Genomic DNA, 136,100 nt, shown 5'->3' on the forward strand with positions numbered 1-136,100 from the left:
TGGGGGTCATGAGTTCAAAATGGGGCTAAGATCAAGGTGTCAACAGGGCTGCTTCCTGCTGGAGGCTCCAGAGAAGAATCCATTCCTTGCCTTTTCCAGCGTCTAGCGGCTGCCTGCATCCTCTGGCTCGGGCCCCTTTCTCCAGCTCCACAGTGCATCGTCTCCCTGCTGATCCATCATCACACCTCCTTTTCCCTGATGTTGCCCGTCTCCTAAAGGCCCCTGTGATGACGTTGAATCCACCCAGACAACCCCGGATAATCTCCTCTCAAGATCCTTAATTCAATAGCATGTGCAAAATCTCTTTTGCCGCAGAAGGTAACATAGTCCCAAGTTTCAGGAAAGAGGACATGGACATTTGGGGGTAACCATGAATCTCCTTACCACAGAGGGAAGGAGGTAGGCCTGGGGATAGTGGGGCTGGGGGCTGAGAATGGGGAGAAAATAAATTGGGGGGTGAGATGGGCTGGGGGTAAGGACAGAGTTGAGCCCAGAGACTGGGTTGGAATGGGGATTGAGGATGTGGGACTAGAAAGGTGGGGTTGGGGTGGGAAGGGGTTTGGGAAGGGGTTTTAAAAGGGCTTCATAGGCTATGAAGAACATGATTGGGCAGCTGGTGAAATGTAAACATGGACTGTATACTCTAGAAAATAGCATTGTATTGATGTAAGATTTTTGAATTTGATAGTGATTATGTAAGAGTATTCTAGTTCTAAAGAGACACAAGCTTAAATATTTAAGGGTGGAGGCACATATGTCTGCAACTTGCTTTGAAATAGTTCTTGAAAAATGGGGGGGGAGAGAGGGAGGGAGGGAAGGAGGGAGGGAGGGAGGGAGGGAGGGAGGGAGGGAGGGAGGGAGGGAGGGAGGGAGGATGGCAAAATGCTAGTGATTGGTAATTTGGGTGAAAGATACATAGAATTTCGTTGTACTCTTGCAACTTTTCTGTTGCAATTAAAATATTTCAGAATGAAAAGTTGAAAAAAGTTAGCTAATAAAAAGTGTTGGTGAGGCCGTGGCTGGCTTGGCTCAGTGGTTACAGTGTCAGCCTGAGTTCCAAAGGGTCTCCGGTTCAATTCCAGGTCAAAGGCACATACCTCAGTTGCAGGATCGATCCCAGTCCTACGTGTGCAGGAGGCAAAATCAATGTGTCCCTCTCACATTGATTCTCTCTCTCTGTCCCTCTCCTCCACTCTCTCTAAAAAATCAATGGAAAAAATATCATCTGGTGAGAATTTTTTTTTTTAAAGTGTTGGTAAGGGTGTGAAGCAAGGAAACTTGCATCCCCGACTGGTGGAAATGTGACATGGTCAAGGGAGAGGATTTTGGAAAACAATGTACACTGTCTGGTGCATGACTGGGCAAGGCGGGTTGCTGGCTAGACTAGGAATACAGCGTATCTCAGCATCTTAAGAGTGAACATTTATTTCTCATATAAGCAAAGTCCACTGAGTGTGTGCATCTACCCTGGAAGGCTGTCTGTCAAGTGGTCCAGGCTCCTTCCATCTTGTGATGCCTCCATTCTGAACATGTGACCTCCACCCCCAATTTGTGGCTTTTACCACCAACATGAAACTTTCAGGGTGGCCCTCCTAGGATAGGGGAGATATGGCCCACTGGATCCTTAGCCACCTCAGCCCATAAGCACCTTACTTCAGCATACTTTCTATTGGTCAAAAGGAATCACATGACCCCAACTAGAGGCGAGGGTAGCTGGGAAATGTAGTCTCTGGGTGAGTAGCTGCTCTTCAGCTGTACCCCACAGAAAGGGAACCAGAAACTTTGTGACAGAGTGGGCTGCCCCCACCACATCCAGTAAAGTTGCAAATGGCCACATCCTGCATTGGGAACTCTCCTCCAGGATTTACATCCCCCTGAGAAACTCTCACAGGTGGACCCAGGATTCATGCACAAGATCCTTCAGAACAGCCCTGCTAGTCAGAGCAAAACCCTGGAATTGCCTTGAATATTCCTGAATTGTAGATTTGATAAATAAATGGTGGTACCTTCTTTCAATGGAATGCACATAAATAAATGGACAGGGAGGACATGCATTATGTGAATGACTCTCAACAAGAAAATGCTGGACCAAAAAAAAAAAAAAATTAAGACATGTCACAAAACAGTACATTTGTTTATAGAATGATAAAAACAACATCATTATCAACAACAACACAGGCTACATTGAACAAGCAATATTTAGGGCAGGGCTGTTGCTCAGCAGTCACGCACCTGTATGAATGTATCAGTTATTAAAAATATGGCAACACCGGTTGGTAACTAGCTGGTGCTACAAGCCTCCCTCACCCAGTGTGATTCCTGCCCACCCTGGCCTTGTCCCTGTGATGCCACACATTTCACGAGCCAGCAGCTAAAGGGTCAGAACCAGGCAAATATTATTTATATTGCCTTAGGTTTAGGGAGACATGCATATGTGAAAAAATGCTTTTAAAAAAGGGTGGTGGGGTGGGTGGAGGTGCAAGAGGGCATAGAGGGGATAAATGGTGAAGGAAAAAATAAAATGAAGTAAAATGCTTTAAAGAAAGAAAAGGGATGGTGAATGTCAAAGCCTGAAGAGTGGTCATCTCTGTGAGAGAATCAGGGGAGAGAGTCACACAGGGTGTTGCACTGGGGTCAGTGTGCTTCCTTCCTGTTCACCTCCTGATACACCAGCAGAGCCGAGGGAAGATGTCATTTAAGCCCCTCAGGAGCCATCCTCAGAGATGTAGAACTGCTTCTGCTTCAGCTACATCCCCAAGTGGCCTCAGAGTTTCAAGAAATCCATCTCAGTTCATTCCAGCATGGTTTAACTCATTAGTCATTTGGAGAAGCCTTACCAAATACAGTGCAGGATACCCAGTTAAATTTGAATTTCAGGTCAGATAAACAGTGAATAATTTTTGGCATAAGCGTGTCCTAAATATTGCACAGGATCAACTTACACTAAATTGTTTTGCTTGTGTATCTGAAATTCAAATGCAAACAGGCATCCTGTGTTTTTTTTCACTCAGTCTGGCAATCCTAATTTGGAGGACACCAGAAGCCCTGCCCCATTCCTCTCTCCAGCAAGAGATTCCATAATGTGGATCTTTCAGTGCCTGCTCTTGCTCTTCCAAAACCCAGTAATTCCCAGTGGTTATTCTGAGGTTAATCTTCTGTTGTACTCCCTCTATTATCTATCTATAGGGGAATGGTGATGGTTTGGGAGACTTATTGCCAGCTAGAATTTCTGCCAGGTTTTAAAGTTCAAAGGATTTAGGTTTGTAAATCTAACCCCAAGGTCCAATGTTTGTCTTCAGTGTCACAGTTGAAGTCACTGTGGTCCAAAGGGAGAGACTCTGCCTGTCCCTCCCCACCTCCCCTTTCAAAGTGGGTTATGGGTTGAGTTGTGTCCCCCCACAAAAAATGATGTTGGAGTCCTAACTCCCAGGACCTTAGAATGCAACCTTGTTTAGAAATAGGGTCTCTGCAGAGGTGATTAAGTTGAGATCATTAGGGTGAGTCCTAACCACATGGCTGATGTCCCTAGAAAAGAGGAAATTTGGACACTGACGCAGAGAGGGAAGACAATGAGAAGACACAGGGTTAAAGGGATGTATCTACAAGCCAAGCAACACCAGGGATTGCCAGGAAACCACAAGAGGCTGGCAGAGGCAGGAAGAATGCTCCCCTGCAGGTTTCTGAGAGAGTGTCGCCTGCCGAGACTCTGATCTCCCAGGTCTGTGGTACTTTATTACAGAAGCCCTAGGCAACTCATCCAGATTTTGTTTTTCCATCTTGAACCAGACTTGGTGGATTAGACTGTGTTGCCCAGAGCATGGAATAGGATAAAGTGAAAGCTTCCAGTAGGGTGCCCAACTTATCCCAGGATTTTCCCAGTTTTAGTGCTGAGAATCCCACATGCTGGGAAGTCCCAGGAATGTTGGGAGGGTTGCTCATCCGAGCTCCTGGAATGATTTTAGATGGTGTCTGGACACAGCCTCAAACACTCTTGACTCACCTGGTGAGAAAGTTTTCCCTTTTCAATTGTTCAGTTCTTTTGATGATGTCCAGGAGAAAGGCTCCGTTTGGTGATACATGTTTCTCTCTCTCTCTCTCTTTTTTTAAAATCCTTACCTGAGGATATTTTTTCCATTGATTTTTTAGAGAGAATGGAAGGGGGGGGAGAGAGAGAGAAACATCGATGTGAGGGAGACACATCGATTGGTTGCCTCCTGCACTCACCTCACCTGGGGCTGGAGATGGAGCCTGCAACCGAGGTACATGCCCTTCGCCAGGATTCGAACCGGTGACCTTTCAGCCCACAGGTTGACACTCTAACCACTGAGCCAAACCGGCTAGAGTGGTGATACATGTCTTTAATACCTCACTAAAGCTTGCTGATTTCCCTTTTTAAAAAGTTGAAGTTCAAAGTCTGGGGCAGGGAAAACAATATGGTGCTTCCTCAAAGAGGTAAACATAGAGTTACCATGTGAAGCAGTGATTTCACTCCTAGGTATAGACCCAAAAGAACTGAATTCAGGATTCAAACACATACTTGCACACCCATGTTCACAGCAGCATTAATCACAATTTCCAAAAAAAACAGAAGCAACCCAAGGGTCCATCAATGAATGAATAAAATATGGTCCATCCAGACAATGGAATATTATTCACCCTTCAAAAGGTAGGAAATTCTGACACCTGCTACAACATGGATGAACCTTGAGGACATTATGCTCAGTGAAATAAGCCAGACAGAGAAGGAGAAATACTGTGTTATTTTATTCCTATTTGAATAGGAATACCAATAGAATGAGCTGGAAAGAAAAAAAGTGTGGGTCGGTGAGTAGGGTGTTTGAGAATACAGAAAGGGATGATGTTTTTAAAAATGACAAGGTCTAAAATAAGACCATGAAAGCTGGAGGCAAGATCACTGAGAGAGAAGAGCTGGGAATTGGGGGCCACATTTCTGGAAGGATCATCAAGCTCAGTGGTTCTCAACCAAGGGTAATGCTGCCCCACCCCAGGGGACACTTGGTGATGTCTGGGGACATTTTTGGTTGTCACAACTTGGGGGATGGAATGATACTGGCATTGAGTGGGTAGAGACCAGAGATGCTGCTCAACATCCCACAATGCACAGGGCGGACCCCACAAGCAACAATGATCGGCCCCAAATGTCAGTAGTGCCGGGACTAGGAAACCCTGGTCTTTGTGGATACTGAAGTCACTAAGAATTGTGACCAGAGAAGTTTTCAAGAAAGGAAAAGTGAACCAGGAGGTAAAGCAGTGAAGGACTGAGAGGGTCTGACCTGAGGGCTGACAGATGAAGCAGAGGGGATAGCAGAGTATCGCCTGGTAACTTTGATTCCAGGCTGCAGAGCTTTAGGGAAGAGTAACAAGCAAGGAGAGAGCAAGGACATGGCCTCACCCCAGGAGGTGCAGGAGTGAGGAGTTAGGAGGGAAAATAGCCACAACTTAAGCGCTTAAGGTCTTCAGGGGAGAGCCAGGCCTCTGTTGGGGAGAGAAGGTAAAGAGAAAGTTCCGAAGATATAGGAAATTTTGCTTGGGATGGACTGTGAGTTCCTGAGGGCACAGCTGAAACATTTCAAGATTTGAGGAGGATCATTAAAAAATGAAAAGGCATGCCATTAACTGGAAGAAGAGATCTGCAATACATATGTCTGACAGAGGACCTATTGCCAGAATATATAAAGAACACATACAAGTCAACAATAATAAGACAAACAAAATGGCAAAGGGTTTAGAACAGACACTTTGCAAAAGAAGATACAGAGATGGCCCAAAGGCCCGTGAAAGGTGCTTAAAATCATTAGTCCTTGGGAAACAACCATTAAGACCACAATGAGACACCACTACGTACATACTCACTAAGATTTTAAAACAACAACTTGCCTGTACAAAGTGATGTTGAGAATGTAGAGCAACTGGACCTCTCAGACAGAGAGAGACTTTTATGAAGCACCCGATCACTTACCCAGAAGAGGATTCTCACGCTCATTCGGCAGGTGAGGAGACTGTGGCTATTAGAGGTTCAGATCCTCACCCAAGGCCCCAGGGGCTGAGGTGGGGTTGAGACTGAAGCCAGGACTCTCTCTCCCCTACTTTACCACCTCTTAACTAGTCATAATTATCACTAAATAATAATTTAATACTTTCCCATTTAAAAGAGTGAAACCATCTTTATTCCTATGATAAACACAAGACATGCTCATTGTCCATCAACAAATCAATGGATAAACAAAATGTGGTCCATCCACACACTGGAATATTTACTCAGCCATAGAAAGGACTGAAGCACTGACACTCGCTACAACGTGGATGGTCCTTGAAACCATGATGCTCAGTGAGAAAAGCCAGACACAAAAGGCCACATATTATATGTTACACTTCTTTGAAATATCCAGAAAAGGTAAATCCATAGAGACAGGAAGTGGATTCGTGGCTGCCAGGGGCTGGGGAGGGAGATGGGGAGTGGCTGCTAATGGGAGTTTCCTTTTGGGGAGATGAAGATGTTTCAGGACTAGACAGAAGTGGTGGTCATACAACACTGGGAATGTTCTAAATGCCACTGAATTGTACGCTTCAAAATGGCTGATTTTGTTATGTGAATTTTACTTCAATTTTTTAAAAAGCAAGACATGCTTATGATGTGACACAAAAAACAAAAAGATAAAAATTACCCGTGTCTCACAGACTCTTAGCATCTAGGAGTATAGGCTCCCAACCCATATATATTTGCAACAATGAGATTGTGGTGTCAACATTGTCTTATTACCTGTTTGTTTTTCCCCCTAGAAATTACATCCAGGGAACCAAAATGGTGGTAGCTTGGGGCGTTCAGGGTGTATTGACTGAGAAGGAGCATGAAGGAACTTTCTAGATCTTAGATGGGGTGCTGGTTACATAAAAAATTCACTGAGCTGTGTTGAGATGTGTACACTTTACTAATTGTATGTTATATTCCAGTTTTTTTTTTAAATTACACCATGGCACTCCTTATACATCAATAAAAATGCACGCACAATGTCAAGTTTATTGCTCACCCCCACTTAAATGCTGCTCCCCATCCCCGCTAAAATGGCTCCTCAAAGCACTTCACGCGTCTGGAGCTGATGGCTGATCTCGACAGCTTGTGCCCCAGCTTGATCCGCCCTCTCCCTTGGACCTGCGACTGCCCCCCACCACCACCCCGGCTCCTGATTCCTCTCCTGCTTCTGTAACTGGCCTTTCGTGGTCTCCTTGCCTCTCACCCCAACCCATTCCTGGGGTGTGGCGGGGGAGGGGAGGTCTCACCTGCTCCTGTCTCCCCGAGAGCTAGAATTACAGAACCACCAGCTTCCTGAAAACCTCCACTTGGACATCCACAGGCTGCTGAAACTCACCAGATCCTAACCCAGTAACTCTCAACTGGGGACACTTGGAAGTATCTGGAGGCATTCTTGGCCGACACAATCAAGGATGCTACTGGCATCTAGTGGGTGGGGCCAGCGATGCTGCTCAGTATCCTACAATGCACAGGATGGCTCCCACGACAAAGAACTTCTCAATCCCAAATGTTAATAGTACCAAGGTTGAGAAACCTGGCCCTAAACTAACTCACCATCTTCCTCCCCAAACCTACACCCCCCCCCATCAGTAAAAGACGCCTCCATGTACCCAAGGGCTCCAGCCAGAAACCTTTGAACCCCTCCTTCTCCTTCACTCCCCATATTCAATCCAGTCCTGAATTAGATAATACTAGGTGCCACATGAACAAACCTCAAAATATCTGACGACTCAAACATGACTGAAGTTTGTTGTTCACTCATCTAAAATCCGAAATGAAAGTTCCAATTTCGTAGGTGGCTCCATTTCCAGCTCCTTCTGTGGTTCCCCCATCTTTATCAGGTCACTGCATTCAGCTGCAAGAGCTGGTGGAAGGAAAGAGTGGAGGAGTCACGCTTGCTTCCGAAACCCCTTCATTTGGAAGCCTCACGCATTATTTCCTTGCTGGGTGCCTTGGTTAAAACATATCACATAGCTCCCTAGATGCAAGGGTTGTTGGGGAATGTAGTCCCTAGATGGAAGGGTGTGGGGACCGCCCTGAAGACGGCCTCCAATGATGCACCCCGCTTGGTGTCCCCCCCTTGTGTAGTTTCCTGCCCCACACTGAATTATGGTTAGCCTGTGCAGCTACTAGGATACTGTGAAAATGACAATGTGTGACTTGCAAAGCTAGGTCATATCAGACACTACAGCTTCCAGTTTGCTGTCTTGCATCACTAGCTCTAGGGGGACGCCAGATGCCATGTCGTGAGGACACTCAATTAATCAAGAGGCCCACGTGAGGAAGAACTGGAGCCTCCAGATAAGAGCAAAGCATCTAGCCTGTCCCGCCTTCACCTTGCTAGCCACGTGAGTGAGCCATTTGGGAAGCGGACCCTGCATCCCTACTTAAGCCTGTAGACAGGTGTACAGCCCTGGCTGACACTTTGACTCCAACTTTATGAAAGACTTCAAGTCAGGACACCTAGCTAGGCTGTCCCTGGATTCCTAACCCACAGAAGCTATGCAAGATAATGTTTGTTGCTGATAATGTTTAATGTTATTGTTTTAAGTTAATAAATTGTGGGGATATTTGTTATGTAGCAATAGACAGCTAATCCTGCTACCGAGGATTAGCATGACTTTTAGAAAACTTGTCCTGCAGTCTGCAAGCTCTCTCTGTTCCACTTCCTGAACACACCACAAATCCATCTCCTCCTCTAGATGGCCCCTCACACTGCCTCCACATTTCTCTTCTGAATGGCCACATCTGCCTCATCATTGATCTCCCTTTGTAGAAGATATTTGTCATATTTTTGTTGTTGTTTTTGGCTTTCCAACACCCAGTCATTTCATTTCTTTTTGGGATAGGGCCTTATTGCCTATAGCAGTGTCCACCATAGTAGCAGTGCTGTCCAGAGGTGGCTGTGACCTTCTAGCCAAATTTTCCCTAATGCTCAGTCTCTGCAACCTCTGCCTAATTTTTTCCAAGGTGGCTCTTTTAGACTCCCGCCCAAGCTGGGGAACCTTTAGCGTCAACAAGATTCATTTTTGCTTAAGACAATTTCTGTTGCTTTTAATCAACAACACTGATTGTCCCACTCTCCCTCCACCATTGTCTCTACCCATTAGCCATTCCTTCACTGATTCAATGTGTTTACTGAGTGCCTTCAATGTGCCAAACACTGCTCTAGATGAAGTACAGTGACGAAAAAGTAGAGAAAAACCCTTGCCCTGGTGAGCCTGCACTTTAGTGGGGAAGCGAGACAGTAGACAAAATACAGTGAGTGTACCATATGGGATTGCTTCTCAAACTTCAGGGTACATATGGATCGTCTCGGGATTTTGTGAAAATGCAAATTTTGACTCAGCAGGTATGGGTGGAACCTGAGAGTCTGCATTATTAAGATTGCATTATTAAGCAGACTTTGAGTAGGGAGGTATACTATGCTAATAAGTTTTATAAAGAAAAAATAAAGCAGGGAAAAGGGATATAGTGCTGGGAGATGAGGGTGGGGTTGTGGTTTTAAAGAGGAGTGTCAGAAGATGAATGAGTATGGACTTAATGGAGGTGAGAAGGGAGCCATGGGGATATCTGAGGGATGAGCATTCCAAGCAGAGGGAACAGCCAGTGCAAAGGCCCTGAGGCTGGTGTGTGCTGATGAGTTACAGGAACAGCAAGGAGAATAATGTGGCCTCAGTGGAGTGAGCACTGGGGAGAATCAGAGGTGGTGAAGTCAGACCTTCATGGCGCAGGAGGGGACATCAATTGTGTAGAGCGTTGTAGACTATTATTAGGATTTTGACTTGAGTGCGGCAGGGAGCTACAGGAGAATTCTAAAAATAATGACATGAACTCAGTTAAGTTTTAAAAGGATTGTTCTGGCCACTGCAAGGAGAATAGTTTGTGGGGGAGCAGGAGTGGAAGCTGGGACAAATGGGAGGAGGTGACCACAATTATCCAGGCAAGAAATGATGGTGGCTTGAGTCAGAGAAGCAGCATGAACTGGTGAGAAGGGGCTGAGTTCTGGCTAAACTTGGAAGGTTGAGCAACTGGATTAGTCAATAGATTGGGTTTTGGGTGCTATGAAAAGAGGGAGATCAAGGATGACTCCATGTTTTTTAGTATGAGCAAGTGGCAGGATGAAGGAGTGGGGGTAAGAACAGGAATTCGTTTCAAACATGCTCATTTTGAGATGCCTAATTAAACATCTAAGGGGAGCCATGAGAGAGATGTCTAGGGTTTGAAGAGATATCTGGGTGGGAGAGATATACCTAGGAGGCATGTGGGCATACAAGAATTTAAAGTCAGCAGACCAGATGAGATTACCAGGGGGATAAAGAAGGCCAACGACTGGGCCAGGCCTCTCCAAGGCAGAGAGGTCTCTTTAAAAGATAACTCTGACAAAGAAGGGGAACAAATCCTTAATTACAAGAAGACATCCACCAAGAAGGGACTGCTTAGCCCGGCCGGACGTGGCTCAGTGGTTGAGCATTGACCTAGGATCCAGCCGATCAGGGTTCGATTCCCGGTCAGGGCACATGCCCGGGTTGCGGGCTCGATCAATGACTCTCTCATCATTGATGTTTCTGTCTCTCCCTCTCCTTTCCTCTCTCTGAAATCAATAAAGATATATTTAAAAAAAAAAAAAGGGACTGCTTAAATAAATTATGGGTCTCCTATATAATGGATGCTATGCAGCCATAAAAATTTTTAAAAAATGATGGGCCCTGGCCGGTGTGGCTCAGTGGTTAGAGTGTAGGCCCATGCACTGAAGGGTCATGAGTTCGATCCCCAGCCCCAGTCAGGGTTCGTTCAGGAGGCAACCAACTGACATGTCTCTCTCCCTTCCACTCTCTCTAAGTCAGTGGAGAAAATATCCTCAGGTGAGGATTAATGACAACAAAGTTACCTTTTTTCACCTGGCCTGAGTGGCTCAGTTGGTTGAGCATCATCTTGTGCACCAAAAGGTTGCCAGTTCAATTCCAGGTTAGGGCACATACCTGGGTTTCAGGTTTGATCCCCAGTCAGGGCACATGCAGAAAGCAACTGGTCGATGTCTCTTTCTCTCTCTTCCTCTAAGCATGTCCTCGGGTGAGGATTTAAAAAAAAAAAAAGTTACCTTTTTTCCACTTCAAGTCATTACTCACTTTAAGTCACTGATTTTCAACTTGGAGCAATCCTGCCCTCTGGGGGGGCGCTTAACAAAGTCTGAGGCATTTCTGGTTATTATGATGGGGGAAGGAATGCTATTGGCATCTAGTAGGTAGAGGCCAGGGATGTTGTTCACAGCCTATAATACACAGGATAGCCTTCTCCCACCCAACAAGGAATTATCCAACCCAAAATGTCGTCAGTGAGAAGGCTGAGAAACCCTAATGTAAATGAAATGAAATAAAATAGGATAAAACAGAATTATTATAAGACACTGCTCAAAGTAAGGATAAGTATCATTTCATAAAACTTTTGTATTTTTGTGTACTCTGACACTATATGAGATGTATTTCTCCTTGTGAGTCCTAATTTAAAAGGTTTGATAACAGTGTTGCAAGGGCCACAGAGCTGAGTAATACCACAGAGCCTCTGGCCTCATGGAGCTCACTTCTACAGACAATAAAGAAAAATAAATTAATGGGCCCTAGCCAGTTTGGCTCAGGCGTTAGAGCGTCGGTCCTCGGACTGACGGGTTCAGGGGATTCGATTCCAGCCAAGGGCACTTACCTGTTTTCAGACTCGATCCCAGGCCCTGGTCAGGGGCCAGGTGCGTGCAGGAGGCAAACAATCGATGTCTCTCTCTCATATCAATGTTTCTCTCTCTCTCCCTCACCCTTCCACTCTCTCTGAAAAGCAATGGAAAAAATATCCTCTGGTGAGGATTAAAAAAAAAGAAATTGATGGGATTGTTTTGGATAGCCAATTAAACAAGTCAAAAGTTCCAGAGAGTTCCTGGGGTAGCAAGGGGGATCAGGAAAGGCTCCTCTAAGGAGGTGATATTTGAGTGGAGGCTCAGGAGGTAGATTTAGGAAGGGGAGACAAGAAAAGGCTAGGTGGTTACATGGAACGTGGTTGTATGAAGCTTGGCATTTCCGGGGAACAGAAAGCTATCCAGTGTCACCACTAGAGCAGAGTAGAGAAGGAAAGTGGAAGGAGATGAAGTTAAAAGACAGCAGAGTGATAGGGAGCCAAGGGGAAGGTTTTAGGCAAGGAAGGGATACGGTTCAATGAGCTTTTATGAAGCTCACTCAGACTGCTGAATGAAGAAGTAACAGTGGGGCACCTGACAACAGTGAAGTTGTAACACCTATGAGGGCATTACTGGGGGTGTTGACGAGACAAAAGAAGTGAAAAGTAGTTGAACTTTGGATAGACAGAGCAGATATCTGGGAGGCAGAGAGAGCAGGGAGTGTGGTAATGTGTTGACGAGAAGGATGCAGGGGTGGTGACAGGTGCTACTCTCCCTAGGGCAGAGCAGCAGCTCAGGCCCTAAGGGAACCAGCTGGGCAGGGCTACCCACCTGACTCATAACAGAAACTGGGACAACCTGTACTGCCCACCTTTCTCTTTAGTTGTCTCTGGGGAAATACCACTCCCAGTGCCCAAATGCCAGCTTCCCCCCCAATCCCAACCCCAACCCCTAGCAGTGAAGCCTAGATCTGGGCCTTCTGCCAAGGGTGTCGCCAAACTCTTCCACTTCCATGTCCTTCCCTCTGTCTTGCCCCCAAGTCCATAGAGTGGGAAGTGTCTGTGTCCTGCTCTATCTACCCCCGAGACTGGGATCTCCTGTGGGCATGAAGGGTACAAAACTACCCTTAACTAGGGCACCCAGCACTGAGTTTAGAGTCCAGCACCTCAATATTGTCTGCCTGTCAATTCCTACCTATGAGTCAAAACCCACTTCAAATAGACCCTCATTTGGGAGGACTTCCACGGTTCCTGATTTAACACATCAATAATTAATACACATCAACAGCTAATACAAATTTAGCACTTGCTGCTTTCCAGGCCCCATTCCAAGGACCTGAGGTACAACCACCCTAGGACTAGGTTATCAAAATCCCCATTTTATAGATGGGAAACTGAGGCTCAAGGACAAAGTAGTAAGTGGTGTAGCCAAGGTTTGAACTCAGGTGACTTCAATATGCAGCTTCGGCAGTAGGAATCCTTAAATCCTTCTGTGTGAGATTGATCATCTCCATCTTCCAGGTGAGAAACGTCAGGCATAGAGGGGTTAAGCAACGCACCTAAGATCACACAGTAAGTCAGTGCCTAAACCCACCTGCGGGCTCCCACAACCTGGGGTCCCACACTTGACCGTAGATAAATGCTGCGGTCTTGGCAGCAGCCACCCATCAGGCTGCAAGGTCACCAAGGCCAGGGCCCAGTGAGCACAATGTGGATTCCTCCCTCCGTCCCACGGACGTTCTCCTTGAGAGTCGAATGTTGATTTTTTTTTTTAATCCTCACTCGAGAATTTTTTTAATTGATTTATTATTATTATTGATTCTAAGAGAGAGAGGGAGAAAAACGCAGATGTGAGAAACACCCACCGGTTGCCTCCCCAACACGCCCTTACCCGGTGTGCGTCCTGCCCGGGAATCGAACCGCAACCTTTTGGTACATAGGACTATGTTCCAACCAACTGAGCCACCCGGCCAGGGCCAAGTGTTGGTTTTTAAAATAAGTAATGAACAGCAGAATATTATTACGAATTTGTCGGGAAAAGGACTCGAACTAGAGGTTCCGAATTTCCCCAGCTACTCGCCGCTCCACTTCCTTCCATGGCTCCGCCCCGCCCCGCACGAGCCCGCCCAGGTTCCCGGAAGTGGGCGGCCTAGAGAGCGAGCGCTGGGGGCGCAAAGCACGCCGGGAGTTGTAGTTCCGCCATCAGACGGAAGCCGGGACGGACGAGCGGCGGGATGTGGCACGGAATGCTGGTGGCAGGCACCCGGGTGGGAGCAGGCAGGTGCCCTGCCTTGTGGCCTCGCCTCGCCGCCCTCTTCCCCACACAGCGTACTCCCGAGACGAGTCTGGCCCTGCAGCGGAGCTTGCACACGACGGCGGCCCGGGCTATCCCGCTCATTCCTATCGTGGTGGAGCAGACGGTAAAGCGGCCAACCGAGAGCAGGACCTGGGGGCTCGGGCTGAGGGCACCGCCAGCCCTGACCCTCACCTCCGTCTTTCTCCTCCAGGGCCGCGGTGAGCGCGCCTATGACATCTACTCGCGGCTGCTGAGGGAGCGCATCGTGTGTGTCATGGGTCCGGTGAGCACCTCGCACGCCGATCCTCCCAGCCCGGACCCTATGCGCCCCTTCTCCTCGAACCCCCTTGGCCCCCCCACCTCTCCCACTTGACTTTCCACCCTGGGCTCGCTCTGGGCACAGACACCCTCTTCCTTGCACATAAGTCTTCTGACTACCCCCCCCCCCCCCCGCCCCTAGTACTTCCCACCATTCCCTCCTGACCCCTTCTTCAAACCCTCTTCTCCCTAATTTCTGATTCCCTCCCACACCTATGATCCCACCCCCATTTCTGGGCTCCAGTCCCCCAACTCTCCTGACCCGTTTCCTTCCTGTGCCCTGAGCCCACTGACTCTGTCCTTTCTTTGCCCCAAACCCCCTGGTCCCAGCCACTGCCTACATTCCCTCCTGAGTCCTGAATTCTTACTTGGGCTCTTGACAGTCATCCTGGCTCCCTGACTCATCCTCCAGCCACGCCAAAACCTGCCTTCCTTAGCCCTCTCCCCACCCCCCATCTGGGGACACCCTGTCTTCCCCACTTGCAGATTGATGACAGTGTGGCCAGCCTGGTTATTGCACAGCTGCTGTTCCTGCAGTCTGAGAGCAACAAGAAGCCCATCCACATGTACATCAACAGCCCTGGTGAGCAGGGCCTCCCTAAGTGCTAGGGGCACTCCTTGGACTTAGACACATTGGGTGACTGGGGACCCAGACTCTCACCCCCACCCCATCAGGGATATTCTCTCTCTGAAGAAAGGATTCAAAGTTTCCTTCAGAATCCCCAAAGTGTCTTGAAACCTCTGAAAACTGTCCTTGCTTTTAAGTCTAGGTTTACAAAGCTTCAGCTAAACTTTCTCCTTTGTTTTTATTTTATTTATTTTTTTAATCCTCACTCGATATTTTTTTCCACTGCTTTTCAGAGAGAGTAGAAGTGGGGGGGGGGAGGACAGAGAGAGAGAGAAACATCGATGTGAGAGAGACACATCGATTGATTGCCTCCTGCACTTGCCTGACCAGGGCCAGGGATTGAGCCTGCAACCGAGCAAGGTATGTGTGCTTGGCCAGAACCAAACCCGGGATCTTTCAGTCCACAGGCCAAGGCTCCAACCACTGAGCCAAACTGGCTAGGGCTAAACTTTCCTCTATGATCACAGATATAATATTTTTTTTATAGTTGAGTTGACGTTCAATATTATTTTATATTTATTTCAGGTGTACAGCATAGTGGTTAAACAATTACATAATTTACAAAGTGATCCCCCTGATAATTCTAGTACCCACCTGGAACCATACATAATTATTACAATTCTATTGACTAAATTCCCTATGCTGTACTTTACATCTCTGTGACTTTTATGACTGCCAATTTGTACATCTTAATCCCTTCACCTTTCTCACCCAGTCCCCCAACCCCACTCCTCTCTGTTAACCATGAATCTGTTCTCCGTATCTATGAGTCCTTGCCTGTTTCTCTTGTTTGTTTATTTTGTTCTTTAGATTCCACATATATGTGAAATCATATGGTATTTGTCTTTCTCACACACATAACATTTTACCAACCTGACCTAGTTGTCAACATTTTAAAATTAGTAGATTCCACCACCACCACCACCACCCTCTCCCTGCAAAAAAGGAATAGCCAATCTTGATTGAGTACGTCCTGTACCAAGCACTTTTCTAAGCACTTTATATGCATTTAACTTATTTGATTTTCATGGCATCCTCACCTAGCAGGTACTATTTAGTTACCATAATCTACAAGGAGACACTGTGGCTCCAAAAGGCTAGGTAACTTTCCTAGGCCACACAGATAATAGATTGCCCAGCCAGGGGTCATACCCAGGCAGGCTGCCTCCAGAGCTTCACCACCTAACTTTCACCCCCACCCATAGGTGGCATGGTGACCTCAGGCCTGGCCATCTACGACACAATGCAGTACATCCTGAACCCCATCTGCACATGGTGCGTGGGCCAGGCTGCCAGCATGGGCTCCCTGCTTCTTGCTGCGGGCACCCCAGGCATGCGCCACTCGCTTCCCAACTCACGCATCATGATCCATCAGCCCTCTGGGGGCGCGCGGGTGAGTGCCGGTCCCTGCAAGCTGCTTCAGGGATAGGGGACAGGGGTCTAGACAGAAGGACTGACTGGGCGAAACTCATGTGGGGGTGTCAGTATTTTAAAATGTAGGGTTTATTTTTATTCAGTTATAGTGAGGTCAACAGAAGATGATTGCTATGGAAAAGATAGTTCGTTACTCACAGTTTCTGAAAGGAAGGACATGCCAGGCTATGACAGAGCCACACAGGAAGCATCAGAGTTGGTTAGGAGGCAGAGGGAGCAGGAAGAAAACATGACAAGAGCCTTTATTGTAGTTTCTGTGGGAAAAACTGGGGGCAAGGCAAGATAAACAAGCTTAAGATTGGCTAGTTTGAATGTCTACAACAAGCTCTGAGGTGTAATAGCTCTCCCTAGTTGTACAGCAACTGGCCTTGGGGTAACTGGGGAAAGGCAATAGTGGCTCAGAATCATAGGAGGTGGGGGGCGTATGGTCTCTGTAATGTCTGGTTTGCACATGAAAGGTGTGCTTTTAGGCAAGCTGTTTGCTATCTCTAGGAATTAGCTAGCCCTGGGAGGGACCATTCCTCTAGGTAAATGAGGTCTGGATACAGAAAATAAGAAAATATATTTAATCCAGGAAGCCTTCTTGATGGTGGTGAGAATGAAGCAGGATGTGGAGGGACTCGTAAAGCTCTGTCCCACCTGCCTGAACCCTGGCAGTCCGAAATCCAAAGGGGCTCCCGAGTCCCCATCTCCAGCCTTCCCATGACTGGTTCCAACCTCCTTCTTCTTGGGACGTCCCCCAGGGCCAAGCCACAGACATTGCCATTCAGGCAGAGGAGATCATGAAACTCAAGAAGCAGCTCTACAGCATCTATGCCAAGCATACCAAACAGAGCCTACAAGTGATTGGTGAGTGCCCTGCCCCAGGCAGACCCCCAACTGCTCCCCTTTATTTGAACCAACACAGATGTGTTAGGCCTTGCACTAAGCCAGGGCCTCTCAATCTTGGCACTACTGACCCTCAGGGTCAATCATTTTCTGTGATAGGGGCTGTCCTGTGCACTGTGGGGTATTGAACAGCATCCCTGGCTGCCACCCACTTGATGCCAGGAACACCTTCCAATCATGACAACCAAAACTGTCTCCAGACATTGCCCAGTGTCCCCTGAGGTATGGAATCACCCCCAGTTCAGAACTCTTGTTCCAAACACTTTAAAAAAACAAAAAAACAATTTACTGCCCTGGCCAGTGTGGCTCCATGATTAGAGCGTCAGCCCCCGCCCTAAGGGATCACAGGTTCAATTCCCAGTCAAGGGCATGTGTATCTGGGTTGCAGATTCAATCAGGGCACATGCCGGAGGCAACCAATTGGTACGTCTCTCTCACATCGATGATTCTCTCTTCCTCTCTTCCCCTCCCTCCCTTCCACTGTCTCTAAAAAACCAATGGAAAAAAATATCCTCAGGTGAGGATTAACAAAAACAATTTACAGAATCCTCAAAAACTCCTTTGAAATAGGTCAAAAGCTTGAACCAAGGTCTTCAACAAAGACTATTCCAAGTGGCCAAGAAACATAAGAAAAGATGCTCACCATCTTTTTTTTTTTTAAATCCTCACCCAAGGATATTTTTTCCATTGATTTTCAGAGAGAGTGGAAGGGAGAGAGAGAGAGCAAAACATCAATGTGAGAGAGGCACATTGATTGGTTGCCTCCTGCACACACTCCAACCGGGGACCTTGACCAGAATCGAACCTGAGACTGTTCAGTCCATGGGCCAACGCTCTAACCACTGAGCAAAACCAGCTAATACAGTGCTCACCATCTTTAGTGTTGCTGTTTAGTCATGACATTATGAGTTATGAGGGAAAAGAAATTAGGCCGCAACGGGATACCACTTCAATCCACTGGAATGGCTAAAATATAAAATACTGACAAAACGTTGACAAGAATGTGGAGCAGCTGGAATGCTTATCCACTGTAGGCTGGAGTGAAAATGGTACAGCCACTGAGGCTCTGACCTACAGCTCCCGAACTTCAGCTCTTTGGCATTCCTGGCTAAGGCTAAACATGCAAAAAGATGCTGGGATTCCCCCCGCTTGACATATAATTGGGAGAACTGAGTGCTTATGTCCATTGGAGATGCAGACAGGAATGCTGATGGCAGTCCTGTCTGTACAAGCCCCAAGTAGGTAAATACTCAGATAACCGCAGCAGTAGAATGAGTGCATTAGTGGTGGTTTATTTACACCGTGGAAGACTAAAACAGCAGTGAGAGAATGGTCCACAGTAACACGGCAGCTTGGGTGAGTCTCAGAAACCTAGTGCTGAGTGGAAAAATAGTAAACACTGCGATCCCACATGTTAAAGAACAAGAACAGGCAGGACTGTCAGGCCTCTGTGAGGACAGTGGTTACTCTTAGGCAGGAGGACTTAGTGACAGGAAGTGGGCCCAAGCTGGGTTTCAGGGGTTCTCGCAACATCCCTTCTTTTTTATTTTTTAATCCTCACCTGAGAATATGGTTTCCTTTTTTTGTTTGTTTGTTCTTTAGAGAGAGAGGAAGGGGGAGAGAGAAAAACATCAATGTGAGAGATTTTTCACTCATCAATTGGTTGCCTCCCATATGCGCCCTGACTGGGAATCGAACCCGATGCCTTTTGGTGTATAGACGATGCTCCATCTGAGTCACCTGGCCAGGGCCAATGTCCCATTTCTGGATCTGGGTGCTGGCCATGTGGGTATCTTCAGTCTGAAATTTATCACATTATCTATTTATGATTCATCCCCTTTCCTGGATTATTATCCATTAATAACAAGTAAAAATATAAAAATTGAAATAGATATTTTAGCAATGGGGAAACAGGCACAAAGGGGAGGACCAAGGTCACACAGGGGAAAAGTGGCAAAAAGGGATCCAAACCTACCCCTAGGTTTCTGTTTTTAACTACACATGTCCCGCCTCCCACTCCCCCCTCCCAGAGTCGGCCATGGAGAGAGACCGATACATGAGCCCCATGGAGGCCCAGGAGTTTGGCATCTTAGACAAGGTTCTGGTGCACCCACCTCAGGACGGTGAGGACGAACCTGAGCTAGTGCAGAAGGAGCCTGTGGCGGCAGTGACGGCAGCAGAACCTGCCCCAGTGAGCACTTGAGTGGACCTCACCCTCCAGAGGAAAGTGAGGGGCCAGAGGCTAAGGCTGCTGCCCTGCTGGCCTCTTGCTGCTGAGCCTGGAGGAGCCCCATGAGGACTTTTGGACTTGGGGATGCCCCTAGTGGTGGGTATCCTGGCTGAGACACTGTGATTTTAAATTAAATCTTTGTAGTATTTGCTCCCCTTCTGTGGCTTCTTCCTTCCCTGCTCCACCACTGCACGTGCTTCACAAGGCCCTTTCTGCTTTGGCCCTGACCCTGAGGCTCTAATCTTCAGCTCCTTAACTTCAACAAAATCGCCTGAGCATATACACCATTCCACGTTCTGTTCTATAGGCCGTGGCACATCATGAAGAAAACACAAAAATCCTTGTCCTCAAAGAACTTATTCTTGTGGGGGTAGACAGTTTAAAATCAGGAAACACAGTAGGCAGATTGTGTGTGTGTGTGTGTGTGTGTGTGTGTGTGACAGTTTTAGATAGGGTGGCCAGTGAAGGCCTTGCTAAGAAGGTGACACTTGAGCAAAGACCTGAAGGAGGTGAGGGAGGGAGACTTGTTGCTATCTTGGGACAGAGCAGTCCAGGCAGAGGGCATAGTGAGTGCAAAGGCCCTGGGGCAGGAGTGTGCCAGGCACCTGGGAGGAACCATAAGGCTAGAGTAGAGATTAGAGCAGAAAGGGGAGAAATATAGGTCTCAAAAGGCCTGGTAGGTCTTAGCAAGGAGGGAATAAACTGCAGAGGGTTTTGAGAAGAGGAACAAAAAGAAGTATCACTGGCTCCCATGGAGATGTGGGAGGAGTGCAGCAAGCTCAGAAATGTGGAGACCAGTTAGGAGACTGTTGGAATAATCCAGATGAAGGCTGAAGGCCAGACCAGGAGGTGAGAAGAGGTCAGGTTCCAACCAGGTTGCTGGGGCCAGGTTTTAAAGGCAGGGCTGACAGCTGGGATGTGAGATTTGAGAGAGAAAGTAATCTTCATAAACTCCAAGGGATTGGCCTAAAGCAGCTAGAAAGGTGGAGAGTTGTTAACTGAGAAGGGAAGGCTGGTGGGAGGAGCAGGTTCTAGGGCCTTGATCAGAAACTGATTTTGGACATGTTATGTTTGGTGTTGGATGAGCCTCAGACATCTCAAGGAATGGGTAAGTCTGGGTCAGGGTTGGAAATAAAAATGTAGGAGACATCAGCTTGTCAATGAATTAGTGGTCAGGCTGAGAATTGGCAGTTGGATTTGGCACAGTGTAAGCCACTAAACGATCTTAAACAAGCACTTTCAGTGCTGTGTGGGCCCAAAAAGAATGGGCTGGAAAATACTGGAGCCAGACAAGTCTTTCAAGGAATTTTGCTGTAAAGGAGAGCAGAGAACATGGGGCTGGGGCTGGAAGGAGAATTGGAGTGAATTTTATGTGATTTTTGTTTGTTTTGGGGGCTTTTTTTAGTTAATCCTCACCTGAAGATATTTTTTTTCATTGATTTTGAGAGAGAGAAAGAAACATTGATTTTATAGACACATATCGATTGGTTGCCTCCTGCATGCTGGGGCCAGAGTTCAAACCTGCAACCCAGATATGTGACCTGGACCAGAAATCGAACCTGTGATCCTTCGGTGCTCAGGCTGACATTCTAACCACTGAGCAACACCAGCCAGGGATGAATTTTATGTTTTTAAAATTCAGAGGACTTTTTAATTTGGCCATCTTTATCGGTTACATTTGGCAGAACTTTTCATTGTGGACAATTTTACATACATACAAAAAATAGAAAATACAGGCTAATGAGGCCTCATGTACCCATCACACCAATCCAAGGCCAATTTTGATTCATTCCTCCCTGTCCCCCACTTCCCTGGATTACTTTGAAGCAAATCCCAAGTCTCATTACATCTGTAAATATTTCAGTATGTCTAAAAGGATAAGGAATCTCCAAAAGGACAACCACAATCCGACTTTCAAACCTAAAAAAGTTACAGTACTTACAAATATCCAACCAGTGTCAAAATTTCAATACTTATAAAAAATTAAAATATATACAAATATCCAACCAGTGTCAAAATTTCAATACTTATAAAAAATTAAAATATATACAAATATCCAACCAGTGTCAAAATTTCCCAAGTCTCTATTTTTCTAGCTTGTTGCAACTAGTTGACAGATCTCTTAAGTCTGTAATTGCAGGTTTCCCCATAATCTCTCTCAGTCTCTCCCTCTTTTCCTTCTTTTTCCTTGAGATTCATTTGTTGAAGAAACAGGTTTGTCTGTCTTGTGGACTTTCAGTCTGGATTTTGATGATTGGGTCAGGAAATGTGGTGACATCTATCCTAGGTATTTCCTGTAACTTGGTGTATACATGTAGAGAAATCTTATTGGATTCAGGTTCCCCTTTGATGAACTTCCATCGAGAGGCACATAAAATCCAGTTGTCCCTCCTTTCGTGACTTTAGGGGCCGACGAGAATCCTTGTCTAGATCCATTATATAATTATTCCAGTAAAGGCTGCAAAATGGTAATATGTCAATTCTACCATGAAGAGAGGAGTTTTTTGTTTTTATTGTTTATAAGGTGCAAACCAGTCTGTCTATGTGAGTGGGAATAATCTCTTGGAGAGGCGTAAAAGAGTGATTCCTGGCTTTGACCTTTGGCAGCAACCCCTAAATCCTCAAACTTGGTCCTATAATCGTGACCTGACGTCACTCCTCTGACCCCTGTGCCCCTGATCCCTTCCTCTCAGTCTAACTGTTCTCTATCCTGGGCAACTCTATAACGTCGGCGTTGGCCCAAATTCTACGACCCCTAACCTCCAACCCGGGCCAGATCCCGCTTTTGCCCCCTGGAAGACGGACTTGCGGGACTGCCAATAGTTTAAGCTACTGAGGGATGGCGCCCAATAGCGCAGAAGAGGAGGCGGGCCCTGGGAGGAGTCAATAGCTTAAGAAGGAGAGCCAAGCAGCAACCAGTTAGCCTTGAGCGAGAGGCGGGACACTGAGGAGAGCCAATCGCTGGAGGGACTCGACGCAGCCGCACTCCAAGGCTCTGGGACGGGGGCGTAGCCCTGACCCCGGCGGGTCCCGCCCCTGGGCTCGGAGGCTATGACCGGGAGCGGGTGGCTGGCGCTGCGGACGTTGCCCGGGCCTGGCTGGGTGCGGGGCTCTGGCCCAGCCGTGCTGAGACGCCTGCGGGATGCGGCTGTGGTGCGGCCCGGTTTCCTGAGCGCGGCCGAGGAAGAGACGCTGAAGCGCGAGCTAGAGCCTGAGCTGCGCCGCCGCCGCTACGAATTCGACCACTGGGACGCGGTGAGGCCGGCGACGCTGGAGGCGGGGCCGCGTCAGAGGCGGGGCCAGGGGCGTTGGGGGCGGGGACGGAGCGGGGCTACAATGAGGGCAGTGCCTAGGATGGGAGCTGTAGGGGCGGGGCTACGGTGGGGACGGGAGTGAGGCTCTGGGTGGGGCGGGACTACGGCTGGGGCAGGACCTTGGGCATGGGGCGGGGTCTTGAAGCTAGGGGTCACTGGGCGCCGAGAGGGCTCTTTGAGGATGAGGCCAGGGTCATAACTGGGGGCAGGACCAGGAACTGAACGGTGTTTGGCGCACGGGACCAAGATTAGGGAGAGAAACGGGTGTGGAGCGAGATGTGGGAGGGTCACCGTTTGGGGGGGATACTGACACAAAATTGAATATTGTGGCCGCTCAGCATTGGGGCCCGGATTTGGGACTGAGTTGGAGCTAGAGGGAGGGTAAAAAAGACTGAGGCCAAAGTAGATGGGGCAGGGCTCAGGGTTTGAGACCCAGATCATGGCTTAGATTGGACAAAGTTTGTGAGTTGAGGGCGAAGTCAAGGGTCATGCTGGAAAAACAGCCCCTTGCTGTTTGAAGATGTCCCTGCCTACCTCAGTTTCCCTGTCCTCTCCCCCATGACCCCCTACCCCTGGGAGTTTCCACGTTTGACCTGAGCTCTCTATGCAGGCCATCCACGGCTTCCGAGAGACAGAAAAGTCTCGCTGGTCAGAGGCAAGCCGGGCCATCCTGCAGCGTGTGCAGGTGGCTGCCTTTGGCCCTGGCCAGACCTTGCTGTCCTCAGTGCACGTGCTGGACCTGGAACCTCGGGGCTACATCAAGCCACACGTGGACAGCATCAAGGTGGGCAGCAGCCAGCATCTTGGAGCTCCTAGCTGGGGTTGGGACAACCAGGCCAGAGCCTGACCTACCACCATGTGCCCTCTTCCAGTTCTGCGGAACCACCATCGCTGGCCTGTCCCTGCTATCTCCCAGTGTCATGCGGCTGGTACACACCCAGGATCCAGGGGAGTGGCTAGAACTCTTGCTGGAACCAGGCTCACTGTATATCCTTAGGTACTGCCCAGCCAAGGAGCCCTCACCCTACTAGTCTCTGGTCAGATAATACCCAGCACTTCAAGCACCTTCTCATTCAGCCCTCACAAAAACACTATCATCCCCTCCCTACGTAGCAGACACTCAGCCTAGAACAGGGTGCCGGCACCCCACCCAGTTACTGCCTCTATTTTCTCTTGCAGAGACTCGGCTCGTTATGACTTCTCCCATGAGATCCTTCGGGACGAAGAGTCCTTTTTTGGGGGACTTCGGGTTCCCCGGGGCCGACGTATCTCTGTGATCTGCCGCTCCCTCCCTGAAGGGATGGCGCCAGAGGAGCCCAGGCAGCCATCCCCAGCCTGATGACCCCTAGGCCCTTCCCCCAGCTTCTCAGAGACACTGTGTGAATAAAGCTAGGAAATGGACAAGGTGGCCTTCCTTGCACTGGCTGTTTGCTGGGGCTGGGATCTGCAAGGGAAGCCCAGGACCCAACTGCCCACCAACCGAAAGCTAAGATAGCAGGGTCAGAGTGCACCCCACTGAACACAGAGTCACAAGACCCCAGGAGCAATTTTCTTTATTGTGTTCCTTGCTGGCAGCCCCAACCCACCCCCACCTTCCCATCTTTGCAGCATCCAAGTCTCCAATAAGTAAGTCAGCAGAGCCCTAGGGTGGCTGCAGGGCCCCGGTCTGGGTACCTTCAGCCACTGCAGCTGCAGGCAGCCGCTGAAAACTGGGGCAGATACTGCCAGCGGTGGTGGTCATCCAGGAAGGCCACATCCACATAGCGGGTGGGCTGGCAGCAGGGGCCACCATGTGCTCGTCCCTGGCTTCGCAGCCGGGCCAGCGTCAGGCTGTGCTGAGTACGAGCACCTCGCGGACAGCTGCCAGCGCAGTAGCGGAAGATGATCATCTCCTCTGAAGTGTAGCCCAGGCCCAGCTCCACCACTGGCAGGGCCAGGCTCCACAGTTGGCATGGGCCAGCAGGAGCTCGGCGCAGGTGGGCACCTGGGGGCACAAGGGGCAGTTGACAGCGGAGTGGGGTTGGCCAGCCAGGAGTTGGGGAGTCACACGGGGTCCTGGGGGTACTTACCCAGCTGTGGCTTCCAGGTTCCTATGTCTGCTGCTGGCTCAGATGAGAGCGTTCCCTCTACCACTGGAGCTCCTGGAGCACCCTGGCCCCTGCTGAGACCCAGCTGCAGTGACAGGAGCAGCAGAGAACCTAGCAGGACTCTTCCTGTGGCCATTGTGACGAACAGGTCCTGAGGATGGGCATGTCCTGTGCTCTCAATTTATCCCCATCTGGTCTGGGAAATAACCTCTTCACTGCTGGATGCTGCATGGACACAAAGGCCCTGTGTCCCCCACCAGCTTATCTTCCACATCCCCAGATCCAGGCAGGTCAGCTCCCTCTGCCTCACATTCTGTCCTTCTAAGAGTTAAGGGCTCACCCCCACATCCAGACATTCCACAGGCCTATTTCCGACACCCCTCCACCCTTTGATTTACGATAGTTGTGGCGGCAGCCAGGGCCCAGCCCAGGGTGAGCAAACAGGGTCCCTGCCCCACCTGCCATCTGGAAGGACAGGTGGGGGGTTCTGTGGGGCCCCTTCCCACTCAGGCAGAGTGCTGAGGCTCAGAAGCCCCTGTGTTGGGCACCAGGTGGAATGGGGAGGGGAGGAGGTAGGTTGGCAGGTGAATTAGCTAATGGGGACTCCATCATGGAGGATCCGCCTAGAGGATTAAGACTTCATGCCCCTGTCTCTGGGCCTGGCTGAGCCAGTGTCAAAACAGGAAAAGGGAGAGACTCTAAGAGAGCCAAGGGCTGGGACACAAGGGGCAGGAAGCTCACCCTGCAGGGACTCCTGTCTCTAGAAGGCCCACCTGAGGACTCTGGGACCTCAGCCCCATCCTGGTGTCCAGGGCATCAGAGCAAGAGCAGAGGTTGATTCCCACTGGGTCTTGGAGGCAGCTGCAAGTCACAGTGACTTCCACACCCAACCCATGTAGCCCGTGGAAAGTGAGACTGTCCCTTACCGGTGAAAGGAGGCTAATCAAAGTCCCTCCCACATGGGGTTTTGAGGGCAGTCAGTGTTTAACATGGTGCTTGGCATAGAGGAGCTTGGGAGAGCTTTTGAGACAAAGGAAATTCAAATAGCTTTTGCATGTTGAAGAGGTGCTCGACCTCACACAGGTGAGACTGAGTTAAAACTCAAGTGAGACTCAGAACCCAAGATTGGCAAAAACCTAAACATTTGCTTCCACATGGCAGGGGTGCATGCATGACAGGCATACCCCACACTGTGGGAGGGAGTGTAAGTTGACAGCAGTTGAGCATTTGATACTGAATTGCAAATCCCATCTCTCTAACCCTAGAACTGCCTCGGGAACTTGTACTTAGGTGAGGGACAAGCTCAGGCTATTCGCTTTGTTTGTATCGGCACATCAGAAGTGACCAGAAATCCACATACAGGGGAATGCGTCACTGCTTTGGTGTGGTCATTCTTATTGCAGTGCTTGAGACTACTTTTAGAAAGAGAGAAAGGCCACTTGTCCAAAGCCACCCAAAATAAACCACTGGCAGAAACTGAACCCAGGTCCCACTGAACACAACACCCCTGCTCCTAACCACTGAAGCACAAGGCCTGGACTGTTGGGGAGGCCTTAGACCACAGTCCACATGGCCACGAGTGCAGGGGTGAAACTGCCAGGGCAAGAGGTGAGAGCTTCCATCCTGCTGCCCCCAAAAAGGCCTGGCAGAAGTATGGGGAGGGAGGTTGGACCGACCTGGACATTCCTAGGAATTAGCCTGACATCTCAGGCATTCCCAGTCAACAGCCAAGGTCCTGTGGAACTGGGTAGGGAAGTTTTCCACCTGCAGTTTCCAGCCGAGAGGGGAAGTCTGGATCACTCGGGACAGGGATTCAAAAGTAGTGCCTGCTGCCAGATTTCATTTCCAGCAGCTTTATCGTCCACGAAATTGAACAGGTCTCCAAATATAGAACACCTAGCAATGCTAGAAAAAAATAAATGCATAACCAACTTGAAAGAAAATAGGGGAAGCCCCAGAAATATCACTGGAAAGCTGAAAAACAGAGCCCAGATCCCAACATCAGCAATAAAAGGGGTTTGGGTTTTCGCTGCCATGTAGGGACAGAGCCGCTGAGCTGAGAATGAACCCAAATGGGCTCAGGCTGGGACTCCTGGGGCACTTGGTGGGAGCAAAAGCAAATATCATCTAGGACTGGCCTGTAAAGTAGACCATCCAGGAGTCCCACAGATAAAAGCCCCAAGCTGGCCACCCGTTCTCCTATCCGAGATTACAAAACAATCGATCACAAGGAGGAATACGAAGATAGAACAAGATGCCTATGAGCTTCAGGTGCTAATGTGTCTGATGGAAACTCTAAGATGCTTAAAATAAGAATGTGAAAGAAGAGATGAAAAACAATAAGGCCAAAACACTCAAAACAGACCAGCTGCGCTGGCCAGTGTGGCTCAGTTGGTTGAGCATCATCCTATGCACTAGGCGATTGCCAGTTTGATTCCCAGTCGGCACATGCGCAGGTTTCGGGTTTGGTCCCAGGTCAAGTTGCATATGAGGGGCAATCAATGTTTCCCTCTCTCTCTCTCCCTTCCCCTCTCTAAAAGTCAATAAAAACAATTAAAAAACAAACAAAAAGCAGACCAGTTGATCTGAAAAAGAAACTAAGCTGAAGACAGAACTGGCAAAGTGAAAGAGAGACCTGAAGAAATCACCCCATGTGCAAAATAAGTTCTAAGAGACATCTAAAGGTTCCAGAAGGAGGGCTCGGGGGAAATGAAAGAAGTAAATTGAGAAGAACGCTGCTTAGGTTTTTCCAGCTTATTAATGTCGGGTCCTGGGATTCAGGGAGCAAGGTGACAGATGGACAGTGGGAACCATGGCAGTGAGTGTGTGGAATTCAAGAGTACATGAACTTCTGAAGACTAGAGCTTATTTATTGGGCAGAAGAGTGGGGGCCAGCCCCTCACTCCTTGAGGGAGAAGTGCATCTTGTCATTGATCATCTTGCGCTCAGGGTTGAGGCGCTTGAGAATCTGGGCAAGCACATTCACTGTCTGCTCGCTGCTCAGCCCTGTCTTCTTGGTCTGGAACTTTTTCAGCAGGTCCTTGGTGGTCATGGGCTTCCGCGTCAAGTAGCGGCGCACAGCATCCTCAGTCACCTGCACATCACTGAGGAGCCCAGTGGAGAGTGGGGAGATGAGTGGGAGGCCCTCCCTCCCAGTGGCCCCGATCCTGCCCCTGCTGTCCTCACCAACTTACCCGCTGCTGGGGGTTGACTTCCCAGACTGGGGCTGAGGGGTTGACTTCCCAGACAGGCTCTGGGGCCCGCTGTCCAGCCGCAACCGCTTGGCTGCTGTCGTCTCATTTGTCCGCTTTCCTGTGGGAGCAGAGGCAGGGCTGAGTATTAGAAATGGGACTGGACATGTCCCAGGACTCCAGGCTGAGTGGTGCCTGGATTATGGATACAAAAGGCTCTGGGGCAGATAGGTTTCTGCCCCTTAATCTGGCCTCAGATACGCTCAATGCACAGGACAAGAACAGAGGTCAAGAAGGTGCGGTGGGGCGTGACCGGACGTGGCCCAGCGGCTGAGCATCGACCTAGGATCCAGGAGATCAGGGTTCGATTCCTGGTCGGGGCACATGCCTGGGTTGCAGGTTAGGCAGCCAATCAATGACTCTCTCATCATTGATGTTTCTATCTCTCTCTCTCTCTCTCTCTCCCCCCCTTCCTTTCCTCTCTCTGAAATCAATAAAGATATGGTTTAAAAAAAAAAACAAAGGAATCGTAACTTTATTCTCTTTCATTCATTTAAAAAAAAAACACAAAAAAATGCAGTGGGACAGGAAGGCCACTCACCTTGCTCCAGCTTGCTGGCAGCTGCCCGAAGGGTGGAGGAAGTGTTGCCACTCTCTGTGCTGGGTGTGCCCGGCCGACTATTGCCCCTTGAGCTGCCCCCTGACGGCTTCCGTTCCCTCTTGGGGGGAGTCTTCTTTTTCTGCAAATTTCAGGGTTGCGGATATGAGTCTGGAAACAGACACCAAGGCTGACACCCCTCCCCTCAACCTTGGGGGCTGGGCCTTACAGCCATGAAGAGAGCTGAGGAAGCCTCACTGTCGATGTCACTCTCTTCTGAGCTGTCAGACTCATCACTGCTGTCTGTATGGGGCCAAAGAAGGGATGTCAGGACCAGACACACCCATAGCCACCCTCAGCTCTTTCTCAGATAAGGGGGTCTGGGAGGGAGCAGAGGGGCAGAAGTCTTGAAAGCCAAGCCCACCTCTCTTCCGCTTCTTCTCCTGTGGCGTGGGCACCTTCTTCTCCTCCTCCTCCTCCTTGTCCTCCTCAGGCGGCTTCTCCTCCTCGCTCTCCTCGCTGCTTTCGCTCTGCTCATCCACGCCCTTGGGGCCCTCCTCCTGCTGGGTGACCTTGGGCTTGCCCTCCAGCTCTTCTTCAGAGCTGCTGTTTAGACAGAGAACAGGAAGGTGAGTGAACTCTTCCTCCAGGCTGGCAGGTCTCCCACCTGCCTCCCACCTGCCTAACCTGGAGCCGTCAGACATGTAGTCCACCTCCTGACCCTCGAAGTCCCCATCATCACTGTCCTCAAAGGCCTCATCATCTGACCCCTTCTTCTTCTTCTTCTTCCGGCCCGCCTTAGTTGTCAGTGCCTTCTTCTTGGTCTTGGGGGCTTTGCCACCTGGGTAAGTGGAGGGGGGCTGAGCACTCATCATGGTTTGTATATTCGATGATACTGAGATATCTCATGCCTTGACAAAGCGGGAGAGACCAGGGCTAGCCAATTCTTAAGATAAGACAAAGGGCTTGCTTAGGGGCACACCTCTTCTGTGCAAAACAAACCAACCTGGGACCTGTACCCCTTGGACACACCCCTTCTCTAATCTCACACTCAGAGCCACTGTCTCCTGCCCTAAATTACACTTGGAGCCCAGAGACCATAGGAATTATTCAAACTGGTGGATCCTAAGTGATCTCCCTCCGCTGCCTTGTCTTTCCCTTGGAAACCCCAATAAAGGCCATGGCCAAATCCTTCCCATCATTCATATCTTTTTTTAAATAATTTTTTATTGATTTTTTTTTTTTAGAGAAAGAGGAAGGGAAAGAGAGAAAAACAGTGATGTGAGAAACATCAATTGGTTGCCTCCCATCAAGCACCCCAACCACAGATTGAGCCTGCAACCTGGGCATGTGCCCAGACAGGGAATTGAACTGGGGCATGGGATAAAGCACAACCAACTTAACCACACCGTCCAGGGCCCATCACTCATTTCTGCCTCCTACTCATTCTGGTGCTTCCCCAAGTGGCCCTGCATGGCATGCTGTGCCTGCCTCGCATCTCCCGGGAAACTATAACTAAACTTTTTTTTCAATGGCATTAACCTCTCTGTGTTGTTATTCAGCCACTTTTATAAAGTAAGATTCAGGCACAACCCAGGCAGCTGTGCTGACCACTCCAGCCACCAGGGGGGTCTCTGCCCAGGCTCACCCTCCTCGCCGCTGGCTTCGCTGTCATCAGATGACATCTCCAGGTCGTCCTCCAGGTCGTGGATGCGCAGCTCGCTGGCCTTCTTGCGGCCACGTTTGTCCTTCTCCTCATCCTCCTCATCCTGATCCTGGTCCTTGAGCCGCCGCTGCTGCATGATGCTAAAGTGGTTCAAGACTTTGTTCCTCCTGCGGGCAGGGATTGGGAGTACAGTGGGGTCTGATAACAGGCCTCCTGGCACCTCACTGGGTGTTCCCCAGAGGGGAACCACAGACATGACTTAGGTGATAAGGATAATGTGACCCCAGGGGACTCACAAATAGCATGGAATACCCTGAAATCACACGGGAAGAGCTGACCCTTCTTTAGTTCCCTCTGCCCCAAGCCCCTCAAGGAGGTGTTGGTGTGGTGTTGGCATCCCAGCACCTCTCCAGCTCTAGATCAATCTCAGGTCCACACCAAGACACATCATAATTAAAATGGCAAAGTTTAAAGACAAAGAAAGGATCTTAAAAGCTGCAAAAGAAATAGTTACGTACAAGGGAGCTCCCATAAGACTGACAGCTGATTTCTCAGCAGAAACATTTCATTTCAAATAAAAAGAGAAAAAAACAAACGTTGGGGTAGCAATACTTATATCAGACAAAAGAGACTTCAAAACAAAGGCCATAATAAGACCAATCTCAAGCAACAGATACCTGCAGGTGATCCAGCCATGGACCTCCTGCCTGGGGGAACTCAAAGCATCCAGGGACACCCTGCCCTGCTCTGCCAATGTGTGCTCAGTTACCACCTCCTTAGCCCTCACAGGACCCTGTTCATCCCTGATGGTTTGGTGTCTGTCTCCCCACTGGACTGAGAGCTCCCTGAGGACCTGGTGGGGTCTGGCTTGGTCACTACCGAGTCCCCAGCTCCCAGCTGGTCATAAAGTTATGGTGACCCACCTCATTTCCAATTATTTTGGTTTTCCACTGGGAAAGCTGGGAGACAACACTGTCTGCATCCTGCCTCCTTCCCAGCCCAGCCCAGGCTCACTTACCTCTCCCATTCCTCCTCAGCCTCCTCGGCAGTAAGCGTACGGTGCCGGGCCAGCGGCGTGAAGTTGTACCAGTTGTGCACTGGGAAAGCCTCGAAGGCCCCATCAGGGCACTGGGTGAAGATATAGTAGGACGTGTTCTCTGTCACACCTCCCTTCTTTATACCCTTGAATCTGCAAAGAGCCATGGTCACAACCTGGCCAGACGGACCAGCCCTGGCCCACCCATGCCCCCAGGCCTGCCCCCTCTACAGAGCTGGTTTCTCTGAGCAAAACCAGAGGCTGGGAGGCTTTGGGCTAGCCCCTGAACTGTCAGAGCCTTTGATTGCCAAATCTGGAAAGCAGGACCAGTGTTCCCACCCTGCAGAGCGGGCTCAGGGCTCCCTGCATTGTACATATCATGGTCCTTTCATAAAAGGAACATGTTAGATAAATTGTGCAGTCAGACCCCTCTGATCTGCCTTCAGGCTCCTCCTCGGGCCTGAACCACTGCCAGCCTCCTCCTGGCATCTACCCTCACACTCTTCCCACACAAAAGTCCAGGCAACCTTACAGAGTGCCCCTTCCCTGCCTACTGCCTTCAAGGTGGCCCCTGGCTGTATATGACGAGGGCAGGTGCCCGGGCTTCCTGCATCCTGGCCCTTAGAGCTCCTATGCAAGCACCAACTTGGTTCATCTTTAAAAATTAAACCCCATGAGGGAGGACAAGCTGTCACCCGTGCTGTGCATATGGGGCATATAAATTCTGGGAGAGCACCCCACAGAGTGAGGGCATGTGAGAGGACAAGGATGGGCACCTGCTGCCATCACTACTTACTTCCTGCCCGATTTGCCATTGACTCGGAGCAGCCAGGGCTGGTCCTCGGGCCGGAACTCCTTGAGGACGATGCCGTACTTCTTCCTCCGAGCCTCCTCCCGAAGCTTGCGGTTGAACTCGCTGCCCGCACCTGACTCGGGCATCTCCTCCTCTTGGTAAATCTTCTTGTTGCTCAGGTCTCGCTCTAGTCGGGCCTGGGGGGGACAGGATGGGAGAAGCAGGAAGCAAAATCTCTCATTAGAGTGCCTACCTTTGCTCAGGTTGTGCCCCTACCCCCAAGTACACCCTTTACTCTCCCCAAGCTGAGCTACAGACACTCCAAGCCAATACCCTGTTTGGCAAAAAAAAGTAGAAAGTTGGTACTCAGTGAATGTGAGTGAAGGGATATGGGCAAGCTTTGTGCTATGTCTATTTGTGCAACTTTTTGAAAGTCTGAAATTATTTCCAAATAAAAAGTGAAAAAAAAGAAACAAACAAACAAACACAGTAAGATCACTGTGGTGGTAAAACAAAAACAACAATGAAAACAACCTGCTTGGAACTGAACTTCCTCTCTCTGCATTCAACTCTAAACTGCCCCAGGAATTCACATGCCATTAAAGTCTGAGGTTTTCCAAATTTCAATCTCTGGACAATTTAACAGTAGATATTATTTTATTTACTTTAAATATATCTTTATTGATTTCAGAGAGAAAGGAGAGGGGCAGAGAGATTGAAACATCAATGATGAGAATCATCACTGATTGGCTGCCTCCTGCACACCCCCAACTGGGGATTAAGCCCACAACCCAGGCATGTGCCCTGACCTGGAATCAAACCACAATCTCCTGGATCCTAGGTCTATGCTCAACTGCTGAGTCACACCTAGCTGGGTGGTAGATATTATTTTAAAATGTATGTCTGTAATTCTGCCCTGGCCCTCACCTCTCAATAGCCAATCCACCAACAAACCCTGTCAGCTCCACCTCCAAAACCCACTATAATTCAATCATTTCTCATTACCTGTTTGCTTCAAAGCCCCATCATTGCTTATCAGGACCACACTGTCACGTCCACCCTTCTTCATCTGCCCTCCACACCTCAGCAGGGAGGTCACTTTACAAAATCCCTGTTTAAAATCCTTAATGGCTTCTGCTATAGCCTGAATATTTGTGTCTCTGTCCCAAAATGCATATATTGAAACCTAACACCCGTGGGATGTTATCTTGGGAGGTGATTTTGTCATGAGGGTGGAGCCCTTATACAAAAGAATCCCAGAGAGTTCCCTTGCCCCCTTCCTCGAGGACACATCAAAAAGACTACTGTCTATGAACCAGAAAGCAAGTCTTACCAGACACCGAATCTGCTGGTGCATTAATCTTGGACTTCCAGCCTCCTGAACTGTTAGCAATAAATGTCTGTTGTTTATATGATGTTCTGTTAGAGCAGCCCCAAAAGACTAAGACAACATCCAAAGTCCTTTCCAGAGCCTCTGACAATGGCAGCTGTGAGAGAATGTAGCCTCCTCCCTTGCCCAGATAAATCTAGGCCAAAAATGCCCATTAGTGGGCACAATTTCTAAATGTTCTCCTTTTAGGAGAAGACCTCTTGTAGGGACTGACAGATTTTTACTCAGAGCCCAGCAGCTCAACCTGGACCTTAGTCACCATTTATCTCCACTGGAGAAGTGCTGGGGAAACTAAGCCTTAGTTACTATCACAGCCATGACATCCACGATCAAGTTCTCATCCCCTTCAGAACCAGCACTTACCTGATTCCAAGTAGCAAAGTTGACTTTATCAGCTGCATTGAAGGCCATGATGTTATATTTTTTGGTTGTATTTCTGGAATTGTAAAGAAGAGGCAGTGATCACTCAATCAATCATTAAACAAACCCTCCTGGGTTCAGCCCTTTGTGGCAGGCAATGCTGAGAACCCTTAAAACATCCCAGAGGTTCCCAGTCTGTCAGGGAAGCCAGATCCATACTCTCAACCCCATGCAGAAAAAGGGACAAAGATTTAGGGGAACTCAAGATGTGGGGATAATCGGGAACTCAGCCCTAGGCAGGAAGAAGGGCAAGCAGGGAATGCTTCCTGGAGGAGGAAAAATACTGGAACTGGATTTGGGGATCAACAAGAATCCACCAGCAGAGTCACAGGTGGGGAAAAGGCATTCCTGGCAGAGGGAATGTTAGGCCAGGGGCTGCATATTAATGTACTCATTCATTCATTCATTCATTCATTCCATTCAAAAAACAATGATACCCCCGAGTCCTCAGCTCAACCCCAGCCCTGCCCTCAGGTCGCTGCCAGTCTGAAGGGCTAACCACAGGCAGCGCTGGGTACGCCTAGAGGCTCTTACAGGTTTTAATTCTTTTGGGGCGGGGCGGGGGGGAGTGGAGGTGGGGTTAGAGGCTTACTTGGGAACTCGAACGACATATTCAGTGATATTGTGGCTGCCGGGGCCCTGCAGGAAGAGAAAGCGGGATGGTGAGTGAAGGGCTGCAGAGGCCGTCGGAACCCCTGGACCCCGCCTCATACTTACGAAGGCCGCCATGGGCAAGGGTGGGTGGTTCGGGTATGGTCCAATCCGGGTCCTTTTCGCCTGTCCTGCGGTCCCCGACCCTCAGACAGGGGAAAGCCGCCCTCGTGGTGTCGGGTCTTTGGCCCGGATCGAAGACCCCAACTCCGAGGTGCCACCGATCCTGAGTAAAGCTACCCGGAAGCGCTGCGGGGTCAGCGGTCCGCCTTAGTGGCCGCTCCTAACACATCTGCGCCTGCGCCTAACCTGAAAGAGAAATTCTCCCGCGGGCCGCGTCACGACGGCAGCAGCCTCTTCCTCCACTCCGGGCCCCTCAACGAACTGTCACCTAGCCTCCTCGTGCCTTTCGCACGGACGAGCCAGCCCAAGGCTGAAATAAATACCTTCTGGAGCTCGCGTGTCCACTGACTGCTTTATATAGCGCAGTTAATCTAACCACGGCGTGGTCACGCCCTCCCGTGACGTCAGCACGCAAAGGCAGCAGGGCATCCTGGGAGGGGAGGGAGACACTCTCTCAGAACACCGGCTCTCGGAGCCTCTGTCCGCTCCGCCCCACTCCGGAAGTGAGTCCAAGGAGGCCGCGTCACCATAGCAACCGAGGCCTCCTGGCGCCCAGTAGCTGAGGCTCCACCTGAGCCTCATTGGAGTTCATTTCTTCTCCCTGCCCCGTGGGGCACCATCATCTTGCTAAATGATTGGGCCAGGCGCCCTTGTGACGTAGAGCCGAGCCCGAAGGGGTCAGAGCCTGAGCGGAGATGGGGTGCGACAACCCCAGAGGCAGCTGGCAGGATGGGTCTGTGCAAATACAAGCTACCCCAGATGGGCAGGCCCCTGAGGCCCCAGGAGAAGGGTAACATCGTTGGGGGGGGCGGCTTACTGGGGGACGGGGCGGGGAAGGAGGCTATGGAGGGCAGGAGGGTGGTACAGGTACCCCACCCCACTTGACCAGGTATGCACCGCTCCTCGCCCACGCCATAGTAGTAACACAGCTGAACATGCTCACAGATCAGCTATTCATCAATCCCCTTGAGCGTCTGCTGTGCTGGGTTCAGGGTGGTCCAGAGTGACTGTCAAACCAGCTCCCTGGCCTCTTGGAGATTGCAGTGTAGTCAAGGAGACAGTCTCAGAAAATGGTGCCTACAACTCAGGAGATGTCACAGGAAAAGCACAGCTGGCTCTGAGGAGTCAGGGAAGAGGGGAGGTTTAAGCTGGGCCCTGCGGGATGCATAGGAGTTGACTAAGAAAAGGCAGAGGGAAGCAAGACACTAAAATTGCATCATAAACTACAACACCCCTTAAGCTCCTCACTCACTGCTATTATGTCAGGAAGTGTAAACTACTAAAAATATAGGAACAAATGAGACAGATATAGTCCTTGCCTCGTGGAGTACACTGGCTGGGAGGCAAAATAAATAAACAGGCAAAGTCATCACTGATCATAGCCATTGCTGTGGAGGAAATTGCATTCCAACACAGGGAATGATGATGGGTGTGTTGCAACCTGAAGGCAGTGAGGCAGGGATTTCCCAGATGGAGGGAACAGCTGTGGGGGAAATGAGCTTGGCAAGTTCAAGGGACAGAAAGGAGGCCAGGAGGCTGCTGGGGCTGGAGTAAAGGAAGTAAAGGAAGGGGATGGTGATATGGGATGAGTCTGGGGGATGGGCAAGTCCCTGCCCCTATCTGAGCCTCAGTTTCCTCAACTGTAAAATGGGATGATAGAGTTACTATGGTGCCTCAAGGAGATGCTGCATGCAAGGGGCCTAGCCCGCTCAGGTTCACGTCCTCACCCATAGAACCCACAGCAGCAGTAATGTATGCCAAGCCTGGATACACCCTCAAATACCACCCTAGGGCAAAAGTGGGTATGCCAGCAGACCTGTGTCTGGTGTCACACCAAGGACATGAACTGAGCTGTGGACACAATCACATCAGTGCCCATTGACCCCTACAGGCACCAACCACTCTCCCTCTGTCTTCCCCGGGCACTGCAGACATCCTCAGGTCCCTCCATCTTTGTGATGGGTGGCCCAGGCTGTGGCAAAGGGACGCAGTGCAGGACCATGGCGGTTAATTATGGGTTCTGCCATGTGGGGCTGAGCCAGCTGCTGTGGCAGGAGACCCAAGGCATTACCTAGCCGGGGCAGAAAATTTGTGACATCATGCTACAGGGGCTCCTGGTGCCTAGGGTGAGAGTTCATGAGTGCAGGGGAAGAGGGAAGAAAGGGATGCATTGGGACAGACTTCTGGGAAAGGCCCCATGGAAGCTCCCCACCTCAACACTGTTTTGTTGCCCTGAGCCTCTGTGTCCTCATCTGTAAAACAGGAGAGCAACTGGACCCACAGCAAGTCTGCTGAGGGTTAGATGTCACCATTCTTTTTTTTTTTAATCCTTACTCAAGGACATGGGTGTGTGTTTTTTGTTTGCTTTTTAGAGAGAGGAAGAGCGGGGGAGAGAGAGAAACATCTATGTGAGAGAGAAAGAAACATCGATCAGTTGCCTCCCACATGTGCCCCGACCAGGGATGGAACCGGAAACCTTCTGGTGTACAGGATGACGCTCCAACCAGCTGAGCCACACCGGCCAGGGCTAGATGACATCATTCTTACATAGTGCTTGGTGGAGTGCCTGACACTTAAGAAGTGCTCAATAAAATTAATTAGCATTTATTCCCTGATTACATATACCATTGGCCCCTTCTCTACACCTATTTCCTCACCTGTAAAATGAAGGTCACCCTAGTACCTATCTGTAAGGTGGTAGTGATGAGTAAATGAGACCCAGCCTGGCACGTGGTGGACAACAGACAGTTGCTGTGTCCATTTCTTAGAAACTTCTGGAAGCCTCAGGGCGTCAAAAGAGACTCAAAATCTCAGGTATGGGGTGGGGTAGCTGTTCCCTGAATTCACCTGAGGTCCAGACTGAGGAAGAGAATTTGCCAAGGTGACCTTGTACACAAAGGACCCTGGCCACTGATCCACCTATCCCTTTCCTTCCTAGATATGATCAATGACAACATGCTGTCTTGCCGGAGAGCCAGGGCTTCCTCGTGGATCGCTTTCCCCCGGAGCTGAAGCAGGCCATGGAGTCTGAGCACATTGTGAGTGGCCCAGAAGTGTGGGAGGGTATGAGGCACGAAGCCATTCTTCCCTCCCCTTGAATGGAGGTCTGAAGGGGTGAGACTTGGGGGAGAGGAGATGACCGGAGGGAAATGGAATTTTGTATTATCAAGGGATAGTCAGGTTGTTGGAAGCATCTAGAACCCAGGTGAATAGCTAAAGAGCTCTACGAGGGCAGGGAAAATGTCATTTTAATATCTCCTGCACAGTTCCTGCCCACTGAGTAGCAGGGGGTTTAGCAGCATCTCTGGGCTGTAAAGATGAAATCCAATTCTTCATTCATCTATTTATTCCATCCACCTCTATTCGTTTATCTATTTATTCCCCAAAGAGTCCTTGAGAACAGGCTCTGTCCTGGGGAGTTCATGAGACAAACTTGGTCCCTCCTCTTAGGATGCCAACAGCCAGAGCAGTAAGTGGCATGTAAAACAAAAAATTTCTCATAGCAGTAAGTGCAGTGGACAGAAGAACAGAAGACAGAGTGATGTCCTGGATGGATACTATTTCAGTTTGGGTGGTCCAGGTGGCCCCCATGAAGCAGGCGCACTGGAGAGCGGAGCGATAAAGGAGGAACTAGCCCATGCTGGGCAAGTTGGAGTGAATTTCTTCAAGTTATTTTTACACATCAGCAATGCTGACTTTATGAAAAGGCCCATCCAGGTCCCTGAATGGCAGATTGGAGCATCCGGAAACGGCTGAGCAGGAAAAGAGAAACCAAGGCAGGCTGTAGGCCTCTAGGTTTTTGCTGGATTCCAGTTGAAATGTCTTCAAAGAAGTCCAGGCGGGAATCAAACAAAGGTTGCTGGGCCAGGACAGTTGCCCCTGGGCAGTGGGGCGCTGCCCTTTGTCTGCACCTCTGTTGGAGCATTTCTGGACTTCTCTGCCCTCCTCAGCCCTGGGCCAGCAGCTGCCCTAAAGTAGGCTCCCAGTCACAAATGCCAGATGAATGGACTCCACAAGTGGCTGCAAAGTCTTGGAACAGAGGTTATAAACCCCCAGTCTTTGGGCCTCATTTGATCCACTGATGTGTTCAGTTTAACTCTAGTTTTTGACCCTTTTATAATTTTAAATTAGTGGCCCACTCTCAACAAACAGGAGATGCCACATCAAAACTCCCAGCTTCTCTTGAAAACCACCTGACTTGGCAACGTGGGGCCTGCATGTCCCCATGGTGAGAGCAGTGTAAACTGGTCCTGATCTTTTTACGGAGCCCAGCACAGGGATGCTTCTCGCACTGTTAGCATCCCACTTTTTCAAGGAGATTGGCAGTTTTTTTACCTGGGTCACACAATTTAGGTAGTGGAGGCAGGACTGGGTTCAGAGTCTGGCCTGGCCCTTGGTGGGCACCGGTTGTCCAATGAATACACAGGAAGTCCCCCAGGGTGCACACTGCTCAGTGGTGGTGGGGAGGATCAGACAATCCATGTTTAACTGATTATTGTAAACAGGTTGGACTAAAACACTTGATATTTCTCCCAAAGTTGTCACCTGCACTGGGGGACAAAAGATGATTTTAAGGGATTCATAGAACGTTAAAAAATAATCATGTAGCCCTGGCCAGTGTGTCTGAGTGGTTAGAGTATGGGCCCCCGAAAGGGTCCAGGGTTCGATTCCTGATCAAGGGCACGTACCTGGGTTGCAAGTTCAATCCCTGGCCCTAGTAGGGGCACGTGTGGGAGGCAACCAATCAATGTGTCTCTCTCACATCAATGTTTCTCTGTCTCTGTCTCTCTCTCTCTCCTTTCTTCCTTTTGAACAATAAACACCTTTATTACATGAACTAAAATAGCCCTCCTATTTTATTTGCTTTTCTGGGCCTTGATTTTCCTCAGCTAGAACTCCAGCTCCTTGCCCTCCGGCACATAGCCCTCTGTGCAGCCCCACTGGCCTGGTCTTGAAATGAAGCGTGCAAGAAGCTTGCCCCTCTGGAAGACTGCTGACTTTGGCATTCTTTTCCCTTTCATCGTATTTCTTCTGAATTTTCTTTGATTGTTTAAAATTTCTCCCTCCTCAGGAACCAGCTTGGCCCCCTTCTTGTGGCCCAGGGACAGTGCAGAGTGGGACTTGTACCACAGTTGGTGGGATGTGCTGTCAATGAGCCTGATGCAGTTCTTTAGTAGGGTTGTGGTGCAGACCAGTTGTTCGATGCATTGTAGACATCAATGACCCTTATTCTGAGAGCACAATCCTCGGGGCCCCAGGAGAAGGTGCCCACAGCCAGCCTCAAAGCGTACTTCTTGCTGCCTCCCTGCATGTGGACTAGGGGCCAATCTTAGTGCTGACAACAGGGTGCCCCAGCTCATATTTTCCCTTCCCGTCGTGGCGCTTTCTCTTGCCCTCGACCTTGTAGCACTTGTGCCAGTTGTCCCAAAAGATGCCCATGGCTTGGTGCTGGCTGGAAAGTTCTTTTTCCGTCCAATTCTGATGCTGCAGGGCTGTGATCCTCTCTGTTCCTCAATGGTCTGCTTCTTCCCCTGTTTGCTGGTACATGAATCAGTGTGAGTTTTGTGCAGAGCGCTGCAATTATTTCAGGAGGCTCCTTTGCCACACTCTTAGTAAGGGGTCTATTTTGACCTGAATTGTGCCCACCTCCCCATCCATATGTTGAGGTGCTAACCCCCATGACCTCAGAATATGGCTGTATTTGGAGACGGTCTTTAAAGAGGTGATTAAGTTAAAAGTCGTCATTTAGGTGGTCACTAATCCAATATGACTGGTGCCCTTATAAGAAAAGATCAGAATATAGACACACACAGAGGGAAGACCACTGAGGACAGAGGGAGAAGACGGCATCTACAGGCCAAGAAGAGAGGCTTGGGGGAAACTTACCCTGCTGACACCTTGATTTTGGACTTCCAGCCTCCAGAACTGTGAGAAAATAGAATTTCTGTTGTTTGAGTTACCCAATCTGTGATTTTTTGTCGAGGCAGGCATCCCTAAACAATCTACAGAGTCAGATTGTGACTGGTATAAAATGCTCATCAACCTCTTATTTTGTGGTTTTGCAACTTTCTTTTCTGGTCATTTTTTTCTACATTGATTAGCTGGAATTCTTCCCTAAAGAAGAAATTTCCATCCTCAACGAGGGCTATTTGGTTATCCTGAAATATAGTTCCTACCAGACAGGTATTTTCAGACCAAGGTATTGGTATTATAGTTATCTCCAGTGGTGGCAATGAGTTTTGTTATTTTGTTTTCCTTTGTTTTGTTCTCGCTCATCATTATGAACTCATGGGTCTTCATATATCTAATGGGTGTCAATCAACTGAAGTCTTTTTTGTTGGTGGTGCTCAAGTTTTCACATCTTTGGCCAAGAGGAGCCCTTTCACGCTGTCACTTGTGTCCTTTTCGACATAAGGACAAAAGCTATTTTAAAAATTGCTTTCTTATGCAAGACTTCCCACCCCCCTTTCACATTTCCCACCCAGTCCTGGAATGGTCCATTTCTCCAAGGAGCTCTTTTCTAGCGCTGTCCAGTCTAGGTGCCAGAGGTATGCATTGCTACCGGGTTGTCATTGGTTCTAGGCTTTTCCAATGGACAGAGCCAGGAAACACGCACTTTTGAAAGGGGAAAAAGAAATCACAAGTTCATATTGATATTTCCAGCTTATACTTAACATCACCCGTGCTTTCTCTTTTCTCTTTCCCTAAAAATTTTCGTTCCTAATACCATGAACATACTTATTTGCATAATCCCACTAGATGCAAAATAGTTTCCAAATAATATATCAACATTAATGACTAAGAATGAAACTACTGAAGGAAGTTTAAGATTTATTTGCAGCTCTGGTTTTCCTACTATCTTACTATGGATGTACTATAAAATACAGGGTTGCTTGAGAAAATTATTTTCTCTGTGTAGTTATGGTATGGCACTGACAAACAGTTGGGCACATTCGTTTCAGTTTGATTTTTTTTAAGGATTGTTTTTTAGAATTTTTGAATTTGTAAATTAATGATTTCAAAGTCAAAGCCACATAAAAAGATATATCCAGAGAGCTCATTACCATTCATTCCTGTCTGCCACCCACCCCAAATTATGCCCTTCTTTCCCCATCAACCACTTTCATTAGTTTTTGGGTTGTCTTTCTGATGTTTCTTTTTGCAAATATAAAGGTGTATATATGTGTCCCTACTTCTCGCACAAAAACTAGCATTCTATAAATACTAGTTTTCTTTATTATTTTTTTATTATTTTTATTTTTTTTTAGTTTTCTTTATTTTTTTAACTTTACAATGTACTCCGAAAATGTTCCATTTCACAACTAATATTCCATTGTATGGCAGTGGCATTCTTCATTCGGGGGCACCAGGTTGTTGGACAATTTAATGACAGACAATAAGCTGTTTGCAGTCTTGATACTACAAACTGCCCCACCTTTGGGTGTCGTTTGATATTTTTGCTGGTACCTTTAGGATAGGTTCTTAGGAGTGGGGTTGCTGGATTAAAAAGAAATGCATAGGTCATTTTGCTACGTATCACCTCAGTTTTCATTCTGCATTGCCAGCAGCAATAGATAATAGTGCCCATTTCCTCACAGCCACAACAACAGAGAATGCTGCCAAACTTTTGGGTATTTGTCAACTTGCTTACCTGCTTAGGTGTGAAATGGTATTTTGATATAGTTTTTGTTTTTTTAATTCTCACCTGAGGACACGTTTAGAGATGTGAAGGGAGAGAGGAACAACTGATGTGAGAGAGAAATACTGCCTTCTGCACACTTCCTGACTGGGGATCAAACTCGAAACCCAGGCATCAAACCAGGAATCGAACTGGCAACCTTTCTGTGCATGAGATGACCCTCAACCAACTGAGCCACTCCAGCCGGGCTTTGATGTACTTTTAATGGGCATTACTTACTTTTTAAACAATTAGACTTATTGGGGTATATTGGTTAATAAGATTATATAGGTTTCAAGTGTATATTTCTATTATACATGATCTGTAGTATATTCTGTAGTATATTCTGGTAGAGCCACTATGGAAAGCAGCATGGAGGCTCCTCAAAAAATTAAAAATAGAGTTACCATGTGATTTTTATTTTTTTTTAAATATATCTTTATTGATTTCAGAGAGAGGAAGGGAGAGGGAGAGACAGAGATAGAAGCATCAATGATGAGAGAGTCATTGATCGAGCCCGCAACCTGGGCATATGCCCTGACCGGGAATCGAACCCTGATCGCCTGGATCCTAGGTCGATGCTCAACCGCTGAGCCACGCCCGGCCGGGCGACTTTTTTTTTAATTAATTGAATTTATTGGGGTGACATTGGTTAATAAAATTATATACAGGTTTCAAGTATACAATTCTATAATACATCATCTGTATATTGCATGTTCACCACCCCAAGTTACTTTTACTATGAGGTTGAGGGTCTTTTCCAAAGTTTAAGGTTCCTTTCTTCTGTACACTCCTATCTTTTGCTTTTTCTCCCTAACAGAGTTTTGGTCTTAATTTCCAGGAACTCTTTACATATTAGGGTTATTAGCTCTTTGTGATATGGTTGCAAATATCCTCTTTCAGTTTGTCAATTATCTTTTGACTTGGTTTTATTTTTTTTGACATGCAAAAGTTATCATAAATCTTTTTTTTGTTAAACTTACCAATATTTTTTGTTATTTCTTTTGGATTTTGAGACATAATTGTTTGTTTTTCCCCAATCCTAGGTTTATATGGGAATTCTTTTATGGTTTTAGTACTTATGTGATCTTATTTCTTACATTTATATTTCTGGTCCATTTGGAACTTATCCTAGTTTTTGGGATGAAGTGAGGATTCAATTTGTACTTTTTCCAGATTGCAATCCAGTTGTCCCAATATCATTTAATTAAAGTCTGTCCTTTTTCCATTGAGTTGAGATGTCACTCTAGCCATATACCAACTTTCCATATCACACATATCTATTTCTAAACTTTTCATTCTGTCTTAGGGGTGGGTTTGTCCCCTTGTGCACTGCTGTTTTAATGATGGTGGCTTTATTAGTTTATGTTGTGTGTTTTTAATCCTCACCTGAGGATAATTTATTGCTTTTCAGAGAGAGTGGGAGAGGGAGAGAAACATCAATATGAGAGAGACACATCGATTGGTTGCCTCCTGCATGTGCCCTGACTGGGGCCAGGGATCAAGCCTTCAATTTAGGTATGTGGCCCTGTCCAGAATCGAACCCAGGGTGCTCTAACCACTGAGCAAAACTGGCTAGGGCTATTTTTCAAAATCTAAGAGAAAGTTTAAAAAGTTACAGAGGTAGTAAAAGCGAGCCAGCTGGGCTGTGTAGTCTAAGTAAACAAGTTACAGAAGCAAAAGAAAGGCCCTTGGAGCTTAGGAGAGACAAAAGCAAAGGTAAAGTGCCTTGGGGGAAGAGGGGGAAAGAAAAGGGGTGAGTGCGCCCCTACTCCCTATCATTGTTTTTTAAATCCAGAATGCATGCTGAATTTTGTCAACTGCTTTTTCTGTATTTACGAGGATAAAGATGAGTTTTTCTTAAGATGTAATTACAATAAATTGTATTGAACCATCCTTGCTTTTCGGAATGAATCCTACTTGGTTTTAATTATTTTAAATGTACTTTTGGATTCTGTTTTACAAGCAAATTCTGGAAAAACTAGGAAGAGGTGGAGCTTCCTTCTGGTGGGAGGCCATTGTGATTCAGAAAGGTCTCCCTGAGTGGGGCCATCAAAGTGGGTAGACCAAAGGTGTGGGCAGTAGTGGGCTAGGTACTCTTGTATCTTTTCAGTGAAAGTGTGTGGGCACCCAGCCAGTGTGGCTCAGCAGTTGAGCATCGACCTATGATCCAGGAGACCAAGTTTCGATTCCTGGTCAGAGCACATGGCCTGGTTGTGGCCTCGATCCCCAGCATGGGGCGTGCAGGAGGCAGTGATCAATGACTCATTGACGTTTCTCTCTCTCTCTCCTCTCTCTCTGTCTCTCTCTCCCTCTCCCTTCCTCTCTCTGAAATCAATAAAAATATATTGAAAAAGTCTGTGGGCAAGAGGAAGGCAAGTGAAGACTACTTAAATCCTATCTTAAAAGGAATATTTCAATCTAAATATCCATCAACAAAGACTAGTTAAATAACTTATCGTACATCCACACAGAATACTACACAGCGATTAAAAAGAATTAGTATTCTCATGTGTCAATATGGAATCATCTGTAGCTATGTAGAATAAATAAAAGGGCAAATCAGTGTCTTCACCATTTATATTAAAAATGAAAAAGAGGAAAAAGAGTATCAGAACTGGATTCGCTTACACACTATATGCCTAAAATAGCTATATAAAGAGACACAAAAAACAGAGTACTTGGTTGCCTCCAGAGTGAAGCTGGGTGGCTGGGGATGTTGAGGAACACTTCATTTTTTCCTGTTAGTGTTGTTTGGTTTAGGAGCTCGGCCAATGTCCTACTTATCCAAAAAATAAACATGTAGGACAAAAACTTGAAACTAAAATAAAAAGGTGGAGCAACGGGCAGATGACTGAGAGTCGGCCATCCGCCAGCACCCAGAGATGCACCGCATTCTGTGTGAGCTCCTCTTGACCTTCTACCAGCAGAACCTACTTCTAAACGTCTCCCTGGTCTCCAGAATGCAGATCTAGCTTAAACAGCACAGGATCCATGCTGTGGCCTCAAGTCTCTCCAGGCCTCAGCCGATCCATGTACATTGAGGAATTCCATTTCTTCCATTAAGTAGTATGGGTGCAGGCTACGGCCTCCCAGCTATGACTTTTAATGTATAGGTGGCTCCAAAACTGAAAAATTAAATACATTTTTAGAACATATCTACAAAACATGAGATTATGACAACTAGCTAACCACAGCTCAATTCAAAGCCATATAAATTTTTAAGGTGGAAAAGAGGGATAATTTTCAGTGACCCACACAATTCCTGTTATGAAGATAGGGAACTATGGTGATGGTCCGATCACTGACTGACAGTAGGAACATGAGATGAGGCTAGAGGGAGCGACAGCAATGCCTATAGAACTAGCTGTGACCAAGGATGAGATGGGAGGCCTGGTGGGTGAGCAGTTCCCCACACCTCCTTCCTTATGGCCTGCTTGGAGGGACAGCATCTCTGTACAGCTTGTGTGGCCAGCCGTAACATGAAATCCTGTCTTATCCCAGCCTTCTTGACCCATTTCCCTCACTAGTCATGGGATTGTCCCTCCTGATTCTTTTTACTGGCAATTAATAAAAAAGAGGGCCTGCCTTGGCCAGGTAGCTCAGGTGGTTAGAGCATCAACCTGATACACACACCAAGGTTGCGGGGACAATTCCCAATCAGGGAACATACATTCAACAAATGAATGCATAGGTGGGTGGAACAACAAATTGATGTCGCTCTCTCTTCCTTTCTCTCCAATCAATAAATATTTAAGTTAAAAATAAATAAAAAATGATAAAAAAAGTAAACAGATCTGTGAACTTGTTTTCCTCTTGTTGTTGGGGTGGAGGGCAATAATGCAGCTGTGACTAATAACTGACCCCTTTTGCTCCCCCTCCTCTAGATCTTGACAGAACTTCCAGAAAACTTTTTGCTAAGTGCTGCTGTCATTGAAAGTCTAGTGAGATGGTAGGGGGCTGTCCCCTCACCCCAGAACCAGCTAAGGGCTCAGAGGGTGTGCAGTGCCTGCTAGGTAGTGTCTGTGAGAGGAACCCAGGATTCTAACCTAACCTGTCCATGTGACCCCAAAGCAACAGCATCCCTCTTCTGGCTCATGGTGCCACAAAGTGGGCTCCCTGGGGGCCACCAATGAATGCTCCCACAGGGAGAGGTTCCAAACAAATGTGGAAGGTCACAGGTCTGTGAATGGCCCCACCTAGAGGCAGCACTGTTGCTGGTTCCTGCTTGGTGCTGCCATTTAAGCCTCTGGGCCTAGGCATCTAGATTCTGAACGTGAAACCTGATTTTTTTTAACCTTCACCCAAGGATATTCTCTCCATTGATCTTTACAAAATGGAAGGGAGGATGGGGAAAGAGCAACATCCATCGATGCAAGAGACTGATCGACTGGTTGCCTCCTCAACCTGCAACCAAGGTACATGCCCTTGAAATCAAACCCACAACCCTAAGTGTGCAGGCCGATGCTAACCACCGAGCCAAACTAGCCAGGGCATGAATGTGAAACCTGATGTCCAGTGTTAGTATTCAACAGTAAATCCAAATGGAACACTCCTGCTAGTGTGCCTCAAAACGACTGTCCCTGGGCCAGATAGTTCAAGTGGCCCCTCAGTTCACTTTTCCATCTCCTGTCCTCATCCTTGGAAGGCCATGGCCTGCCACCAAGCACTGGAACTGGTGCTATTTCCATGGACAGACTAGGTTTTCACCTCAGGACTTTCTAATGAGAGAGCATGTAGCAAGGCTAGGCTGACTCCAGTGAGGCAGGGCCATGGGTTTGCTGTGGTGGCAGGCTGCATCCATGGTAACACTTGTCCCTGGGGATCATACTGGGTGCTTTGCTCCCCAAGTTCCCAGAGGAAGAACAGGATGAGGATAGACTGCACCACAGGGGTATGGCCTGCTTCTCTCCCCCAAAGCAAATTCAGAGGGCAGTGGGGTTTATACCCCACTCTCATCAGCCAAGCCTTGTTCCTCTACAAACACAACTGCGGCCAGCACACAGTTTTAGACAAAAAGCACTTTATTTAACCAAAAAAAAAAAAAAAGGGGGTGGGGTGGGGAGAAGAAAAGTTATAGGAAAGTACAACGTGCCTGCTGAAACTATTTTATATTTGTTTTCTTAAAAAAGAGAAAAAACAAAGAAAAAACACAACACAAAGCTTATAATTTCCAATCACCCTTATCAGGCTTTACAACATCTATAAAGAACAAACATCTGCTTCAAAACTCTACGGGGGCAGGTGGGGGACACAGAGAGAGAGAGAGAGAGAGAGAGAGAGAAAGAGAGAGAGAGACGGCACCCAGCAGACATGGGGAGGTTTTGTTATCATTTATTTGTGAAGTTAAAAACGAGCGATAAAAAGTAAAAACTGCCATACAATTTTTTTTTTTGTTCTCAATTTGTTTTCAGTTTCAATGTCCTCTTGAACAGATGAAACGTGACAGACCAGTCCTGGGAGAGGAGAGGCAGAAGGGAAGGGGCTGCGAGAAGCGAGCTAGGGAAGAGGGAGGAGCGAGAGGAGCAGAGAGGCTAAGGGGGGTCGACTGATGCGGGGCAGGGTGTGTGTGTGTGGGGGGGGGGGGGCGGGTTTCCCTGCAATATCAACACCTGGTCCAAGGAATGTTCCAACTCTAACTAAAAAAAAGAAATAGCAAGAGTGTCTTTTTTTCCTTTTCAAAAGTTTATTTTAAAAACAGGAAGAGGGCCACGGGTGTTAGGGAGAAAATAAATTGCTTTCCCTTGAAAGAAGCAGTTTTAGGAAGGCTGGGGGTGGGATATAGAGATTTATATATATATATCTATTTAATTTTATAGGTTTTGTTTCACTTTTTGTGTTTTTTATTAGAAAAAAATTTGGCAGAGATTTAATTCTCGCTATCTTCTATGGCTGGCTCAACATGAAGGATCCCAATTTTGAAAGAAAAAAAGGATGTGAGACAGAACGAGCGAGAGAGTGAGAGCCGGGCACTAACCTCCAAGCCACTCATAGAGAGGGCTGCCCCACACCTCCCATAGCAGCCATCACTCTCTCGCCTAACAAATGGAAAAAAAAAACAAAACCAAAAACCAAAAACTAAGCCCCCAAACAAAACAATAATAAAAGAATTTTCACAGATGAAGAAGTTCACATTCATTCGATTCATTGAGCCTGCGGAGAGGGAAGAGATAGGAATTGGTCACTACAGGGAGGGGGGAGGCAGGGGCGGGAGACGGGGATAGTAAGGAGGGGGCCAGGAAGCCCCTCTCCCAAGCCAGTGGCTAGCAGGATGTGCCTGTAACTGTCTAGTCAAGTGCTCTGGGGACTCGGCTGAAGTCAGACTGGCTCCTTGATGATGGAGGAGGAGGAAAGAGTGACACAAAGGCAAGAAGGAGAGAAGCAGGGGCCGCAGAAGAAAGAGAAGCGAAGTCAGGGTCTGCAGGGGAGAAGGCGGTGGCTCCCGGCGCATCAGAACATGAACAATCTCAGAGATCACGGTGTCCCCACAACACCCCTGTGAGGTAGGTTGGAAGGTGGCAGCGATCATCATGCCCACTTCACAGACAAGACCGGGACACAGACATGGGCGTGAGAGCAGAGGCCGAGCCCAGGCGGAGCAGATGCTCCGGGGCCGGTCCCCTTTGCAGGCTCCCTGCATCCCTGCTGGAGCCGGGGCCACCCCAGGCTGGGGCTGCCTGCACAGTCACTTGGACACCGTCAGGGAGAAGATCGTGGGTTTAAAAACAAAAGAACAAAAGCCAAAAAAGTAATGCAGAGAGGGGAAAAAATATCCATTTTTTTCCCAAGTGGCCAGATTTTGAGTTAGCAGCCAGGATGGTGACCAAAGTTGCAGTGGCCGGGCTGCCCCCACCCCCAGGACTACCCACCAGTTCAACAGTTCCACCTTTTATCTGTCTCGCACTCTCCCCCAGCATCACGACAGCATTACACAGGAACAAGCGAGCCGGCGGAGGGAGGCCTCTTCTTTAACCTCTGGACCCAGCGCACACTTCCCCTGGCTCATGGGGACTCCCGGAGACCTCCAGCCACACGGCCCCCGCTGCAGGCATCAAGGACACACCCCGCAGGGGAAGGGATTTCCGGCGCTACCCACTAAGGCAGGATGGACGGTGGCTGGGGGTTGGAAGGAAAAAGGAGGAGGAGGAGGGTGGCAATTCCCACTTGCCTGCTGCTGTCCCTGCTGTGTGGGTGGAGGCTGGGGGCCGCCAGGACCTGGGGTCTGTCCGTAGTAAGCGGCTTGCTGTCGGTAGTATTCAGCCCAGGCGGCGCTATAGTCTGGCTGGGAGCCTGGCGGCGCTCCTGGACCTCCTCCAGTGGCCACTTGAGCTGTTGGGGAGGAGAGGGTGAGTGTGGCTAGCCAAGAGTAGGCCTGGCCCCTGCCTTGCCTCAGGCCCCATTAGCTCAGCCTGCTTTTTAAAAAGAATTATGTTGAAGTACAACTGACATACAATATTGTATTAGTTTCAGGTGTACAACAGTGATTTGCCACTGAAATTCCTTAGGACATGACCACCATACAAAAATCGTACTGACTAGGTTCCCTATGCTGTACTTATACCTCCGCGACTATTTTTTTGTACAACTCACCCTGCTTCTTGTAGTACTCCTCCCAGGCCTTCGTGTAGTCCTGTTGTGGGGGAGCTCCAGGTTGCTGGGGCTGCTGGCCTGCAGGAAGCGGGCACCAAGGTCAGAGGACAGCAAGGGGACACAGCTGCCCTCCTCTGCCCCTCTGACTGATGAACCCAGCAGCAGCCCACACACTCACCGATTTTTTTGTAATACTCTTCCCAGGCCTTAGTGTAATCTGACTGGCCAGCAGGTGGGGGCTGAGGGGGCTCGCCCTGGGCAGGTGGGGCTGCGGGTGCAGGTGCGGGGCCGGGCACAGGGCCTGGGGGCTGCTGGTAGTAGTGTGAGTAGTAGGCGGCCCAGGCTGCATTAGGGTCTGCAGCGGCCGCGGCGGCTTTATCTGCAAGAGGAGGGCAATGCAGGCTGAGGGGTGACAGGGAAAGCCAGTCCTGTGCCCAGACCCTGTGCTGCCCCTCAAATGGGTGCCTTACTTACTTGGGTCATGAGGAGCAGGTGGTTGCCACTGGGGGTAGGTATTGCCCCAGCCCTGGGGTGGGTACTGGTGAGGAGGGGGGCCCCCAGCACTGCAGGAGAAAGATGGAGAACACATGAGTGGGGGCTGCTCCTCTGCAGGGGCAGGGATGACTAGTAGTAAGGAGGCCCAGGGAAAGATGTGAGGCAACTAACAATGCATGAGAACCAGCCTGTGAAACAAAGACCCCCAAAATCAACATGCATGAATTTACATATGGGGTGGAGGCCAAGGTCAACACCTATAGCATCGTGTAAGAGATGGTGTCTGAAATAGAGCTGAAATGAATCATGTTTGGGGACCGAATAATCACTGTTTCTTAAAGATGAGGATGGACCTCTTGGTAGTAAATGGAAATGGAAACAGGGCCTATTAGTCTTCTTGCCAGCATTCTGACCCCCATCTATGTCCCAAAGCCCCAAAGCCCAGGCAGATGAGAGGAATACTCACTGAGGGGGAGCCCCTGGTGGCCCCTGATTGAAGGGCCCGGGATTAAAGGGCCCCATGGGGCCAGCAGGGCCTGGTCCCCCTGGGCCTGGTCCAACTGGGCAGAGGGGACCCTGGAAAAAGGAGAATGTGTGACAAGGTCAGTGGGTAGGAGCCAGGAGCCAGGCCTAGGCCCCCAGAGCCCTCCATGAGCCCACCTCGATCTTTTCTTCAATGAGCTGCTTGGCGTGGTCAATCTGCTGGGGTGAGCCCCGGATAATAAACAGTTTGAAGTTGGGGTCCCCGTTGGGCGGAAGTTGCCGGGAGATCTCTACAAAGGCGCCTGTCTGCTGGTTTATGGCTTTCACGTTCTCACCACCTGCAGGGGACACAGGCAGTGAATGGAGGATAGGAAGAAAGAGTGGGTGAAGGACAAGGGGCAGGGAGAGGGCTACTCACCTCGGCCGATGACTAGCCCACACTTGTGAGTGGGGATGGAAAAGGTCATCTCCCCACCAGGTGGGCCCCAGTTGCCCTGGCCCCTTCCTCGGCCACGGCCCCCTGGGGGCATGCCAGGACCCCCTGGAGGGCCTGGGGGACCACTCTACGAGACAAGGAGGAAATGGAGAATGAATGCAGGAAGCCAGGCCCATCCCCTGCCCCCATAAGCTCCTCACCTACCCCATGCCACCTACCCTAAGGCTCTGGAGGAGATCATTGATAATCCGCGCTGCATGCTCGCATCGGTCTGGGGGCCCCATTATGTGAGCTATCTTCTCGGGACCTGTCCCATCATCTGAGGCCAGCACCCAGAGAGCGGAGACATGGATTTAAAAGAGAAGCACAACTCCAAACCACTGCCTCCTCAGGGCAGCAATGTGCCAAGCTAGGTGTCTGAGACATCTCAGACTCAGTGCCGCTTGCCACACTCCACGTACTCAGGAGTGAGGAAGGAGGCAGGCAGGCCCCACGTCCCCAGAGAAGAAAACCGACCAGCTTGGCAGGGAGGCGGCTGAGGCTTCTTTCTGCAGTTGGAACCCCCAGAACTAACATGCATTTTATAGAACTAAGAACAAATCTCTGAAAATCAGCAGAGGGGTCCCTCCTCCCCACAGACTCTCACAGGCTTGGCAGAAGCCCAGAGTTGAGGCAGTGATCTGATCCAGCCCAGGGTACCCAAGTTATCCAGGCTGCCTCGCTGAGATGGGCCACTGGTGGGAGAAGGATGAGGTAGGTTTGATAGGAGAGGAAAACGAAAAGTCTGCCATGATCAGCTCTCTCACGGGGCTGTCTCACCGAGGAGACAGACAAGATTCAGGCATAAAGAGGCACCACGAAAAGGCTCAGCAGGCTAACCATGGTGCCAAGCTGCCTACAGTGGACACTTAGAGTGATCTTAAGAGAATAGCACTGGCCTACACATCCACACGACTCGGTCCTGACCTTGTTTAAACTGGATCCGCACACCAGCATCATTCTGGATCTTCTTGATCATCTCTCCGCTCCGGCCAATGACCACACCAACAGAATGCCTAGGCACTGGCACCTGAGGGAGGGAGGTAAGAGGGTCAGCCAAGTTCTGTTCCTGCAGCTCTGCTGCCTTTACTGCCTACTGGATATGAGCCCCTCACCCCAACCCCATGGCCCTCCATTTCTGGGGGAGGCCTGTACTCACATCAATGCCCCCACCAATCCGGGATCCATACTCATTCCGGTCCCCAAAGCCACCCTGGTCACGCTCCCGGAGGATGTCCATCACCATCTCACAGGCTTGCTATAAAGACACAGGGCATGTTACACATGGCAAGCCCTGCTGCCCCACTGTACCCCCAGCCTCCCATAAACCGAGAGATCACAGGCCTAAGCTAAGGACTGACACGCAGGTGCTAAACTCTGTATCTGCTACCCTGAGAGGCAGGCACGGCCAACACCTCCATTTTCCAGATGAGAAAATGGAGGATCAGAATTAGGCCACTTGCTCATGTACAAACCACTGGGAGGGAGAGTTCAATACAACAACATGAACACTGGGCTGACTTCAAAGTCAGTGCTTTTAAAAACCTCTCCACTTTCATTCAAATCTCCAGACAGCCCACCAGCTCTCTTTCACTTCTCTGGAACCCACCACCACCACCACCACCACCAGCAGGGAGCACTCACCTGCACTTTGTAAGGATCCCCAATGATCCGAAGAGGCTTGTCAACATTTGTATTCTGGGAACCATCTTGAATTAAAATCATCTTTACTCCAGCTCGTTCCTTTAAAACCAATGTCGACTGTCAGTGCAGGACGTTCAAACAACTTTCTTGGGACTAGTGCACTTGGGGCCGGGGTCCATGATCAAAAAGGATAAAAGACTGGCAAAGCAGCTGGGGGTGGGGAGTGGTGTGCAGACCAGACACAGGAAGGAAACTTTCTTGGGATGGAAGGAACCTTCTGTCCTCCGCTCCACTCCCTCACCTGTAGCTGTTTAATGGTCTCCCCGCCTTTGCCGATGACCAGGCCAGCCTTCCCTGCGGGGATCATAATCTCCTGCACTGTGCCATTCTGGCCCCCATTGGCGTTGTCATGGAACTGTCCTGGGGGGCCCCCACGACCTCGAGAGACAATGTCATCCAGCATCATCTTTGCTTTCCTAGGAAGGGAAAGAATGGGGTGGCGTCACTTGAAAGAGTACTGGCATAGCGAACCCCAGACCCCAGCTCAAAAACAAAGGTGACTCCAACACATGCGATTAACAGATGACGAGGAAGAGAGTACTATGGTCCCTGGGGCGGGGGTATAAGGACGTGGTATGGGAGTCACTCCCAACTTTCAATGGAATCAAGAGAACTTCTGCCCACTCCCATCACAATGACAGGCCCAGTCAGGCACTTACTGGACAGATTCTGGGGCTCCTGTCAAGGACACACTGCGCTCAGGGAGGCCACCACTGTCTGGAGAGAAAAAGAGATAGGGTCAGTGCCTTCCCAGGCCTGCAGACCCTGGAAAAGTCTTTAGTGGCGACAAGGAAACTTCCAGAACAATCACGAGCCATTTCTGCTACCATTCAGCAGCCTGACCAATCAATTTACCTGGGAGACTATGCTATGCAAGGTCAGGAAGCTTAAAGTCTAAGAAAGAAGGCAGAACTTTTAGAGAAAAAGATGAGGTAGAAGGAGAGGCAGGTACTGGAAGGTCCAAACCCTGGGCCACTCCCGCTGCCACTAACAATCACATGCACAGCCTCTAGTCAACAAACTCCACTCTGCTAGAGAAAGGCCTCAGAAACCCCCCAAAAGCAGACTACTACAGAGAAGCAGGCAGAATTAGGACTCAAACCAGGCCGGCCCACATAGTTTTTCTTTCTAATGAGCCTTGCTGCCTCCCATATTCCCATCTGGTTTCCACTAGGTGTTTTGTTTAGGTGGCGACTTAACATAATGGTTCACAGCACATCTGGAACGAGGCTATCTGTGTTCAACTCTAGATCTTCCCCTTCAGCCCTCCCCCTACCTATAAAATGAAAGAAAACAAAAGTGACAGCTACACCTTGAGGTGCTGTATAGTGGAAATACTACACTGTGCCTGGTACATAGAAGGCACTCAATAAATAAAATAAACACATTTCATATCTATTAGTCAAGTTAAAAGTGAGGGGATTACTAAAGTGCAAAGAGCTCAGCCCCAGCCCAGCATTCATTCTAGCAGGAATCTGGCTCACTCATACCTGGAGAGATCTGGACTTTGCAGCCTGAATCCTGCTGGATTTTGTTAATCTGTTCGCCACCTCTGCCAATGACTAGGTGGAGAAGAGAGAAGAAAAGAAGTTATTTTAAAATGGAATTTTAAAGAAAGAAAAGCAGAGTTGATGGGAGGAGCCAGCACTGAGTAAATGAGGTGGTGGAGGGCCATATTAATGTTCAAAGGGGGCAACAGGCATGTCGAGAGCTCCACTGTTCTTCCAGTCCAGAAAGAACAGATAAGAGCAGAATAGGAGAGACTCTTTCAGACCAAAGGCTTCTGGGCTGGCAGGAGCTTCCAGGACATTATCCTGGCGTGGTGCAGTGGGTATAATGGGCACCCCAGATCACAGTGACCCATACTTACTCAGTCCTACCATGCCGTCTGGGACCCTGTATTCCTCTGTCATTGAAGTCCTGCAAAGAGACAATGAATGTCTCAAATGGGAAAGAAGCAGAGGGTCTCACCGGAAAAAAGGTCCCCCAACGTTTCTGGTTTCTGACCCTGCTTCTTATGATGGAACCAAGACCCCATAAACCTATGCAGAATCTAACAGCACGAGGCTGAGGCCCCCTCCACTTCTTGAAGCCTCAGTTCTCCCACCTGGGCCATGAGAGGCTTGTTCTGGGGCAGTGCAGCCCCTGGACCAGTGCTGTCTCTGACTCAGAGACAGAATGCACACCTGGACACTTCTGACTTTGAAAGAAAATAACTTTGCACCTTTATTTCATTATCCTAGCAAATCACTTTATTGTATTTTACAAAATTTTTGGCCCATTAAAAATAATAATAATAATAATGTGGTCCTTCACAAAGACTTCTATGTCAGATTCACTGAAGTCATGGGGGGGTGCAAAAAAGTAGGAAAGACCTCCCCCTCCCCAGGCTCCATCAGCTCCCAGGGAACAAGCATTTGCAGAGCATGGATTAAAAACCCCAGCCTTTTCTAGAAAAACAGACATCTGTGCTTCTGGAGTGTCCCCTCCCCAACAAAGGAAGCACCAGGGTGCAGAGACCACCATTCTGTCATTACAGTGAAGTGCCATAACCCTCTCCTCCCTCCAGCCTTGAAGACAAGAACAGGGATGAGGGTAGTGCCTTCTACCTCTCTGGTGAACCAGCCCCAGATGATGCAGGGCCCCCAGCATTCTCCCTCAAGTCAGTAAGAAAGGCCAGAGACAGCTGACAGACAAGGACACAACCTGTTCTCCAAATCACAACTTACCTGGGGGGAGGATGGATGGGTCCAAGTTGAGAACTGATGGCTGCAGAGAGAAAATCCAAAGGAGAGATCGGCCTGGGTCCTCTCTGGAACCCAGACTACCACTGGGCCCAGGTGCTCCTGCCTCCATGGGGACAACTAGCACTATTACAGTCAAAACCGTCCTGAGCACTAGAGCACAATGGACCCTCCTCACAATAGCACAGGCACCAGGTATTTCTGCCTCAATTTCTGGGGACTATGGGAACCCCAAAGTTCATGAACTCCAGGTAATGAACACCTAGAGCCTCCATAAAGGACAGGTGCTTGGCACTCCTAGCTCCCAACTCCTAACCACCTCCTAAGATCCTGAAGCTGCCCTCTGCCTGCATCACCCAATGGACTTACAGTCTCCCTGAGAAGCCAGTTTCTTGCTCTCCGGTTGGTCTGTGAAAGAAAGAGGATGTCAGATGCAGCACCCACCCACCCACAGCTGCCTTAAATCTGATGCTGGCGCCACACATCCTGGCAAACAATCCCTTCTGCTACCCCTCAACATCAGAGCCGAGACAGGAGAGTACCGGAGACCAACTCCTAAGTGAGGCCAGACTTCACCAATCCTGCCACCAGCACTAAGGGTAAAAAAAGCCCTTTATAATGGGGGAACAATGATGACGGCATCCGAGTCCTTCCAGCTCAGGATGAGACCTGCCTTGGGCGGTGGAGTTCTGGGTGAAAGAAATAGCTGGCTACCCAACTGATCATTTTGGCTACTGTGGGTAATACAACATGCCCCAGGGCCAGCCAAACCTGACTTAATGTGGGCCCTCAATAACAGTATCAGCATTTCCCCAGCCTACCAAAAGGGGAGAAACAATCTTGAGAACTTACAACTTGGACCCAGTCACAGTCAACCTGCTCTCCTCTCAGCCACCTGATACCTCAGGATGGCGGCCCAACAAAAAGAATGAACAAAGCTGGGATTGCTGAGGTTTTAAAAGACTGAACGCAGCCCCCCCCCCCCCCCCGCGCCCGCCCCTCTGAACCACATTCAAACAAAGGCACCTCACTCTCCACCCCAGCCCTTCCCCCTAACAGGTAGTTACCTCCATCTTCCAATTGCCTCTTTTGGCCCCCAAAACCAAAATCAGGAGTGCTGTTATTCACTGTTGTAGCAGCATCGCCTCCAATTTTGGCTGCAATCTAGAAATGAAGTTGTAAGCAGAGAAAAATTAGCACCCAAAAGCAACCTCCATGGGGCTCAGATCAACTTCTGAGAATCTCTCCTGCTCTCTCGTCTTGCTGTTTGGCCTGGGAGTCAGGTTCCCCCTACTTTAGGGAAGCGCCTGATGGTTAAGACATTCTAGAAGGAATTTTCATCTAAGGCATCAAAGTTCAGGAGTTATCCAGGAATTTCAAAACTTCCTTTCTCAATGGGATTTCGTCCTAAATTGTTTGTGGCCAGACTAACTTGATCTAGGGGTAAAAGGAAGAGAAGAAGCTGTGTCACAGAGGGTCCTGAGGTCATCTCCACAAAGTAACTGGGTTCTCTAACTGGGATGCTGCAGAGTATTATCTCCCTCACCCACAGAAACCTTTACATATGTAAAACAAATCTCAGGGAAGTTTTTGCTTCAAGGCATCTGAAATCTTCATTTGAGGAAAACAAAAGACCCTTTTGGAACACATGTTACAATTTAGCCACATGAACAGCAACTTCAAATAAACCCCTATCCAACAAACTTAACACCAGAATCTGTCTGTGGAATTATTACAAGTTTTCCAAAGAAATACAAACCAAAAACTAAGTATCTATCTTTTCACCTCTCTCATTTTTTTTAACACTTTGAACCAAAGCTTTTGGGCTGCCCAGATGGGGCCTTAACCCACCCCAACTGACAGCACACAGAACGAACTCCCCCAGTTATAGCTGCTTCTCAATCAATACAAGACAATTCAGTGGGCATGCAGATCAAGTGCACATTAGAACCCTAATCCCAACTGGAGGTGAGGGAGCCACAGATCACACTGGGCAGAGCAGGGTGTTTACCTAACGGGACCTCCCACCCTGCCCTGGAGGCACTGGAACTACCCAGGACTGAGGTCTGCTTCCTGAAAGGGCAGCGAAGTCCTCTCATTCTATGGGCCTCCCCTCCAGGCTCTGGGGATGTCAGTCTCACCAGCATATGGCAATTCCATGTTGTCATAAAGAATCAAAAAACTGGTTGGGACCCTCCCCTCTTTCTCAAAAAGAGAGAGACAACGCTTTCAAGGCACTGGAAGCATCAAAAAGAGCCAACTCCTATTCCCACCCTCCCCATTTTACTAAAGTACTTAGCCACTCTGGCGGCAAAAGGGTCCCCTTTCCATACTAAAGAGGACTTGTTTCCCCCAGAGTCCCTTCTTCCTAAGGAGCAGACTGAAACGGGACTTGGTTGGGGGAAACCAGCTCTGTGCCCCGATTGGGGAAGTGGGGGCCAAGTAAGACCGATCCCAGGAAAGTGGACTCTTTCCTTCCAGGACAGTAGAGCATGCCTTCGCGCGGCCTAAGGAGGGGTAGGGGGATCCCCAAAGTGAGAAGTCGAACTCGGGGGGCCCCTGTACACCTAAGGACCGCTCTTAGGAATCCCCGGACGTCCGTTCCCCCTGCAGGGGGGTCACCCGTGGGGGACCCCACTCGAGGCGCCGGGGGGGGGGCCCAGGGCCACAGCCTACTGCCCCACGTGACCCCGCCGCGGCCTCGGTGCCCCCTCACTCGCGACCCTGAGCGCGCGCGCACGTGACCCCGCCCCCTCCCCCGCCCGAGAGCGCGCGCCCCTCAGGCCCGCGGCCTCCTCACCTGGCGGGCCCGCTGCACCGCGTCGGCGAAGGCGTCCTTGCGAATTCCCGGGCCGCCCCCGCCTGGGGGCTGCGAAGGGCCCCCGGCCGACCCTCCGCCCGGTCCCCCGCCGCCCCGGTCCCCAGCGCCTGGCGGGCCCGGTGGAGGGCCTCCCCCGGCGCCCCCCGAACCCCCGCCCCCGCCGGCGGTCGGCGGCGGCCCGGGCGGGGGTCCTCCCGTGCTGTAGTCCGACATGGCGCGGCGGGGCCGGGCCTGGCGCGGCGGCTGAAGCTGAGGAGGAGGAGGAGGCGGCGGCAGCAGCGGCGGCGGCTCAACGCGGGAACAAGGCCTCGCTCCACACGGCCGCGGAGCACTCTGGGAACCCAGCGGCTGGGAAGACGACGGGGGGGGGGAGAGGAACGCCCCCTCCCGCCGCCGTGACGGACGGCACGATCGGGCCAATAGGAGGCGGCCGCCGCTCCCCGAACACCAATCGCGGGTTCTGTAACCAAAAGACCAATCTGAGTGCTGCGGAAGGCAATGGGCGGGAGGCGCTGTGACTGACAGCTCTTGGAGGCAATGAGCAACTGGTTGCCGGCGCTGGCTTGGCTACTCCAGGCGATCCGAGAAGGCGGGAGGCCCAATGAAGTGGGAGTTCCAGAATCGCGGGGCGGCTTCAGAACCGATTGACCGCTCCGAAGAGTAAAGCGACAGGAAGGAGGAGCCTAGCAAATGGCTTCTTTGAACGCAAGCTAATGAGTGCACGCGGAAGGCGGTTCTTGTAAAGATTGGCAGTCCATTTAATCCAATCCCTGACGAGTTCTGGGTGATGCGCTTGGGGTTGGACTGGCTTTCCATGTTAACCAGAATCCTTTTCTAGCCTTGACTTCTAAGCCAATGGCTGAGAGACAGGGGCAAGTGTTAGGTGACTGACACCGCTCCGGACAAATGGCAATGAAGTAAAGGTGCCCAGTTTTGGTGGGAGCCAGTGGAATCGCAGCTGCATTGGGGCGGAGCCGGCCACCAGAGGGCGAGAGAGGATTAGCGGGAGTGGGAGTGAGTGGCAGTTTAGGTGTGCAATGGCGGCCGGCGGCCGGAATTCAGGCCTGATGTCAGGGTTAGCGCCCCTGGAGCCTGGCTGGATAGGCCAGGCACGTGGCCTGCTTGAGGTCTAGGAAATTGGGCGCTTCCGTAGTTGAAGTGGCCTGAGAGCAGGAGGAAGCCCCGGGATCTTCTGTACCCCCTTTTCCTTTCTCCACCCAGGGCTCTAGAGCCCCTTCTGTTCCAGGACTCATGAACCAGCTCCCCTCCTGAACTAAACGGTTTGGGGCCATTGGTTCCCTCCCAGGACTGAGGGATCCCAGACCCTAATTCCACACACTACACCTGCTTCACATAAGGTCCTGGGTTCCAAGCTTCAAGATCCAATGCCAGGTCCTCAAGTTCTTACCTGGATGGAAGCATCATCTATGCTTCCCATTCAGGACCGAGGGGCCCAAGGTACCCAGCCCCCCTCTCCCCCTGGTGACCCAGGGAGTGCAGATAGATACTCAGGTCCTCTCTCGGACCCAAGTATCCAGGTCCCCAGCTCCCCTTCTGGACCCAGGTATCCCAGACATGTCGAGCAGAAACCATCACTTTATTCCTGGTTTGACTTCATGTTCACCATTTTGCCCTGGAACCAGGACAGACCACTATGAGCCAAACTGGAGTCCATAATAGTTTCAGGCTGCATCCTGGAGAGCATCTTCTGACCCAGGCTCCCAGCCTGCTTTTCCTGAAAAAAAGTTCCCTGGGGCCTGAGCCTATAGGGCCCTTTGGGGCCAGGGGACACTGGAGCCTCCTGCTCATTTCTGCCCAGGGTGTGCGGCTTAGCTCATTGCCTATACGCCCAAGGTCTTCTTCATGGCTTCGTACACCACGTAGCTGATGCCACCTGCTGGCAGCACCTTCAGTAACGTGGGGGTCATACCTCGGTATAGCCCCGGCCAGCCCTGCTGGGCCAGGATCCGCCGAAAGACTCCACGCATGGTGGGGTTTGAACCCTCCACAGTGTCTGCGGGGACAGGGACAAGCTCAGGGCCTCAGAGATGAGCTGGCCTCCTGGGGGGCTGGAATGTTGGGGGGGTGAAACCAGGGGCAGGGGTTTGGGGAATCAGTTGGAAAGGAGTTTGGAAGACTTTCAGAGAAAATTGGTCAGTTTGGGAGAGCAAGATCAACATTTTGGGCAGGAATTTTGAGGTTTCATTTTCAGGAACATCTTAGAAAACATTGGAGCCTATTTGGGAGGGAGCTTCTAAGATCTGTTAGAGATTTTGGAGAGGGTGCTAAGGAACAGTTTGGGGACATTTTCAAGGTGAAGGTGGTTGGCTAAGGAAGCATTTGGATGTTTGAGTATTGGTTTAGGGGCTGAGGGTCCATTTGAGGGAGACACATTTGGGGAGTTTCCAGGGTTGCAGGGGAAGTGGTTATGTTTTGGCACATCTAAGGGTCAGATTTGGTGAATTTAGGAACCATTTTAACTTTTGGAGTCAATTGAGGGCTGGATCTGATTTGGAGAAGTTAGGAGGTCATTTGGGGGGTATATGTCTTGAGGTCGGTATGGGGGCCTGGGTCACATTTGAGGAGAGTTTGTGGGAATCATTTGGAAGATGGATGTTCATTTTAGTGATTTATAGTATTAATTTTAGTGCTGGGATCAGATTTTGGGGTGAGTAAATTCTTGGTGGGCTTGGGGGTCAGTGAAGGTGGCCAGGATCAGATGTGGAGAGTTTGGAGATAGAAGAAAGTTCAGAGGTTTGGTGGAGGAGCAAGGGGGGAGGGCCATACACAGTGGCCACTAGGGCCAGACTGACCTTGAGCCTGCATCCTGGTGCGCACCAAAGTCAGTGGGTAACTGGCCATCTGACCACAGGTTGTGGACAGCGTCACTGAAGACAGATTGACCAGGCCACTAGGGTCCGCCATGTCCCTGCCTGACTTCAGCCAGAAGCACCTGAGTATCTGCAAGAGAAAGGGGGACAGAAGAAAGCTTGCTAGGGCCTGGGTTCACCCCTGCCATCTGCTATGAGAGACCCATACCTCATAGACGGCCAGGTCAGTACATGCATAAGGGATGATGCCAAGCATGTTGGGCAGGTAGCCACGGTAAAGGGCGCGGGTGCCCTCCTGCTCCAGGATCTGCCTGGCACAGTCCAGCAGCCCCTTGTATTGGCCTGTTCGGCGCAGGGTCAGCCGTGTCTTCAGCACCTGGGGAGGGGGAGGAGTGAGGCAGCTTATTTGATTTAATCCTTTCAATGACTCTCAGCAGTGGCCATTGTCCCCATCTACAAATGCGGAAATTGCTTAGGAATGTGCAAAGCTGGATCTCAAACCCAGAGCTCCCTGTCCCATCCCCTTGGCTTGTGTGTGCTCTCAACCCTGGGTTTAGAAGTTCAAGTGCTGACAGAAGCCTAGAGGGGAAGGGAAGTGATATGAGCCAAGTGGGGTATGTGGCAGCTTCCACTTAGGACCAGCCAAATGTAGCACCATGGGAGTTCAGGCTCCAGGTGGCCAGATCTGCCAACTTTCTGAAAGAGCCAGAAATAGGAATTTTTATGAAATGCCTCAATATCAAAATATTGGCAACTCTACAGTTGCACAAAAGACAGACCACCAGGTGTGGTAGGCAAAATTCTAAGGTGATCCCCAAGATTCATGCCTCCCCTGATACAACTCCTCTCCTTGTATATGGGCTAGACCTGTGAACATGATGGAATGTCACTCCCCTGATCAGGTTTCATGATAACGACAAAGGTGACAGGATTTTGCAGATGTAATAAAGGCCCCTAAGCAGTTGACTTTAAGTGAATCAGGAGAAATTGTCCTGCGTGGGCCTGACCTAATCATGCAAGCCTTTTAAAAGAGGTCTATTGCCAGAGACAGAAGTAGAAAGACGAAGCATCAGAGACACTCTCTGTTGGTCTGAAACGAGCAAACTTGTGGCAAGGACCACAAGGCAGGAAGAGTGACTGGTTGACTTCTAGGAGCTGAGAACATCAGTCCTACAACCATAAGCAACTGTATCCTGCCAATAACCAGGAATCTTGGCAGATGGGTTCACTGGTAGGTAGCCCAGCTGACTCCTTGATTTCCACCTGATGAAACCCTGCACAGATGACCTAACTAGCCAGTGCCCAGACGTGACTCACAGAAACAATGAGATTAAAAAAATATATCTATCATTTTAACCTAATTGAGTCTGTGGTAATTTGTTACACAGCCAATGAAAACGAATATACTTTGGAAGAAAATCAGATGAGGGCAAGAATTATATTAAAAAATTGTGAAAGACCATTAAAGAACTTAAAAGGAGACTTGAACAAATGTTCCTGGATACGTAGATTCAACATCATATAAATGGCAGCAGTCTCTAGCCCATTTATGAATTGAACACCATCCCAGTTAAAAACAAAAACCAATAGATGATTTTGTCTTTTGAACCGAACAAGTTGCATCTAAATTTTATCTAGAAAAAAATCAACAGAGAATAATAGCCTGAAAAAGTAATAAAGGAGAGAAGGATGGGGAATGATAAAACATAATACCACACCTCAGAAATTAAAGACTGAGGCAGAACTATATACACAGTAAAAGGATCAGTGCTTGCCAGGGATTCCGGGGGCAGGAGGTGGGGTAAATAGGTAGAGTAGCTTTTTAGGGCAGTGGAACGATTCTGTATGATGCCGTAATGGTGGACACAGGTCATTATATATGTTTGTGAAACCCATAGAATGTACACCACCAAGAATAAACCCTAATGTCAACTATAGAGTTTAGTTAAAAATAATGTATCCATATTGGCTCATCGATTGTAACAAATGTCCCACCCAAATGCAAGATGTGAATAAGAGTAGAAACTTTGTATACGTGAGGAGAAGTATATGAGAATTCTTTGTACTTTCTGCTCAAGTTTTCTGTCAACCTAAAATTGCTCTACAAAATAAAGTCTATTCATTTAAAAAATTAAAAGATAGTAGTGCGTGAACAGACACCAGAACAACAAGAAGAGAAAGGCCAGAAATAAACCCAAATATATACAGGAATTTTGTAAATTACAAGGCGGCGTTTCTGATCACTGGGTAAGAAAAGATGGGACTCATTCAGTAAATAGTGTTGAGGTAACTGGGTAGCCATCTGGAATAAAAGTCTGATACATATCTTACATGGAGAAAAAGAAGGAAAAGAAGAGAGGGACAGGGGAGGGGGAAACAATAGCAGCTGGCAACTAATTTTCGTTTTCTATGGGTCAGCTATTCTCTTACCTCCATGGGGTTGATGAGGGTCTGGGAGGTGGCCACAGCCAGGGAGCCAGCAAGGAGACGCTCCTGAAAGGGCGGGAACCCATGCACTCCACAGAAGTAATTCTTACACTGGGACAGGAGAGAGGAGCAACAGCAAATGACTGACCACCTTCCTATCTGAAACCCATGCTGAGGGAGAGGTCTGGGACCTGGAGGGTGAACGTCTGTCTGTCTTGGATAATGATCTGAGCTTTGATGGGGGGGGGGTATAGGAGAGGGGAGGACTTGAGGGGAGGACTTGGGAAAGCAGACCATCCCCCACCTGTTCAAAGACGGAGAATTTGATGGCGTACTCAGGGGCGATCTTGAGTATGTTGATGCCATTGCCCCGCCACAGGGAGCGGAGGCCCCCCTCTTGGACCATGCTCCGTAGCCCCCCCAGCAGATTCATGAAGTTCGTCTTGGAGGAGTAGACCTGGGGGTAGGGAGGCCCCGGGACCTGTGAGAAGTCCCCCACCCTATCTTCACCTCCATCCTATCTTGGAATTCAAGCCCATCCTGTCCCCACCTACACAACCCCATTCCCCTTTCTTCTCCAACTCCTTCCCTGGCTAGTCCTAGATTCTCTGACTCAGTGCAGACCCAAACCCAACACATTTCCATCTTATCCATCTTCCTCTCCTCTCCAGTCCTACTTTGTCTTCAAAGCCATCCAAAGACTCCCATCCCCAATTCCCTGATCCCCAACCTCAACCCTGTCCCTGGTACCGCTCCCTCAACTCCTTCCCCAGTTCAGCTCCATGTCCTACACACATCAGCTCCATCATCATTCCCAACTCAAACCCCCACTCCATCTCCGTTCGGCCTCCTTCTCACTCCAGCCCATGTCCCGACCCCACCCTCCTACCTGCTTCCAGTTGTACCCCCACCCCCACCCTGAACTTCATCAGCTCCTCTTCTGTCCATCCCCACCTCAATGGCTTCAGCGCCATGGCCCCTCCCCGCACACACCTGCATATACACCTTGGCACGGTCCAGAGGGGCCGTGCCAGTGCGAGACACTGCCCCAGCCATGGCTCCAGAGAGCAGAAACTTCCACAAGGCTCCCTCACTATCCACTTCCAGGACATCCATGGGCACCATCAGCTGCTCTCCCGTGTCGAGCACCTGCAGGGCAGACCCAGCTTGCTGCCGATTCTTAGCCAGGCTGGGGCTGCTTCCCCAGACACCCAGACCCCCCTCCTGGTGACAGGCCCACCCCAGTCCTCACTGCTTCAAGGTGAAATTCTAGGCCTGCTTAGAGGGAAGTGGACCATGTAGAGGGAGTGGACAGCAGGGCTTTCTCTCCCTGAAGTTCTGGCTAGAGATACTGGGTGACCCGTATCTCACCTGCTGTGATGGGAAGTGCTCCAGGTCGTTTTTACGCACATGCCCAAACACATATCCATACACGTGTGTACAGCCTGGGTTCCAGAAGACAGGTGGGGGTGGGGATGGGGGTAGGGGTGGGGGTGAAGCTTTGGTGAGTAAGGCCTTGACCCTCTTAAACAGGGTCTGGGTCCTCGAGCAAGGGTTCTGGGCTTCCTCAGGTTTGGCTCCCATGGAAGCTAGAGAGTCAGGACATTGAGGTTCAGATGCCTGGCAAGAGGTTTGACAACCAGCAACCGTGTGGGAGGTTGTAAATTTGCCTTGTAAACTTGGGTCCCATGTAAAAATGAGGTCACAGAGTCCCTTGTGACCTAGCTGGATATGGTGGGCAGAGTGAGGGTCTCCCCCCCAAAAGCTCCACATTCTAATCCCTCTAAACCTGTGAGTGTGTTATGTTACATGAGAAAGGTGGGGTTAAGTTTGCAGATGGAATTTAGGTTACTAACCAGCCGATGGGGAGATGGACAGATCATGCTGGATCAACCAAATGGGTTCAATGCACTCTCATGGGTCCTTAAACAGGGAAGAGGGAGCCAGAACAGTTGGTGCTGGAGTGATATGATGTGAGAAAGGCTTCAAGGCCATTGCTTGCTTTGAGGATGGAGGAAGGAGCCACCCGCTATGGAATGTAGGTGACCTTTAGAAGCTGGAAAATGCCAGAAAACAGATTCTTCCCTGGAGGCTCCAGAAGGAGCCAGCCCTGCCAACAGCTTGATTTTAGCCCAGAGAGATCCATGTCAAGCTTCTCTGCCCTCCAATATAACACATTTGTGTTGTTTTAAGCCACTGGGTTTGGTGTCATTTGTTACAGCAGCCACAGGAAACCAGTACACTGTGCTTTACTGTCATGGCAACAGGAGACAAGAGCGAGAGAATGAGACAGCTCCGGAGCTTGGGGGAGAGAGACATAGTTGGTGACCAAAGAAGACAGGAATAGGTTTGGAGTCAGAAAGACCTGAGTTTGAATCTCATCTTGTACACTTGTTGCTGTGTGACGTGGGAGTACCTGCCTGCCTTCTCTGAGCTTCAGTTTCCCCATCTGGAAATTGGAAGTAATGATGAACTCTACCTGATAGTGTTGTCAGTAGGATCCAACAAGAGTCTTCATGGACTCTCGAAGTCACCACCATCCTAGTCACCGCTCCCCCACCCCCTTCCCAGACCAGCCATCAGAGCACCTGAGTCAGGTCCTGTCCCTGCTCTGCCCACGGCCCTCCCTCAGGGTAAAAGCCCAAGCCCTGCCCACAGAGCCCAGCACAACCTGCCCCTCTCCCCTCCCTCTGCTCACCTCCTCCCTCTCTCCCCCTCACTCACTCCGCTCCAGCCACATGGGCCTCCTCCCTGTCCCTCCAATACACCAGGCAGTCCTGCCCCAGGACCTTTGCACTGGCTGTTTCTTCTGCCCGGGATGCGGTTTCCCTAGACAGCTTCAAGGCTCTTTTCCTCACCACTCTTATATCTGTATTCAAATGTAACCTCCTTGAGGTCTTCTCTGACTGCCCTATTTAACATTTAAATTCTACCCTTTAGTATCTTTTAATTTTTTTATTTTTTTCCCTTTAGCATTTCTTATCCTCCTTCCCACCTTCATTTTTCTCCATAACACCCTTGCTTTCCACGCTGCTACGTATCCATTCACTCACTTATGCTATTCATTGTTCTTTTCTCCCCGCTGGAATGTAGGGTCAATGAGAACAGACATTTTTTTCTTTCTTTCACTTATGTATCCCATGTCCAGAACTCAATCTGGCCCGGAGTATACTAGTAACACATTAAAGGGCTTAGCACAGAGCCCTGGCCAGTGTGGCTCAGTTGGTTAAGTGTCGTCCCATGCACCGAGAGGTTGCTGGTTCAATTCCCAGCCAGGGCACATCCGGGTAGTGGGCTCGATCCCCAGTAGGGGGCAGCCGAATGATGTTTCTCTCTCCTCTCCCTTCCTCTCTAAAATCAATAAAAACATTTTTTTTAGAACGGGGCTTAGCACAAAGCTAGGGTACATAGTGCTTGCTCAATAAATGTAAGCTGTTTTCCTTTGAGAGATCTCAGTGGAAACCCCCTTTATTTTGTGGGTGGGGAAACTGAGGCTTAGAAAGAGAAAAGAAGCCTGTCTGGTGTCACACTGCATGTCAGTTGCAGAGCCTGATATGCAACCAAATCCCAGCCATAGTGTCATGGGGTATAAGAGTGCAGACAAGAAAATGGATGTTAACTGGCCCAATTAAATAAATTCAAAATGCTAGCACTTGATGCGAGCATGATGGTAGTAAAATTGGTAATGCCAACTCCTTGTTGGCGGCTGTGTATATTACATAACAATTTTTCTGGCGGCATGACCCTGAGATAGCAATATCCTTTGACCCACTCCTGGGAATTGATGCTAAGGACATAGTTCAAAGGAAGTAAAAAACAAAATAGCTAGCAAGGCTTGCTCCCTTATTTGAGTGCGTGAAAAATCGTATCTGTAGGTGTCCATATGTATCAGGAAGCTACTGCTACATAATGAATTATCCGCTCCCCCCCCACAGCAGCTTGAAATGCAAACTAGAGGGTAGCTGCGGTGTCTCCTATAATCTGATCTTGGAAGTAACATACCATCACTTCCGCTGTATCCTCAGGGCTGAACAAACTCACCTTGTACAACGAGGGAGGGGATTATACAAGAATGCGAATACTTGAGGCAGAAAGCTTTGGGGGACGCCTTGGAGGGTGACTGTCACCGTCCACACAGCAAAGAGTTTGGACATGTAAAGACAGGCAGAAAATGGCATGATGGATCTACAAGCCAAGGAACGCCAAGGATTGCTGGCAACCACCAGAAGCTGGAAGAGGCAAAGCAGGATCCTCTCTGGAGCCTTCAGGGGGAGCATGAGCATGCCAACGCCTTAATTTCGGACTTCTGCCCTCTACAACTGTGAGGGAATAAATTTCTGGGTTGTTGATTTTTTAAAAATTTCTTTATTGTTGGAAGTATTACAGATGTCTCCCCCCCACCACCATTGACCCCCTCCATAAATTTCTGTTGTTTTTATTCATGAAAATCAAAAGGTGGGAACAATCCAAGTGTCCACTGATAGATGAATGGATAAACACAATGTGGACCATCCAGACAGTGGAATATTACTCAGCCTTCAAAAGGAAGTAAATTCTGACACATGCTACAATGTAGATAAATCCCAAGGATATTATGCTCAGCGAAATAACCCAGACAGACCTGGCCAGTGTTGCTCAGGGGTTAGAGCATCTGCCTATGGACCGGAGGGTCACCGGTTCGATTCCTAGTCGGGGCAAGTATCTGGGTTGCAGGTTCCATCCCAGGGAGGCAACCAATGGATGTGTCTCTCTTACATCCATGTTTCTTTCTCTTCCCCTCCCTCCCTTCCACTCTCTCTGAAAATCAGTGGGAAAAAATATCCTCAGTTGAGGATTGACAGTTAAACAGATAACCCAGCAAGGACAAATACTGTGTGATTTCACTCAGAGGCGGTCCCTAGAGGAGTCAAATCCAGAGGCAGAAAGTAGATGGTGGGAGCCAAGCGCTGGGGGAGGGGGAGTTAGTATTTAATGGGGCCAGAGTTTCAGTTTGGGAAGATAAGAAAGTTCTAGAGACGGGTGGTGGGGATGGCCACACAATAATGTGAATGTATTTAATACCTCTGAACTGTACACTTAAAAACGATTGAAACAGTGTGCTTGGTTAGGCAGGACATATACTAAAATTGGGTGACTGATAGAGATTACCATGACCCCTGTATAAGGATGACACACAGATTCATGAAGCATTCTGTATTTTTTAAAAAAATGATTAAAATGGGAAATTTTGCTATCTGTATTTTACCACAATGAAAATACATCAATCTAAAATTTGTTGATTTAAGCCCCATTTGTGGTAACTTGTTACAACGGCCCCAGGAAACGAGTACATTTGTGTAATTAGAAACAATATCAAAAAAATTAGAAGGGCTCCTGCACGTGGACTTCTCCTTGCCCCACTTTACCGATGTGGAAGCTGAGGCTCAAAGGAGTCATTTCTTGGTGAGTGATGGAAGATGGTCCATGTCCCTTCCCTGTGGGTGGTTTGAGGGTGTCCCACATCCACCCACCCCTTTCAGTAAAAACCACAATGAAAAGAGCTTAGAAAATGTATTCCTTTTTTTTTCTTTGAAATAACACATACAGGCAGGGAAGCGGGGCATGGTACAGGTGGGGAGAGGTGGAAGCCTTGGGGAGGTCCTCTACTTCCCACAAACATCCTAGTTCTTCTGTAATCTTAATGGGGTTCTTCAAGGACTTGGGAAGAGTAGAAGAAGGGGTCCCCTAGTTATCCTAAGTTCAGAATCCAACTATAAAGTGCAGAATGTTATATGGGGGTGTTGGGGCTTGGTTTCTTCACAAAGATGGGGGTGGTGAGGGAATGTCTGCTCCTCTCCATAGAAAAATAGACCTGGAGTGAGTCCTGGGGATTGGGTTTGTTTTGCATAATTGGATGCTTGGGTTTAGGGAAGGATGATCTGTGTAGACTTGCTCCTGGCTTCCACCTCTGAAGTCTGAGAGGCTGGTAGTGCTAGGGCAGGGGGAGGTACCCCTAATGTGTCCCCCACCTCAGATTGTCTCATTGTCAGCCCCCAAGAAAGAGCAGCTGGATCCTCCAGGGGACCCAGGCTCTGGGAGTTTTCAGCTCATAAGGTGGGGAGTGGAAGACACTGCAGAAAGTTGGGGGGAGAGTTGGAGGGAGCCATGTTCCCACAGGGCCCAGAAGTATGGTCATGCTGGGGAAGTGGGGGGATCCAGTGCCTGTGCAATGCATGAGGGGCATCTAGCCATATCAGGACATTGAACAAGTCCCACCAGTTTTCTGGAGCCAGGATGTGGGGTTCCCACAGGCTCCCAGGTTTGTGTTGTGGTGGGGGAGGTCTTTGGGGTCTTGTGTGTCTGGGTCAGGGGACATGTGGGGTCAAGTTGCTGTGATCTGCCTACTGGGATCTAGACATGAGATGTAAGCATTTGGGAGTCAGTGTCTGGGAGGATTCAGGTCAGAATCCAGGGGCTAAGGGGTTGGGATCCAGGGCTTGGACATGTCAGGGTCTGTTTCCTGTGGGTGGTTTTAGTATCCAGGGCCTGCAGTGAGGGGATTGGGGAGCCAACAGCTGCTGTTGCCAGACTCACTCACTCTACCATTGGGCTTTCATGATTGTGGCTTTAGGAGCTAGGATCCAATGTGTCAGGGCTTGTGGATCTGGAATCTGGTGAGTTGGGGGTTGAAGGTGTAGTGGTTGAAATGTAGGGATCTGGCAGATGAAGAAGAGGGATCTGGGACCCAGGGTTGAGGTAAAGGAATTCAGGAATCCAGTGGCTGGGATGAGGGGATCTGGGATCCAGTAGTGGGGGCCCCAGGGTCTGGGCATTGCACTGTCAGGAGCCGGTGGCTGAGGTTTCTTGATATCCAGGATCCAGTGTCCAAGCTTGGAAATCCAAGGATTGAAGCATGGAGGTCTGGGATCTGCAGGTGGGGTTGGGGATCTGGGATCTAGTGCTGTATGAAGACATTGGATCTGGTGCCTGAGTGAGCTGGGGATATGTGCTCCTATGGTTGGGGTTTCCGGATTCATTAGCTGAGTTGTGGGGGATCCAGTGGTTAAGACATGGAGATCTAGGACCCAGTGTGTGTGTGTGTGTAGGGGAGTGGGGAGACAGGGAAACATGGGACCCAGTGCCTGGGATGTGGGATGCAGGACCCAGTAGATGAAGTATGGGGATTCTGTGGTTTGAGTGGGGGGCACCTGGGATCCATTGGCTGGGCCATCGGTCTCCAGTGGCTGAGGTGTAGGGGACGTTATGATTGAGGTGAGAGATCTCAGTGAGGGTGGCTCTGGGTCCCTCACCTTGACGTAACCCCGAGGGCCTGCTTCATGTTCTCGTAGACCACATAGGAGATGCTCACAGCTGGGATAACCTTCATGAAGTTGGGGGCAATGCCCCGGTAGAGGCCCGGTATGCCCTCCTGGGACAGGATGTGACGGAGCAGACCCAGCATGGAGAGCTGGGGGGCGCCCTCGATGGAGGCTGGGAGGGGTAGAGGGCAAGGTCAGGCCAAAGGTCCCCTTCTGCCTTCCCCTTCCCACCCCTCAGGGCTGGGCCAGGAGGCAGTTGCAGCAGGAAAAAGGAAGGTTAGACTAACAGCAGGACCTACCACTCAGAGTCAGGACTTCTACTGGCCTTGGAATGGACTGTTCACCTTTTCACTTCAATCTGGAGGGCCCAAGTTTGGGGACTCTTCAAAACAGAGCAGGTATGAGTGTGTGTAATGGGAGAGGGCATAGAAGTGTCCTCTTCCTAGAACTCAATTCCCATCCTCTTCTCCCAGCTAACTCTTACTCATCCTTGCAAACTCTATTCTAAAGTCAGCTCTTCAGGGGGCCCTCCTGGGCACCCCAGTCTAAGTCAGGCTCCTTTCCCCTTTATTCAACTCTAAATCCATACTCAATAATGGAATGACTTACTCGGCATCTTTCTTCCTCTCCTGCCTGTGAGCTCTTTGAGGGTGGGGGTCTATATCTGTCTTATGCACCAACAATCCCCCAGTGAAAACCATGGAACACAAACGCTAAAATTCCCTAGGAAATTCTCAAAATAGATTCAGGGATAGTAGGGGAGAATCAAGGAAAGAATCCATGAAAGAAAAAGACAGAGAAACACAAAACGATAACCAGCCTGGCCCTGCCTCTCCTTAACCTGGTTCCTTACCTTCCCCTCACTAACCCAGCCTTGCAAATTAGATCTCAAGTTACCAGCCCAAATATGCTGAAGTCTATTAAGCGGCCTTCCAGCTAAGATTGCTTGGGCCCTTCTTGCACTCGTTTCATCTGTTCTCCTAGTTAGGGCAAAGGGCTCCCATTCCAATGTTACAAATGGGTACACTGAGGCCCGAGAAAGGTTGGGAATTGGTCAAAGCCATCCAAATCCAGGAGGACTCCAACCTGGGATTCTACCTACCCAGGAGGAGGAGCTAGGGGAGGGGAGGTGAGACCCAAATTGTGAGACCTTCTCTGCCCCATCCTCCCACCCAGGCCTCACCTTGGGCCTGCATACGGGTCCGGACCAGGGCCAGGGGATAACTGGCTATCTGGCCACAGGTGCTGGAGATGGTGCCACAGGCCAGGAGCACGAGGATGCCTGGGTCAGCCGAGTCGTGGCTATACTGCTGGAGCCACCGGTTCTTCAGGGTCTGGCAGAAGTAAAGAGGGGAATAGGGTGGGTTGGAGGTGGGTGACACCAGGACCCTTGCTTCACAGACCTCGCTGGCTAGCTTCTGTATCCTATGACAGCTGGTACTAGCTCAGCACTTTGTACCCTTAGGTGCAGCACAAGCATTTTACCTGCACCCTCACATTCAGTCCTCACCTCTACCCTTTATGGAATATGGAATGATGGCCCCCCTACTGTCCATGCCCTAGTCCCTGGAACATATGAATATAGAGCCTTATGTGGCAGATGGGATTAAGTTAAGGACCTCGAGATGGGAGATGATCCTAGAGTATCCAGGTTGGTTCAATGTAATCACAAGAGTCCTTATGAAAGTCAGAGGAGATGTTATGACAGAAGCAGAGGCCAGAGAGATAGAGAGAGAGGTTGGAAGATGCTATGCTGCTGACTTTGAAGAGGGAGGAAGGGCCTACAGGCTAGGGAATGCAGGCGGTCACTAGATACTGGGCAAGGTAAGGAAACAGATTCTCCCCTGGATGCCTCAGAAGGACCATAGCCCTGCCCACACCTTGATTTTAGCCCAGTAAGACCCATTTCAGACTTCAGCGCTGTGATGGATTAGTGATGTCTGGCCTGGTATGGAATGGGCAAGTGAGAAGCAAGTGTTTTACCATTATCGCCTTCACAAGTATAGATAGCCTTCTCTTGGGTCTGGAGCAGTATTTGCCAAATAGGTGTTTAACGAGTTTGTAAGAGATGTTCTATTAAAAAGAGGTTCTGATGACTAGATAAGTGTGGCCAACACTGGGCTAAAAAAAAATTTTTACTTTTCTGCAGGACTTCTCAGAGCCTTTAAAGGACTAACAGATTTTGAAACTTCAAGAGGACATAGAGTTTCTCAAATTACTTAGATCTCCAAAGTCCCTTTTTTGGTGAAGAATGGATGAAACAAGTTTGAGTCTTACTTCTGCTTACGACTCTCAAAGGCTTCTAGTTGCACTAGGGATAAACCCAAACTCTTTCTAATTGAGTCCTTGCTGACTCTTCAGTTCCCTCCAGCCATTCAAGACTTGCACTCTGCCAACAGGTCCAGTTCATTTCCTGCTTCCGGACCTTGGCATTCACTGTGCCTTCTGCCTTGTTCACACATATATCCCTCCCAATATATGTTCAACTCATTGCTACTCCAAGATCACTTCTCAGAGACATTCCTAGACCTGCCCTCCAGTCCACTGTACTTTTGATTACATATCCTGTTTTATTATCTTCTGAGAGTGCATCAGGATCTAAAAGTACTTATTTGCTGGTTGACTGGCTTCCTAGTTTGTTGAAGTGGTGTTCAGGAGGGAAAGGGCTGTGCTGTTCTCATTTGATAAGGCAGCCAGCCCAGTGCCCAGCAAATATGTGTGCTTAAGTGAATGAATGAATGAATGAGTAATGGCCATGTCCTATTTGGCTGCATAGATGCTGGGTGCTGGGAGGGCAGGTATGGATGGCAGGTATGGAAGATTTTAGATCAGGACCAGCTATGTAATTTGAGCAGCCCAGTGTAAAATAAAAATATGCGAGGTTCCTTGTTCAAATAATTATTAGGAATTTCAAGATGGCAACAGCAGAGCTTTGAACCAAATGAGGAGCCCTTCTGAGTTGAGGCCCATGGTTGTCCGCCTGTGAAGCTGACTCTACCCTAGATACAAAGATTTTGGGGGATGCCTGGGAACATCTGAGGCTGTGCTAATTGGGGAGAACCTGGTGATTCCACCAGGAGAAGGTAAAAGCAATGGACGCAGCCCCTGGAAAAGAAACAGCAAAACTCCCTGTTCTTGCCTTTCCTGATAAAGGTACCAAGATGCTGGTCACAGGGTATGGATTTTATGGTGACACAGATGCTGAAATGGGCAGGCCCTGAAGAAGACATTGGCCTAGAGATATAGGCTGGGTCCAATACAAGCTTTGGGGTAAAACGAGCACCTTTGAAGCTCATCTTCACCTGTTCTCATGATTCTGTGAGCTGAAATGGGTCCCGAATATCATGCGTCCTGAGACCCCGGAGGGCTGAACTGCAGTGGTAAGTGAAAGAGTAAGGATATCTAATGCCTGAAAGGGTTCCCCAGGATCCCCAGGTTCATGGTGCTTCTCTACCCCCGGATTGTCTCCCCTAGTTCTGGAGGTCAACTGAGTCAGCCCTACAGGAAGGGGGTGGCCCATGGGCAGATCCCAGAGGGAAGAAGAAAGGAGAGGGGGCGGGCTGCCCACAGACCTCGTAGACGGCCAGGTCGATGCCCGCGTAGGGAATGATGCCCAGCACGTTGGGCAGGTAGCCATGGTAGAAGGCGCGGGGCCCTTCTCGCTCCATGATCCGCCACGCGCAGTCCAACAGCCCCTTGTACTGGCCCGTCCGGCGAAGGGTCAACCGTGTCTTTAGTACCTGGGGAGAACCCGGTTATCCCTGGAAAGCTGCCTCTGGAATCACTACATCCAGGAATGAAAATACCTAGAAATAGCTACTCCTGGAAGGAGATACCCTGAGAATAAGTGAATTTAAAAAACCACTTTCTCTAGAATCTTCTGCTACCTCTAATCTCTATACTTAAAAATGGCTGCATGTGGCAGCCACTGCTAACAGTTTTCCAATATCTTGGTCCTTTCTCCCTTAATAATAGAAACCATACTTTTCAGGATATTATGGCCCATAGCCTTTAGAAATAAAGATTACCTTTCTCAGCTTCCCTAGGCGTGGGGCCATGTGATTAAGTCCTAGCCAATGAAACAGAAGCAGAAGGAGAAGAGGTATGCATGACTTTCAAAAAGCATCCTTAAAGGCAGGGAGAGGTTCTTTTCTTTGTCTATTCTTCCTTCTCAGCTGGAATGTGGATGGGATGACCGGAGCACAAGAAGTCATTTTTGTCCACGAGGTGGATGCTACATGCTGAGGTGGTGGAACAAGACAGTGGGAAGGAACCTGCGTCTCTAACACTTGAAGCCACATACCAGCACTGAACTGCTCGCCTCTAGACTTCACTTATGTGATTTGACTTTTCCATCACTCAGAATCCTAACTGACGCACTACACAACATGAAACCTGAAATGATTTCTCTGAAAACAGTTTTATCTAGAAATGATTCCCTTGGGAACAAGCACTGTGGAAATCAATGTCCTTGAAAGAGGTATATCCATAAGTGGCTGCCCCTGCAATGGCTGTCTAAACAGTTATAACAACACCACCATTCCCAGAAGTCACATCTCAAATTGTAGTTCCCAGAGAGGTTACACTTGAAACAGCACTGCTGTAATGAGCTACAGTCTGAATCAGGGAGAGCCAAAGTTATAATCACACCACGAAGGGAAATGATTATTGGAGGCCCCCTACCCTGCGCTGGGTTCCCCCCTTCTTACCTCCATGGGGTAAATGATGGTTTGGGCTGTGGCACCAGCCAAGGATCCAGCCACAAAGCGCTCCTGCACACGCAGTGTCTCCTGCTGTCCCCGAATGGCCCGCTTGATCTGAGGGTGGGAGACAGACCGGTGGGCAGAACCTCAGGGGTTGAGCTTTCTGTGCACTTGGACCTCCCCTCTACTGTCCTCCTACTGTGGGCATCATGTAGGGGAACAGATGCCCACTCTTAGGGACCTGCAGATATCTCCCTCCCCCAAGCCAATCCTGCAAATCCTAGCTCATGCCTCCGCACACCTGCCCCCACCTGCTCATAGGCCATGAATTTGATAGCTGACTCAGGTGCAATCTTGAGCACGTTGATCCCATTGCCACGCCACAGAGAGCGCACTCCCCCCTCTTGGATCATGTTCCGTAGGCCTCCAAGGATGTTCAGCTGGTTGGTCTTGGAGGCATGGACCTGGGCAGGGAGAAAAGGTAACTCTGGAGTCTCCTCCAGGGGCTCAGGCCTGGGGGAGAGGGTGAGTCACTCCAGGGCCCCTCACCTGCATGAAGACCTTGAGGCGGTCCAGAGGGGCTGTGCCTGTCCTTGACACAGCACCTGCCACTGCACCAGATACCAGCTGCTTCCACCACATGCCGGTCAGCTTCTCCTGCTCTGAAAACTCATCAGGGACAGTCAGGCACTCACCAATGTCCAGGACCTGAGGATGCAGGGGTGAAGAGACGTATCACAGCTCTAAATGGGGATGTCTCCAAGAATCCCCGGACACCCAGACAGTCCATCAATGAATCTTACTTTGACTGCCCAGGTGATCCCTGCCAGATCCCACCAAAACATCCAAGTCAGTCGTCGCCCATGTAAGATACTAATGTCCTTCCTTGGGGACCTTGAAAAAAATCCCATTGAAGGATTTACCACATAAAGACCCCTCCAGAGCCAATAGGATCCCTCTAAAGGATCCCACTCAAGGGTCTCCCACATAAGGATTCCAGAAGATCCTTCTAGGGCCATACATGATCCTATGGGGGCCCTCCCATATAAGGTACCCAGATCCCTGCCATGGCCTCACCAAACCCCACAGGGATTTCCTCCACAGGGATCATCCCTTCTCTAGAGTCCTCTTATAGACTTCCCAATTAAGCCCCTCCATGAATCTCTGGACCTCTCAAGAACATCTCACCATATCCCACAAATGGATCCCCTCCAAAAGCCATCAGTTCCTACCAGAAACATTGTTCAAGAATTCTCCCCCAGGAAATGGCAATCTAGAGCACCCCTCTCAAATTCCAGTGGATCCCACTGGACCCTCTGAAAATAGTGGCTTCTTAACTTGTCTTTTCAGCAGCAGAATCCTTAATTGAGGCAGTGAAAAACTAGAAGGGGAGCTGCATGGGTTGAGGGTGGGAGGCGAGGTGCCCCATCTGGTGAGCCCTTTCTTCCCTGCACTCCCAACCCCCACAGACTGCTCCCAGAGGCCCTTCAGAAAGTCTCAAGGGCTCCAATCAGATTGCAGAGACCTCCTAAAATGGGTCCTCAGTCCCTCGAGTTCTGAATGGAGGAAAAGAGGAGCAGAGTCTCATTCCTTAGCTACTTCCAGTGGCTCCTCCTTCTACAGCATTCTGACCCAGCCTCTCCATGTCCTGGGGAGACTAGAGCTAGGCCCCCAGGGGAGGAGGAAGAGGACCCTGCCACTAGGCTGGGAAAGCCACCCCACCTCACCGTGGAATGCTTCCAGAAATAGAGCACATCTTCCATATTCTCCAGTGAGTGCAATAGGAAGTGGTCACGCCATTCCTGCCAGTCGATAGTCATAGTGCCATCACGGTCCATGCTGGGGATGGGGGTGGGACAGAATCAGTGCCTGAGGCTGGGGGTGGGTTGGAGTGAGGTTCTGGTTGGATTTGGGGTAGATCAAGCTCGTCTGCACTGAGAGCTGACCATTTTACAGTGGGGAAACTGAGGCTCAGAGAGGTAAAGCGACTGGGCCAAGATGGACCTGACTCCAAAGCTCAACTTCTCAGATCCACCCACCCTGGTACTTGGTCTGGGGCCCAGAGGCTTGAGGTGGCCAAGGGGTACCAGGGAGCAGAGTTACCTGAGATTTTGGATTGCAGCTACTCACCTATGTAGAATTTTCTCTGCCTGCTCCAGAGAGATAGAAATGCCCAGAGCTTGGAAACTCTGCTGGATTTCAGAGACATCAATGTGACCTGGGAACCAAGACGGGGACAGATATGTGTGTCTGGGGGGGGGGGGCTGAGACTGAGGAGTAGGACAGCTTGAAATGGGAGTGGTTTAGCAAGACCAGGGGATCCAGAAACCCAGAGTGAAGTTTGTGGCAGGGTTGGGAAATGTTGGGGGGTCCTCTGTTCCATGAATAAATGAAAGTGTGAATATAGGGGTAAATATGGGGCTCCCTACACCATGGAGTATTAAGAGGTGATATTGGAGACCTAGAAGATGCTTTGGGGAGGAGGGTCTCAGTCCCATAGGGAATCCAGGAGCAACAGGGGGGATCTTTGTCACTTTGAAAAATCTAAGGGTAAATTATAGGGGTCCCACTCCAGGAAGGAAAGGAGGTAGGATGGTTGTCTAGGCCCCAAACCACCTATCTGGGGGTGAGGAGGGTTCCCAAAATAGCCTATGAGTCATCAGGGAGAATTGGCCTTACCCCTCCTCCTGGCATCACCAGTTCTATCCCCATTGGCATCTCTGGGGCCCCCACAGCCCCATCCCTGGGCCTTACCATCCTGATTCCGGTCCAGGCTGTGGAAAAGCAGCAGCAGGCGCTGTTCCCGCTCCTGCAGGTATTGGCTAAACTCTTCCAGGTCCAGACCGCCATTTGGGTCAGCACCACCCTTTGGAGAGAGGCCCTGGCATGGGGGAAGGGACAGAGGGAGCTCCAGGAGGCTGCTCCTCCATTTGGAAAAGGCATAACAAGCTTACATTCCAGGAATCCAGGGCTACCACCAGTGCCTAGAGGACAGGGACAGGGGAATTCACCCCCTCCCTCCATCAGCTTGCTTCTCAGCAAGATGTCCAAGAGTACAGAAGGGCTGTGAGGTGGATAGTGGTTGTCCAGTTTTCCTGGACAGCAAACTGAGGCTCTCCAAGGTCAAGTAACTCGTTCAAGGTTACAGAGCTGGGAACTGGGAGGTAGCATTGGGCTCTTGTCTCTGAAAGCCTGTCCTCCCAGTTGTCTCTTACAAAAAACCCGTCCCTATGGCAGTTTCAGTAGTTTCCCTTAGAGACAGCTCTGGGCAATGTGGGGCAAAGACAAATCCACGCTGAGCAGCTGTGGGGCCTTCGTGTTCCCACCTGGAAAGTGGGAGGTTGGACAGGAGGTGCCAGTATGCTGTAGAGCCACCCCAGTAGCATCTGGGGCTACAGGTGTGAGGGACACCTGCATGGGCCCAGGGGCAAGTTCATGCTTTTATAGATGCATCCCCAGATGAAGGTGGCCTCAGCCAGGATTGGGTCCCTGGCTGGGGCAGCCTGGGGCACTGAGCCAGGTCTGGGAAAGGGCAGGAATGTAAACAAAGAGACTAGGGCAGCAAGGGGGGAGGGCAGTGGTTGCCCGGGGGGGGGGGGGGGGGGGGGGGGGGGGGGGGGGGACAGAATGTGTCTCCTGGGGGTGGGAGCGGGGCATGTCATGGGCTGTGCAAAGAGTTCACAGGAGAGTGTGTTCGGGGCAGTGGGCAGGAAAGTGGACCAGGCTCTATTCTCAGGCAGACATCCCATGCGTCCAGGGGACGAGGGTGGGGACCCCCGCCAAACAGCAGGCTCGAGGCCGCCGTGGCCCTGTTTGGAGCGAACTTGTTAGGCCCAGACACAGGTGGGCTCGGGGAAGGGAAGTGGGACGCCCAGGCTGGGCACAGGTGCAGGAGTCCAGGGCACAGGCAGTGCTTGGCGCCTCCCGGCGCTCCATTCAGGGTCTCGGGTTACCCGGCACCCGCACGGCGCGAGCGCAGCTCGCCAGGCGGGGGCCCTACGGGAGTACCTGTTGGGCGCCGCGCTCCGGGTCGCCCCCGCCCAGCCGGGCCAATCCCTGGCGCAACTCCTGCACGTCCACGCGGCCGTCCTTGTTACTGTCCAGCTCCTCGAAGAGGCGACCCCAGCGCTGCCGCCGCTCGGCGTCGCCCGGACCCCCACGCATGGCGCGCTCCGGGGGGGAGGGGAGGCCCGGCGGCGGCGACCTCAGCCAGGGCTTCGCGGCACCCCCTCCCCCCCTCCCCCCGGGCCCTGCGCCGGGGCCACCGCTACCGCTGCCTCCGCGCTGCCGGCCTGGCTCCCGCACTTGCTGGAGGCAGTGACTGCTAGCCGTCGCCGCCCGCGTCAGAACTTGCGTCGCCTCCCCCCACCCTGGGGGGGGCGTGGGGGGTGCTGGGGGCGGAGCTGGGGGCGTGGGGAGGGATGTCAGGGATGCTCCGGTATGGAACAGCCTAGGGAACATCGGGGTTCATTCTGGGAAGAGGGAGTAGATAGATCAATGGTCTCAGTTCTGTTTTCAGTGCTCCGCCTCTGCGTGCCTCAGTTTACCCTCTGCCCAATCAGGGATTGCGTTTCGTAATCTCTTTCCACTGACCTCCCTCCCCTAATAATCCTCTTTAGGAACAAAAGTTCTCGTTTTTCCCAGACGTACTCAAGAACCAACCCAACGCCATCTGGCCCTCCGTCTGCCCGCCCGCGCGCTTCACATTCCCCGCTAGGCCACGGGAACGGAAGGGCGAGACCCCGCGCTCCTTCGCAGGCCCTACATCCCGCCCGCTCGCCTTCTTTCTCTGCCCCACTCAGACCGGGAAACGGAAGATCAACGCTCGGCGCGGCTGCAAAGTCTGTTTCCTATTGGCCAGAGCCCGAGCGGCGCCCGCGGGTCCCTCCTTGCGCTCCCACCCCCGGCAGCCTCGGGCTCCGCCTCCCCGCGCTCGCCCGGTAGCCTAAACCGAGCTGCGGCCCCGTCCAGACGCGGGGCTGACTGCTCGCTCCAGACCAGCCTGTGGGGTCTCAGTGTCCCAAGCGCGGCCGAGGACAAGCGCCCGGTAGCCGAGCACAGGAGGCGGGGCCCCAGCTTGTAGTGCTCGCGGCATCTGCGGAACATCCCTCCCACTAGTTTCGGGTGCAGTTTCTCTATTCATCATTAGGGGGCGGGGCGCCCGATCACGAGACCGCGAATAGTAATAATAACAGCTAACACGGACTCAGTGTGTTGCACATGCCAGGCCTTTTACTCACCTCTCGTTTCGTCCTCGCCAGCCCTATAAGGTAGGTGGGACCGGCTTTCCTCCTTTCCGGATGAGGAGACAGGTTAGGGCGCTCTCCCCAGTCCACGTGCCCAGTGAGGGTAAAGTAGGAATGTATCCGGACCTGGGATCCTTACCCGTCACTCTGTATGTACCCTTCATCATCCTCTTCACCCTAGAGTCCCCAGGAGGAGGTCGTCTTATTAACGTCGTTCTTTATCCGAAGATACAGCCATGAGGACACTTGGTTCTCACTCAGCTTCTGCCCAAACAGATGTACTTGAACAGGTGCGTCCCAAACAAACAAGTATATTATAATGTTTTTATTTACAGGTGGTTCTTGCAGGTGCCCCTCATCATGGGGGTTACAGATGTTTTACCCCAGACAGACGTTTTCTCAGATATATCCCTGACAGGTGGGCCTCAATACACTCGACAGGTGAGCCGCTGGCCTGCTGCCTCCCCAGATGTGCCACGTACAGATGTTCTCAGGTCTTTCTCTCATTTGAGCTCAATTCTGTGCAGATGTTCCTCATACAAGTCTATTTCCTTCACCTTACAGGTATGCTTCTCAACAGAAATCCACCCAGGAATGCGTTATACAGCCCCCCCCCCCAGGTGTTTTCGAGTTAAGCATACACCAACATGGATCTGTTTCCGTATAACTGAGCCCCATGCAGGTGTACTTAGGTGCAGGTGTTCTCATACAGGTATTGCCAATACATTTCCACACCGAAATTCCTTATTCGAGTGTTGTTCATTTCATAGGTGAGCTATGCATCTGCGTTTTCAAAACCGTACACCAGAGTGCCTGTCAGGTGTTTGTTATCACGCAGCTGTTCTATACAGTTGTTTTCCACACGTGTATACTTCTATTCAGCTATACTCCAAACAGATGTGATTCAACGCAGATGTCTCCCACAGGCGTGCTTCTTACATGTCCTTGTAGACGTCTTCTCTATAGGTTTGCCCCCATGCAGATGTGTTCCACGCAGGTCTTTTTTCATTAGGGACTCCCCATCGGGGTCTGCCCCAGACAGGAGTGCCTCGTACCTCGGCGTCTCCATGCCCCGTGTGTGCGGTCCTACGGACCTGCCCGCAATGCGTGTGGGAGCTTCCTCTAGCACCTGCGCGCTTCTGCGCCTTTTCACTTCTCCCAATTATAGGATTGGGTTCCCGTTACAGGTGCGCTCCAGGCGCGGCCGCACCTCCCGCCTGGCTCCGCCCCATCTCTGTTCAGGTGCACAAGCCGGAAGTGCGCTCCCCTCCCAGGTGAGTGACTAAACTTTCCGGGTCACGTGAGCGGGAGGAGCTGGTGTAGTCGGGCCGAGCGACCGAGGGACGGACGGAGGGTTCGAGCGAGGGAACCAGACCGGGAACCTGAGCGAGAGCAAAGACTCCCGGGCCAGGTAGGGAGGCAGGTCGCGCTGGTTGGCCTGCCGCCCCCTTTCCACATCCCTTTCCTTTCCAGAGCCCAGGAATGCACCTCCCCGAGTTAATTTTTAATCTCTGACCTCTGGCGGCGGGGCGGGGCTGGACTCCGGGGTGCCCCGACGCGGGTCGCCCCTCCCCTAGGCCTTCGCCCGGGTCCAGCCTCCTCCCCCACGCCCCGGCCTTTCTCTGTCTCCCACCCGCAGGTGCCAAGTCGCAAGTACCTCGGGCCCGAGATGCGGTAGGAGCAGCGCGTGCAAGAAGCCCTGTCCCTGGTGCCACCAGCCAGTCCTCTGGCCCATGGCGAGCCCCGGTCTGGGGCTGCTCCTGGCGCTCGGCCTGCCGCTCCTGCCGGCCCGCTGGGGCCGGGCCTGGGGTCAAAGTAGGTACCCGCAGGGGCGCTGGGGACCTGGGACACGGAGAGGTCAAGAACTGGGGAGCAGGCATGGGTTGCCTTGGGGGCAGCAGTCTACAAGGTCAGGGTTGGGGATTTTGAATTCCTAAGTCCTTCCTTGGACAGAGTTGGTCTAGAATTCCAGAGTTCCTGATTGGGGTGGAATTATAAGCTGGCGGGAGAGGAGGCCTGCATATCTGAGTCTCTGTGGTTGAGGTGTTTTGGGCTGTCTGGGAGCCTGGAGGAGGCATGCCTGGGGCTCTGAGTCCAGGATGACCACCAGCATGGCCATATGGATGGACCCAGCCATTCAGTTCTTCCAGTTTCAAGAGCCTGGGGTGGGGGTGGGGGTGGGGGTGGCGGTGGAATGAAATAGATACTCCAGGAAAAAGCAGGATCTGTCCAGATCTTTAAGGGCCAAGGAAAGGCCAGGTAGGTGGGGGAGGGGAGGGGAGGAGACAGCTGGGCTTCCAGACACCATCCATTATCATAGCCCCCAACTCGGTGTAAACTGCAGACTACTGTGGGCTGATTACTCACTGCTGGGCTCCACTGGCCAGAGGAGCAATACAGCTGGGCTGGCTCCTATGTGCAGAGCACCCACAGTCAGAAGAGCAGAGTTCTAATGGGGTGGGGGCAGGGGGAATCCCCAAGGAAGGTGCAGATGTGCCAAGATGGGAGGGATAGATGGAACTTCATGTATCCTCTCTATCACCTCTCCACAGCACCAGACCCCACTGAATATGGGAATAGCACCACTACCACCCCACACCCTGACTCCAATGGGGCCCTGGTGAGTTGGGGGTATATACGGCAGGAGGGCAGCAGGGATGTTATTTAGGAGTCCACATGTAGCAGGTGGAGGGTCCCAGATCCCCAGAGGTGGCAGGTCAGGATGGAGGTTGGCATTGGAGAAACCTAAGTGCGAGAGGTCAGAATACCAACAGAACAATTGGAGAGACCCAGAACCTCAGGAAAGGGGTAGATGGTGGCAAGTGTAGGGGGTCAGGATCCCCATAGGCCCCCCAGAAGGAGGAAAGGAAATAGCTAGGAGCCCAGATGTGGCAGGTGCTTGGGAGGGGGACTCCAGATATGGGAGGTATGGGGGACTGGGAGCCCCAAATGTGATATATGGGGATCAAGGTAGAGGCAGGTGTGGGTGGGGGGATTAGGAACCATGGATGCTTCTAAGGTGGGGCTGGACACGATCCCCAGATTCAGGGAAGTCACACCTGTCCTGTCTTGCAGTCTAAAGAGGCCACCACTGCTATCATTGTGGTCTTCTCCCTCCTTGCCGCCCTGCTTCTGGCTGTGGGGCTGGTGCTGTTGGTACGGAAACTGCGGGAGAAGCGGCAGACGGAAGGCACCTACCGGCCCAGCAGTGAGGAGCAGGTGGGTGCCCGTGCGCCACCACCCCCCAACCTCAAGCTGCCTCCCGAGGAGCGGCTCATCTGAATGCTGGGGACTGCTACAGCCTCCATCACTGCCCAGAACTGCCTAGCACCTGCTCCCACACAGCATCCACCACTGAGACACTAGCCTCTAATGGCTCAGTTGGACTTGGGGGCCATGGGGCACCAGCCGGGCGGGCTCTGCGAAGCATGTCGCCTCTGCATGACTCTGCCTGCAATTGGGGGTGCCGGTGCTAGGGACCCGCCTTCCTGCTTGCTGCATCAACCCCCCACAGGACCGACAACCCCACTCTCCTTTCCTTTCAGTTCTCCCATGCAACCGAGGTCCAGGCTCCCCAGGACTCCAAGGAGACAGTGCAGGGCTGCCTGCCCATCTAGGTCCCCTTCCTCAATCCATCTCCCTCCCTTACTGTGTGACCTTGGGGGGAGGCTAACCCCTCTCTGGGTCTTCAAACCCATACAACCCAGGGTTTAAGAATAGAAGGGGAAAAGGTGCTTCAAAGACTCTGCCCCTGAGGGCAAGGGAGGGTGGGGCTGCTCACTTTTTATATATATGTGTAAAATTGGTAGTGAGATATAATAAAACCTTTTTTTGAGCTGGTGGAGGCAGAAATTAACCTAGATGGAGGAGATAAATGCAGGGATCATAAGTTGTAGAGGGATGAATTGTAAGGTTGTGAGGATCCTAGAGGCTGGGAGGGTTTCCTGGAAGGGAGGGCTTTTCACTACCCCTAAGAGCCAGCTGGAGGCTGCCCCAGTGGGGAAGGTGGTGGATGGGGTGGGTTTCTGAACAAAAAGAGAGCCCCTAGGTAAACTCACCAGGAAAAACCAGCTTTGGGCTCTTGAGACTTTATTGAGAGAATGGCATCTTCTCCAGATGCCTGATCCTTAACCTTCAAAACACTTTTTAAGCTCAGCAACTCTGGGGCGGCTCCTGGCCTGGGGCTCCTGCCAGTTGCTAGCTGGTGTGGCAGGGGATCTGGGGGTTCCTGGCCCCTTGGGGGGCTGAAGGTGAGCATGCTCCGCTCTAAGGCCCTCAGAAGCCTGGGTTCTGGGGTTCTCTGGAGAACCAGGATCCGAGGAAGAGTCAAGGGGTTGAGATGTCCAGGTGATATCTGAGTTGGGCTTTGTGGGTACCAGAGGTTGAGGGCTCTCTGGAGGGATGGGCTGGGTGGGCACTGTGGAGAGGTGGGAGCAGGGGCTCTTCTCAGCTCTGGGATCTCTGGCTGCCTCATGGAGATGGGGGAGATGTTGGGTTTGATGATGGGGCTCTGTGAAAGAGGATTTGAGGTCCCCTCTGCTGCTTGCGTCTGCAGAAGCTGTTAAAGATTGGGATGAAGAAGTGATTTCTTGGCTGGCCTCTGAGGGTGGCTGGGGAGTGAGGTTCTTTGAGGAGCTCATGGTATCTGGAAGCTGGGGGGTTTGCAGAGATGGCAGGTGGGCAGGCAGGGACTGGAGCTCGGGCTCTGGGGGGTCCTCCTCATCTGGCTGCCACCTTGGTCTTCCTGGTAAGTTGGGCTGGATGGGGTTGGGGAGATTAGCAAGTTGCTGGACTTTAGAGGGGGAGGGGATGGCAAGTTGGATGGGCAAGTGGGAGAGGGCTGGAGGGCTCACCAGACTGAGGCAGCTGTCCAAGTCCCCTCTGTGGCAGCAGTCTAAGCTCTGGCTGGGCCGTAGGCTGCCTGTCCTTGTGGCTCCCGTGCTCAGACTGTCTAGAATCTCACTCAACAAATCCAGTTCTTCCCCAGACCCCAGGAAGCTGCTATCCAGAGCTTCCTCTGCCCATGAATCCTGGGCATCCTCAGGGCCCAGAGTGGGTGTCCTGCATGAGGATAGGTAGCCTCAGATATCTGCCCCAAACCCCCAGCTCCAGTCTGGTGGCTCTGGCATGTTTGAAATTTGGGTACCACCTTCCCCATTAGTCCTGGCCTCCCACTTCCAACATTGCCCCTCCTCTGCCTTTGAGCCTTACTCCTCTCCCAGGGACTCAGAAGGTTTCTCTTCCTGGTGCCGGAGTCTCCTGCTGGGCCGAAGGGGCCGGTTCTGCAAAGGACACGTTTGGAGGGGCGGGGCCCCAGGAGTTAGAGTGGGGGGGGGGCACTGTGTGAAGGAGGGTGAGAGTGAAGAGGGCACCAGATACTGAGGCACACGAGGAGGGAGGCAAGCTGCCTAGATGGAGGTTGAGGATGGGAGGAGGACTTGGTGATAGTTCCAGATGTGTATGTGTGTCCAGGAGGAGGTGGGGCATCTTACCTGTCCAAAGTGCTGGGTGATAGGCAGGCGCTGCTGCAGGTGATCTGAGCGGCTGGTGAGGGATAAAGCCCTGAGGGAGCCCCCCCTCTGCAGTCCAGAATCCCTGTCCTAGGAAGAGTTTGGGTGAACCAGGAGCCCCTTTCCCACTACCCCCGGCCATTGGCCATTGGCCATTAGCCTTACCTTGTACGTCAGGAAGCTCTGCATTCCCTTCAAACCACTCTTGGCCTATGGAGGAGCCAAAAGAGAATTAGATTTGAGGTGATTTGCACTGGACATTTGAGAACTCAGCCCTCTGTTTCCTAGGACAGCTTTGTCTTGCCATCTATCTGTTCATGTTTGTGTCTCACAAATATATTCATAATTTCCCATGCAACACTTAGGAGTCAATATAAACTCTCTCCCCTTTGACTAATACAAAAGGAATATTCCTGGGGAAATAACTCCCAAATGAAGTAGGGGGTGGAAAAAACAGGACATAGTAAAAATGTGTCCATGTTTAAAAGCCGAAGGAAAAATAAAATTGAATGGACAATTTGGAGCTGCAAATTTGGCCTCAGGAAACAGGCTTGGGAGAAAAAAACCACAAGAATAGAAGTGGAGTTTGCAGTGTCTGAGGAGAAAAAACAACCAACCAATCTTGGTTGTCAATTTTAAATAGGAGAGAAATTATCCTGACAAAAATGAGAACGGTGAATGGAAAATAAAAGTGGGAAAAATTGTTAATGGTCTAACTGCTGATTCAGTTGATAAAAATGTTCGCATTTTAAATGTAGAATTAAAATGTCCTCTGTCACCCCAGTAAATGGCCTATCTAGCCCAGCCTCACCGAGCGATACATGTTTCTGACAGCTGGTTGGGTCTTGGCCTTGACAGAATGCAGGAGGGCACCACCACCTTTCTGGGAAGACAATGACAGAGAGAGGCTTGGGCATCTGGGGTTACCCCAGACTCCACCTCACCCCAGGATGTGTGACCCCAGACAAGCCCTTCTCCCTTTCTGAGCCTCAATTTCTTCACCTCTATAAATGAGCAAAATGATGACCCTACTTGGGAACGGTTGTGGGATTAAATTAATCCAATAATAAACTAAACAAGTATTAATACCTTTAGGTTGTCTGCCCAGAGCTGGTAGGAGCGAAGGTTGCCTGGAGTGAGGAGAGAGCATGGTCATGGCAGGCATGCCCAGGCTGGGGTGCTGCAGGTGGGGTGGGGACTCCGGGCTAGGTTCAGGGCTCACCTGAGGAGGCCCCGCTGCAGGTGATCTCCTGCTCAAAGGGATCTGAGAAGCCCTCTCCTGCGTTAAGCTTCTCCAGCCGGCCTTCAATGAACTGGGGATGAGGGAAAGGGTCAGCGAGTCAGACGCAGGGCTGCCACCAACACATCTGAATGCGAGAGGAGTAGGAGTCCTCTCGCCCTCAAGAAGTAAAAGTCACTCCTGACCCCTCTAGGCCCCCCCTCCCCCAGGACCCAGGAGGTCTCGAGCCCACCTCTGGAAACAGGTCCGGCAGTCTCCCCGCCCCCCAGGCTAGGACCTGTCCTCTTGGACCAGACCCCGCCCCTCACAGGGGCCCTTTCAGACCGACCCACCTCTCAGTGACCCTGGAAGAGGTCGACTCCACCTTCAGGGACCCTAGAACCCATGCCCACGCTGAAGGACCCTGTGGAGTCCAGCCCACCTTCTTCCAGGAGCCCAGAGCCGGACCCCGCCGCAGCCCCCTCCCAGGTGCGCAGGAGTTCCCACCCCCCCCTCCTCTTTCCCCGCCAAGGCGGAGCGCACTCAAGACACGCCCCTTCCCAAGGCCGGCAAGTACTCCCACCCCAGATCTAGGAATTTGGTCCAATCTTTATCTCCCCAGGGTCCAAGGAGTAGGTTTTGTCCCTTAGGAAATCAGGACGGGGGCTCTCATCTTTAAGAAACCGGGTTCAGTCCTGCCTCCCGACCTAGAGTGGGAGATCCGGCCAAACCGACTCTAGCCCCGCCCACAAGGCCGGCCGCTGCGTCCCAGCCCCGCCCCTCCCGCCCCAACCCCGCCCTTAGGGCTCCTGAGCACCTGTTTGAACAGCTGCAGGTGCACAGCCCGCTGGTGGAAGGCCTGCAAGGGAGCCCCGGGCTTCTGGGCCAGGAAGGCTTCTTCACTGAAGGTCACAGGCTGGCCCTGGAGGAAAGATCTGCGTCCTGAGCTCCCCGAGGCTCTCCTGAACTCCAGCTGCCTCCCTCACTCTATCATGTATCTATGTAGCAAATGTCGATTGAGCACCTGCTGTATGCCTGATCTTGTGCAGGGCCTCGTGAGCCACGGCGAGGATTTGGCTACCGGATGGAGTTGGTAGCCCTGGAGGGCTGTGGGCAGAGGCAGGAGGAGGCCTGACTTGGGTGCTCACAGGTGACCTCTGGCCCCTTCCAGGAAGGCAGACTATGGGGGGGGGGTGAGGGTGGGAGCCCGGGAGAGGGTACTCATCAGGGAGGTGAGCACGCTGATCCAGGTGAGCAATAATGGGGACCAGATCAAGGTGGAGACAGGAGAGGAGGAGAAATGGGCAGATTCCAGATGTGTTGTAAAGGCACAGCCAATAGGAACATGAGATGCTTAAATGATAGAATTTTCCCTTCTCTCAAGTTTTTATAGAATAGTGAGAAACTGAAAAAGCCCATCAAAGTCCTGGCTTTAACACTCACCCACTGTAGGACTTCTCCAAGCCTCAGTTTCCTCATGTGTGAAATGGGACAAAAATGGCATCTATCTCATAATACTGTCGTGAGCATTAAATGAGATAGTAGTGATAGTAGAATCTAGCATTTGAGTAGTCACGGTGTGCCAGGCACTATCCAAGCATTTTGCATATGCCTATTTATTGACTCACACCATCCTTTTGGGTGGGTACTATCTGGATCCCATTTCACAGATGAGCAAACAGAGGCACAGAGTAAGCACTCTATAAACAATAGGTATCAATGTTATTCTTCAGGGCCCACAAGGCCTCTCCCGTAGCGTCCCCTTTGCTCACTGGGTTGCAGACCAGAGCATCACGGTAACCCCCAAAGAGCAGGGCCTGGGCTTTGAGGAAGAGACGAGACACCCCTTCTCCTGGAGCCAGCGCGACCTTCCTTAGCCGCAACTTCAGCAGGGACACCTGGAGGACAAGGGAATGGCGCTGTGTCGGCAGGTTTGCGGCCTCCACCTCCCGGACCAGGCCGGAGGGTGCGACGGGTGACACTGACCACGTTTGGAGGCAGCGCCTCCACGTCGTCAAAGGGTGTCTCTAAGATATTGGTGTCCACGTTCATCATCACGACGTCCTCCAGGCCTTTCTCCAGCAGTCTCTGCGTTGGAGGGTGGTAGGGGGACCGCCGCTCAGAGTCTGGGGATCCCTGGCGGGGGACGGTATCTGGGGATGCAGAGGGAGGAGAACTCCGCCAGTCCACGCAGTCCATGGCCGCTCCCACTCACCTCGGTGAGACTGGCGTGGACTCCGATGAGGTAGGGCATGGGAGCGCTGCGGACGGACAGCAGAGGGGAGCAGGGTCATGCAGGCGCCGGCCCCAGACCCCCAGGCCCCCAGGCCCTGCCCCTTCCCAGATCCCGCTCCTTACCAGCAGTAGTCCAGCAGGTGCGGCGGCAGGGTGGGGATCAGCACGTGCTCCCATCGCATGGGGTACAGGAGGGCACAGGACGCGTAGACGCACGAGGTCAGCTGGGGACGGGTGGGTACCGTGAATTCAGGGCCTGGACCCCCAGCTTCAAGAACCCTCTCTGGGGTGGTGGCTCTCCTCGCTCCATTTCCCACCCACCTCACCTTACCCACAAGCTACTAGGTAAGAGGTGAACATTCACACCCCTTTAGCAATCACGTGGAGACCTAGAATTCCGCAAATTACAGAGGCTGGAGCAGGTGGAGCCAGGACTCAGCACGTCCTACTCCCTGCCTCTAGGGTTCGGATCTAACAGGCAACCCTGCTGGATCCCTCTTGCTAGGGGTAGAGCTGCGACTCGGCCCGCTGGCTCCACCCCTACAAGGCGGAGCAAGCGCTGAGCCCGCTCTAGCCCCGCCCTAGGGGTGGAGCCACGACTCAGTCCCACCGACCCCCCCTAAAGAGGCGGAGCTAAAATATATATTCCTTGGTCCTGCCCTAGGGGTGGAGTCAGTATTCAGCCTCCACCCTCTACCCACCCTGTCAGTGCCCCCCAGGGGTGGAGCTCGCAGATCGCACCCTCCAGAGGGGCGGAGCCAGCCCTGTTTTGCCCCACGGCGGGTGGAGTCTGGACCCGGCACTCCCAAAGAGGAGCTCCCGAACCAGAGCTACGGCGCTAGTCCCTCGACCCCCCACGAGAGTGGAGCCAGGGTTCAGCCAACCCTGACCTTCAAAGGGGCAGAGCCAGGACTTTGCCCTCGGGGGTCGCCCGGTGAGGTTAGAGTAGGAATCCGCCCCCGTCGTCCCGCCCCCAGGGGCGAAGCCGGGCTTCGGCCCCTCCCGGCCCGGCTGGCCCAGCCTCACGGTGCTCAGCTTGCTGGCGGTCAGCAGGACCCTTCGCTCGGCCAGCAGCGCCGCGAACAGCCCCACGATGTTCTCGTCCGTCACCGCCACCACCAGCTCTGTTAGGTTTCTCTGAGGGACGGAGAGGAGGGCTGGGCGCGAGGGACGACAGGATCTGCAGTCCTTGCGGGTCTCGGGACCTCCTCCCGCCCCCAGCGCCCCCTCCCAGGAGGCCACTCACGTTCTCAGGAATGGATGGCAGGCGGCCGGAGTCGGGGGCCACAAAACAGGAAAGCTGGGGGGGGGAATTGGCGGGGGACCTCCGATCAATCAGAGGTCGGCTTCACCTGGGAGCCCAACTTTCCAGGGTCCCCAGCCCAGCTCACCGGCATGATGTTCCCGGGGGCTGGGGGCAGGATGTGGGGGGCACTGGAGATCGTCACTCCGCTGCCCTGCGGTGCAGAGGGAGAGGCAGCCCTGTGGTCCTCAGGGCTGGGCGGCTGCCTCCCCACCCACCTGGGGTCTGACGTCCAGGGATTAGGGACTACTCACCAGCTCCAGGGAAGCCTGGGTCTCTGGCAGGGTATTCTGCAGCAGATTTAGAAATTCCTCGACCTCTGAAACCTGGGTGGGGGTGAGTTGTCTGAGTCAAAACGTGGGTTCAGGATTCTGAAGGCCTTGGCTCAAGCTGGGTGTTCTGAGAGGAACCAAGGGGCTCAGGTCTGGCCTGAGAGTTCTGAGCAGGGCTGGGGGCTTGGTGGGGTGGGGCTGGGGTTCCTGCAGAATGAGAGTGGGGCTGGCTCACTTGGTCTTGGGCCAGGAGGTCTCCCACTGTGTTCAGCAGCTTGTAGAACACCTCAAACCAGGGAAGGTGGCTGTAGAGAGAGGACACGGGTTCCATGAAGTGCCCCTAGGTCGAGGCCCTCTCACCCTACCATCCTCTGCCCCCACCATATTCCACACCTGAGGATGCAAAGACAACTGTGGGCACCAGCCCTTAGGCGGCAGAAACCAAACCTACGGGTGCCAGTCAGGTCTGTGAGGGCAAAGGTGAAATGCTGTACCGCAGGACTGGGAGGCTCCCTGGAGGTGGAAAATGCTCTCAGAGACCTGGGGTGTTCCAGCTCCCTCACCCCCCAACAGTGCTCCTAGTACTGTGTCCACCAGTCTGGGACCTAGTTGTTAGGGTCCCTGATTCCCTGGGTCCCTGGGTGTCTGAGTCCCTGGATCCCTAGGTCTCTGGATGTCTGCTTTCTTCCGTACTTTTCCACATCAAAAGGGAAGCAGAATTTAGGCACCATCTGCATAGCTTCCTGGGGGTGGAGAAAAGCACACACTGCTTGGTCACGCATGTTGAGCCCCACAACCTCCCCCAAGGGGAATGACCCTAGTCCCAGGGGATCAAGGAACCAGCCCTCATACCTGGTCCCTGAAGTCTGGGGGGAACTGCCGCAGGATGGGAGGATCTGCAGGGAGAACAGGCCTCTATGTTCAGGGCCCCAGGCCCACCTTCCATCTCCACTCCCCTCACCCGATGCCCTCCCCCACTCACCCTCCTGTAGGGAGGCAGGACAGGCTGCTTCGAAGAACCAATCGAACACGGCAGGAGGACCCCCTCTGTGGGACAGGAAAGGGCTTAGTGGATCTGTGGACTTGCTTCTCTGTGTGTGGTTGTGTCTGCACATGTGTGATTATGTGTGCCTGTGTGACTTGTGCGACTGTGTGTGCATGACCGCCAAGGGTTTGTGGCAGTGATTGCGTAGGTTGTATGAGGCTGTACATGCAATGATGTTGATTATGTGTGCATGCCTGGGAGTATGAAGCAGGGTGAGAGAGTGTGACTGTGTGTGTATGTACATGACTTGTGTGAGCAGGTGTGTGTGTGCATGACTTGTGTGAGCATGGGGGTATGGGTGCATTTGTGATTCTAGCTTGTGTCGGCCTGAAAGTATGAGGCTATCCAGTGTATGTGTCAGGTAGGACTGTGAGAGTGTGATCAGGCCAAGCCAGTGTGAGGGTGAATAAGTCCATGTTTCCTTGTGTGGCTGTGAGTGTGACTGGGCAGATGTGTGTGCATCTCTGCGGTCTTGAGAGCAAGAGGCCTTGCATGTGCATCTCTGTATGTGAGACTCAAATTTCTCACCAGAGAAAGGAGAGCAGCATGCCCTAGCACTTCTGTGAGCCCTGCAGCCTCTGCCTTCCTCCCTTGTCCCCTGCTTCCGCCCACTACACAGAGGGTGCAGAGACTTGTCTTAGAGAGAGAAATCGCGAGGCTCGGAGGGCAACAGAGGAAGAGGGTGAGGTCTGACTGCAGACTCACCGTCCCTCACCTGGAGGCCCCCACCATGTTGATACAAGCCCCACAGAAGCACTCACACAAAGGGATTCACACAGTCCTCCCTCACCCTGCTGACCCCCAGAAACCATGCTCTCCATCACTCAGATATACCAAGAGGTGAGGTGCACACCCAGAGTTACAAACTTAGTCACACAGAGGCTCAGGGGTGGGGGTGGTGGAGGAAAGAAAGAAGAGAGGGGGGCTGAGAGTGGCCTGAGTGTGTCTGAGAGTGGAGCTGGTATTCTAAGCCCGCTGAGTCCAGCTTTGATTCGACCACTTGCGGGCGGAGCTCTGGACTCCTCCCAGCCTGCCCCAGCCCCCCTCCCCTTGGCCCCAGCCCAGGCCAGGTCTGGGAATCTTGGTCCAGAGGATGGGGGAGGGGATGCTCTTACTCAGCTCTGGATTCCATGGTCCCTGCAGGGCCGCCCGGTGGGGCCCTTTCCCCCAGGGCTTCTGGGGGCCTGTGCTTGCTTGGGGCTGGGCCCTGAGCCGGCTCAGCTTCCTGTGTGGCTGAGAGAGGAAGTTTAATGGGTGACGTCTCAGTCCCCGTGAGACGCCCCTGCCCCCACCCATTTAGAGAAAACCAGGTATTCTGCCTCCTAGCCCTTTCTTAGGATGGGTGGGCAATGGGTGGCTCAGAGGCCAGACCCCAAGTCCCATCTTGCCAGCCAGGCCAGGTGTGGTTCCTATTATCACACTCAAACCTTCCCCTCTCTGTGCAGCCCAAGATTCAGTTTGCCTAAAATGCTTCCTCTTCCCTCAACTTCTTTCCTTTGGTCCATCTGCACTAGCCATTCCTTGTTGGGCCACCAGAGGGAGCTGAGCTGGAGAGTGGACACATGGCACTGGGGAGGTGGACGACCAACAGCAGTCAGAACACAGGCACAGACAGACAGACAACACAGGCGCAGACAGGAAGTGACTGATACAAACAGGCCAGAACAGTCACAGAGACACCAAGTTATACAGGCAGGCCACAGTCATGGACACAAACGGCCAAGCACAGAGGGATAGCACACATAAGGAGCAGTCCTCACCCAGCCAGGTGATAAATAAGGAGAGATGACACAGAGACACAACCATAAACAGTTCCAGACAGAGAAGGACACACATGCAGAGATCACAGCTGTCACTGCAAGCAAGATATCAGAGAATGGACTCCGACGACAAACAGAAATGCATAGAGCACAGGCATAGCTAGAGCAGTAACAAAGGGACAGACATGGTCACACCTAAGCCACAAGTCAGATTCACAGCTAGACATAGGCACATGCATGGAGAGAGACACAGTTGGACACACTCAAGCAGAGCTGCAGATTCAGAAAGAGACAGACACACAGATGTCATGTTGAAACACAAGGATCCATAAACACACTTGCAAGCCTGAATCGAGCTTTTGATATGTTCTGTTATTATGAAAGACAGGTGAGGTAAGTGGTTAAGAGGATGATTTTAGAGTCAGAGAGACCTGGGTTCAAGACCTGATTCAGTTCTTTAGTGCCTGTATGACCTTAGGCAAGTCATTTGATCTCTCTGTACTAGTTACTATTGCTGTGTTCCTAAGTAAGTAGCTTAAAAGAACACACATTTATGATCTGACAGTTTCTGTGGGGACCAGGACTCTGGGCACAGCTTAGCTGGGTCCTCTACTGCAGAGTGTCTCAACTATAATTAGGAGTGTCTGTTGGGCTATGGCCTCATCTGAAGGCTTGACTGGAGAAGGAGCTCTTTTAAAATTCACTATGGGACTGCTGGCAGGATTTAATTCATTGTGGACTGTTGGACTGAGGGCCTCAGTTCCTTGCTGGCTCTTGGCCAGAGGCTTCCCTCAGTTCTTTGCCATGTAAACCTTCCCAACATGCTGCTTGCTTTACCAACCGGAGCAAGCTGAGAAAGCAATGGAGTTCATAAAGACAGAAGTCGCAGCCTTTTGTAATCATCTCAGAAGTGACATTTCCTCACCTTTGCCATAACTTGTTGGTTAGAAGCCATTGCCAGGTCCAGCCCACACTCAAGGGGAGGAGATCATGCAAGGGCATGAATGGGGAAAATAGAGATCATTGGGGCCATCTTAGAAGCCATTCCCACACTCTCTGTGTCTTTGTTTTCTCACTTTAATATGAGGAAAACAGTACACTTACTTACCTCCCAGTGTGGCATGAAGTCATTCATTCACTTGCTCATCCATTCAACAAATAATTACTGAGGGCCTGTGCTGCATCAGCTGTTCTAGGCATGTGGTGACCAAGGCAGACGAGATTCCTGTCCTCATGAATCTTACATTCTAGTGGGGAGGTAAGGGGACAGACAAAAGAAACAGGTATATAAATAGATAAGTGACGGACAGTTACTGGATGCTGATTTAGAGTTGCTAGGGAGGCTGCTCAAAGGAAGTATCATCTGAGCTGAAACAGGTAGGTGAAAAGGAGCTAGCCATTCACACATTTGGGGAAAAGTGGAAGAAACAGTATGTGCAAAGGCCCTGAGGTTGAATCAAGCTTGATATGATTGAGCACGTGAAGAAGGTCACTGTGGTTTCAGCTCAGTGAGCGAGAGGGAGAGTGATGAGAATGTAGTCAGCAGGGGATGAATACCAAGGTGAGAGTCTGGGCTTCAATCTGAGTGAGATGGGAGTCATGGGACAGTTTTGAGCAGGAGAGGAACAGGTTCTTATTTGTATGTAAAAGCTCATCTGGCTGTTGTGGAAGGAGGATACACTGCAGGGAGGGCGGGCAGGGGTGGCAACAGAGAACCCAGGGAAGTGATTAGGGGTTGTCTGGGAGAACAGTAATGGTGGCTTAGATCAGAGTATAGACAGGGGGATAGGAGAGGTCAGATTCACGATACACGTTGAAGACAGAGACAACTGGACTCAGCAAAACATAGGAAGAGTGTGCTGGGTTTAGGAAACAATGAATCAAGGATGAATCCTAGATTTGGGGTTTGAACAATAGGATGGTACTTCTCATTGGGAAAAGGGATGTTTTAGGGGCAGAACAGGGAGTTCTTTTGTGGCCACTTTAGGTTTGAGATGACAAAGACAGCCAAGTTCACTGCCTAGTCCACGGTCTGCTCTGCCATGGTGTTGTGCTGGGCCTGCTCGGATGAAGGTTGCTGTAGGCTGGATACCCAGGCTGCCTTTCTCATGCTTTTCGTGCCTCCTGCCTGTGGTGGGACCCAGTAGGGGCTGGGGCCTGTCTGGGTCCAATGGTCCAGCATAGAGTATGGTGGGAATAGTTGATTGGTTCTCAGTATCCCTTCTTTCCTCTTTCTCCCCGTCCTGGTTTGCCTTCCTTTGTATTGCAGAAGCTGGAAAGAACTACATTTCCTAGACTTCTTTGCAGCTCTGGTTTTGAATGCAGAAGTGATTCTACCAACTAGAAATGCTTGAGAGATTTGGAAGAAGGTAGAAGTGACGTAGAACCCCCTCCTCCCCATGTGTGTGTGTGCATGAATCCTGCTGGATATTTATTTTAATTAATTTTACTTTATATTCATTTTAGTTGATTTTTGTTCAGCACTCCAATGGACCTATTTTCAGCTCTGTGGGTCTTGGGAGTGGAAGGGAGAGAGAGAGAGAAAAACATCGATGTCAGAAACACATTGATTGGTTGCCTCCTGCACACCCCTCAACAAGGGCCTGCGTTGAGCCAGCTAGGGCTTGGGAGTGTTCTTGAATTTAGTAGTTTTGATGGCAGCCTACTGACTCTCCACCTTTCTCACTAAGCAGAGGAAGTAGATCCCTGGTGGTCAGCTTTGTGCTGTTCCAGCCTATTCCAAGGCTGCTCAAAACGTGGTCTCATAGGCAGCATCATCAGTATCACCTGGGAACCGGTTAAAAATGCAAGGTGTTGAGTCCCACCCCTCAGACCTAACGAATTAGAAACTCTAGGGTGGGGCCTAGGAAACTGTGTGCTAGCAAAGTGTTCCTGGTGGTTCTTTTACACACTGAAGTTTAAGAAGCACTTGCTTAGAGCCCACTCTCTCAGTCCCTCCAACAGTGTTGTAATCCTTGTATGAAACCCCTGTCTGCTTAATATGCCTAGAATGGTCCCTACACTGAACCCTAGATGATAAAGTAGAATCAGAGCTCTAGACTTAAACTGTCAGACTTTGAACTCTAGCTCACTGCTTTATAGTCATGGGACCAAATTGTAATTTCCAAAGGTTACTACAGCCGTATCTCCCACCCCACATGCTCTTTCTTATGAAATCTTGCCTCTTTATACTCCAGAGGTAGAGTCTATATCCCACCCCCTTGAACCTGGACATGACTTTGTGTTGGGCTTGATTAGGAGTCCAGAGGACCACCATGCTGTGAGGAAGTCCAAGCAGAGTATGGAGAGGTACTGACGCCCTCCTTCAATCTGCCCTGCTGCATCCCCAGACAAAAGTTGGCATCAACTTGGCAGCCATGTGAGTGAGCCACCTTGAAAATAAATCCCTTGGTTGAGATTCTTTAGCTGATGTATGGGGAACAGAGACAAGCTGCCCTGCCCAAATTACATATTTGGGAACAAAAATATATGACTGTTGTTGTTTTCAGCCCCTAAACTTTTGGGGCTAGTTATATAGGAAAAGCTCACTGAAACACTTTGTCAGCTAGCTTATAAATCTTGATTGGAAACAAGATAAAAGCTCAGATCTTACAGCGTTGGTGTGAGGGTTACATGAGATGAGGCATATCTGGACATTGAAGAGCTCCATCCGTGTTAGTGACTCTCATTCTGACAGGACTGTCCCTCGGATGCTAGCTCCAGGCTGCCATCTCCCCAGCGCCCTTCCCTAGAGATCCCCCCTCTGCTTTCCACACTTGCTAGATGCCCCACAGAGAAAGGCAGCAGCTCCATCGCCAAGCACTACCTGTGACAGGCACTGTGTTCATGAGATCTCCTTGAATCCTCAGAAACATTCCTGGGGCGGGTGTGTGAGGACCATGGGGGGAAACATATGATCCCATTTTATGATCCTCCATTTTACAGGTGAGCAAATGGAGGATCAGAGAGGGCAAGTGGCTTACTCAATACCACACAGTTAATGGCATAGCCTGTTCTGTCAGACTGCAGAATTTCTGCCCCCTCCCTCCCTCCCCCAGATTAGATGTCCCTTCAGCGCCCACCTCCATCCTGTAGGGGGGAACCCTTGCTTGTTGGCCTTCCCACAGGGAGATGGAAAATGCACTCAGCAGAAACATGGCAGGACAACAATTAATTTATTTATCGAGGGTGAGGCAGAGGGGAGGAGGCGGGGAGGGTTGGGGGCACAGCTTCTCTTGTCCACATGCTCCAGGGCTGCTCCTCCCCCCCACAGCAGCCCTCCACCACCCCTGAAAAGCCAAGGTCAGTTGAAGCTGAGAGGAGTGAGTTCAGCAATGGCACGTTGGGCTTAGGGGAGCCAGAGAGAAGGTGGGGTCAAAGGGCAGGTGGGCTTGTGGGGTCAAAGGTGAGGCAAGGTCAGAGGTGAAGGGAGGCTCAGAGGGAGGGGGCCAGAAGTAGACTGGGGCTTATCGGTCTGGGGGCTGCATTGGGTTGGTGGGTAAGGTCAAAGGTCAAGGAGAGGTCAGGGTGAAACCGGGTTCACAGAGTTAAATGTCGGCCAAGGTGGGGCTCAGGGGTCAAGGGTCAGCTGAGATCAGGGGTGAAGTGAAGATGTAGGGTCAGAGTTGAGTCATGCTTGGCGGTGATGCGGGGTTCTCAGGGGCCCGAGAGGGGCTCTTAGGGGTCAAAGGCAAGCAGCCTGCCGGGGCGGGGCAGCCGCGAAGTGGCTCAGGCCACCTCCTCCTCCGCCTCTTCCTCGAACTCGCCCTCCTCGGCCGTGGCGTCCTGGTACTGCTGGTACTCGGACACCAGGTCGTTCATGTTGCTCTCGGCCTCGGTGAACTCCATCTCGTCCATGCCCTCGCCCGTGTACCAGTGCAGGAAGGCCTTGCGCCGGAACATGGCGGTGAACTGCTCGGAGATGCGCTTGAACAGCTCCTGGATGGCCGTGCTGTTGCCGATGAAGGTGGCGGCCATCTTGAGGCCGCGCGGCGGGATGTCGCACACGGCCGTCTTCACGTTGTTGGGGATCCACTCCACGAAGTAGCTGCTGTTCTTGCTCTGCACGCTCAGCATCTGCTCGTCCACCTCCTTCATGGACATGCGGCCCCGGAAGACGGCGGCCACGGTGAGGTAGCGGCCGTGGCGCGGGTCGCAGGCGGCCATCATGTTCTTGGCGTCGAACATCTGCTGCGTGAGCTCGGGCACGGTGAGCGCGCGGTACTGCTGGCTGCCGCGGCTGGTGAGCGGCGCGAAGCCGGGCATGAAGAAGTGCAGGCGCGGGAAGGGCACCATGTTCACCGCCAGCTTGCGCAGGTCGGCGTTGAGCTGGCCCGGGAAGCGCAGGCAGGTGGTGACGCCGCTCATGGTGGCCGACACCAGGTGGTTGAGGTCGCCGTAGGTGGGCGTGGTCAGCTTGAGCGTGCGGAAGCAGATGTCGTAGAGCGCCTCGTTGTCGATGCAGTAGGTCTCGTCCGTGTTCTCCACCAGCTGGTGCACCGAGAGCGTGGCGTTGTAGGGCTCCACCACCGTGTCGGACACCTTGGGCGAGGGCACCACGCTGAAGGTGTTCATGATGCGGTCGGGAAACTCCTCCCGGATCTTGCTGATGAGCAGGGTGCCCATCCCCGATCCTGTGCCCCCGCCCAGCGAGTGGGTCAGCTGGAAGCCCTGCAGGCAGTCACAGCTCTCCGCCTCCTTGCGGACCACGTCCAGGACGGCATCTACCAGCTCTGCACCCTCTGTGTAGTGGCCCTTGGCCCAGTTGTTGCCAGCTCCAGACTGGCCTGAAGAGGGAAGGGAAGGGGACACACAGGTGGTTATGGGAAGAGCCCACCCCAGCCATCCAGGTAGTTGAATAATAATAAAAAAGTATTATATACAACAGAAATTATTACAATTTTTATTATTATTAGTTTTCTCTCTGCTTCCATCCTTGCCCCCCCCCCCCCTTCAGCTGTTCCCTCTGTCTGGTACATCTTTCCTGCTTTCAATGCCCTAATCATATTTTAGACTGTAGACATTAATAACAATAACAATAATGAAAACAACAAATGCTTATTTACCTTTTTCTCTGTGCTAGGCATTGTTCTAAATTCTTTACACATATTAATGGCTTTAGGTCTCACAAACCCTGTGAAGTAGATTTTTTTATAATCCCTATTTTAAAGACAAGGTGTCAGGCACAGAGAGACTGAGGAGCCAGTCCAAAGTCACCCAGCTGACTGGATCAGTGCCTGAGCTTTACTTGTTTATATTGTCATCCCACCTCCCTCCACCAGGATGTCAACACCAGGGGAGAAGAGAGCTTTGTCTGTTTTGCTCTCATGGGTATCCCCAGGGGATACAGTAGAATGTGGCATGCAGTAGGTGCTCAATAAGTATTCGTAAAATGCATGAAGTGGCAGAGCTGGAATTTTCATGCAGGAAGCCTTCCTTACCCACCCCCACCTCCTGCCACTGTATCAGATGCCTCCCCTGGGCTCCCACAGTGGCCTGCATGTCGCCAACACAGCCCTGACTGCCCTGTCCACCTCCCCCACTGGGCTGTGGAGCCTGTGGTGGAGAATTTTCACTAAACATTTGGAAGCGAAAGGAACAAGGGGGCTTCCAGGCCTGTGATCCATGCCTGGGACTCACCAAACACAAAGTTGTCAGGCCGAAAGATCTGGCCGAAGGGGCCAGAGCGGACAGAGTCCATGGTGCCTGGCTCCAGGTCCACCAGCACGGCTCTGGGTACATAATTTCCTCCTGCAGGGAAGCAGATGGAAGTTAGCTGGGGTGAGCGCCAGGAACCAGCATGCAGTCCCCTCCCAGCCCCTCCTCACCCCCACTCCCGAAGGTGTCCCTGCACCCTACCTGTGGCCTCATTGTAGTATACGTTGATTCTCTCCAGCTGCAGGTCACTGTCCCCGTGATATGTGCCCGTGGGGTCGATGCCATGTTCATCACTGATCACCTCCCAGAACTAGAGGGGAGGTGGTAGTGGTGGTAAGAACCAATAGAGAAGGAGAGGGGATCCAGGTCTGCCCTGGCCTCCATCTTCTGGGCTCAGGCCCTCCCCTCCCCCCACTGACACCTGTCCCCCAGCAAGGTGAATGGGGGACCTAGAGGCATGGTGGGGAGGCAGGGATGAAACAGCAAGAAGGGAGAGGTGGGGGCAGGGTGAAGCAGAGTCACCACTCCAGCCAAGACTGCTGGTGTCAGTGCACCCTGGCTGCAGCCACCGGGAGAGGATGGGACTCTTTGTGTGTGTGCAGGGGACAGTGGCCCAGCTGTGAAGCCAGCTGTGGCCAGCAGACAGAAGGCTGGGCCTCACCCCCATTGGTTTCTTTGTTCCCAGCCTGGCCCTGTCCCCTAGCCCCCTTCCCCGCGGGCCCTGGGGTCCACCAGCACGGCTCCTGGAGACCCTGTCGGCCAACAGGCCCAAGGTCGGGGAGGTCTGCGGTGTTCAAGGACCGGGACCCGCTCTTCTCGGCCGCCTCCCGGGGCCCCGTCCCCGTGCACCTTGGCCCCAATCTGGTTGCCGCACTGGCCGGCCTGCAGGTGCACGATCTCCCGCATGGCTGTGGCGCTGCTGGTGGACGCGGCCGCGGTGGCGCTGATGCTGGGAGCTGCGGCGGAGGGGCGGGAGGTGGACGCGGTGGCGGCGGCGGCGACTCCGAAGCACGGTCCCTGAGTCCCCCGGGGGCCTCTATAAGAAAGGGCGGGGCCCGCGTCACGGCCTGTCACGGGCCCGCTCCGCCCCCAGCTCCCGCCCAGGGACGGAGTGGGCGGGGGTGGAGGAAGCTGCTCCTGCGACCTGGAGACCTCCGGGGACACTCGCCGCGGCTGGCCGGGGCCCCGTGCGTCCCCAGCCCGGGCCGTGGGGGGGCACCTGTCAGGCACGATCAGCACCATCTACTCCCACCCCTCCCTGCCCCCAGCCTGGTCTGGCGACTCGGGTTTTGCAGAGATTGGGCGGGGGAAGGGAAAGGCCTGGTAAACAAGCAGCGGGGACGTCTGCTCTCCACCCCCACACCCCACCCGGCCCTGGAGGCCCTGCCTCCGTTTCTCTGTCCGCGCCCTCCCTCCCTATTCCATTTATGTACCATTCACCAGAAACCTCTAATTACTGGGAGGGCTCCTAGTGGGGCCAAGCTGGTGGCTCCGGAGTTGCGATTGGTTTTGGAGAGGGGGAGGGCGCCAGGTTCCTGGAGGACTTGAAGGTGTGTAGTCAGTAAAACCACTGTGTTCCTTCCATGTTTTACTGGGGTTGCTTGTGGAAGCTGATGGAGGCTTCAGGGGTCCATGCACTGCCCCTGGACACTTCTGTTGGGGTTTGGGTTTGTAGCAGGTGGGGGTCACCCCAGCCTTGCCTGAGGTGGAACATCAAGGAGTAAGACTTATAGCTGGAATTCACATGGTGAGGGGGAGATGGTGAGCTTTGGGGGACTGCCTTGCTTTCTCCAGAGTGGCACCTCTCTGCTCCAGTGTTATAATTCAGAATAAGCTATTACCCTACCTTTCATATTTCATGTTGGCCATATGACCATGCCTGGGCAGCTTTGCTTCTCTGTGGGTGAATTTTCTCATCTGCAAGACAGGCTAGTCAGGAATGCCAGCCCCCCAGTCCAGTTGGGAAGGTCAGATGAGATGGCCCAGTGAGTAAGATGGCCCCAGTTTGCCCTCACACAGAGTAAACAATAAATTGTAGCTATTAGTGTTACAATTATTATCAGGGGCAGGACAAAACTTCCTGTGCTGCCCCTGAAGTGAAGGCCAGACCCTTTTTTGATGGCAGCCTCCGGCTCTGCCACCCAGGAGCCTCCTCCTCACCTCCCTTTCAGCTATTGTGGGGTGGCTGCTGAATCGGCCACTTCGGCTGTGTGACTGGTACTTCACATTCACCAGCAGCCTCTAGTTTTAACCAGTGGTTCTCAACCAGGGGTGATTCTGTCCTCCAGGGGACACTTGGCAATGTCTGGGGACATTTTTGATTGTCATGCCTGGATGGCGGTTGTGTGTGTGCTACTGGCATCTAGTGGGTGGATGGTGCTAAACATCTACAGTACACAGGACGGTCTCTCTCCTCCCCTCACCAAAGACTTATCTGCCCCCAAATGTCAATAGTGAATCCCTGTGGTAATTAACTGGGAGAAAATTTGAATTAGACTCCCACCTCACTCCAGAATAAATATCTGACGGATCAGACAGTACAGTGGTACCTTGGTTTTCGAATGTAACCGTTCCGCAAGACTGTTCAAGTTCTGAAACATTTGAAAACCGAGGGATCAACAGCCGACAGTTAGGCCTCAAGATCTTGCCCTCAGCGGAAGCCGTGTGGCATGTTCGACTTCTGAGGCACGTTGGAAAACGGAGGCGTTTCCTTCCTGGTTTACGGCGTTCTTAAACCGAAATGTTCGTCAACGGAGACTTTGAAAACCGAGGTACCACTGTATAAATCAGGTTGACCCCCGGTATCTGGTAGTAACCTCCTCTCTCCATCCCATTTATTTTTTTATTTTTAAAAATATATCTTTATTGATTTCAGAGAGAGGAAAGGAGAGGGAGAAGGAGAGAGACAGAAACATCAATGATGAGAGAGTGATTGATCGGCTGCCTCCTGCACGTCCCCGACTGGGGGTGGAGCCCGCAACCCACGCATGTGCCCTGACCGGGAATTGAACCACGATGGCCTGGATCCTAGGTCTACGCTCAACCGCTGAGCCACGCCCAGCCGGGCTCCATCCCCTTTATTTATTTATTTTTTAACATAAAATCCATACCTAGTAATTTTATTGTGAAACTGTAGAACCAATGACAAATCAAGAGAGGAAACACAGATTAGGTACAAAGTAACAATAGACAGACAACTTCTCAAAATAAGAAATGGAAGCCAGAATGCTTCCTCAGCTCAAGGTCCATCGTGAAAAGCCTCTGCCAACAAGCTTGTTCCCCGTCACTTCAAAAACGGCTTCTAATTTGTTTAGGTTCCCATGGCCTTTTGCGTAGCCATAGCACTACCACATTCATTGTTGTCAGTAGCCTTTCATTCCCCTTTGAAATGTGTTCCCCTCAAGGACAGTGGCTTCATAGAATTTATCATTGCGCCTTCAGTACCAACCACCATAAAGTGTATTAAATTAAATGTGTGCAGCATCCTAGTGAGACAGGTTAGTAAGCTAGGACAAGTGGAAAAGGGAAACTGAGACAGGTAGTTAAACAGCCAAGCAATTTATAGCCATCTAGTAAATCACAAAATCCTATCTTCCCTAACCAAGGACACTTAAGAGTAAATGGGCCCTGGCCAGGTGGCTCAGTTAGTTGGAGCACTGTCCCATATGCCAAAAGGTTGCAGGTTCGAATCCTGGTCAGGGCACATAGCTAGATTGCAAGTTAGATCCCCTGTCAGGGCATGTGGGGGAGGCAAGTGATCGACGCTTCTCTCTCTCTCCCTCAAATCAATAAAAACATATCCTCAGGTGAGGGGAAAAAAACAACAAAACACCTCATAGACGCAGATAACAGTATGGTGATTACCAGAGGGAAAGGCGGTGGGAGGAGGTAAAAGTAGGTATAGAGAGTAATAAATGGTGATGGAAGGAGACTGGACTTGGGCTGGTGAACACACAATACAATATACAGACGAAGTGTTATAGAATTGCACACCTGAAACCTACACAATTTTATTAACCAATGTCACCCCAATAAATTAAATTAAAAAAAGGAAAAAAAGAGTAAATGGTTTACACTTCTCCCCAGCCAGAGGGTAAACAGCTTAAATCACCCTACTCAGGGAAATAAGATAACAGAAATCCAATTAGTGCCATTTTGCCAACCACACCCAAGGATGGATGGTCAGGGGAATAAGTCTCATTTTGGCAAGCCAGCATAAAGCTGATACTCTATTGAGATCCTCCTGTAAGACCTCCCCTAAAATTCCCACCTTTAGAAAACTGGTAAGAACCCTCAAGACAAAGACGCAGGGTGGGCTCTCTCTGGAGCATGCCCACAACTTTCTTCTCTCTCAGGTGTGCATCTTTACTCCCCACCCCCCCCCCCCCAAACTCCAAGGGTCTCCTTGAGACTTGCAACCAGGGGAGCAACAGGCAACGGCAACTCATCCTGGGCTTACCCCCTGAGCCTGTCTCCAGGGCCCCCTTTTCTCTGACTTTTCAGTGAGCTAATAGCAGCCCCACCTTGCCTCACTTCTTTCCTATAAAATTTCTAGGAAGCCAAAGCAGAGCACTGCCTACGCTCTCTCCTGTGCTTCTTCTACCTTAAGCCCTTTGTTTCACTGTCCCCAGCTTTAATAAATGTACCCTCAAAATCACCTGGACTTGTGTTGTGTAAACTTTCCTGCATGAAGTCAAAAACCCACACCCTAATGACTGGCCTGAGGCAGACCCACTCTGGGCCTGGTCCCTTTCTGGTGATACTAGGACCTCAGTAGTCAGATGGTTATGGAATGCAGGGTTTCCTGGGGCAGGGGAGGGGGAGGGTGGTCAATGGAACCCCCTAGCCCAGGAATTCTCAGCTGGAGTTGTTTTGCCCCATAGGGGACACTTGGCGATGTTTGAAGACATTTTTGGTCATTAAACTTGGAGCTGCTACTGGCATCTGGTGGATGGAGGCCAAGGATGCTGCTGAACATCTTACAGTACACAGGATGGCTCTTGCAGTCAAGAACCGTCAATATCAATAGTGATGAGGTAGAGAAACCCTGATTTAGACTTTTGAGGTTCTCACCTAATGCAAATGTTGTTAGTATTGATCCCTGAGACATGATGCCCAGACTGACGTAGGAGATCCACCAATCCATGTTAATATACATAAAAAATTCATAAATGCTGTGTTGGCATGTCTTAATTCTTAATATATTAAGAGTCATAAAAACAGAAATGGAGGGGGCCTTGCTGGAAAGGGCTGACTTGGGTCTCAGCCCTAGGAAAACAGGTTTCCTGTGTCACCCCACCAAGGCAGGGCGGATTTGGAGTGTGGCCTGATCTTCAATGAGACAGAGCTTCCTGGATTAGCTCACCTGGGAAGGGATAGCTCTCTTGAGAGTACAGGCCCTGCAGTGGGTGCCCTCTACCTTTCTCTGCAACAAGGCACTCCCTGGGCTCCCTGAGGGCCTTGAGGGTGGGAATCCAGAGGGAGGGCAAGGGGAAGAGAATAGAAAGCAGGGGGCAGGGGGCCTTCTAGCACCTGGAGCTGCTGGGACCTGGCATTGCTGGAGATGTAAAAAGATCAGAGATATAGAAACTTGCAAGGATGATGTGGGGAGGGGTCTGGGATAGGCTGGTGTCATCTGCACCCCATGGCTGACACCGCCCCAGTCTGGCTCTCCTGGACTCCCATCCTGGGAGGTGAAGAGTGCCAGGTGTACCCACCGCTCCCCAGCAGGCAGATCCTCCCTGATAGCCAGGCGTCCCATGGCATTACCTACCACCCAGAAAGCCATCAAGGCTCCTTGCAGGAATCCGAAGACTATATCATAGGGGTGGTGCCAATAGTCCAAAATCTGGATGTAGCCAGTGAACAGAACCAGGAAGAAAAGGAGTTGGATGGTGGGCCATAAGAGCTGGGTTTTCCATCCCCAGGAGCCAGGTTGCACATAGAACTGGGGGGAGGGCAGGCAGCCTGAGCCCCTGGGCTGTGTTTTGTGCTCACCTGCTTGCCTAATCCTGGGCAGCTATGGTGTGAGACAGGGCATTCATCTTGCCAATTTTGTATGGAAATGGATTTCAGCATCTAGAGAGGGTATTGGCTGTGACCCCTGACACCATCATTGTAAGAGAGCTTTATGCTATTAATTACACACTATTGTTGGGAGAATTGTTAGATGTTGGATGATTTCCCAAGCAGTCAGGTGAGACTCTATGGATAGGCTCCTGCTATGGCCCGGAACTCACACCTCCTGCCAGCATCGGATCTCCCATCTAGCTAGGTCGGACTCAGCACGGACCCCTCAAAGAACAGGGTTTGGGCTCCTGATTTTGAAATGGAAAACAGAAAAAAATTTTTTTTTATTTTTTTATTCAATTTATTGGGGTTACATTGGTTAATAAAATTATATAGGTTTCAAGTATACAATTCTACATATAAATACGTCATCTGCAAAAAAACCCCATTTAAAAATAACAGGTTAAATTTACTTCCTTGAAACTAGCAGGAAGAATGAGAAAGTGGCTGTTGTGCGTTTCTGGGGGAAGCAAAGTATGGGGACTTGGGGAACACTCGAGGCAAAGGAATTCAGGGAGACCCAGAACACTCTGCTCATGAAATTGCCCTTTTTTCACGAGGTTTGCAAACCCAGGGAAATGCCTGACTCCTACTTGTGAGTGATCTGTCTGCCATGTTGGGGGCCACACTGCTACCCCCCCTGTGCACCTCGAGGCATGGCTGACATACACCCCAGCCCCTAATCCACCCTGGGGGACAGAGGGAGTCTGCTTTGCCTGTTATTAAAGATAATAGTCATATTCAGGCCAGATCCTGTTCTAAGTGCTTTGAGTGTATCAGTTTGTGTTAATTCATGAAACCACAACCCTAGGAGGCGGGTGTTATTTGCATGCCCGTTTCACAGATGCAAAAATGGAGGCCCAAGGAGGAGGCTGAGTATCTCACCCAGTGTCATGCACAGTTGAAGCTGGGATAGAGACCTTACATTACAGCTTCAAAGACCCAGCTCTTTTATCGAACAGAAGCTGTAGTGACTTTGTTACTTGGTCTTTTTTTTTTTTAAAGGCTGGGGGAAGGGCAGTCAAATGGGTTGTCTTTCAAGAAGTGTTGCTGGGTTGCTGGTGTGAAAACATCCGTGTGACTGTCACATGCTCTGTGGCCTGGGCCTCTGTCTGTGTCATTGTGTCTGTCCACCATGGTGCCCAGGTGCTCTGGGCTGGCTCCCATGTGTGTGATCCAATTCCACCAGCGGAATCTATGCTCTCTTTGTCCACTGGGCCTGTGGGTCATCGGCTCCTTCCCAGAGGGTTCCCTTCTCCTCAGCTCCGCCTGCCACCTCACCACCCAGACTTTAGACCCACACCTCAGCTGGATCTGATTACTCTTCCCCCTGCTCCTGGCGAAACCTAGCCCTAGGCGTGGACCTAGCCCAGCGCGAACTGTCTCCAGCTGCGGGGGGAGGAAACAGGGCTCTGGAAGTTACCATTCTGGGACAGGGACACTGAATAAGCCTTAAGAGGAGATAGGCCCTCCCCATTCTTGCCCTCCCAACTCCAGGGACACACACACAAGCTTTATGGAAGCCGTGCCTGGCACTTCTGGCACCAAGTATGGGTGCGGAGGGCGGGGGACAAAGAAGCATTCTCTGACCTTGCCGGGTGTGTAGCCTGCCTCCTGCCAGTACTCACCATCAGATACACCATGGCATACATCCCGAAAGAGGCATGCTCAAGATAGAAGGATTTCCTGGGGGATGGGCAGAGGGAGGGCTGACATCAGCTGCAGCTGGTGTGAGGAGGGGACCCTTCCTGGGTTTTCCTCCCCAGCTACCCACTCACTTGGCATCGAGTATGTCTTCAGGGTGTCTGGTGCAGATGTAGTCGGTAATGTAGCCATTCTCGCAGTTGAAGGAGGCCCGGTGCAGCAGGCACACAGCCAGGAAGAGGGGTCTCAGGTGACCTGTTGTCATTTTGTCAGTGTTGGTCTGGGAGTAGCTGGCCATGCCACCAAACACGACGGCACCTAGTTGCTTGTAGACCATGGCCATGTAGGTGCTGCTCATGAAGGCTGGTGAGCTCAGCTGCAGGCCCTGGACAGGAGTCATCTCTCCCAGGCTGATCTACAAGGCGGGGGTGGGGGGGGTCACTGCTGAGGGTGCAGGAAGAGGTGGGGGCAGGGGGCAGTAAGAGTAGAAAATCTCCAACTCTTTTTCTCAGATAGGTTGCATTTCCCACTTCATATGGAAAGGAGGGTGTGGTTTCCCACTAAACCGGGTAAAAAGGTTGGGGCCTCTCATTTCATCTCACACACACACACACACACACACACACACACACACACACACACACACGGGCCTTCTCCCACCCCTGTGCCAGAAATGGCCAGGATTTCCTATTTTACTAAGGCAAGGGACATGGCTCCCCATTTTACCAAGGAAAGGGGTGGGGCATCCCCCTATTTTATGTCAGACTTGGGGCGGGAGTTCCAGATCTGAGAGAGGGAAAGCGGTGGGATAGGCAGGATTTCCTGTCACCCAGCTGAAAGGGGCGGGACTTCCTGTTGACAAGGGGAAAGGCTAGACGTCCTCCAGAATGCCTGAGAATGGTGGGACTTCCCTTCTCGCCAGAAGAAAGAGGCAGGATGTTCCCTGTGTTTGAAAAGGGGGATCTTTCCCAACTCTCCAGAAAGGGGCAGGGCTGCTTCCTGCTTTATGCATGTGAGGGACGGGGCGGACTCCTTGCTCCCTGCTCACTGGGGATGGGGGCGGACTCCTTGCTCCCTGCTTGAGGCAGAGAGGCTGGCATGCCTTCTATTCTGTGTCAGCAAGGGGTGAGCCCTACCTTTTCCTCAAGGAAAGAATTTCTCCTATGCCATCGAGCAGCAAGATTTCCCATGGGTGGGGTTTTCCACTTTGCCAGAAAAAGGGCTAACGCTTGCCTGTGGGGTTGAAGCCCCTTACGGTGAAGCCGGAGGTGAAGAGGCCGTGGTAATGAGTGCAGAGCCCTCAACCATGTGAGGAGCCGCCAGGGTGTGTCTGACGGGGCTGTCACTGCACAAGAAGCCCCGGATGTGGGGTACTAGCAAACTGCTCTCCCTCAGCCCGGTGGGGATGCTGACTGCAGGGGGTGGAGAAGACCCTACTCATGGACCTGTCGCTCGAGGTTTACTAACCTAAGGCATTCTGGGCAGTTTGTCTTCTCTGTGTCTCCACAATCTGGACATGGTGGGAGGGTGGGAAAGCTGGGTAGGGAGAATGGTCTGGCCAGAAGGCCAGAGGAGGACAGAGTCCCGGGGACCCTTTCATGGGTGGGATCCTGTGAATGAGGTAGGTAAGGGGTTAGGGTAATGAGGGACAAGGGTGGAAGGGCTCACTTTGTCTGCATGCGTGTGTCCTGATGTATGGGTGTATGTGTGGATGATTGTGGCTGTGTGTGTATGTCTCTGCATCTGTGAATGTGTGTGTGGAGGTGCTTACGGATATCTATGTCTATGTCACCGGCTACATGAATATGTCTCTGAGCATGTATGTTTCCTAGTGTGGTTGTATGAATGTATGTAGATGTATGTTTCCTGGTGTATGTGTAATTCTACATAGCTGTGAGTCAGTGTGAATCTTCTTGTGTGTCTTTCTTGGTGTGTATGAGTCTCCATGCCTTTGCATGTATGTGGTTATGTTTTTGGAAGTATGTGTATGTGGTGTGTCCTGGCGTGTGCACCTGTATGCTTAGGGATGTGCATGCAGATGCGTTTGCCTTGGTGTGTGTATATATCATGCCTCATGTGTATGTATGGTGTGAATAGGTGTTTGTGGTGTACATGGGTGCATGTGTAGGTGTATGTGCCCTTTTCTGTGATCTGTGTGTGTGAGATTATGCAGGTGCTCATGGATGTGTGGTCGTGCTGCTGTGTGTGGTTATGTCCGGGGTCTGTGTGTGTGATCATGCCATCAACCAGCTACAGAGCCATATCTATGGCTCTGTAGCTGGTTGATCTAGGAGATATTGGTGTGAATGTGTTTGAGCAAGGTCCAGGGTCCCTGAAACCACCATTCTGAAATCAAGAAGGCCAGGGGGGCTGTCTCCAGCAGGTGCCAGGCTCTCTGTTAGGCCCATCCACCCTAAGAGCACAACATGGAAAACATGGAATCGTACATTTGTACAGATATAAATACAACACAGACCACCCCCCCCCACATAGATAGACCCAGATACACGACTCAAGGACATACAGCAGATGTATTAGAGAATTGTACACCTGAAACCCATCATTTTATTAACCAATGTCACCCTAATAAATTCAGTATAAAAAAAGATACACAGTGCCCTAGCGGGTTTGCTTCGGTGGTTAGAGCTTTGACCCATGGACTGAAGGGTTCCGGGTTGGATTCCAGCCAAGGGGCACAGACCTCGGTTGCAGGCTTGATCCCTGGAACCAGTTGGGGCGTGTGCAGGAGGCAACCAATCTACAAGTCTCTCTCACATCGATGTTTCTCTCTCTCTCTTCCATTCTCTCCGTAAAAGCAAGAGAAAAAATATCCTTGGGTGAGGATTAAACAAAAATAAAAAAGGCATACAGCAAATAAAATTATATGAAGGACAAAAAATGGTCGAAGGGAGAAGATGAAAACATGAAAGACTGAAAGAAAGAGAAACACACACAGCCAGCTGCCGACCCCAGCATCCAGCCCCAGGAAGACGTGAACACACAAAAGTCACTTTTGTGTAGAATCCCTTTCTCTCCCATTCACACAAACACACATTGACTCAGACATCTCAGAAATACGCTCATGAACACGCAGAAGTGAAGACACACCAGTTTCCAGTCTAGTCACCCTTGGGTAAAAACATGCAGACAGACCCCTCCACGGCCTTCGGGATGTGGGGTGCAAAGCTGGGGGGGAGGGGGCTCACCCAGCAGCAGACATAACGTGTCCAAAGCCACCGACATCCTGGCGGTGAAAGTGCGCCAGCGAACGGGACGCGAGTGACCCGCGCGGCTTCCCAGCCACAGTCGCTGGCAACCGGATCACCATCCCGGGAACGCCGGTCAAATTTATCGACTTGGGGTGCGCGTGTGACGCGGGGGGCACAGACCGGCCTGGTATTGGAGCTCTCCAGCCCCTCGGGCCACTGCGGGAAGAGGCGGCTGGGGTGGTGAAGACCACCGTGGGGGGGACAGGGCCCCACCGCCCGGCGGTATTTAGTCGGCTGAGAGGCAGGAGCCTTCCCGAGGAAGAGTTTGGCTGGGGAAACTGAGGCGTCTCTTTCTCCATTAGCTAGGAGGCCCCATCGCACACCAGGACCTCGACGAGGTTGGGACGGGGTCTTGATAGTGGGGGTGGGGCCCGGCAGGAGAGAGGACCGCACAAAAGGGGAGGGGCCTAAAGGACAGACAAAATGGTCAGACGCCCCCGGCCGCTAAGTCCCCAGGGAAGTCAGACTAGGGAAGAGGGTGGGTTGAAAGCTTGGACTGGGAAGAAGGCACAGGGCTCTGGTAAGGAGCGAGGATTTTATTTTTTTAATATATATATATTTATTTATTTTTCAATATATCGTTATTGATTTCAGAGAGAGGAAGGGAGAGGGAGAGAGAGCTATTGATCAGCTGCCTCCTGCACGCCCCGCACTGGGGATCGAGCCCGCAACCCGGGCATGTATCCTGACCAGGAATCGAACCTCGATCTCCAAGATCATCGGTCGATGCTCAATGCCTGCGCCACACCGGGCGGGCGGGAGCGAAGAATTTAGATGGGAGACAATAGAAGGGCGGAGCCTGGGCAGAGGGTGGAGCTGGACCAAGAAAAATAGAAAAGTGGGTAGGGCAGGAGAGTGAGCTCAAAGGGACGGCTGCGGAGGTGGGCAGGGCCTACGGAGAATGACCGCGAAGTGCGCGGGACCGGGGAGTGGGCAGGGCCTGGAAGGTTAATATGGGGGGACTGGGCGGGGCCTAGAGAGAAGGAAGGGAGGTGAATGGGAGTGGGCAGGGCCGGGGGGGGCTGATGACTAGAAGTGGGTGGAGCCTAGGGAGAAAGACAGGAAAGTGGGCGGGACCGAGAGGCTGACGGCGGGGGAATTGGGCGGGGCTTAGAGATAATGACAGGAAGTGGGCGGGGCCGGGAAGTGGGCAGGGCTTGGGAGGCCCGGGTCCCTGGAAGGGACGGCCCACCTTTTTCAGGATTCTGCTGTCAAAGTCACGTCAGAGATGGTGATAACTCCGCGCCGGGCATTCCACAGCTTGGGCGATTCCCTGGTGGTGATTTTCTGGCTGAGAGCCGTCACTGGGCGGGACGGAGTCCTTCCCTCTAAGGCAGTGGTCGGCCACCCCTCCCCCGCCGGGTGCCCTCGCGGCGCCTCACTGGTCGCGCGCGGACCAATGGGAACCCGCCCCTGGTCTCGCTCCTTCTCGGGTCCCAGGACCGCATCGGCCCCGCTCGGACCAGGCGCTGCGTGGAGTAGGGACGGGCGAGGGTGTTCTGTCCCTCTCCCGTTAAACTCGGTTCTGTTTAGGCGCTGAAGGACCCTGCCTGATCCGGCTCTGGGCGACCGTCCCCCTCCTCCCCCGTCCCCATTTTCCTGCCTCTGCAGGCTTTGCATTTGAGGCGGAAGACCTAGAAGCACCTTTTCCCCGCTTCAGCCAGACCCCCTCTCCTCGCCAGCTCCATGCTGCTCTGGACCGCTTCACCAGGGGGCGCCCGCAGCCTGCACCGGGTGCTGCTGAAAAGAAAAGGGATCTAGAGCGACTCTTCCTCGAGCACGCCCACGCCTTTCTTCCCTCTCCGGCGTGCGTCTTTACTTTTCTCTCCGGAACTCTAAGGACCCCCACAAGACTTGCAACCAGGGGAGCAACGGGCAGCAGCGGCTCCTCCGGGACTTACCCCCTAAACCTGCCTCCAAGGCCCCCTTTTCTCTAACTTTTCAGTGAGCTAATAGCAGCCCTACCATGGCTCAGTTCTCTCCAATAACATTTCTAGAAGCAACAGGCTCTCTTCTACACTAAGCCCTCCCTTTGTTTCACTGTTCCCAATTTTAATAAAGGTACTCTGAAAAAAAAAAATAGAAAAAAGAAAGAGCCAGGCCCGTGTGGCACAGTGGTTGAGCATCAACCCATGAACCAAGAGGTCGTTGGTTCCTTTCCGGTCAGGGCATATGCCCAGGTTGTGGGTTGCGGCTGGATTCCCAGTAGGGGCATGCAGGAGGCAGCCAATGGATGATGGTTCTCTCTCGTGGGTGTTTCTATCTCTCCATCCCTCTCCCCTTCTTTCTAAGAATCAATAAAAACATATTTTTTAAAAAAGAAAAAGGACCCTGTGGTTCCTCAAGGGAAGGAGGGACAGGTACACAGAAAGAGAGCCTGGGTTCCTTCTAGAAGGTGGTGGATCTTGAGCAGTTTGAAGGATGGAGCCTGGGTCTCCACTGTGGAAGAGGCCTGGGTTCCTTCAGTTGTGTTCCCTTGTGTTTTGTGTCTTTATTTCAAGTGTCTTGCTGGTCTCTCCAGGTCTGTCTGCTGTGTCTCTGATTGCCTGCCCCAGAGCGTTTGAGTCTCTCTGAGGCTATGTGTTAGTGGGTATATGTGACTATGGCCATGAGTGTGTGCTGTGTCTGCTGGTGGCTAGCTTGTGTGATTGATCTTGTGTATCTAGATTGTGTCTCTGGGCATCTGTCTCAGTGTGTGACTGAATATGTGTTGTGTATCTCCAAGTCTGTTTTAGTATGTGTGTGATAGTGTGTGTGACTGTTCTATTCTCCATGTGCTTGATGAGATATGCCCTGAAATATGTATCTTTTGTGTCCCTGTGTGTGCTTGTTGGCTAGCTTTGGTGGCTGCTCCTGTGTATCTATAACTGTGTATCCAGATATGTGTGTGTGTGTGTGTGTGTGTGTGTGAGAGTGTATGTGTATGTCTTTGTGTGTCTCTTTCATTTGTATAATTGCATAGCCTGAATAGGGATGTCTTGTACCTGTCTTTGTGGTAGCTGCCTCTGGGCAAGTTGGAGAGTCCCTTCCAGATAATAGCCCAGCTGAGACTTCCTTCCTAGGGCAGGCTGGCTTGCTTCCCAGCAGAATGAGCTGACTTCTCACGAGGGGCTTCTCCAAGGGGTCCCCAGGGCCCTTCCCTGGTCTGCCTGGGTGTTCCCCATCTCTGTATTACTCCACTGTCCTTATCAGGGAAACACGATTTCCTGTCTTTGATGTCACTGGTGCTAAATTTTCCCTTCCAAACAGCTCAGGCCACTAGTTTCTTTTTTTGTGTGTGTGCACCTGACTACGATTTTGTGCTTAATATATAAAAAACAAAACAAACAGTAACACATGGAAAATGCAAGTGGGCCAAAGTACATACAGCCAAAGGTCCAAATTCTCTCAGCCCAAATCCCCTGTCTCTTTTATACCTTCCAGAAATGGACTATGCAAATGTGAAATAAACACCACATTCTGTAGGTAGCACTATTTTTTAACCCAAAAGAGATTACTCAACCTTCACACCTGTGATTACTGAACTGATTTTCAAACAATCTGACAATTTCGCTTTTGATTACTGTTTTGGCTATTTTCACCTGAACATTTTTGCAGTTGGTGTCTGTGCTAGTTTTTGGACCCTGCTTGTTCATTCGCAAGATTAACCCCTGTGTACAATCACACAGAGCCACCAGACTGGCAGCCCCACTGGCAGCCATTATGGCTAACCCAACAGAGCACCTGCTGTATGGCAAATGCTTTTCTGGTTCTCTATTTTTTTTTTTTATAAGGGGCCATTAAAAACAAATCTTTACTGATTTCAGAGAGAGGAAGGGAGAGGGAGAGAGAGAGAAACATCAGTGATGAGAGAGTCATTGATCAGCTGCCTCCTGCCCTCCCTGGACTGGGGATTGAGCCCGCAATGCAGGCATGTGCCCTGACTGGGAATCCAACCATGATCTCCTGGATCCTAGGTCCATGCTCAACCGCTGAGCCATGCCCAGCTGGGCTCGGGCTCTATTCTTGACAATAATCCTATGAGGTTAGCTACACTTCCCAGATGAGAAAAGCAAGGAACAGAGAGGTGACAGAATTTTCTCAAAATCATACAACTAGCGAGAGGCGGAGCTGGGATTTGAAGCCACACAGTTTGTGTTATTTGCTGTTTCTCAACTAGAAATACACATGCGAACACATGGAATCTCCTTTCCTCATCTCTAAACACACAACATCACATTGGAAACACATGAGTCCAGAGTAGCCTGGGATTCACCCCACCTCCACAAAGCTTCAGTGCTTTGTACCAACATGCCTTGCAGCATTCCCACAATACCACAGGTGCACACACATGCTGGGCCTGTGTTTTCCTGGCCTATCTAGGACCCAGCTTTTCCAGAGACTTGACTAACGTAGACAATGCAATCCCCCACTCTGTGCCTCTTTCCTCCTTCAACACATGTTTCCACTCCCACAGACCTCACTAAATTCTTTCCTCCTCCTTTTTTTCTTTTTCTCAATTCACATCTCCCCTGCCCCCAATTTGGTTCTTTGCCCACTTGCTTGTACACTTACTCTGCAAATATCACTAACATTCTCTGTTGGGCTTTGCCTCTGCCCTGGGGGAGACAGAGGTTTCAGGCCAGTAAAGTTGATACTGGGGGAGGCCACATGCAGGGGATGGGGGCAATGGGGAACCCAGAGAAAAGGAGAGAGGAGGTATCCTCAGAGGTGGAAGGGGGGGCTCCCCCATTCAGCTACTTCCTGCTCAATCCCTCCCTTGAGCCCTATGATGGTGAGCGTGAGGATTCAGGCCCTACCCCTAGAGATGAGGAAAATGGGCCCACGTTCACCTCCGGGAGACTGCTGAGCCACAGAGGTGCTAGATTGGTAACGCTGACAGCTCCATGGTGGGCGGGGCTGCCTGGCTCAGATGTCCCAACCACAGCTGCACGTCATGGTGCTCCCAGGCTGCGGCCAGAGCCTTCCCCAGGCTGCCAGACTTTGTTTCCCCTCTCTGGAGGGAGAATACAGAACTATGCCAAGCTCCTCAGTGTGGAGAGTTCAGAGCACTCACTGTGACTCCTTAGCTAAGTGCCTTCAACTTGTGGAGTCTTAGTTTCTGCATCCACATATTGGGTTGCAGAAAAGATTCTGTGACCATAACAGCTCACCCTTTTTGAGCAATTGCAAAGTGCCTGCCACTGCGTACAGTAAGCTCTCAATTGCCTTTTGAGATCTACTATTACTCCCATTTAACAGATGTGAAAAATGAGGCTCAGAGGGGGTAGCTGTTTGCCCTCAGCAAGAAATCTGAGAGTTGAGGTGGAAAATTTTTTCTAAAATGGTCCAAAGACAGTAAATATTGACTTTGCAGGCCAATCTTGGCCACAACTACTTAGCTCTGCTGTAGTATTGCAAAAGCTGCTATAACACAATATGTAAATGAAGGAGTGTGGCTGCTTGCCAGTAACATTTATTGGTGGACACTGAAATTTGAATTTCATATAATCTGTACGTCAGGAAATAGTCTTCTTTTGACTTTTCCCAGACACTTAAAACCAAAATCACCAAACAAAAAATTCATAGTTTTCAGACTGTAGTTTGTTGCTCTCTAGAGCCCATGCTGTTAATTGTTATGCTATAATTCATTAATTTATTCACTAATTCAATAAATATTATTGAGGCCTGTAATTATCTAGACACGAGGTAGAATGGAAACAAGGCAGGTAAAGATGCTCCTCTTCAGGAGATTACTGTTTCATGGGGAAAATAATTGTAAGCAAGTAAACAAACACAAAAATATTCTAGATGTAACAGGGCTGAGGGAGAGACACTTTTATTTGAGTTGTCTGAGGTGGTGACCTTTGGAGTTCCTCTTTTTGTCTTTTTGTCAGCTTAGGCAATCTTTGGCTGTCATCTCCTGTGGGTTAGGGCTTAATAATAAACAGCCTGTCTTCTTAGCAGGGCAGTGGTGTGGAAGAGGGCCCGTTGGCCTCAGTACCTATAAATCTTTTTTCCTGGTTGGTCAGATTCCTCGGAGATGGGTCTTTCACCATCCCATCTTTGGGGTCCTGATGCGGAGTGGGGTGAGGGTTGAGGTGGGGAAGTTTTAGCTTCTGCATTCAAGTGCACAGGTTTGCTTAATATTCCTACGTTCAGAGTGATTCTTCTACCATTTACTGCTGTTCCTCTGACCAGAAATGCTGCCATTTCCACTCTCTGGAGGTAAAAAGAAAAGAGATACTTTTCCACCCTGATGGGAAGTGTAAAGAAAAAAAAAAAAAAAGTGGACCCACTTTAAAATGGAGCTGGAGCCTGGCTGGGCATGGCTCAGCGATTGAGCATTGACCTAGGATCCAGGAGATTCCCGGTCAGGGCACATGCCCGGGTTGCAACCTGATCCCCAGCCGGGGGCGTGCAGGAGGCAGCCGGTCAATGACCCTCGCATCATTGATGTTTCTCTTTCTCTCCCTCTCCCTTCCTCTCTCTGGAATCAATAAAGATATATTTTTAAAAATAAAAATAAAATAAAATAAAATGGAGCTGGAGCTGGAGCTGCCATGCCAGAGGATCTTCCTTGCGCATCTTACGCCTCAAACCTTTGGAATGTTAAAACAGGGCAAAATAACCTTTGGGCTTGTTTCCCAAAAGAACTGTTTGTAAAGAAAGCAGATATGATGACTTACTGGACTAATGACTACTGGACTGAAAATGAAAAGCATTGTTTAGAATTAACATTATTATGTTATCTGCACCAGTAGAAATGCCTTCCACCTATTGATGTAATTATTCCCCTTCCCCTTCTCATAAATACCCCCTTTGCCTTTGCCTCCTAATTGGAAGGAAGACTCTTTGGTTTTCTGCCTGAATTGGTGAGTCCTGAAGAGCTATTCTTTTTTATTTCAAATAAATGCTTGTTGCCTCTCACTTTGAAAGGACTTTTATTTTTTGCTTAGCAGAAGAAAAGCTGATGTCTCTTTGGGGAATTTACTTTCAGCAAACTCTTCTATTTTCGCGGTCACCCATCCCACTCTCCTTCCGAGTTGGCGAGAGTCACCAAAAACTGAACTTTGGGGGATAGTGGTGTGAAATTCCGAGAGGGAAATAATATTTGGCCTTCCATCCTGCTGGCTTGCCATTTTGTTTCGGGTTTTAAAACAATCACTGAACTGTCACTGTTTCAGAAGAGTGAAAGTAGGGGCTGGTGCTCTGTTCATCTTTACCCAGAAGGGCGGTTGGAACCGAGGCTGGCTGCCAATCTGGGGAAAGAACATTCCAGTCAGAGGGACTGTGGGTGTGAAGGAACAACCTGGGTACAAGGCGATGGGTTCGCCAACTTGGGCAAACACAGGAATCTTCTGGGCGGCTCATTGAAACACCCATCGCTGGGCTTTTTCCGTTCCCAGAGGTTGGTAAACTGCGGCGCTGGCATTTGCATAGGTGCTAGAATTTGCTACTCTTGCTGGTTTGTGTATCACACTTTATGAACCGTTCACAACGGAAGCACTTAGCACCTGTGCATCAGCACGCGCGGGGCGCTGTAATTCCCCTGCAAGGCCAGCGCCCGGCTCGCGGCGGGGGCGGCGCCGTCCCGGACAAACCCCCCGCGTTTCCTGGGCGGCTGCGGCCTCCGGCCAGGCCTCGGGCCCCCTCCCGCCGCCCTCGGGGACAGTGAGCCCCGGGCAGGGCAGGGCCGGGCGGGAGCTGGCCGGTGTCCTCCCGGCGGGCGAGGCCGCGCAGGGCTCTCTTCCCATCTCCCATCCAGGGTTGCTTCCTCTTTTGGGCCGAGTTTTGGCGGCTCTGGGCGCCTCCTCCCACCCCCGCTGAGTGAAAGGGAAATTTGAATTTCCTCTGCCTCGCTCGGGTCCTTTTCCTACAAGGGGAATTTCTCTACCTGGACTCTCCAGCCTTCCGCTTGTGGGGTCCAGAGGGGGCTCCCGACAGGAAGCGGTGTAAGCGGGTGGGCGGGGGCGGGGGGGAAGGGCCGGGGGTCCTGGGGACGCTGAGCCGGGGCGGGGGGCGCAGGACGGCTCTCGGGGTCCCACTGGGGGGTCTGCTCCAGAGGACAAGGCGGCTGAGACTTGGCTGTCCTCTGGCCCCTCTGCAGAAGTGCCGGATTCAGGGGACCCTTGGGGGAGCCTGGTGGGAGTGACAAGGAGGGGGAAGACCAAGGAAAAGGGAGACTCAGAAAGTGAGAGCCGGAGGGGGGGGGGGGGAGACGGGGTGAGGGACAGACAGACGGAGACGCGGAAATAGTCAGGGATAGAAACCCCCGAGACCCAGCCCCGACGCAGAGACAATCGACAGAGACAGGGACACATTGTGAGAGACGCACCAAAAGGAGAGATCCAGAATGACTGAGAGGAGCCCGGGGGCAGGAAGGGAGGGAGACCCCGGGGGAAAGGAGGCGCAGCGGGCAGAGGCTGGAAGGCGAGACCAAGGAAGGAGACCCCAGACGGCGATGCCGAGGAGAGAAAGTGTAGGGACCGCTCCGCCGGAGGGGGCGGGCGCTGGGATCCCCACGGTCTCCGCCCCGGAAAGCGGGGCTTCCGGGTTCAGTATAAAGCGGGGAGCCCGGGACCCTGGCGGCAGCCGCCCGCCGCTGGCCATGAGCTCCAGCTCCGACGCCGTCCCGGACCCCGAGGCCCCGCGGCCGCCCGCGCCCCCCGGCCGCGCCCGCGCCCGGCTGCCCTGGGTGCTGAGCGCCGCGCTGCTGCTGGTCGCCGTCACCTGCGCCGCCTGCGCCGTGCGCACCTGGGTGCTGCCCGGGGGCTTCGCCTCGCCCGGCCCCGGCCCCGGCCCCGGCCCCAGCCCCGGGCCCGACTCCAGACTCTCCGAGGCCCCCGAGCTCCTCTCCGAGGCCCGGGCCCGCCTTCCCGACTCCCCGCAGGTGAGATGTGCCCCTACTTGGGACGCCTTCTCCATCCCGCACCCGGGGGCCACCCCCTTCTGCACCCCGGGCCTACGGTCCGTCCCTCTCAGGCCCCTGAGAGCACCCTTACCTTATCCAGGACTTCGGGGGAACCCCTTCTCATCTCGTTACCCTTGTGAGACCCCATCTGCACCCCACGCCCTAGGGCAGGACCTTTAATCCATCGTGACTCCGAGGGGCACTTCGAACCTTTGAGGGGACCCGCGCTTTCCCCCCTAACCCCCGGAGAGGTTTTCTCTCGGACCCTTGGGGTGTCCCCCTTTCCTCTCAAAACCTCCCTGTTCCAAGAGCACGTGGAGGCCCTTCGCCTGGGTCTGGAATCCTGGCGGGTGCCGTCCTGGCAGACCCCACGGCTCGGGGCAGGTCGAGCCCCCAGCTCCAGGCGTGCGCGCGTGTTGGTGTCTTTTGGAGCCGCGGGAAAGGGAGAGCGCACGCCCAAGACCTGGGCAGACGCGGGGGGGGGGGGGACACACGGCACTTTTTCAGGGGGCTGCGGGAGCGGCGGGGGACCCTCCACTCACTCTCTGCTCTTCCTCAGGGCGAGGGCGTGTTCGCACAGCTGGTGGCCCGAGATGGTGAGTGTCCCGTGCCAACCTGTCCCCTGGGGAGGGTGACACTAAGTAAGAGGGTCCCCGGAGCTGGAGGCCTCCTTCTGACTAAATCTGACCCTCCACTCCTTTCCTCTCTGGAAGCTGTCTTCTCATCTCTCTGAACCTCACCTGTCTCTTTCCCGCCTCCGGGTTCCCTCTGCTCCGCAGCTGGCCCGTTTGCTCACCCTCTCAGGCCTGGGCCCGGGTCCCCAAGTCCCACCCGTCCTGGTCTCCACGCTGGGCTCTGGGAGGTTCGCACTCTCCTTCCCGCTGGCTTTCCCGCCTTGCTGCCAGACTCCCTCCTCCCCTCTCCCTTTTAGACTCTCCTCCCCACCCCTTCTCTTTTTTCACCCAGCCTGAGACTCGCCCCACTCTCTCTTTACCCCTCCGAGTCCCCTCCTTCGTTCCATCCCACCCTCCCTCTAAATCCCTCCCTTCCATCCCCTAGAGTCCCCTGCCCTTCCCCCTCCGCTTCTGCATTTTGCGCCTCCCTGCGCCGCAGGTGTCAGTTCCTGGAAGTCTCTCACCTTCCACCTCCAGCCCTCTCACAGTCCCCCCCGTTTCCTGACAGCCTTTCCCGACTTCATCAGCTCCCCCCCCAGCCCCACCTCCCTCTGGGAACCTCTCGGGTCCTCAGAGCCCCACCGCCTTCCCCAGGCTGTGCCCCTGCCCACATCCTTGCTCAGCATAACCCCTCCCCCTCCTCCCCGCAGTGCTGCTGGAGGGAGGGCTCCTGCACTGGTACAGTGACCCTGGCTTCAGAGGCGTGTTCCTGGCCCCCGGCCTGAGTTACGACGAGCACACGCAGGAGCTGGTGGTGTCTGAGGCTGGCATCTACTATGTCTTCTTGCACCTGAAACTGCAACGTGTGGTGGCCAGAGCTGGCTCTGGCTCGGTCTCCATTGCCCTGCACCTGCAGCCACTGGGCACAGGCACTGCAGCTCTGGCCCTGACCTTGGATCTGCCGTCTCCAACCTCTGAAACCCCGGACTCAGCATCTGGTTTCCGGGGTGGCCTGCTGCACCTGGGTGCTGGCCAGCGCCTAGGTGTCTACCTCAGTGCTGCGGACGGGGTGCACCCTGCCTGGCAGCTTGCACAAGGTGCCACAGTCTTGGGACTCTACCAAGTGGCCACCAAGGTCCCCGCTGGATTCCCCTCTGGACAGCCTTCATGAGGCAGGTGGGGTTGCCACTTGCTGCAGGGAGACTGAATCCTGCCTTGTTTCCGTGGGGCCTCTGGTGATGGGCCCTGGCTTCTCTACCTCACCAGGCTGGGCAGGGGTTCTGGCTGCTTACCCCCTCCTCAAGGACTACCCCGATCCCTCTATCACTCCTGCCCCAAGTCAAACCCTTGGTATTTATTATGAGCCTGAGCTCAGACAGTGGACTTTATATTTATCTATTCAACTTATATTTATTGAGCACCTACTACATTCCAGGTACTGTGCAGGGCTGGAGAAACATCAGTAAGCAAAACAGAATGCCCCCCCCCCCCAAATCTTAACTTATGTTAATTATGTGAGCAATAAAGACTCACTTCTAGTCCCCCCTTTGGGATTTATGGGCTAGCTTTTAGGGGTTTGCAGAATTCTTTGTTGTATGAGTTTCATTCATTCATGCGACTTGTATTTTGAGCATCTACTATGTGTCAGGCACTGTTTTAGGTGTTGAGGACACAGCCATGAACAAGACAGACCAAAACTCCACCTTTTGGCAAGCTGACTTCTAATGGTTTGACACTGTGGCTTTGATTGTGTATGACTCGGTGTGACTTGGCAGGGGGCAGTGTGAGATGGTGCGTGGTACTGGATAATAAAATGTTTAAAAATTTAACAATGACTATGTATTGAGCATTTACTATACACCAGAGAGTGTTATTTGAGACTCATAACTACCCTATGCTTTAAGGATTTTATCATTTCCACTTTACTGTTATGTATGCTCTTGCGGTTATTTTCCTTTATTGTAAGCGTGTGGTGGAAATATTGTAGAATGCAGTTCTGCAGGAAATTGCTTGCTGGCTCTGTACAGTGACATCACACTGGTAACTCAGAATCAGCCACGGGAATCAGCAAACACACAAGCTGGGGCTTGATGTATTTATTGCCTGTGGATCATCTAGACTTAAAGTGATGGAGGAACTGATAGAAACATGTAGACTAGTCTTAAAAGTGTGTCTTGTCTCAGAGACTTGTTACATTGTGAATATCACACAAAAAATCTAGGAAGTCTGCTTCGAGTGTTTTCAAACTGTTACCTGATTTAGTAAAGGAGTTGCTCATGTCTTCACAAGCAAGTGAAGTGTGGACATACGTCTTTGGTCTGTTTTATCTTAGTCTTTAAAGGAAAATACAATCTATATTCACTTGTTTGTCACTGGCACGCAGGGTTGACAAGAGTGGGGAAGATTAAGGCATTCTGTAGAGAATCAACTGGCTACATAGAATTTGCAATGAAGAATGCTCTCTATTTCATTCTAAAATGGTTTGCTACACAATCATTTATGCCCATAAAATGTATAATAGATACACGATTGCATTTTCCGCCTCTGGAGAGCTGCTTATGGAACATGTGCCAGCACGCTGTCCCTCTCTCCAGACCTGCCAGTTCCCCGTGCTCCATAATTTTTGTCCTCATGCAGAACTTCCGCCCACTGGTCCATATAAACTGGCTGGACCCTGGCTCTCCTGACAGATCTAGGACAAAAGGGGCTGGGTGGACAGAAAAGTCTCCACAGAGCAGACTGTGATGGGTCTTAAGAAGAGGAACTGGGGCTTGACCAGAGTGGCTCAGTGGTTGAACATCGGCCTATGATCCAGAAGATTGAGGTTGGATTTCGCGTCAGGGCACATGCCCAGGTTGAGGGTTCCATCCCCAGTAGGGGGCATGCAGGAGGCAGCTTATCAATGACTCTCATCATTGATGTTTCTCTCTCTCTCTTCCTCTCCCTTACTCTCTCTGAAATCAATAACGACATATTAAAAAAAACAAAAAAGAAGAAGAGGGATTAGGGGTGAGTGAGGCAGAGGTGGGAGAGTTCGGCCTGCAGTGGCCAGAAGGGTGGGGGATGGACAGCGAAGATGTGGAAGTGGAGGTGAATTGCATTTGCCTGGCCCATCTCTACTCCTCAAGGGGTTTGTCCCTCCTGGGTGGGCAGAGCTGACATTGAGCTAATACCCACTAGTATGGGTATTACTATATTATATTATTAAGCCTGTTTCGTACTGGTTGGCAAGTACCTGCTACTACCAGTCTCCATTCCTGGATACTTCCTCTGGACCCCTAGGATGGGCCTTGTGACCAAGCATCCCAAACCTTAACCCTTGGTGCATCCCTAGAGTTGGTGGAGAAAGGATAGTTCCCCAAATTCTTGATCCAGTGTCAAATCTGATTGGCCAGTGTCTGGCTACGCCGGTTGCTGCGTGTTGAATAACATCCTTGGCACCAAGGGATGCCTCTGCCCGGCCCAGCCCGTGGGGTGAACACGTGACTCAAGCTGGGCCAATCTCCGGAGAGTGGGCGGGCCTGGCCTCAGGCGGTGAGGAGCTCGCACCTCTGCGGGGGAGCAGCCTGGCGGGGCCAGAGGCAGAGCGCGGGCAGCGAGGCGCCCGGGAATTCGCAGGTGAGACCACGGCGCCCTGGAGAGACGGAGGAGGGACCTGGGTGTCCTCCTTGCGTCTTCCTGGTCACACGTGGTGCCCTAACCCTATCACAGGGTGGGCCAAAAGTAGGTTTACAGTTGGGAGTACACAAGACACAGAGTTTATTCTTGTTTTACTATTTATTAATTATTTTTCATATGAACAACTGTGAGCCTACTCTTGCCCCACCCTGCAGTTTCCTAGGGCTGCCCTAACAAAGGGGCACAAACTGAGTGGCTTAAAACGACAGACATGTATTGTGCCCCAGTTCCGGAGGCCAGAAGTCCGAAATCAAGGTGCCAGCAGGGCCAGGCTGCCTCCAAGGCCCTTCCCTGCCTGTCCCAGCTCCCGGCGGCTGCCCGCAGCCCTGGTACTCCTTGCTCAGTGCTGCGCTCTTCCAATCTCTGCGTCCATCTTCACACGGCCACCTTCTCTCCGTGTGTCTCTGTCTTCGTTTCTCTTCTCTTCCCAAAAGGACAAGTCATATTGGATGTAGAGCCCACGTTATTCCAGGGTGACCTCATCTTAATTTAATTACATCTGCAAAGACCCTGTTTCCAAATAAGGTCATAATTTGAGGTTCCATGGAGGACATGAGTCTTGGGAGGGGACACTATTCAACCCAGTGCACCTAGTATCTCTCCTTGGGGGCCATGAGAAACTTCAGTGTCCCATGATTTTCTTTCTGGGGACGTTTCTGTTCTGTGCTACCAAATGACCTTTAAGATAGCAGTCTCCAAGGATGCAGGGCCTCATGGCTGTTGGTGTCTTTCCTGGTGGCCTTGGGATCTGAGAGACTGTCCTGCTTTCTGGGTTTTGTTGGGCCTGGGGGGCATCCCACAGCCAGGATGCTTGGGCCCCAAGCATCTGTAAGATGTTACCAAGACTCAAGGTTTGCAGATGGAATCCTACAAAAGGAACAATAACCATAGTTGACGTTTATTAATGCTTACTGGGCCCAGACACTAACTGCCTTTCAAGGACTCCATCAGGAAGGTACTAGTCTATTTTTATTCCAATTTTATAAGCAAGGAGACTGAGACCCAGGGAGGTTAGCCCAAGTCACACATCCAATAACAGGTAGAGTGGTTGACAGTGTAAGTTTTAGAGCTGGACTTCCTGGAACCCTGGTCACTTCCCAGTGGTCTCATTGTATACATAAAAGTCTGAGTTGAACTGTGCTCTCCCCACAATTCATATGTTGAATTTCTAACCCTCTGGACCTCAGAATGTGACCGTATTTGGAGACAGGGTCTTTACAAAGGTAATTAAGTTAAAATAATGTCATTGGGCTTGATCCTAATCCAATATGACTGGTGTCTTTGTAAAAAGTGGAAATTTGGAGATACAAACACACACACGCATGCACACACGCTCGCACACACAGAGAGAATGCCATGTAAGTGTGAAGAGGGCCATCTACGAGCCAAGGAGTCAGGCCTGGAACAAATTCTTCCCTCACAGCCCTCAGAAGGGACCAGCCCTGCTGACACCTTGATTTCCTTTGGCAGCCCAAAGTGACTTAACCTTTGTAGATGTGTTTATGGTTTTCATTTATTCCTTAGGCACAGTACTCATAAAGCAAGGACATTAGTACGCTTGATTATCGGGGTTGTCCCAGAAGCCCCTACTGGGGTAATATAGGTGTAAAGTTAAAACTCTCAGTTTTTTCCCTTCCTATTAGGGAAAAACCCAGTTCTTAGTGTGTGTTTCTCTCTGCCGAGTCTCCCTCACTACCCACGCAAAACATTTTGCTTCTGACAATTCGGATCACCAAATATGTAGATGTTTTCCCCATACCAAAAAGCAATTCTTAGATGCCAGCTGGTGACCAAGAATTCAACTTGTCCTGACGCCATTTACCTGGTGATAGCATCAGATCCCACGGGTTAAGGGCTCGGTCCCACAAGACTGCACCTTCTTCGCCCCCTTCAGAGGTCAGTAGAAAGCCCAGGTGCTTCTGACCAACCAGCTGTAGATCAGAGGTTCCAACCACCCCTTCCTTGGGTCCAATTAATTTGTTGGAGCAGCTCATAGACCTCAAGGAAACACTGACTTACATTTACCAGAATATTAAAGGGTATGAGAAAGAATTCAGATGAACAGCCAGATGAAGCCTGGGAGGGTCCTGAGTGCAGGAGCTTCCATTCCTATGGAGTTGGGGGGCATCATCTTCCCTGTGTGGATGTGTTGGACAATCTGGAATCTCTCTGAACCCCCTGTCAGTCTTTTATGGTAGCTTCCTCACTATGGTAGCAAGCATGATCGATCATTAACTCCATTTCCATTCCTCTCCCCTCTCTGAAGGGTGGCGGCTGGAAGCAGAAAATTCCAAGCTTCTAATCATGGTTTGGTCTTTCTGGTGACAGCCCCCATCCAGGAGTCATCCAAGAGCCCCACCAGAGTTGACTCATTAGACTAAATGATTCTTACTGAGGAATTTACAAGGGGTTAGGAGCCCTGTGTCAGAAACTGAGGACAGAGACCAATATGTATATTCTATCTCTCAACGTACGACATATATCATATTACCATTGCACATTCTGGATTCCAAAACATTTCTGGCTTGTAAGGCTTGGGATTAGAAATTGTGGAATTGTATGAGGGATCAGAACGTGGATTAAGGCACAGCTTCTCACGGCCGTATGTGTGTGTTGGCAGCTGTCCAGTGAGGAAGGGGTGGAGATGAGTCTGCAGCGTACATTAAAAAAAAATAAAATTGTGTTGCCCTGGCCAGTGTGAGTCAGTGCTTAGAGGGTCGGCCCTCATGCCGAAGGGTCTCAGGTTTGATTCCCAGTCAAGGGCACATACCTGGGTTGCAGGTTTGATCCCCACCCTGGCCGGGGAACGTGTGGGAGGCAACCATTCAATGTGTCTCTCTCACATCGATGTTTCTTTCTCTTTCTCTCTCTCTCTCTCTCTCTCTCTCCCCACTCCCTCTCTCCCTTCCATTCTCTCTAAAAATCAATGGAAAAAATACCCTTGAAAGAAGATTAACAAAAAATAAAAAATAAAATAAAAAATTGTGTTTAGGACACTTAATGTGAGATGTGCCTTAACAGAGTTAGTGTCCAGCACAGCACTGCTAATTATAGGTACCGTGTTGTGCAACAGGCGCCTAGAACTCACTCATCTTTCCCGACTGAAACTGCAGTGAGCAGCAAACCTCCTCCCCCCACCCTGGCCTTTGGCAACCACCATTCCACTCTCTGTTTCTGTGAACTTGGCTACTTTAGAGGCCTCATATAATGGAATTCTATGGCATTTGTCCTTCTGCTACTGGCTTATTTCACTGAGCATAATGTCCTCAAGATTCATCCATGTTATTGCATATGGCAGGGTTTCCTTCTTTTTTTTAAGGCTGAATGACATTCCATTGTGTGGAAGTACCACATTTCCTTTCTTTTTTTGTGTTTTTTTTAATTTTTAATTTTTATTTTTTCCTTTATTTCTTTATCCATTCATCTGCTGATGGATATTTAGGTTGTTTCCAGATCTTGGCGAATGTGAATAATGCATCTATGAACATGGGAGTGCAGGTATCTTTTGGGGACCCCAAATTCAATTCTTTTGTGTGTATTCCCAGAAGCGGGATTGCTGGCTCATACAGAACAGGGATTTCAGGGTCCTACAGAGCTGAGTTCCAGCCCTGGTCCTGCCATCGCTAGATAAGCTGTGTGTCCTTGGGCAAGTGCCTTCACGTCTCTGGGCTTAATGTCTTCAGTTGTAAAACTGAAACAAACTTTGTAGCTCATGAGCTCTTCGGAGTATTAAGTCAGCTAATGGCTTCAATAGCACAGTGTGTGTGTGCGGGTGTGTGCCTGGCATTTGATTCAATATGTGGAAGATGAAGTGTGTCAGGTAAAGAGAGGATTTGGGAAGTGAGTTCCAGGTAGGGAAGGCAGCAGGTACAGAGGGCTAGAAGTAGGAGAGTGGCTAGAGTAGTGGAGATGGGGATGAGAGGGTCAGATCACGCAATCTCACGGATGCCAGCCCGAAGCTTTATCCTGAGGGCAACAGAGTATTAAGAAGACAAGCTGTCAGATTAGCTTGTTAGAAACAGATCTCTGGCAGGGGTGTAGAGTTTGCATGGGAAGCAAAGAATGGGGGCAAGGAGGCCCATGGGATCACCTCAGTGAGAGACAGCGAGAGGTCTGGGATGGAGCACTGGCTTTGAAGATGGAGAGGCATAAGGGAGAAAAATGATAAAAGCACTAGGACTTGGCAAGGCTTTGAACATGGTTGAGATGGAGAAGCCAAGACTTTTGGCTCATGCAACTGGATAGATGGTGGAAGCATTTACGGATTTGGGGGACCCTAAAGATCACAGGTCACTTTGGGACATGTGGAGTTTCCAGGCGCTTATGAAGAGACCATGTGGGAATACTGAGTTCAGCCTGTGGCTATGCAAACTCTTCGGCTGGGAATGGAAATTTGAGAGTTGTTGGTGTATTTATATAATGGATGTTTTGGGCAAGGATGAGTCTCTTAGAAGAAAAAGTACAGACGTAGCAGAAAAGAGGGTCTAGGGTCAAGCGCTGAGGGTCTGCAATAGGTAATGGTCAGGTGGGAGGCCAGGCTGCACAAAGCTTATGCGGGAGCAGCTGGACAGGAAGGAGGGAAACAGCACCCCGAGGAATCTGTTTCGAGAAGGAAGTGGTGGTTGATGGTGCCCAACACTGCTGAGAGTTAGATGAGATGAGAAGTGAAAATATTTACTGGATTTTGAATCATCAGGCTCAGGGGTGGTTTTGTGAAGGCCGTACTCACAAAACGTGAATGGATAGTCGCTTCAGTGTGGCCTGAGGAATTAGCGACAAGTGGACACCTTGACATTGCCTCAACAGACGGCTTCTTAAAAACAAAGCTAGCGTTAGGAAATAATTTCAAATTCAAAGAAAAGTTACACTAATAAGAGTCCAAAGAACACTGTAAAATCGTTACCTAGATCCACGCACTGATTGCTGCTGTTTTGCCCCATGTACTTGGTTCCACCCTCTCCCCTTCCCTCCCTCACTGTGTTGTGAATATAAATTAGAAGTGTTCATTTAAGATGACTCAGATGCGATCAGGATTATTGAGAAATAAAACAAGAGGAAACCATGAGCTCGAAGCTGGGGCAGTTCTAGGAATTTCCAAACTGTGTCGTGGATTCAGAAAAATGCGAGAAGTTCTGGGGCATTTCAAGGTGATTACTTAGAAAGAAACACGGGAGTCAGCTGGGTTAGCCTTACTCTCTCTTCTGGTGCACATAGTAAGCAGATCCAATGGTGTAATTTGCCCCAAGGCTAAAGCAGTGGATATAAAATATCAAGCTGCTAGCACTCCTTTCCTGAGTCAAATGATAGCAAATGGAATGGGCAGGAGGGCTGGAATTTTCAAACCCAAAGATGAGCAGGCAACTAAGAGTCACAGGCATGTGAGCAAAATCTACACTACGAAAGAAACAGCACAAACTCCACAACAGCAGGAAAAGCTCAACCCCTGAAGAAACTGAGTTAACAGAAGAAAAGACTCCAGAGCAAGTCTCAGTCCTCTTCTGAGAGAGATTTTATTTTAGATTAAATAATATTTAAATACACCAATGATAAAATCTACGAGGACACTCCAAGTTGAGTGAAACCCTTCGTTATCAAACTGTCGGAGAGATATGAAAGTTTAAAGATTAAATACCAGTGCTCACTAACATTCAGAGGCAAGAAGGTGCAAAGGAATTGACTTACCAGGCTCAGATTAGAGAATACTTTTTTATTCTTTTTTTTTTTTTATCTTCACCCGAGGATATTTTTTCCATTGCTTTTCAGAGAGAGTGGAAGGGGCCGGGGAGGGAGAGAGAGAGAGAGAGAGGGACAGAGAGGGAGAGAGAGAAAGAGAGCGAACCATCAGTGTGAGAGAGGCACATCGACTCCCTGACCCGGGCTGGGGATCGAGCCTGCCACCGAGGTACGTGCCCTTGGCCGGAATCAAACCTGGGACCCTTCAGTCTTCGGGCCGGTGCTCTAACCACTGAGCCAAACTGGCCAGGGCTGTTGGAGGTTTTTAATGTGCCAGCACCCCTCACCCCCATCTCACCCCTCAGAAGGAGGAAGAATTGCTTGCTGGCTATCAGAGAAAACCTTGTTCTGGTCAGCATTGTCTACCTAGGTAAATACTTTGATTCCTAATATAATAAATGCTTGCTTTCTTTTTTTCTTTATTATTATTTTTCAATTACAGTTGACATTCAATATTATGTTATATTAATTTCAGCATAGTGGTTAGGCTTTTATATAACTCCTGAAGTGATCACCCCAATAATTCTAGTACCCACCTGGCACCATACGTAATTATTACAATATTATTGACTACATTCCCTATGCTGTACTTTACATCCCTATGACTATTTCCTAACTACCAATTTGTACTTCTTAATTCCTTCACCTTTTTACTCAGCTCCCCAACCCTCCCCCCCTGGCAACCATCAGTCTGTTCTCTGTATCTGAGTCTCTTTCCATTTTGTTTGTTTATTTTGTTCTTTAGATTCCACATGTAAGTGAAACCATATGGTATTTGTCTTCCTCTGTCTGACTTATTTCACTTAGCACAGTACCCTCTAGGTCCATCTGTGTATCACAAATGGTAGGCTTTCATTCTTTTTCTATGGCCTAGTAACATTCCATTGTATATATGTACTACAACTTCTTTTTATTGATTGATTGATTGATTTTAGAGAGAGAGAGGAAGGAGGAGAGGGAGTTAAACATCTATTTGTTTTTCCATTTATTTAATTTATGCATTCATTGGTTGCTTCTTATATGTTCCGTGATCAGGGATCAAACCTGCAACCTTGATGTATTGGAACAACACTCTAACCATGGACCAGGGCATGTATTACCTCTTATTTTATTTTATTTTATTTTAAAAATATGTTTTTATTGATTTTAGAGAGAGAGGGAGGGAGAGGGAGGGAGCGATATAAACATCGATGGGCTGCCTCCTGCATGCGCCCTACTGGGGAATGAGCCTGAAATCCTGGCATGCGCCCTGACCGGAATCGAACAAGCGACCTCTTGGTGCATTGGGCGACGCCCAAGCAGCTGAGCCACAGGGGCTGGGTGGTATTACCTCTTCTTTATCCAATCATTTATTGGTGGACACTTAGGTTGCTTCCACAACTTGGCTATTGTAAGTAACACTGCAATGAACATAGGAATTCATATATCTTTTCAAATTAGTGTTTTGGATTTTTTTCAGATATATACTGAGAAGTGGAATTGCTGGGTCATAGTGTAGCTCCATTTTTAATTTTTTGAGGAAACTCCATATTGTAAAAGCTCGATATAATGGACTAATTTGGGCAAGGGGGTGTCTGTTAAAGCAGAAATTCCATTACATAATAAAGTTGGTTTTCTGAATGCATATGTTAAAAAATTGACAAGTTAGGTAGTTTACCTGTTTTTACTTATGTAGAAATGTTTGTGTAATTAAAATTATGTATGTATGAAAAGTTTAATTTCACAGAAAGCTTTCTATGTGTATAACAGTAATTTTAAATTTATACTGATTGGTCTAGTAAATGCATGCATTCACTAGTTGCTGTGAGTAAACAAATGTGTATGGCTGGGGCAGGGCTTAGCCCATGAGTTAAAATGTGACAGAAAGTCAACCAGGTGACCACAGGACCAATTACCAGTGATGCGGTGTGATCTCACTCTAATCATTCACTGAACATTGTTTACAAGTGGCGACTCCTGGGTTTAAATATGTAGATTATCGTTGTAGACATGTAATATTTACTTATGTCGGTGAAATTACTACCGCGTTTTTTCCAACATATGGCCTATTCACTAAAATTTGTTAAAAATAACAGTGAATTAATAACAAAAAGTAACCTGTTAATTTAATTATAAGTAAATCTTGGTTAAAAGCATTTTAAAATTAACAGGGTGTTAATTTTCACATATGACATATGGACTGGAAATTTTGCCCATTAAATCTGAAGTCCGTTAAATTGAAGTCCACAGAATTGAGGGTTATTGTACCATTTGCCATAGTGGCTGCACCAGTTTGCAATCTCACTAACAATGCAGAGGGTGCCCTTTTCTCCACACCCTCTCCAGCACTTGTCTGTTGATTATTGTTGGCAGCCATTCTGACAGGTGTGAGGTGACATCTCATTGTGGCATTCATTTGCACCTCTGATGACTAGAGAAGCTGAGCATCTTTTCATGTCTATTGGCTATTTGTAGGTCCTCTTTGGAGAAATGTCTGTTTAGGTCCTCAGCCCATTTTTAAATTGGGATTTTATTTTTTGGTGTTAACTTGTCTGAGTTCTTTATAAATGTTGGCTATTAGCCCCTTATTGGATGTCTCATTGGTGAATGTCTTCTCCCATTCAGTAGGTTGTCTTTTGGTTTTGTCGATGATTTCCTTTGCTCTGCAAAAACTTTTAGTTTGGTGTAGTCCCATTTGTTTATTTTATTTATTTTTGTTTTCCTTGCCAGAGAGCTACATCAGAAAAAAATATTACTGCCTTATTTTCTTCTAGGAGTTTTATGGTTTTGGGTCTTACATTTTAAATCTTTAATCCATTTTGAGTTTATTCTTTTATATAGTATAAGAAAGTTATCTGGTTTAATTTTTTGCACATATCTGTCTAATTTTTCAAAGCCATTTATTGAATAGACTGTCTTTTTACCACATTGTACATTCTTGCCTCTTTTGTCACATATTGATTGACTATATAGGTGTAGGTTTATTTCTGGGCTCTCTATTCTGTTCCATTGATCTTTGTGTTTGTTTTTATGCCAGTATGATTACTATGGCCTTGTAGTATAGTTTGACATCAGGTAGTGTGATTCCTCCAAATTTGTTCTTTGTCAAGACTGCTGTGGCTATTCAGGGTCTTTTGTGGTTCCATATAAGTTTTAGGATTATTTGTTCTAGTTCTGTGAAAAATGCCATTGGTATTTTGATAGGGATTGCATTGAATCTATAAATTGCTTTTGGTAGTATGAACATTTTTAAGAAATATTTTCTTCTTAAGATGAAATAATTTATTCTTTAAGGATAAACTTTCCCCTTTATGATACTAAAAAAATATTTCCAGGCTTGCTTTGATGGGACGGACCTGGAGGATGTGTCCTGACCCAGGAATAAGAACTGAGATTGCTGCCACTCACCATATTTGTTTAGATGGTGTTTTGAGAACCAACTCAAACCATATATTTTCCTTCAGAAGGGCAGACAAAACTGTAAAAATGGGGCTCAGCAACAGCTAAATTGGCTTTTTCTTCCTGGTTCCCAGCTATTACCCACTGCTGAACATGCAGTCAGGAGCTCTCATCCTCAATGGCCTGAAACTCTTTCCCCTCCTCCTAGCCAATTGCAACTTCTCTTCATTCTTAGTGTTTGCCTTAAATGTCACTCTCTCAGGGACCCTTCCATAACCTCTGTTCCCAGTTAAGCAAGATCTCCCTGTTAATGTAATCTTGTAATTCCCTGAGCTGATGCCTTTATAAACCTTATCACAACTACCTTTAAAAATGTTATATTTGGTAGTAATTTGTTTGCTTCCCTCCCAAAGACTAGCTAGCTGTTCACCAAAACTGTTCTCTTTTCATTTTGGGCACACACAGCTATTAGGCTGTTTTCCTGGCCGCCTTTGCTGTAGGTTGGCTGAGTTCTAGTGAATGAGCTCTGAGAAGAAGTAATGTGCTCCACTTCCACAGCTGGCCCATAAAAACTCCTAAAAATTATCCTGTATTACCTTTTCTCTCCCATGGGCAAGCCCGTTGATGGATGGTTGAATCACACCATGGAATAAGCCTGGATCCCTGAGTCACTGCTTGGAGGAGAGTTCCTTGACAAGCAGGAAACACCTGCTTTATATTTCATGTGGGCAAGAAGTAAACTTCTATTGTCTCTTGGGACTTTGGGGTCTATCTGTTACAACAGCTAGAGTTCTCTTAATATATTCTGTCTCTTAGGCTGGTGTTTGGTTCATCCACAACTGAGGCATGTGCCATGACCAGGAATCGAACTGTGATCTCCTGGATCCTAGGTCAATGCTCAACCTCTGAGCCATGCCTGGCTGGGCAACTGTTCAGATATTTTGTTTCTCTCTTCAGATGAACTGTCTACCCTTCTCCTGCTCCTGAGAGGAAGATCTTTATTGATGGCATGAAGGTCCCTTCCCACCCTGGCTCCCAATTGGAGGCACTGAAAGGGGATGTAGAATAGGAGATGATTGAGGGCTGGGTTTTTACTCCACTAGCTCCCTCTCTGCCAGGTCACGTGATGTTAAGAAAAAAATTCTCTCCAACCTGGGGAGCAGCAGGAAGATGGCCTCTTGTGTTTTTTACTATCATTGCTTAATACATGTCACTTGGGTTGTATAGGAAGTGGTTGCTGAGAATTGTGAGAGAATTATTCAGAGAGAATGACTCACAAATGGAAATGGGAAGGAAGCAAGACCGGACAGAAAGAACCTCACACTACAATCCAGCCAAACCAATGTGGAAATCAGTAGTGAAGCTGACTCACGAAGGAATCCCGCATTGGTCAGAAGCCCTAGTGTCCTTACAGTGATCATTACGGCTGGGCTGCTGGGGAAGAGCCAGATCTGGGGCAGAGCCTGAAGATGGTAACAGCTGAAAGTGCTCAGGGAACTGCATTTCTTACAGCAGAATAGCAGGTTCTTTTTTGAGAGAGATCTGAGTGG

The 136,100-nt window shown here is 50.6% G+C and overlaps 12 protein-coding genes and 1 pseudogene across 21 annotated transcripts; 5 read left to right on the forward strand and 8 right to left on the reverse strand.

Annotated features, from left to right (window-relative positions):
- Window positions 1-13,899: 13,899 nt before the first annotated feature.
- Window positions 13,900-19,658, forward strand: CLPP (caseinolytic mitochondrial matrix peptidase proteolytic subunit). Its single transcript, XM_081136482.1, has 6 exons — window positions 13,900-14,133; window positions 14,221-14,292; window positions 14,814-14,910; window positions 16,161-16,348; window positions 17,133-17,238; window positions 19,308-19,658. The coding sequence occupies exons 1-6, from the start codon at window positions 13,948-13,950 to the stop codon at window positions 19,478-19,480; spliced, it is 822 nt and encodes a 273-aa protein (XP_080992608.1). The 5' UTR covers window positions 13,900-13,947; the 3' UTR covers window positions 19,481-19,658.
- Window positions 19,659-22,515: 2,857 nt separating this feature from the next.
- On the forward strand, window positions 22,516-24,185 carry ALKBH7 (alkB homolog 7). The gene is given in 5 exon segments (XM_081136484.1): window positions 22,516-22,762; window positions 23,432-23,605; window positions 23,694-23,818; window positions 24,001-24,124; window positions 24,126-24,185. Coding segments are annotated over 5 exon segments (672 nt in total). The 5' UTR covers window positions 22,516-22,558; the 3' UTR covers window positions 24,171-24,185.
- Window positions 24,186-24,358: 173 nt separating this feature from the next.
- PSPN (persephin) lies at window positions 24,359-26,806 on the reverse strand. The gene is made up of 3 exons (XM_081136485.1): window positions 26,585-26,806; window positions 24,891-25,133; window positions 24,359-24,805 (listed from the first exon to the last, which is right to left on the reverse strand). Exons 2-3 carry the CDS (start codon window positions 25,042-25,044, stop codon window positions 24,498-24,500), a joined length of 462 nt encoding a protein of 153 aa, XP_080992611.1. The 5' UTR covers window positions 25,045-25,133; window positions 26,585-26,806; the 3' UTR covers window positions 24,359-24,497.
- A 951-nt stretch (window positions 26,807-27,757) lies between these two features.
- GTF2F1 (general transcription factor IIF subunit 1) lies at window positions 27,758-35,259 on the reverse strand. The gene is made up of 12 exons (XM_081136479.1): window positions 34,720-35,259; window positions 34,595-34,641; window positions 33,946-34,018; window positions 32,196-32,389; window positions 31,382-31,552; window positions 30,346-30,530; window positions 29,385-29,538; window positions 29,122-29,303; window positions 28,927-29,000; window positions 28,701-28,839; window positions 28,103-28,220; window positions 27,758-28,012 (listed from the first exon to the last, which is right to left on the reverse strand). The coding sequence occupies exons 1-12, from the start codon at window positions 34,729-34,731 to the stop codon at window positions 27,808-27,810; spliced, it is 1,554 nt and encodes a 517-aa protein (XP_080992605.1). The 5' UTR covers window positions 34,732-35,259; the 3' UTR covers window positions 27,758-27,807.
- Window positions 35,260-35,505: 246 nt separating this feature from the next.
- On the forward strand, window positions 35,506-37,874 carry LOC308556293 (adenylate kinase isoenzyme 1-like; annotated as a pseudogene). The gene is made up of 4 exons: window positions 35,506-35,566; window positions 36,708-36,902; window positions 37,545-37,590; window positions 37,715-37,874. The product of its transcript is annotated as an adenylate kinase isoenzyme 1-like (transcript).
- Window positions 37,875-47,550: 9,676 nt separating this feature from the next.
- On the reverse strand, window positions 47,551-59,108 carry KHSRP (KH-type splicing regulatory protein). Of its 3 annotated transcripts, XM_081136471.1 has the most exons (20): window positions 58,746-59,108; window positions 57,013-57,109; window positions 56,315-56,353; window positions 55,931-55,970; window positions 55,072-55,121; window positions 54,692-54,763; window positions 53,861-53,918; window positions 53,443-53,617; window positions 53,142-53,240; window positions 52,657-52,755; window positions 52,425-52,527; window positions 51,677-51,777; window positions 51,441-51,585; window positions 51,200-51,360; window positions 51,006-51,115; window positions 50,519-50,607; window positions 50,223-50,423; window positions 50,045-50,122; window positions 49,623-49,783; window positions 47,551-48,607 (listed from the first exon to the last, which is right to left on the reverse strand). In XM_081136471.1, the coding sequence occupies exons 1-20, from the start codon at window positions 58,977-58,979 to the stop codon at window positions 48,599-48,601; spliced, it is 2,121 nt and encodes a 706-aa protein (XP_080992597.1). In that variant the 5' UTR covers window positions 58,980-59,108; the 3' UTR covers window positions 47,551-48,598. The 3 variants fall into 3 exon arrangements, with proteins under 3 accessions (XP_080992597.1, XP_080992596.1, XP_080992598.1); XM_081136470.1 differs by having other exon boundaries at window positions 47,551-49,783; XM_081136472.1 differs by lacking the exon at window positions 47,551-48,607 and having other exon boundaries at window positions 49,638-49,783; window positions 50,045-50,117; window positions 50,217-50,423; window positions 58,746-59,107.
- A 1,499-nt stretch (window positions 59,109-60,607) lies between these two features.
- Window positions 60,608-65,608, reverse strand: SLC25A41 (solute carrier family 25 member 41; the record flags this gene model as incomplete). The annotated part of the gene is made up of 7 exons (XM_081136481.1): window positions 60,608-60,780; window positions 61,580-61,727; window positions 61,806-61,973; window positions 64,028-64,135; window positions 64,329-64,481; window positions 65,018-65,173; window positions 65,396-65,608. The coding sequence occupies 7 exons, from the start codon at window positions 65,606-65,608 to the stop codon at window positions 60,608-60,610; spliced, it is 1,119 nt and encodes a 372-aa protein (XP_080992607.1).
- A 3,957-nt stretch (window positions 65,609-69,565) lies between these two features.
- SLC25A23 (solute carrier family 25 member 23) lies at window positions 69,566-80,351 on the reverse strand. 2 transcript variants are annotated; one of them, XR_013998762.1, is made up of 11 exons: window positions 80,034-80,351; window positions 78,780-78,906; window positions 78,156-78,243; window positions 77,753-77,864; window positions 76,575-76,733; window positions 76,337-76,489; window positions 76,032-76,139; window positions 74,895-75,062; window positions 72,506-72,656; window positions 71,622-71,704; window positions 69,566-71,494 (listed from the first exon to the last, which is right to left on the reverse strand). XR_013998762.1 is itself a non-coding variant. In XM_081136480.1 (10 exons), the coding sequence occupies exons 1-10, from the start codon at window positions 80,187-80,189 to the stop codon at window positions 71,310-71,312; spliced, it is 1,407 nt and encodes a 468-aa protein (XP_080992606.1). In that variant the 5' UTR covers window positions 80,190-80,351; the 3' UTR covers window positions 69,566-71,309. The 2 variants fall into 2 exon arrangements, 1 of the variants encoding a protein (XP_080992606.1); XM_081136480.1 differs by lacking the exon at window positions 71,622-71,704.
- A 778-nt stretch (window positions 80,352-81,129) lies between these two features.
- Window positions 81,130-85,125, forward strand: CRB3 (crumbs cell polarity complex component 3). 5 transcript variants are annotated; one of them, XM_081136435.1, is made up of 8 exons: window positions 81,195-81,295; window positions 81,453-81,561; window positions 81,690-81,835; window positions 82,459-82,682; window positions 82,911-83,086; window positions 83,824-83,891; window positions 84,347-84,490; window positions 84,817-85,125. In XM_081136435.1, the coding sequence occupies exons 5-8, from the start codon at window positions 83,005-83,007 to the stop codon at window positions 84,886-84,888; spliced, it is 366 nt and encodes a 121-aa protein (XP_080992561.1). In that variant the 5' UTR covers window positions 81,195-81,295; window positions 81,453-81,561; window positions 81,690-81,835; window positions 82,459-82,682; window positions 82,911-83,004; the 3' UTR covers window positions 84,889-85,125. The 5 variants fall into 5 exon arrangements, with proteins under 5 accessions (XP_080992563.1, XP_080992560.1, XP_080992561.1 ...); XM_081136436.1 differs by having other exon boundaries at window positions 82,514-82,682; XM_081136437.1 differs by lacking the exon at window positions 81,690-81,835 and having other exon boundaries at window positions 81,130-81,295.
- Window positions 85,126-85,314: 189 nt separating this feature from the next.
- Window positions 85,315-94,080, reverse strand: DENND1C (DENN domain containing 1C). Of its 2 annotated transcripts, XM_081136432.1 has the most exons (23): window positions 93,971-94,080; window positions 92,793-92,857; window positions 92,663-92,706; window positions 92,504-92,553; window positions 92,204-92,323; window positions 92,046-92,115; window positions 91,793-91,864; window positions 91,627-91,692; window positions 91,482-91,535; window positions 91,262-91,372; window positions 90,359-90,459; window positions 90,216-90,261; window positions 89,987-90,088; window positions 89,773-89,898; window positions 88,818-88,922; window positions 88,004-88,094; window positions 87,871-87,911; window positions 87,593-87,664; window positions 86,947-86,991; window positions 86,764-86,871; window positions 86,483-86,553; window positions 86,125-86,332; window positions 85,315-86,028 (listed from the first exon to the last, which is right to left on the reverse strand). In XM_081136432.1, exons 1-23 carry the CDS (start codon window positions 93,985-93,987, stop codon window positions 85,399-85,401), a joined length of 2,415 nt encoding a protein of 804 aa, XP_080992558.1. In that variant the 5' UTR covers window positions 93,988-94,080; the 3' UTR covers window positions 85,315-85,398. The 2 variants fall into 2 exon arrangements, with proteins under 2 accessions (XP_080992558.1, XP_080992559.1); XM_081136433.1 differs by having other exon boundaries at window positions 85,315-86,332; window positions 93,971-94,050.
- Window positions 94,081-98,773: 4,693 nt separating this feature from the next.
- TUBB4A (tubulin beta 4A class IVa) lies at window positions 98,774-102,625 on the reverse strand. Its single transcript, XM_081133988.1, has 4 exons — window positions 102,122-102,625; window positions 101,474-101,582; window positions 101,255-101,365; window positions 98,774-100,401 (listed from the first exon to the last, which is right to left on the reverse strand). The coding sequence occupies exons 1-4, from the start codon at window positions 102,512-102,514 to the stop codon at window positions 99,344-99,346; spliced, it is 1,671 nt and encodes a 556-aa protein (XP_080990114.1). The 5' UTR covers window positions 102,515-102,625; the 3' UTR covers window positions 98,774-99,343.
- A 4,887-nt stretch (window positions 102,626-107,512) lies between these two features.
- On the reverse strand, window positions 107,513-110,138 carry LOC308556670 (phospholipid phosphatase 1-like). The gene is made up of 4 exons (XM_081136097.1): window positions 110,122-110,138; window positions 109,120-109,400; window positions 108,970-109,027; window positions 107,513-107,589 (listed from the first exon to the last, which is right to left on the reverse strand). The coding sequence occupies exons 2-4, from the start codon at window positions 109,383-109,385 to the stop codon at window positions 107,554-107,556; spliced, it is 360 nt and encodes a 119-aa protein (XP_080992223.1). The 5' UTR covers window positions 109,386-109,400; window positions 110,122-110,138; the 3' UTR covers window positions 107,513-107,553.
- A 10,706-nt stretch (window positions 110,139-120,844) lies between these two features.
- Window positions 120,845-122,932, forward strand: TNFSF9 (TNF superfamily member 9; the record flags this gene model as incomplete). The annotated part of the gene is made up of 3 exons (XM_081135815.1): window positions 120,845-121,126; window positions 121,707-121,743; window positions 122,472-122,932. The coding sequence occupies 3 exons, from the start codon at window positions 120,845-120,847 to the stop codon at window positions 122,930-122,932; spliced, it is 780 nt and encodes a 259-aa protein (XP_080991941.1).
- Window positions 122,933-136,100: the final 13,168 nt, after the last annotated feature.

The sequence above is a fragment of the Miniopterus schreibersii genome (genome assembly GCF_964146895.1).
Source record: "Miniopterus schreibersii genome assembly, chromosome: 4".
Taxonomy (NCBI): domain Eukaryota; kingdom Metazoa; phylum Chordata; class Mammalia; order Chiroptera; family Miniopteridae; genus Miniopterus; species Miniopterus schreibersii.

Bases quoted from the DNA above. Each gene is read 5' to 3' on its own strand.
- CLPP (XM_081136482.1), top strand. From the start codon at position 13,948: ATGTGGCACGGAATGCTGGTGGCAGGCACCCGGGTGGGAGCAGGCAGG. The intron at 14,134-14,220 runs GTAAAGCGGCCA...TTTCTCCTCCAG, and splicing joins CTATCGTGGTGGAGCAGACG to GGCCGCGGTGAGCGCGCCTA. The intron at 14,911-16,160 runs GTGAGCAGGGCC...CCCCACCCATAG, and splicing joins CATGTACATCAACAGCCCTG to GTGGCATGGTGACCTCAGGC.
- PSPN (XM_081136485.1), bottom strand. From the start codon at position 25,044: ATGGCCACAGGAAGAGTCCTGCTAGGTTCTCTGCTGCTCCTGTCACTG. The intron at 24,806-24,890 runs GTAAGTACCCCC...TTGTGCCCCCAG, and splicing joins AACCTGGAAGCCACAGCTGG to GTGCCCACCTGCGCCGAGCT.
- GTF2F1 (XM_081136479.1), bottom strand. The intron at 28,840-28,926 runs GTAAGGCCCAGC...TGAAATTTGCAG, and splicing joins CCTCAGCTCTCTTCATGGCT to AAAAAGAAGACTCCCCCCAA. The intron at 28,013-28,102 runs GTAAGTTGGTGA...TGGGCTCCTCAG, and splicing joins AAGTCAACCCCCAGCAGCGG to TGATGTGCAGGTGACTGAGG.
- KHSRP (XM_081136470.1), bottom strand. From the start codon at position 58,979: ATGTCGGACTACAGCACGGGAGGACCCCCGCCCGGGCCGCCGCCGACC. The intron at 52,528-52,656 runs GTGAGTACAGGC...TCCCTCCCTCAG, and splicing joins GGATTGGTGGGGGCATTGAT to GTGCCAGTGCCTAGGCATTC. The intron at 51,778-52,424 runs GTCAGGACCGAG...TGCTGGCCTCAG, and splicing joins GCGGATCCAGTTTAAACAAG to ATGATGGGACAGGTCCCGAG.
- SLC25A23 (XM_081136480.1), bottom strand. From the start codon at position 80,189: ATGCGTGGGGGTCCGGGCGACGCCGAGCGGCGGCAGCGCTGGGGTCGC. The intron at 78,244-78,779 runs GTAAGGCCCAGG...CTTGGTTCCCAG, and splicing joins CCTGGACCGGAATCAGGATG to GTCACATTGATGTCTCTGAA. The intron at 76,490-76,574 runs GTGAGGGGCCCT...CTCCCTGCCCAG, and splicing joins GCCTCAAGGTCTTCATGCAG to GTCCATGCCTCCAAGACCAA.
- CRB3 (XM_081136437.1), top strand. From the start codon at position 83,005: ATGGCGAGCCCCGGTCTGGGGCTGCTCCTGGCGCTCGGCCTGCCGCTC. The intron at 83,087-83,823 runs GTAGGTACCCGC...ACCTCTCCACAG, and splicing joins GGGCCGGGCCTGGGGTCAAA to CACCAGACCCCACTGAATAT. The intron at 83,892-84,346 runs GTGAGTTGGGGG...CCTGTCTTGCAG, and splicing joins CTGACTCCAATGGGGCCCTG to TCTAAAGAGGCCACCACTGC.
- DENND1C (XM_081136433.1), bottom strand. The intron at 92,554-92,662 runs GTATGAGGGCTG...CTCCACCCCCAG, and splicing joins CCCCAGACTTCAGGGACCAG to GAAGCTATGCAGATGGTGCC. The intron at 89,899-89,986 runs GTCAGTGTCACC...CTTGTCCTCCAG, and splicing joins AGGCGCTGCCTCCAAACGTG to GTGTCCCTGCTGAAGTTGCG.
- TUBB4A (XM_081133988.1), bottom strand. From the start codon at position 102,514: ATGGTGCTGATCGTGCCTGACAGGTGCCCCCCCACGGCCCGGGCTGGG. The intron at 101,583-102,121 runs GTGCACGGGGAC...CCTCCCCTCTAG, and splicing joins GCAACCAGATTGGGGCCAAG to TTCTGGGAGGTGATCAGTGA. The intron at 100,402-101,254 runs GTGAGTCCCAGG...TTCCCTCTTCAG, and splicing joins GCCTGACAACTTTGTGTTTG to GCCAGTCTGGAGCTGGCAAC.
- LOC308556670 (XM_081136097.1), bottom strand. From the start codon at position 109,385: ATGACTCCTGTCCAGGGCCTGCAGCTGAGCTCACCAGCCTTCATGAGC. The intron at 109,028-109,119 runs GTGAGTGGGTAG...CCCATCCCCCAG, and splicing joins GAAGACATACTCGATGCCAA to GAAATCCTTCTATCTTGAGC. The intron at 107,590-108,969 runs GTGAGTACTGGC...TTTCAAAATCAG, and splicing joins ATGCCATGGTGTATCTGATG to GAGCCCAAACCCTGTTCTTT.